We start from the raw sequence: 113,489 nt of genomic DNA, 5'->3' as shown, positions 1-113,489 counted from the left end.
ACAACTATATATATATGAATATCATCTTCATTTTTATTCTTTTTTGGAGAGGAAGTAGTAAAAATTCAAACACTAACCGAATGGAACCTCCCTAGCCTTTAACAACACTCGGTATAGTCTCTGTACATCACTTTTTTAATCATCATTATTGTATCTATATATATATATATATATACAACTGATAATTGTACATATAATTCTCTTTTGAATTGCTTTATGATTCGAATATTTAAAATGAAGGTATATGTACATAGTACATAAAGAGTTAGTTACTTTATATTTATAACTTAATTTTATAATTCCAAGACATGTTATTTAACTCTCTCTCTCTCTCTCTCTCTTTCTGTATGGTAGTTTTTATGTTATTTTATTACTAAAAGTGCTCGTAGAGGACCAGACATCCTTTATAAATAGTATACATTGTACACATGTACTCCTAGGTTAGGGTGGTATGTCTTTCCAGCTTTGTCGAAATTCGATTAAGGCTGGTACGAAAAAGATGGTTGGATTTTTAGGTATACAAAGATACAACTGTACCAGAAAATTCTGAGCGTTTTTTGCTAAATATCTTTATTGAAATATATCTCACAATTAATACATTTCAGCAAAAAAAAAAAAAAAAAAAAAGAAGCTAAAAGTAAGGTTAAAGAGTACACTTTAAAAAAAAGTTCATTGACAGTTTTGTGTTTGGTAAAGCCAGTTGTTTGTTATAACATTCAAGACATTCTTCAGTATCTCACGACCAAGGTGAAAAGGCGGAGCGGATAGCCAAAAAATGCGTTGTTTATGGATCCAGTACAGTATCGAATTCAACACCAAAGTGGTGGATCCAACCATTCCGTTTTGGTAACGTGGAATAAAATGAATAAAAGAATGGAAATCGTCGAGTTGGACCGGCAAATGAGCAAGTAATTCCATGGGATAGGAAATGAAAATTACTCAGAAAACCGTTTGGAACCATCTAAATCGGATAATCCTAACTACTATTATTTCTTATAGAGGAGAAAAATCTCCATCAAAATGATTTTATGGGAGATAAAGCATAATTTTTTAAAGTTTTTATTGACCAATAAATAATTCCCATTTTTGACTAATATGTGTAACCCAATTAAGATAACACCGCAGAGCAATGAAATTTCGCATAGGTTGTTATCACAGCCCATTATATATTTTCCAAACTAGTCGTAATCAAAGTTTAAAAAAAGTTGACATACTCACCTTCCTAATATTTCTACATACATTGAAACGTCAATGAATCTAATAATAAAATAAAGAAAGATGAAGAAAAATCACTGTAAGACAGTCATGACAAAAGAAATGAAATGAGAATCTTATCAAAGCTGAACAAAAGTGACCAATCATTATTATTCTTTGAATGACCTTTTTCATCTATTAGGTAGGGTAGACGGAGGAGAGTTAGAACACTACTTTTTCCTCGAACATTAAAAAAGCTATATCCACAAAAATGTATATATCAAGGATATAAGATAATGGAGATTATTGAGCAAACAATATCAATAATTCGGGTCAACTTTTGTTCGATAATCCATGGATAAAAACTGATTTGAAAGGTTGAAAGACGTTTGTAGGATCATTATATTTGACATAATACAGTCAGTTTATCTTCTTTTTTTTCCTTGTAACTCATAACATTTGAATTATTGGTTATTTTTTCATATGTTGAAGTAATATTATCAATAATTAATTTTTTTCAACATTTTTAGGGGTAAAAGTCGTTTTTTTTAAATAATTATTTTTGTAATAATGTGGTCAGTTTTTCAATGTTTTTGCAATAGATTATACCATTTGAATTATTAATTATTTTGCTATCAGTTGATATAGTGATATTTAAACCAAGATACACTCAGTGAGGATACATTTGAAATACGAGGGTCCTGTGCAAAGTCCGATAGATGGCACTACGGGCACGTATGGAGGTTTTGTTTAGGGAATAACATCTCTTGGAAGAACACATACCAACTTTTAGCCAAATCAGCCGATTGGATGATTGGTGACAGAAGAGTGAGGATACGTGATTGCTAGTGCTGCGGACATCTCAAGTTTGAACGCTATGTCCATTAATTTTGCAACAACAACTGCTGAGGTGTGGGCTGGTGAATTGTCGTGATGGAAAAGGCCTTTTTGTTGTCCAATCGTGTGCGTTGTTCTTGTAGCTAGTTTTTAAAAGCGGTCCAATAACGATGAATAATACGCATCGGTAATAGTTTAACCCTTTTCCAGATACTCAATGAGGATTGCGAATCCAAAAGTTAGTTACAATAATCTTTCTGGCACTACGGGTTCCGATGTCAATTTCCAAGTCCACTCTGAGTCCAACAAGGACTTACAATTAAAACTCCACAACATAACCTCAGGGTTACGCTCCGTCTTTTATGAGCATGCAGGAATGTTCAATCACTTTTTGAATCTAATTGAACTTAGTAGGAACAGACGTTCAATACTCTGGAATCAAATGATAATGACAACTGCTAAGGAAAAGAAAATTCATTCCTTGGATTACTAATTACAAAAAAGCGGACCAACTAAAAAAATCACAGGATTTACATCAGGGTTCATATGCATAAACACAGATAGCTACTCACTCAATACCTAGACTAGGGAGTACTTTAGCTCGTTGCTAAGCCTCATTTTTACGTTACATTCATTTCTTTTAATTTTATATAAAGTACTTCTTTTTGAATAAGTGTTAAAGTTAACATCTCCAATGTTTAATTCATATTATACTCCTTTTTTTATGATACTGTACTAGCATACGATATACACCAGGGAGCACTATATACAGTGCAGAGCCTTTAGTACGAACAGGTTTCTACTCACTATGTGTTCAAGCCATTGTTTCGAACTGAATAAATTCATAAAACATGACGGTTAGCATTTGAAATATGTCAAAATAAAGGCTGAAGCAAAATGCAGATTTAAAATTTCCCTCTGGTTGGAATGATGTGTTAAAATTTGTTATATCTAAGTTAAATCCACTTGGAATGCTTGAATAAAAAAAAATCCATTAAAATTGTTGAAATTCCCACCAGTCTCCCCTACTTTATAATGTATCCTAGTAACACAATCCTCACACGAACAACATCAAATGTCATTTGTTTTTTCGGTAAAAGATTATATATATTATAAACAAACATGGATCCCCCCTCCATTCGTTTTACTTACATTGCGGTCAAAATGGATTCACTTTTTATAAAATGTATTTATATGTATCTATATAATGTGTACTATCCATGGAATCCAATCAAAACATCTGAGAAACGAGGAGATGAAGAACACATTAGGTGCATGTACCTTGTAGGTACGTTAAATGAACCTACCCATCTACAATATGTATGTACTTAGTAACGACTTTTAAGAACCATGATAACTAACGATATACCATGTAACCTGTATTTAACCAAATGGCACAATCGATGTATCTACCCAAAACTTGCAGTAACATTTAATTACTATTGTATCTCCGTTATTCTTTATTACAAGGTTTTTATTCCGGACCAAACGATAGTTGAAACAAAAACAACAAGTTTTGTTCTTATTCCAGGTCTCTAAGTGTTAAATTTTTGACGTAAGGGTAACAGAAATACAAAATTATACCATAAAACTTTTCCAACTGATGTTTGACTTTCACAACGTTTTTTAACTGTGACGTCAAAGAGTATAACTGTTACCAAGAGTAGCTATATATTGCCTTCCTTGACTGTTAGAGTACTGCTGTTGTACTCTATGACCTCAAAATATGTCTGTCTTGTCCAAAAGTCAGTACGGTACATCGAATTGAAACTTCTAGCAAGCCTGATTATATTATCGTTTTACCTGGTATTGCTATTAAGCTTGTGGGCAACAACAAAATCTTATCTGTAGATGCAAGGCGCTAGTATCGAAGCAAACCTTCAATTTCACAGTTTTTAATATTTACTAACCGCATCCCTAAATTTTAAACAACATTTCCCACGATCTCGCCCTTGAAAAAATGCTTCTGGATGTGCCAATAAGAATTGTAATCAAAAATCAATGATTGCATACATAAAATGAAAGCAATAAACCACTAGTTTTGAAGAGAGGAAGCAGTTGATTTGTGAAATACTATAAATAGGTCAAACATTTCATTTTAAGTCAAAATGTCCAATACATTTGACATCTATTTTTGGACATTTAATAAAATTTTGAAATTATTTTTGGGTTATATATAATCAATATAGTTTGTATATTAGAGGGAATAAAGGTGTGAAAAGAAATCCATAGAACTTTTATATTGTGATTGAAGGGATTAAAAGATCTTTTTGCAATTTATATATATTTTTTTTTTTTTGCCAAGAAGAATCTTATTATTTGTAATAACTATAAAATTCGTCGAAAGTTTATTGTCATTATTGTAATAATATTGATATATTTGGATTTCCATTTCATTGAATTGGAACAGTTACGGTTATTTAGTAGCGATTTACTATGGATATATTGCTAATCATTTGCACGTTTGTGATTGCGACATGAAATAATCACATCAATAAATATATGCAATAGGGTATATCAACCTGCATTGGATTTTTAAATTTTGATTGATTTTAAATATCTTCTCTCAAATGTGACACTTGAACATATTTTTGATTTTTTGTCCATTAAATAAAGTTTGATGGCTGATAAATATTTTTATGGAATGGAGGTCCGGTGACTGGCTAGGACACTCCATGATTTTTATGTACTTTGCCTGGAGTCATTTTTTTTATCATATGTTTTGCAGGGGCGTTTGCAAGGTTATTTTTTGGGAAGGGCTACGTTGGTTGGAAAAAATCCTAAATTAGATTTTTTTTTTTTTTTAGAAAAAAATCCATAAATTAGATTTTTTTTTTTCAAAAATTCACAGCTATTCATAAGAAAAATTTATTTTCAAAAAAAAAAAAATTTCACAAATTAAACTTAAAATATTAAATTTTTAGGAAAAAATTTCTAAATTTCACAACTATTTACAAAAAAATATTATTTTTTGGAAAAACATTAAAAAAATTATAGCTTTTTGGCAGAGAATTCTGTACAAAAAAATTGGTGTAAAAAATTTGCAAATCATTTTTTCTTTTTCCAAAAAATTAAATTAAATTATTAACCCTTCTTTTCTTTTTGAGAAAAAAAATTTAAATATTAAATTAAATTTTAGATATTAAATTTTCTACTAAAAATAAAAAAAAACACATTTTTTTTTTGTGTGGGACTACAGTCCAGGGTCAAAAGGGAGCCCACATCGCCTGCGGGACGTTACACCCTGTTTTGGGTGACAATAATAAAACCAGTCAAATGGTAATAGAAGACACATTTGGACGAGGTTATCGACTACATTTTACTTTTCAAGATGTGTAAAAGACGAATGAGAGTAAGCAAACTATTTATGATTATAATATGTGACATAATTAAGTTGTCGTAAGCATTTCTTGCCGAGTTTTTCAAATAGTTATATGGCGTCACATACAACTATGAGCTACTTCGTTTTTGCACAGTCATGACTCTTGTACATAAATATTCATACACAATGGGGAAAATTCGAAATAGTGATAGATAGATGAGAAGTACTTCGGACAAAAATGGGTACACACCTGTAAATAAGGATCACAATATATTTTTTTCTAAATTGTATCAGTCACGATTAACGACTTAAGTACCAAAATGCACAGATAATATCATTTATTTAACCAGATTGGCGAATTTAAATAATTATGTATGGACAAGTCCCATGGTTTAAAAAAAGTTAAGAATATGAATTTTTTGAACGAGTTTGATCGTTGAAGTACATTTTTATTCGTAACAGAATAAAAACATTGCATGTCTAATGTAATTAACTCCTACATTTTCCAAACTCTCATTAAAAGTACCTGTTGAAGGGTAATTATCAAATTAATTAGTTATATGTAAACAAGTGTTGAAATCTGTGATTTTGATTTCTTATGAAGTACATGATAAATACTTATCAAGTCTCAAACATATGACATATCAGGGGCGTCACAAGGGTGTAGGCTGGAAGGACTGTAACCCTTCCCAAATTAAAAAATTTTTTTCCTTTAAAAAATTTTTTTCAAAAAATTTTTTTTGTGCCCAATTACATTATTAATGTTTTTTGTTTTTTTTTCAAAAATTGAACATTTAGAATTTAATTTTAATTTTTTTCCATAAAAAAATGAATTTGTGTAAATAGGTCTAGAATTTTTAATTTTTTTTTCCAAAAAATGTAATATTTGAAATTTTATTACAAAAAATTAATATTAAAAATTTATTTGGAAACTTGTTTCCAAACAAATTAATATTTGGAATTTAATTTTTAATTTAAAAAAAAAAAAATGAATTTGTGTGAATAGTTCTAGAATTTTGAATTTTTTTTTTACAAAAATTTATTATTTGAAATTTTAAAGCACCAAATTTAATTTTGGAAACTTGTTTCCAAAAAACATAATATTTGGAATTTAATTTTTAATTTTTTTTTCAAAAAAAAAAGAATTTTTTGTGAATAATGCTATATTTTTAAATTTTTTTTACGAAAAATTTATTATTTGGAATTTTATTACACAAAATCTAATTTTAGAAACTTGTTTCCAAAAAACATAATATTTGATATTTAGTTTTTAATTTTTTTTCCCAAAAAAATGAATTTGTGTGAAAGTACTATATTTTGAACTTTTTTTTCAAAAAACTAAAATAATGAAATTTTTGAATTTTTTTGTGAAAAATTTAATATTTAAAAATAAATTTATTAAACTTATTTACGAAAGTTTAATATTAGAAATTTAACCATTCAAATGTTTTGTGATTAATTATGGATTTTGGAATTTTGAAAAACCAAGCCCCCTGCAAATTGTTGAAAATATAAAATTCTAAAAGTTTTGTTTAAGAATTGTCAAATGTTGTACTAAAATAAAAAAAGTAAATGAAATTTTCTCCAGAGGAAAAAAAAAAATCATACGTTGATAAAAAAAAAAATATGAGCTAGTTTAAAATATCTTTTTCAAGATCCTAGATATGCTGAATGGTTATTGTGGGTAGTGAAAAGATTGAACATTGGTCGTTGCTCATAAAAGATGGGTTGTAATCTGGAGGATTTTGTACGGAGTTATATTGTAAGATTTTGTTGGACTCAGAGTAGAATATATCATCGATTTCGGAGTAATCCTTGCCAATGTCCGCTTTCATTTCCTTCTCCCCCTCTTCACAGCTGTTTGTAGCTAATCTAATGTAGCGTCTTGACAGCTAAGCTGATCTCTTTCAATGGATTTATCTAATTGTCAAGATTACCATGTTGATTATTGGTTTCGTTTGTTTTAACATGCCCAAAATACAGAAGATTTTCATCAATACTTATATTCTATATTATTAAAGCAAATTTGTCTGTTCATTAACGCCTAATAACTCGGGCCAATGACTAGCTCTACCAATTGTGTATTAATATATTATTTTTATGTAAATACGGTGGTGGGTTGAAAAGTTGGATTGGCTTAGACGCGTCAAATTGTAACACAACATGCCTTTATATATCTGGTATTGTTTGAATTTATTTAATGACAACCCAATATAGAATTGTGTCAATTTTTACAAAAATACTCACATCTACTTACTCAAAACACTGTTACATAATAACAACAAGTCCAAAGTTGCTGACGTTTTGTTGACATACAATCAACAGATGCTGGATAGATGTGACGAGCTTTTATTTAGGAGTGCTTCCATTTTTACGTTGAGGTCGGAAACATTTCAGACCACCCTTGTATATCATGTATTAATATGTAATAAGGCAAATTCGTTTTTTGGTTCATTAAGTAATTTTACAACTATGTAAAATTCCAATCCACGCTTACCTATATACATATATGTTATTAAATAAAAGAAAATGAAAAGAATAAATATGTTACCTACATACATACGTAGTGTATAGGTACATATCTATAATGAATAGGATTTCTGTGGTTAGAATGATAATTATTAATATTTATTTTATTTTATTTTGTGTTAAAATATATACGTTTATAATTTTTAATTTATGCTTGAGCTAATCTATACCTCTACTGCATAGACTAATAAATATTATTTTCTAAAAAAATATATTAACATTAATTAAGATAATTAATTTATGTCTTTTAGCTTTCACCTTTTCCGTTTCTTCCGACTCTTACTAAAATAACCTTTATTCATATAAATAAAATTATGTCTAAGTAATTTGAATGTCTGTTTCATATTAATTATTCGAGGAAAGAGTGAATTCGTTTTTAAGTTTAAGTTTGGTGTCAGTCCGTATTTATTAAGTCAAGTCAAGTCCTAGAAATGGCCCTTCAGACTTTCAGTATTAGAGCTGATTAAATCAAGTGTATGAAAGACATCATTTTATAAGTTTTAGGACTGATATGCAGGACTGAACTGGACTGCATCGAGACTGACCTGGATGGAACTGCAGTCTTCAATCCTAAATAAGAACTGACACAACATTAAATATATCCACAAACCATTTACCCGGGTCAGTGGAAGTTGCATTGACTGTTTTGAGTACCAATACTGATTTGAATTCTTTTATAGAAGTTGTGGTAATTTATTTCAAATTTTTTCCCATTGAAATTTTGTTTCTAGCTTTATCTAAACAAAAATTACCATCAGTTAGGTGAAACGATTGAAAATGGAGCACCTAAACACAAAAATCGTGTAGCAGATCCCGGCAGATGATAAAATCAAGAAGGTTCATCGTAAAGGTCAAGACCGTGTAAAAGGTTAGATACATTTTGAGGAAGGGGAACAAGAGTTTTCGAGATAAAAAGAGATCAAGAACACTCGCACGGTTCATTAAAAAATCGGTAGATCCCGAAGTTTCAAATTAGACTGATTAAGAATAGTTTATAAATACCCCATATCCCAAGTACTGGCTAATAGGGGGGCAGTGGATCACTTTTTGAAAATTTACAATTATCATATCCATAGAGTAATGTGTGTCCAGATTAGTGTCGGTTTGGTGGCGGGGGAGGGGGAACGAGTGTACATATTTTGAAAATAGTACAATTTATTGTTAAATTTTGATCCTTGTTCAAGAGTCTAAATTGTTTTTAATTGGGAAAAATTGATCTTGATCTTTCTTTAATATTTTTAAATTAATATTAATTTTATATTTTTATTATTACAAAAAATATCTAGGCTATATTATATAAGGGTGACCAACTGTTCCCTTTTGATCAAACATGTCCTATTTTTACAACTTGAAAGTCGAACAAACCAGATATTTCATGAGTTTATAAGAAATTCTACAGGAAGCTGTGGACAGAGTGTAAAAAGAGAACGCACCAGGGGAAATAAGGACATTGATTTACACTACCTATACAGAGCAGTAACATTTCATACCAATTTGATCACTACTGTTTTTAGTTACGAGGTTTCATTACGCAACCGAACGACAGCTGAAACAAAAATAAACAAGTTTTGTTTATATCCCATGTCTCTAAAAAGGCAGTGAGTGTGCGATATCCTTCTCGCCGGTGTCTTTGCCAAGCAGGCAGCAGAGACCATTGACATCTTCATCCGTACTGCTTACAGCTTCAAGAAGTTTATTAAGGATGGGAATGATGCTGAAAGTTCTCATAAAGACAAGAAGAAGTTTAACTTCTGCACCAATAATATAACTGACTTGAGGTCTGCCTCCAAGTGGTCCTAACATCAACCCCCTAGATATTAAAGTTTAGGTTGTCTCAAGGGAAAAAATCTTCCACGCCTTCCACCCAAATTTGGATTCGCTCTAAGTTGCCATTATGAAAGTGTGGTACGCCATGGACACGACATCCATCGTCAGAGGCTGTCAATCTGTGGATCGGCGAGTTGTGGTTGTTATTGCTTGTAAAGGAGAACCTGTTAATAAAAAATATAGCTAAAAATAGTATTTTAATATCTCACATATTGTTTTTGAGTTGTATTTTCTTAATTACATTTTTTTTTTTCGTAACTTAGTCAAGTAATAATAATCTTGAACCGTTCTAGAATTTACAGAGCGCATTGCTGCAACACTAGTCTAATATATCTATGAATAGAATATGAAAGAATAAACCCTGTGCATAACGGAAATTCCTTCATTTAATTAAAGAACTGAAAGAAAATGAAAAAAAAAAAAAAAATTAAATTCCATTCCTAGGGGTTGAACAACGTTTCATTATTTTGTCAAGTTCTTAACTAGGGCTTTTTAAATACTCTATATATTACATATGTCTATATCATGAATGAGTGAATTGAAAAACAGTGGTACCTCGACACATGTACAAGTGTTGAGGTTCGGTCTGAAGATCCTACACCAGTCTGAGACTGTTATGATCATTAATGTGGGGAACTAATTATGTCCTCCACATTCTGGACCCGTCTCAAATAAAAATTCGATCTAGTTTGGCCCAGAGAAAAATTTGATGCAGATTGGTCTCATTTAAAATTTGGTCTTGGCCGATTCTTAAGATTAACTGTTAGTGACGTCATGTTTGTTTCAAAATGTTAATCCTCGGGAATCAAGAGTGGGAGACAATTGGTCCATAGATAGAGATCTTAAAAATGGGTGAATACATTTAAATTTTGGTTTAGGGTTTGAGATTGCTGCCCAGACAAAAACATGGCTGCAGAAGCAAAAAAAAAAGCTTTTGAACTCCAAAAAAGATCGCACGTTCAATTTTACTAAAATCTTTGTCAAAACCTTCAATTCATGAAAATATAAATTGCACTTAAATCAGTAGTTTAAAAACCAAGAGGGCATAGCTTCTAATTTTTAAAGTGATGGGCCAGGGGCGGTTTTAGCTTGTGTGGGGCGGGGGGGCAAAGATAAATGTACGAGTCCATATCCTTCTGTATTAAAATATTTTAACTTCTTAGCAAAATAAATTAGGTGAATTTCCTTTTATACAATTGACCTCTTTTAGAAAAGGTTAATTCATTGTTATGGCCTTTTTTAAATAAGTTTGGTGCATATTTCAGCAAATAACGTTTTTTAGAAAAACAATAAAAAATGACCTTTCCTTTTTATCATTTAAAACATTCCTTTAAAAATATTTTGATATATACATATATATTTGAAATTATACACAAGGTGGGGCTTCAATCAATAGCGGACCCTCGGGTACTTGAACCCAAAGACCCCTTAAAACTACCCTTAATATGCAGTCTATTTTCTTTGCCCATCCTCAAAAAATATTATGGTCTAAATATGAGAATCCTTTGCTCTGAAAACCACTACAGTGTGCAAAAATCTATCATAACGGACAACATTAACAAAAAGACCAAGAGCTCAAACGTGATTAAAAAGAGCAATTTATTTATTTGTGAAAAAAGTCTTCCTCGTTCCTTCAAATTCAAGATGGCAACCCTTATTGCTAATTGCAGCCTCTACACATTCGAAGGGTATTGCACATTCTGACGACATACTGATCAGATCCAGCAATCTTCATGCGCTATATAGAGGCCTTCAGCGCAACAGTATTTCTATGCGTGACAGTACAGGCCTTGGCCACCTAAATGACGCCACAAATTCCATTGTCAAGTGGATTCAGATCTGGTGAGGAATGAGGCTACAATGTTCAGGGCCAGAACTTGGCTAAATTCTCCCTACACCATTTTTAGGTTTTTTTTAATGTTCCTTTAATTGGTTCGATGGAGTTGGACTGATTAAGTATAAGTTAATATTTATAGCATTACATTTACTCCATCTGACCTAAGAATCTTTTGGTGAAATCCATATACAGAAAGTATATTTCTTTCTCTAGGAATCGCCTGGGGGCGAACGCACATTGAATTCAAGAGAATAACTTCTCTCGAGCGCATTGTCCATGAACTACGGCGATTCCATTAGATTTCGTTTGAATTGGGTCTCGGGCAGAGCTTGCTGCCAGACATAATTGCCCTCGAATAGTTGGCCTCAAGCCAAGGCATTACAGTGTTCTTCATTACGTCCAAGAACATTTTGGTACCGATCTTGAGGCCTTTTTCTAAGAAGAACGGGACCATTCTCTTTTCATCTGCGTCCACAACGCCCAACATCATGAGAGAGGCAGGATGCTTGGTGAAATTAACAGTGGGGGCCACCATCAGCATCAAATGCCTTACTGATCCTCAATACAGTGGACCGGCTCACTTCCACAATCTTGACTTCCTCCCAAACAGGACCTCTCACGAAGAGCAAATCAAGAAATTTACGTTTTTTCGACGGCATCTCAAAACTGAATTTGTTTACAAAAAATTGTATGACGCGAAAATGTAGGTCTTAAGACTTCTCGTTCAAACAATGTATATTTTATTGGCTTACGTTAATTGGTTTGGAATTTTTTAATAATTTTAATGCATTTTTGCTTATGCACTCTAAATAACTTGTTTCCGAGAACAACAGGATACTAAAAATGACAAAAAGGAACACTCAAATACTTGTAAATATTTTTTGGAGTTTCGGCATAAATTCAGCCTTTTCAGCATAAATAATTATTTATAAAATCATATAAATATTTAAAATTTCTAATAGAAAAACGAGACTAAAAAAATTTGGCTTTCTAACAAATATAAGTGAAGGGGGAAAACAGAATATTCCCATTTCTTCAAAGTTTGTAGACAGACACTATTGTCTTTAAAAATTATTAAGCAATAAGAGTTCAAAAGATATCCTTGGTCGTGGCAGTACAGGAGGGAGTCATAAAGATTGAAAGAACTAAGTATTTGATCCCATATCGATTTTGTAAGTTTGCTACTGATAAAGATTCTTTATGTGATTGAGTTACAGAGACTGGTTTGGCCACTCTATGATTTTAATGTGCTTCTTCTTGAACCATTTCTTTGTTGCTTTAGCCGCATGTTTTGGATCATTATCGTACTAGAAGACGCATTATACGACCCATTTTCAGTGGCCTGGCCTGAGACAAGCCGGATGTCATGAATAATGCCTTAAAGAGAGCCGAAAGTTGCATAGTTAATTCCGGTCCCCATTTAGCCAATATAATTTTCCAATCATAATGTAGGAAAAATGTAAAGATCAAATCAACTTTTATGAAAGTTAAACTTACTTATCTTTTCTTTGAACAAAGTTATAGGGAATCAAAATGGTAGCTAGACTTTTGCCCCACCCGTTATTATGGTTGGGAAATATCTTTGTTTCAAAATGGATTTAAGGCAAATGTCCTAAGGCGAAGTAGTGTAAGACAAAATGTACTTGGGCCAAATAGCTTAAGGCGAGAGTACCTAGTGCCTTGTAGTAATCGACCTCCATGTATATAGCCATATATATTGTAAGCATGTTGTTGATGAAAAAACAGATTGTACGGTGTACAGTGAATATACAAGGTTCGGAAGCACAACGTGGACTGTTAAGAAATGCTAATTATGTAATTAAAATAATGAAGTTTTTTAACTTTTTCCTAAATAATCCGAATCTCCTGTCCTTTCTACTTTTGTAAACATGAATATATATTTCTCAAATCTTTCATGATGAGTGAGGAAGAAGCAAAAATGCAGAGGATCTCAGACCTTCTGGATGCCAAAATTGAGGTGTTAGAGATTATGGACACTTTGAAGTTCTCCAGGAGCTTAATTTTCAAGGTGGTCAAGATGAAAAAGGATGAAAAGACCTCTCAAGGAAAGAATGAAGTGGGGGACACAACTTGAAGAGGTAGTCTGAGTTTCTGGGAGACATGAAGACGAAGATAAAGGAGGACCCCACAAAATCCATGAATCACTTCTCTAACGAATTTGACGTGGACGAGGGGACAATCAGGGGGCTGTGAAGGAGCACTTGGGGTTATCCTCTTACACAAGCATCCCATGTCACCTGTTCACGACACTCTGAATGAAAGAAAACTGCAGAGAAAGTTCGTGCTGGGATCAAGGCAACTGGATCCATAGTAAAAAAATTCTATGACGAGAAGGTTTTTACCGTGGACCAGGTCTACAGCCACCAGAACAACCGTTGGCTTGGGGGATCACCAGAGGAGGTCAAGGCAGTGTTCTGAACAAAATTATCTGGTCCAGAAAATGGTCCTGGGGGGGTTGTGGCGTCCAACTGTAAGAAGATAATTCCCTTCTTTTTTAAGGCTGGGGAGAAAATCGGCCAGGAGGCCTACTACAAGGTACTGAGGCTCACCATACTGCCACGGCTCAATACCACCTACACAGAGGACAACTATGAGTGGCCCCAAGATGGTGCACACTCACAGACCTTGGCCAAATGCCAGCTGTTCTGGGCGAACAAAATAGCTAATTTTTGGTGCCAGGACATGTGGCCAACATCTTTGGCGGATGTGAACCTGTTGGACTTTGCTGTGTGAGGCACTTTGGAGAGTGAGGCTAACCGGACATCTCACCCAACATGGGCTCCCTGAATGCCGCCATTGTGAACAACTTGTCCCAAAAGTTCATCATTCCTACAAAAAAAAAAAATTCCAAAATTATTTATAAAAAAATTTAATTGTTGACATTTTTCTGAAATCAGTAATTCAGTCCACTTTTTGCTTCCGAACCCTGTAAGTACAAGTTACCATTTTTACGTCTCATTACACTTTATTTAATTACACTATCAGTCATTTTAATTACCAACTATTAAAAGATGTTAGCACGCAATTATAATTTTTAATGTATTTATGAGTAATTTGAACTTTGCATATCGTAATTTTTTATACTCGTAAATAAAAAATTCATAAAATAGATTATCAGTTTCGTAAGAACCACGGGCCCTACGCTCCTTCATATTAAAAGTACAGGTTTTGAATAGGCCCATAAATAATATGTAATGATTAAGGTCTGGAGACCAGAGGGGCCACTCCATGATCTTAGTGTGATTCTTCTTGAGTCACTCATTGGTTGTATGTTTTGGGCCATTGTCCTGCTGGAAGACTCATTACACGACCCATTTTTAGTGCCCTGGTCTTTAACAATGAAGTTGTTACTCAATATTTCACTACGATGCAGTAAAGTCTCACTAGCAGAGAAACACCTTCAAAATATATTGTCGTCCAGGGACGTCCACAGGATTATATATAAATATATGTATATATTTTTTTTTTTTGGAGGGGAGGGAGGAAGGGGGAAAGGGTGGCTTGGTTGTTGGAATTTTTTTTTTAAATAAAAATTCTTATTTTTTGGAAAAAAATATGAAAAACTAAATTTTTTGGACAAAACATTTCATATATTAAACTTTTTGTTAAAAAATTTCACAAAAATTGATTTTTTTTGGAAAAAAAAAATTTAAAATCCATAGCAACTCTCAAGAAATTAATTTTTTTCGGAAAAAAATTTTCAAAAATTAAATTTCAAATATAAAATTGTTTTAAAGAAAATTTCAAAAAGTAAATTATTTGTCAAAAAGTCATAGCGATTCACAAAAAGTTAAAGTTTCGGAAAAAAATTTGGTAAGTCCAAATCTATTCTCAAAAAATTATATTTTTTGCAAAAATTAAAAATTGCTTAAATGTCTATAGCTATTCACAAAAAATAAAAAAAATCGGAAAAGATTTCTATAATTAAATTTAAATAATATTGAATTTTTTAGAGAAAAATTTCAAAAATTAATATCTATTTACAAGCAATTAATTTTTTTGAAAAAAAATTTGAAAAATTGAATTAAATTTCAAATATTTGTTTTTTTTTTTGCAAAAATCAAATATTAAATTTTCTAATAAGAATCAAAAATTCCTTAATTTGGGGAGGGTGCTACAGCCCTCCATCCCTACTCATACAGATGCACCTATTGTCACCCAGATGCTTGACGGTGGGGATGTTGTTCTTGCGTTATACTCAGCACTTTTCCACCTTCAAACACTTTTTTTGTTGTTTATAAAATGTATGTTTTTCTTAAAATAAACTTAGTATTCAAATTATATTACTTTCGTTTTCTTTGTCTGGAGACAAACTGACAAAATTGGCAAGGTATCAAATACTTATTACCTCAATTTTACAAATATCCTCGGGTTTAATTTATATTGACCATCCATGGAGTATTCAATAGTTGCATTATTCTCATCAAAATGATTTTAAATTCTTCATTAAGGTTAATTAATCTCATTTTTAATTGGCACCTTTTACATTATGTACAGGGTGGTCCATTGAAATCTGAACTCTTACTAATTCGATAATTAATTAAGGTTAAGTGATTCAAACGAATTCATATTTCGATATATTTAAGAATAAACAATTAGTTGTAATACAAATCTGAGCCCTCTCAATTACGTACAAGTCAAGTAAATGACACTTGAACGTGATAAACGAACTTCCATTCCTAAAATTTAAGAAGTTGGGCGTATCAAAATCCACCTCCTACGTTGTTAATAAGTCCAAATACGTTGAAGAAGAAGTAGAGCTCTCTCAAAAAGGTCAAACTGGGCCCGTAGGAGTTAAAGAAAACATCCCAGGCCAACCTCCTCAAGTCTGTGAGGGCCCATGCCAGAAATCTCAGAGTTTCACACCTTACTATCCGGAGAGCTATCCAAAAAGTGGGTGGAAAGAACCTTGCTAGGGAGGAGAGGCCCCTTTTGACACTAGCAATGAAAGAAACCCATTTACTCCTTGTAAGAAGAGTAAGTTCTTTTGAACACTTTTTGACACTTTTGGCCGCTCTACAGCCCTGATACGAGCCCCCTCGTCTACATCTTTTGGGTGCATGTCAAGGGGAAGTCCATCAGTGTCCGTCATCAAAACGCCGTGGCCCTCAATGGAAATGTAAACCACCATTGGGATGTCATTACAGACGACTACATCCAGTAGTGGGTTCCAAGCATTCCGTTGTCGCTTGGAAACCATCATTGCCGCTAATGGCGGCTACATTAATGATTAAGAGAGCTCAGACCTACCGGGTCGTGCGAAATGGATGAACCACTACCATGTATAAATTTCTTCGAAGAATAGTGATTGTGATTCAAAAATTTCTTATGTTTCACGCAACAGTTGACTTTTTCAGCTTTCGAATGAGCTATTACAATCTCCTCTGTCATTTCTGTAGACAAAAATGGAAACAAAAAGAAATCAGGCTTCTGCTTTGATTTGCGCCGGCCACAGCACACCCGAAGTCGTCAAGATTCTCGTGATCGAGAAGCACCCCGTCTACATGGTCTTTAAGCTCATGAAAGAGGGGAAAAGCCTTAAAATCGAGCCCACTAGTGGAAGGCCGGCCAAACAAACAATAAAAGTGTCCGAGAAGGCGTTTGAGGTCAAGCCACCATGTCCATGGCCAAATGTGGCAAAAAAAGTCAGTGGCCCACTAAACCTTGTTCAGGTCAATCGAGGCCGCCGGGAGAATGTCCAAGAGGTACGTGGAAGGGCCATTAATGATTTGACAGCGACAAGACGTCCGTTTAAAGAGGATCAACGCCTCTGAAACGACCTGAAGCATCTTGGCAACCGTGTGATCATCTTCTCGGATGAAAAAACATTCACTGTCGATCCCGTCTTCAACAAGCCGAACAATGGGATTGTTTGGGTATAATACTCTTCTGAAAACCTCAGCCACGTGTCCCAAGGTGGGTGGGTGGGTGCCTCATCCTCAGCTCGGATCTGAATCCTTTGGATTACTCTATCTGTTGGACAAGTCGAGTCCAAGGCCTGCAGATCACGTCACAGGAATTTCACACACTTGAAGTCATCTGTGGAGAAGGACAAGAAGCTCATGAGAAGGTACAATATTGCTAGAGTATGCTCCATCCTCCGTGGCCGCTTGAAGGCCGTCATTCAGAGCAATGAATTTTAAATTCATCAATAAATCTGTCATTGTGTTCTTGATAAATGTCTTTAAGTAATCTATCACGTCTGACTTAATTGAGAATCAGGAGCAAAAGTTTGCTCACGTTGACTAGTGGTACATCCATTTTGTACCACCCGGTACATCAATTTATTGTATTAATTTTGTTGAAATTCTATTGTTAATTAATAAATTATATCTTGTTGAAATTTAAAATTCAAAATGTTCATCCTTTGGCTTTCTAATCTTTGATTGTTAATTTATATTGACAACGCATGGAATATTCAATAGTTACATTATTATCATCACAGTTATTCTAAATTCTTCATTTAGGGTTATTAATCTCATATTTTTAATTTGCTAATCTACACTATATAACATGGGTCACTATTATTATCAATTCATTATAAAGACGCCAATGGTTGTTATTTACAACGTGTCAAAATTTTTATTACTCAATTATGTAGTTTGGTTGTTTATCAGCACAAGTTTGTCACCTTGGATGAACACAATAACAAAGAGGAGTAAACATCACTAAGAACATCCAAAAGTGACGTGCTCTATTTGCATAAATAGGCTGCTGTCATAAATCACTATATTCATTTCCGTTTCAAAATATTAAAATCCAGATCATGATCCATAATATATACATTATGAACATAAATTATTGTACAGCCTCTCCTTTTTAAAACGATACGAATATTTAAATAAATATATATATGTCAGATTTTTTCAAAAAAACGATAATTGAACATGTTCATATCCATGTAACAACCAAGAATGTCCATTCGAACGCCCTCTGTCTAAAGATCTCAAATTGTAAACACTCAGTGAAAGTCGAAAAGGTATGTTGAAAAATTCAAATCACTCCGTGACATCACTTGTGGGTAATCTAAACTTTGCTTTGAGCTTGGATTTTACATATACCTATAATAAAGTTTTTAGTCATAATTATCGTCTAAATCCTACGAGGTTTTGGTGGAAAACTAACGCCTGGCAATAGATGACAAGACGTGCAGAACGTTAAACAGTTGCAAAAAGGGAAATAAATTTATAGAGAGGGGGGAAAATCCCCACGGATATTAGTTGGGCAAAATGTTATAATATGACTTTTTATTTGTGACCCTTCAGCACAAAAACAAGCTGGAATAATTTTCCCAAAAATTTAGTGCAGATTAAATTTGTATTCTTTGGCAAATAATCATTATTTTTTGAAAAAAATTACCCTCATTAACTCATTTGGTGTGTCGCAAATTACATTTAAAGTAACCAAAATGGATCTTCAAATTAGATTTAAGAATTTGAAACGCACATATCAGGGCCAATATACGTCTAAGTATCAATTAAAGGTTACACACTATAGCTAAAATTCTTGGCTGTATTAATTCATACATCACATTTGAATAATTACCCTAAAGTTGACACAAATATGTCGATGAAATATTGGCTTGTATTTATATATGTAGTAAAAAAAAAAAAGAATATCTTATTTGTTGATTGTGGTTCAAGATTGTTTTTATATTGACGCAATATCTTTTTTTTTTTTAAGTTAAAATATTATAAATTAACAACTTTTCAGAACTTGATATACGATTTTAGTAGAAAAGCTCTGTTCTTCCATACTTTTTGATACTTCTCGGACGAAAGTCAATCAAACACAAGGGTATTTCCATTATATTTCAAGAAATCCAAATTGGTTTAACTATGGGGGGGGTCATGTACATTCTCTCAAAAAAAGTACCGGTAATTGTTAAATAAAACACAAATTAAACATTTTAATCATTAAAATTTATTTTGTTGCCTTTAAAGTAATCTCCATTGGATGCAATACACATATGCCAACGTTTTTTTCCAGTCCTCAAGACGTTTTTATAGGCCTTTAGCTCTTTCACGAATTTTGTTTTAAGGATTCAAAAGACTCAAAACGGGTTCCATCGAGTGGCAATTTATGTTTGAGGAACAAAAAAATATGTCAAACGTAGCCATATTAGATGAATATGGTGATTGATCGATTGTATTTATTGCGTGTTTGCCTTTGACTTTGCTCACAATCGTAGTTCCGTGCGATGGTGAGTTATCGTCGTGAAAAATCCACGAGTTGTTGTTCCAATATTCTGGCCGTTTTTGACGGATTTTCTCACGCAAACGCCTTAGTACGCCGAAATAGTACTCCTTATTGACCAAATGCCCCTTTGGAGCGAATTTGTAATGCACCAGACTGCAGATATCAAATAAAAGAATGAGCATAATCTTCGACGATCTCATGACCCTCCATGAACGCTTTGTACCACACGTTCGCAAAACAAAAAAGGTAAACTCTTTGTTTAATAATTTCGTTCATTGTAAAAATAGTGGAGCACTAGTGAGGTAAGCTTATTTATCCATCTGTTGCTATCCAACTGGTCTGCAGATCACGCTCAAATTTGGCATCATAATGAAAAACAGTGCTGCCAACCTAGAAAAAAAAAAGGTTCTTAAATCCCTTAAAACGGAGCAATTTAAATTAACCATTCCTGGTACTTTTTTGACAGAATGGATGCGCTATCCAAACAAACTTACAACTTAAACTTACATTTACACGATTTCCCGGGAAATACTTATTTAATTATTCCATAATATAAGTATAATTTAATTAGCGGAATATATTTGTATTTCCTTAAATTAACCAAAACGTAACTTAATTATTACTTATTCGGACCGGCTTACGTAATTTCAAAAAGAGGGACCAGTGGGCATTAAAAAACAACTTGCACACTATAACTGTCAAAAAAAAGTATTATTCCTTCCTAAAATACAAAATCTAATAGCTCATTTTTCATTATTTATTACTTACATACTAATGGGATTTCTTGGTGTCCTGAAATTTCAAAAAGTGTGTTCTGTTGAAATAAAAAAACCCTAATATTTATTGCCATGTCTGTGCAAATTACAAATTGTTGATGTTACAATTTCTTTGTGTTAAAATGCATTTTTTAATTACAACATTGGTACTATCATTTTATTTTTATTGTATTACAATTACATGGTTATTATTAAATTTAGGATTTTTGAGCGTAAATAAAATGTGGAAAAAAATTGCACTAAAATTTTGAAAAAATAGCAACCAAAATATCAAAATTGATCCGTTTGTAATTAAAGAAAAACACAGTTTCATAAGGATAATTTAAAGAAATTAGCGTTATTTTATATTAATAAATTTTTCTATATTATATTGACAAATCAAGATTTTAAAAAGATTTTCTACCGTTAATTTTTGCGTTCCATGAGTATTGTTAATTTTAAAAATACTAAAAGAGCAGTTGAAGCAAATTTGAGGAAGGCAAGATCTTTATGAGTCTTGTTGGATGGAGGCATCTCAACATCAACACCCCTGATATTACGTCCAACCTTTTCCATAGATGGAACATCTTGATTTTGCAATTTGGCAAAATCTCTCTTTTGGGGAAATTATTAAACATGGTTTTACCTACATCAAAAACGACTAGTGAAAGAGGGCTTTTGGATGTGATTTCCCCTAAAACAGTTCATCAAAGACTCATCAAAAGCTGATGTGTAGTCTAACTATAATCCAAATTTTATATCAGTTAGAAAATTGAGCAATTTTCCACAAAAAGTTCAAAGTGAGCAATGTTTTGAGCAATTGAGGGATCGCTCACAAATCGTACGTCCATAAATTATGTTTATATGTGTAATATAACTGTCGGTATTTGAACATTATAAAGTAGGATAGAATACTTATATTTTGGCAATTTGTATGCAAATTGTCAAAAATGACACCAGTAATATATGGATTATCCATGGAATATTCAATTATTATTAGCTAACAATTCTTATTAGCCGCTCTTTGCAAATTGCACTCGAAGTAATATCAAAAAATCGATCATCACTTATAGAATAATGAGAAATTCACCATTTTATATGAGAGGAGCCATATAGGGGTCAATATAAGTTTCTTAAATCAAAGAAAGACTCTAAACTATAGCCAACACTATTGGTTATCTTAAGGACTCCCAAATAATTTGAATAATATGCAAGCCTATAACTGACATGTATTTGAAATATAGGCCCTGTATGATTATAACTCGTTTTTTTAATAATTGCAATTTACAATTATCTTGTACAAGTTGCCACTTGTATATATATATATGTGTAAAGGTACTTCAATTTATGAACTGCTGTTATTATGTAGACGAATTTTTATGATTTCCTTTTCCCCAAAAAATAATTTAATTAAGTCATTTTGAAGTGAAATATACATAGACATTCATACATGTATATAACTTTGTTAGTATACATGCTATACCTATTATTACTACTTACCTGAGTAGTTAGGTAGGAAGATATTATAAGGAGCCTTATGGAACTCTCTTACCGTCTTCTTCTTATACAGAAATAAAGAAAAATATGACTATTTTTTCTCATAACTTCATAAGTACCATCTTCCTTTTACCATTTAAAGACGAAAAATTTAATAATGATTCCTTCCTGTTTATCGTTCTAGAGAGCTTCTGTGATGTATATGTACATTGTCTTAATATATGGATATACATACATAATACTAATATCTACTCATCATTATCAAGAAAAACAACACATTATATCTTTACTTTAAGTGTGTTATTATTTTACTGACGGAATTGTTTTTCAATTATGCTATATGTATGTATGTATGTAAGTCCAACAAGTTGATTTCCTTGATAATTATAATTAAAAAGAAGACGTTACTTTTTTTTTTTGGAAGACGTTTTAAACAAACATTTTATATTCAATAAGATATTTACAGCTGTATAAATTATAATCTAAAGTGTGTCCTGCATTTCTTTATGAAGTTGCACCCTCTGAAAAGGTGTTATATATATATATATATACTCCCAAAGCTGATACCATTATTATTTATTGTGTAAAGAGAGAAAAATTAAGGATAAATAAATAACAAAGAGTAACGCTGCTGTAGATTTGTCGTGGAGTTATTTATCGAAGTCCTTGTTGGACTTAAAGTAGAATTGAGGATCCAGTAAAACTGTCAAAAAACTTGAGACTCAGAGTAAAAGTGTAATAAATATGTCCTAGAAAGAAGGAACGAATTTTTGTAGTTGCAATCTGAAAAGTTTTTATTTTATTTTGAAAAGATTTAATCATTATTATTGAATTTTTGAGAAAGAAACATTCAAGTACAAGCTGTAATACCTAGGGAAGTGTACATGAAGGACAGAGAGGATCTGGTTGACTGGGAGAATAATTTAGGATCAACATTGGAGAAATTCTATATTCTTGTTAAATACAAAGTGGGATTGATGTTTCCTTCCTTCATCTCATAGCTATCCCATCGAATCTAATGAATTGTTAGGACAGCTAACCTCCTCTCCTCACAAAGATTATTCAAATTCCCAGGGTCACCACGTTCATTTTCGGTTTTCTTTATTTTTCTATACTGTTAGGTCATATTTTATAGAACTCTAGTCATCTTATGTGTTTGTTTGTAGTGTTGTGTCAATACTAAGTCATTTGTTCCAGTCTTAAGACTTGTCCAATCAGTCCTTGGATAGATCCTTCAGACTATTGGTCCTCCGGAATAGAACTGATTAAAGAAGAAGAAATAAAAAAATTTGACGTTATCAAGGACCGAACTTTATACTAACAGCGGTTTTAGGACTAATTAGTGTTGAGACTCGGGCCATCACCATTTTTTTTTTCGGTTCAATCATAAGTGATTTTTTCTAGACCGATTTGGACCGATTTTTCGGTCTCACTTTGTAGACCGATTTTGATTGTGTCTCAATTTATGGACAAATTTTTTTCCGTCTCATATATTATGAGATACCTTTTTTTCTATATCAACTATCATTCATTTTTTTCTAAAAAATCTCAAAATTACACAAAAGTTCAAAAACAAATACTGTATAATATAAGAGACGGCAGGATCAAAATTAATACGAGCTACCTCTGTTTCAACTTCGTATAACATCATTATACTTCAAAAAACATAAGATGTCATGTTATAAACAATTTATCCATAAAATCGGTCCAGCCCAATTTTTTCTTTATGACCAATCTAGACCGAATTTATATATGAAACAAGTCCAGACCGAGTTTTTCTGTTGGACCGAATATAACAGTCTCAGACCAGTCTAGGATTTACAGACCAAAACTCAACACTGGGACTAATATGCAGGACTTAGCTGGGTCAGGCTGAGACTGAGGTAGATTGAGCAACAGTCTTTAATCATAAAAAAAAATAACGATTGACATTTTTGTACCTGTATAAAGAGCATTTTCTTGTGACGTTAGCATTGTTGATATCAAAAATGAAATAGGATTTCTTAATTTTGTTCAAGATTGTTTTTATGTTGGTGAACCACATATATACAATTATGGAAATATTAAAGGGAAAAAATATTTTTGTCTAGTGTATAAATTTGGGTCCACGATTTGAGAGTTGAGACCGTGATTTAGATCGATTTTTTTTTCTATTGAATTGAAACTTTGCAGAGGATTTTTGTATACCTTGGAAGAACTTTAGATTAGGAGCAGTTTTTCACAAATTAAATATATAATAAAATTTGCGAAACGTTGTAGCTTAAAGCAATTATTAATAAATGAGTATTTACTCTTTCTTGGTGAATGTTTATTATATATATATATATTCAGTATGCTGGAGCCCTAACAACCAATTCCATCTCATGGAATATTTTGAATCAGGTTGTTTACATCTCCACCCCTCATTAAATACTCCATGCATTAATGTTCTCATTTTCGACCCTTCTAATATTAATATAGTTTTCTTTGGTACATTATAGAGTTCAAATGTCATCAGGTATATTACTCATATTTACATAATAACCTTGTAGTTTTAATAGATCAAAATGAAAGGTATGGCATCCATTGATAATTGGTAACCAATGTCGTAATTAAACAATGCTTCTTACGACAGAACATTTTCAACTTGCACAATTTGCTTATACAAGCTGCAACTTGTACAAAACAGTTGGTTTGAGCACATATTTCGTCGGAACGTTTTTTTTTATTTTATTTTTTTGCTACTTCAATAACGAAGATCAGAAAATAAGTAAGTACGTAGAAGAAAACACAACCATTTCTTCTCAGAACAATTAACTACCTGAGCAAAGCCAATTTACTTTTGTTGATATGTAAAAACAATAACAACAGAAAGAGATACTTATTTTGCGTGTGAATTTTTCATTTTTTCTATCATGTTGATGATGATTCGTAATGAAGTGCCCTCAATGTCTACACGGTATTAGTCTAGTTTTTTGTCGATCCTAATTTAGAATTGATGACTGTAGTCCCGTCCTATTCGGTCTTGGTCCAATTCGGTCCTCAAATTTATAAATTATGGTCCTTCACTCAACTTTAATTCTTCTTTTTTAAATCAGTTATAGTGTATTGACTGTTCGAAGACCCAAAGACCATTTTCAATAAAACTTCCATCCAGGGCTTTTGGTTTCTCGTCAATCGATAAAAGTAGGCACTAATATTAGCTGTTGTTAAGTCCAACGACAAGTAAATCTCCCTTTCATGAACAGCTTCACTCTTCCATTTGGTGAATAAGGCCACTCCTGGAATAAATGAACACCATCCTGCTTTTTAAAATGACTTATATTTATTATTGATTTTTGTTCAAGATTCTGTTTTATGTTGACGGGCAACACATCTAATATAAAGCATAATATAGTAGTAAGTTAATTTTTTGATGTGACTCGTAATTTGGTCTACCTTGTATAGAAATAGCTCCCACCCTGTGGGCTTCGATCCCAAATGGGGTATTTAATTAATTTCATACGAGTGTGAATATTTTATAAGACAACGTATTTATTCATACTATGATACTAGAAGTCACTCAATACAATTGTGGTTTCCTATTTTATGGAAAGGAATATCATTGGTGTATTTCCAATCAATCGGTACAAATCCTTATTGTATTTGATATGTTGAAGATCCTGGTGAGGGGAAAAGGTACCAAATTAGAGAGCTGTTTGAAAAAAAGAAAATACATATTCTATCTATAACTGATGATTAAGAGTTAGGCTCTTTTGTTTTTTGAACATCTGATACAGGGATAAATATTCTGGATAAGGGTTGTCTATCCGCTAAAGTTAAACTAATGATCGGTTGAGTATACTAAGTAAAATGAAATAAAAAATCGTTACAAATGATTGGCAATATTGAGATCGTCGTCTATGATTGCCCCATCATTTAGTTCAAGTTGACTCACTCCTAAACTACCAGGCTTTGATTTGATTTCATGCAAGTGTATACAAGCTTATAGTTATGCCCATTGAAGTTAGCTAACAAGTTCTCTTCATAATTATGTCTACTCGAAGAAACTCCTCTTTTTTTGAAAGTAAGGATATGTGTCTCTATTCATCCATGGAGAATACTTAACCATTACAGGATCTTTTCAATAAAACCCATAAAATTAAAAGAAAAGAATGTGAACTTTAGATGAGATTTAGTAACGTAAAAGATTTGTTGGGGGTTTATCGTCTATATTAGGCGTAGACAGTGTTGTTGTATAGCTTATAACTTGACTATATTACATGCTTAAATGAACGTTATAATTAATGAAGTGAAAACGTATTAATTTATTTTTCCGCGAACAATATTTGTTTCATATATACATATGTAGATATGATTATAAAATTGATGCATTCATATACTTGCAAACTTATTTATTTATTTCAAGCATATGAACTAATTATTATATAGAATAATAAAACATGCTAAAAAAGAAAATTACCATGCATTTAATATACATAATATCTACAAACAGCGAAAATAACTTCCTTCTTAATTTATAAGTGATTTATAGCACATGTATGCAAATATTTTGCAAATAATATTCTTTAACTAACCGACTATATATGTATATGCATGTATCGACTATATAAATTGTAGAGTAGGGAAGAGGGGAAGAGTTTGAGGGAGGGAGCTTGGGTTTGAGATTTGTTTTTAGATGCAAAATTTTTCATAAATCCACAACTATTCACAAAAAGTAAAATTTGGTAGAAAAAAAAAATCAAAAATCTATAGCTATTCTCAAAAAAATTTCAAAGATCCGTTGCTATTTTTAAAAACATAAATTTTCGGAAAAAAAAATTCAAAAATTGATTGTTTTGGAAACAAATTTCAAATATTAAATGTTTTTGGAAAAAAAAATTCACAAATCCACAACCATTTAATAAAAATTTAATTTTGTGAAAAAAAATTACAAAAATTCAGAGCTATTCACATAAAATGATTTTTTTTTTGCAAAAAATTTCAAAAATCAGTCGCTATTTTTAAAAACTTAAATTTTTGGAAAAAAAATTTCAAAAATTGATTGTTTTGGAAACAAATTTTAAATATTAAATGTTTTTGGAAAAAAAATTTCACAAATCCACAACTATTCAATAAAAATGTAATTTTGTGAAAAAAAATTACAAAAATTCAGAGCTATTCACAAAAAATAATTTTTTTTTTATAAAAAATTTCAAAAATCTATAGCTATTTTTAAAATCTTAAATTTTTCAGGAAAACATTTCAAAAATCTTCCGCTGTTTACAAAAAATTATATTTCGAAATTAAATTTTTTAAAAATTCAGGATATTTTTACCGTGTGCAGCTAAAAAAATTTACACTCTACTTTTGTGAATGCGTTCAAATTGTTCCGGTCAAATACTAAAAATAGACGCAATATAACATAAACAAAAAAAAACAAGATCTTCTTAGTGTCATAGAAGCCAAGAAAATGCCTTCTAAACTTGACCACGAATTTTTTTCCTTGCACTTTTGGACGCTGGGAAGAAACCAACGGAGATTGCAAAGCAGTTGGGGATCTCTAGGCCAACCGTTTATGTCGTTATGAAGCTGGAGACGGTGGAAAGGAATCTTGGGTCGGGTAGGAAAATGAAATTGAATCTGAAAAAAAGTCAAGGAGGCTGCCCAGGCCAAGTTTTTGATGTCATGGACTATGGCGTTTCGGACCGAACCGTCCACAGGACCATCCAGGACTATCAAAAAGGCTGGGGCAAGAGTGGAGAGGCCTCTCATAACACCAGCCATGAAAAATACCCATCTCCAAGTTTGCACATATCTGTTGAATGACCTCGAGAAGGCCAAGGCCAGACGAATTGTGATCTTCAGGGATGAGAAGACATGGTCAGTTGACCACACGCAAAACTACCAAAATGACAAGTATTTATCCTTTAAGGAGGTTGATAAATATCTCCGGACCTTCACTACCATAAAATACCATGGATCTGTCATTTCTTTGGGCTTTGTGCCCTCAGATGGCATGGCTATTCACCTCCTCTGGTTCCCTCTCGGGTACAAAACTCACAGACGCCGACTACGTGAAGGTTTTGGATGAAATATTGTTACCAGGGGCCCAATCAACTACCCAGACATGAACGTGGTGTTCCAGCAGGATGGTGCGCCTGCACACACTCCCAAAAAGGCCGAGAAGTGGTTGGAGAACTACTTGCCTTTCTGACAAAAGAAAATGTGGCCCCATACTCACCTGATGCCAACCCATTTGACTTCACTTTTTGGGTGCATGTTGAGTCCACGGTAAGCACCGTCCCTCACTCAAATATCAACAACCTCAAGGACACTATCAACCAGTACTGGGATACCATGTCTGAGGACTACATCTGCAATGGGTACAAAGTCTTCCATAGCCGCCTAGAATCCATCATTACTGTCTAAGGGGACTTCATCGATGATTAGGATAGCTAAGACATCATATTTATAAGGGCTAAAAATACTAAAGGGATTAAGAGGAAGAGACCCGAATGAATCCCAAACCACAACGCTAATGATACACAAGTATTTTACAAAATATGTTGCCAATTACATTTATATACATAATGTAGATTATTATGAAAAATTATCGATAATTAATTATTGGAACCATTATGTTTGGTGAGTGCTCCTTGCCCGAGGGGCAAGGACGACTTCACCTCATGAAAGTGAAGATAGACAGGCCTTTATACAGGGAAAATCTTGAGCGACAACTTTCTTCCAGGGGTACACAGGATTTCATTTTTGGGGAGTGGGGGTTTTAATTGTTTTTCAAAATTTTACTGGGACATTTTTGAGCTAACCCTGATTTCTTGAACAAATGATTTTTTTTACAATATAAAACCTTATAATGTTTTTTTGTTTCCAGGTAATTTTCTTTGTCAGTCATTTTTGCCACTGGTATTTTTGCCGCCGCGAAGATATTTTGCTGCAAGACAATTTCGCCGTCTTTTATTCGTTTATATGATCTGCTTGAGTTACAAAACAAACAGTGTTGCAACTGTTCTGGTCCCCCCTACATGATAATTATTTTTATGATGGTATGGATCTGAATCACAACTCCATCAGTTGAAGCCATGAGAATATCTCCTTCACGTTAAATGATCCAAGAAGGTAACTTGAAATATGTTTATGTATGTTTGATATTTTATGAAAATATCTACATATATTCATAAAAAAATGTATAATTACGTTATTAAGTATTCAAAGTCATGACTCGTCGCACTTGACTTGTCTGGTAGTGGTAAGGGTGTGATGTGATGATATTTGGTAGCTGTGATGATGATGATCATGTTGATAGCGGTGATAAAGTGACTTAAAAGTGAGAGTTTTCTCTCAATTTACTTATACATTTTTTTCAATAATTATTTCTTTCAATAATGATAAAAGTATTTTTTTATTATCATTTTAAATGGATTGAAAATGACTTGAACACAAAAAAAAAAAATGGAGGAATGTACGTTAGAGTAGATTGAAAACTTGTAATACAGTCATATCCCGATTAAGAACTCTACTATTTTTCAGATTAAAAGCTGCTACCGAGTAGTAGATTACAAACTAAACACTTTGGATTTTAAACTATATATTTATTAATTAACAATTTCAATAAAATTAATACTATAAATAGATGTGTGTCTGAGCTCTCTTAATCATTAATGTAGCCGCACTTAGTGGTCATGAAAGCTTCCAGGTGTTGGTAGAAGACTTGCCACCCGCTGCGTATGTATTCCCTCTGCCATGGCACCCCAGTATTGGCTGGCAGTGGCTTCCTTTGACATATATCCAAAAGGTGTAGTCGAAAGGTATATAACTCAAGGGTGTCAGTAGGGGGTGGGCTGGAGGATCTGTATTCCTCCCAGCAAATTAAGGGTTTTTTGTCTTTTACTAGAAAATTTAATATTTGATTTTTTTTTTATAAATATTTTAATTATCTAGCTAAAAAGTAAAATTCCTTAATTAATATTTGACATTTAATTTAACTTTATGGAAATAGCTATGGATTTAAAAATTTTCTCCAAAAAATTTAATATTTAAACATTTTTTTCAAAAAATTTCAAAATCGAAAAATTTTGGAGAATAATTGAATTTTTGTAAACAACTGTGGATTTTGAATTTTTTTCAAAACCCTTCATTTTTTTAGAAAAGATATAAATTTTGGGAAAAAAATTCCACAAAATATTTTTTTTATAGTTGTGGATTTTTGAAATTTTTTTCCAAAAAAAAAATAATTTTTGGATCTCTTTTGAAAATTCGAAAAACCTAGCCAAAACGGACGCCAGTGTATATGAACCTAAAAATTCTTAGTTCTAGTAACGGACTACTTGGGTTAAAAGCTTATTTTTCAAGTGGTACTTCATTAACAAAGGTTGAGAATCCCTGTTCTAGACATTCTCGGGCTAGAAAAGTGTATACGCAACTAAATGACAGCTTAAAAAAAGGACCAATTTTGTTGTCATCGAATTTCTGTAAGTGTTGGAGTAACAACAAAAAAACTAATACGTGTACAACCTCCTCTGTGCCAATGTCAGTCCCAAGAAAGCTTCAAAGACCCTTGGCATGTCTATCCGGTCTGTCAACAAAACCAAATAGCCCATCATGAATGGGATTAGTGTGTAAAAGAGTTTACAGGCAAAAATAACCAAAAAAAAAAATGCAATAACAAAATGGCTGAATTCTGACCTCCCTCCAGCCCTGACATCCGTGCCCTGGACTTTGCAGTTGATGATGTCTTGGAAAAGAATGTCTGCTTGTGCAGGGGTAACTGAAAAAGTTCTGTAATGGTATAAAAATAATAATTGATCCAAAACATTAGCTTGAGGAAGTGGGGTTGAGAGATTCCCCAATTCAAAATAAATAGAGTGGGTGCCCAAGGCTTGCAGTAGCATATAACGACGATTTCAACCCTGTAATTTTTAATGTGAATGCTTCATTACATAGCCAAAAGAAACCTAAAACAAAAATGAACAAGTTTTGCTTTTATACATTGTCTCTAAATGTAAAAATATCAGAGTCAGAGTTGAGAAGGATGCAGAGACCATTGGGATCTCCATTTGAACTCCCTTCATCTTTATACAGCCAAGAATAACTAAAACATCTGCAGCAATAAATATGGCTGACCTGCCTTCATGCGGCCCTCCTCCAGCTCTAATATTCAACTCTCTGGACTTGGTAGTTAAAGTATTTTGGAGAAGAATGTCTGCATCACCTCTAATCTAATTTTGGACTCTCTCCGAGCTACCATCACGACGTGATACACTGAGGGACTGGGTAGTCACCGTCAAGATCTGTCATTTGTTAGTTCTTTTAAGGGAGAAATCTAAATATATTGTATTTAAACATATCTCAAATTGGTTTTGAATTGTTTTTTCCTGATTAAATAGAAGTCATGTTATTCGTAAATAAACTTATGCTTATATATAAAGTGTGCTGTTATTATCTCGACAAATCCTTGCTTTTTTTAACCATAATATATGTTAGTTAATAGTTTTTTTTGTCTTAGAGAATATTTATTCATTATTATGTATGACGAACATAGTTATGTACAAGGCATACATTAGGATTATTGACGAGAGAATCCTTGAGAGATTTGAAATATTTTCACCTTGAAATAATATATAATAGATATTGTAATAATAACTACATAATTGGATATTAACTTAATTATTATAATGACTAGCTTTGTCCCTCTCTGAGAACTATATTTGTAATATGTAGATTTATGGATTTCATCTTCTAGCCCTTCCTCTCTCTTTTTCTATCTCTTGGAAATAGTGTTTAACCATTCTCTTTATGAACAATCATCCAAAGAGTTTCCTTGATTGGATTTTCTACATATAAGAATAGAATTACATAAAATATGAATCATAATCACGGGCGTCAGTAGGATTATTTATATATATTTTTTTTTTTTTGGATTTCGGAATTTGTTTGGAAAAAAATTTGAAAAAATTAATTTTAAATATTAAATTTTTTGAAAAAAATTACAAAAATCGATATCTATGCACAAAAAAAATATAAAAATAAAAGCTATTCCCGAAAACTTAATTTTTTTTGTAAAAAAATTTGAAAAATTTAATTATATTCCAAATATTAAATTTTATGGAAAAAAAGAAATTCAAATATTTAAGTCTTTAGAACAAAATTTCAAAAATCTATAGCTATGCATAAAAAAATTATAAAGTCCACAGCTATTCCCAAAAACTTAATTTTTTGGTAAAAAAATTGGAAAAGTTGAATTATATTCCAAAAATTAAATTTTTTGAAAAAAAAAAATTCAAATATTCAATTCTTTGGAACAAAATTTCAAAAATTCACAGTTATTCACAAGAAATTAAATTTTTTGGGGGAAAAAACTTAAATTGAATTTCAAATATTAAATTTTTTGGGAAAAAAATTTTAAATATGAAATTTTTTGGATAAAAATCCCAAAAATACAGAATTATTTGCCAAAAAAATCAAATTTTGTAGATAAAAAATTCAAAAGACCATAGCTTTAAAATTTGAACAATTTAATTAAATTCCAAATAGGTGAAGATACGCATCGTTGGACACATCGAAGAGGTGTTTATGATCATATACTTTATATGGACATGGTGAGTTATATTTGAGATTTTTTTAAATAAACACATTGACAATTACTTTAGTAAGAAGTTTTGTATCAAAATATTTTTATTAAAATATCGAATAAAGAGTTTATTAAAGGTTTAAAAACACTATCAAAAAACACCCAAAATTCATAAAGTTGGACAAGTTTCAAATCAATTTTTTTAATTTCGGACGTTATTCGAATCATCTTTCTTAATTTCAGACACCATGAAATAGCAAAAATTTAGGAGATAAATATACATATGAGTGGTAATGCTGATTCAATATTTATCTCTTGTGTGGATAAAATACAAAATACAACGTACTTACTCTTGTACGCAGGGGAATCCTTGATTATTTGGCAATCCTGGAAATGAAGGATCTTATATTACTTTATGAGAACGAATAGAAGGAGGAACAGACACCCGGATCATAATTTAGAATAATAAATTATAAAAAGAAGAATTATCATTTCTCCTTTTGTCGTATTAATAATTAATATAATTTATAAAGGATAATGTCTGTCAACTCCGTCTCGGTAAAGAATATAATGGATCCAGTTCTACAATATGATGCCATTTATCCCATGGCTACTTCCAATATCCGGTTCACGGGTTAAATCTCTACTCGGATTCCAACTCTAGCCAAGTATCTATGGAGTCTTTCGGAGTCCGAGTCCTTCACTTCAACTCATGAGGAAGTAATCCACTTTGCAAAGATGTGCAATAACTATGTGCCTTGTTTGCTCCTATCGTTAACTCCAGAAAGTTTAATCCTCATTTCGAATACGATCCTTTATTTCATTCAGACTCTTCCATGTCAAAATTAATATAATCCTCATTATATGTTGGATCAGTTATGAAAAGGAATTGTCTCCAACTCTAAATCCTTCATTTACTTCAACAATCAAGAGTTATCATTTATATTCCGATATATGATGTTGATATTTGGTTTCATTTATCAATATTAATTAATAATTACAACATCACTATGTATTTATGAATTCATTTTCTTCAAAATGTTTAGAGCACAATCCAGAATTATATGATGGTTTCCAAAGATTTCATTTCATTTGTAGAAAAAAATGCCTTTCAAGGAATTCGTCCCTTGGAAATGAAAACAGTGTAATCCGCTCAGGTTCAAAACGATTTCTGCAATCCACAGCACGACAAAAGGTCACACTTGGGGTATTTTAACAAAATATATTGCCTTTATAGAGTTTTTCACCTAAAATATAAAATTAAATTTGAATGTTTTGGGTCGTGACTCAAACACACGAAGAAGAAGTCAGCTATCGTCAAAGGGGATATCCTTGTGACGTAACTCTACCTGATTTTCAGCTATTCGAATGATTTTCTCTTCGGTATCTAGCTATTTATTTGGCTATTTAGTAAGCTATTTGTTATTTTATTCAATTTAAAACACAGTCCGATAATATGAATTTGTCAATTATTTGATTCATATCATCAGACTTCGCAAATAATATGACAAAAGTCCATCAAATAAATTAAATATTAATGTCAAAACTCCTATTTAACTCGAAGATGGGAATTTTGTTCTAAGATATCCAAATGGAGAGGAAATATCTTAATATTATCACACACCATAAAATATAAAAGTTTTGAATTTTAACTACAAATAATTAGAGCCTCGAACTTTATACTTTTGTTTCTCAAAAACTATTCCTTCAATCTATTCGAAATTTTACAGAATTATTTAAAAATCTTTGATGATTACATAACAATAACTTTTGATATCCTTGGTTGAAGTACTATAGAATTGTTGCGACTTAACCGTTAAGTGTCCGACAATTTGAAACGTACGACGATGCGTATCTTACCCTAGTTAACAAAAATAATCGTTAAGCTTATTTGTAACTAATCATAATTAGCGATTGCTTTCGGGTATAGAGAGTGAGGACTCAAAAATTGCAATTCCATTTAATTAGGATTTTTATCAAAAACTGCAATATCCTTATAATTCTTTCTGAGTACCATATTTATGCTCTACAGTCGATATAAGTTATTAATTTATCAAATACTTTCTATATCTAATTTTACTAAATTTTGCAATTAATTATCAAAGTTTCATGGAACGCTTTTATGTCGTCTGCTTCTTGCCACGTTCCCACACAGTACCTCTGGATTAAATGATTAATTAAAAGGGAACAAATTAATGGTTTCCTCTTTTTGCCGATCCCTCAAAGCTTTGTTCTAGTCTTGTCCTCAGATAAGATTCTCTTGAACACAGCAACACCAATGGTTACCTCATATACATTACTATGTTTGGAAGAGCTCCTTCAAAATAAGAAAAATATTTGTTTATCATCCTGGATAAAGAACCATCTGTGGTCAGGGTATTACATAATAATGACTGTAAGAATACTGCAAAACATAATTATTGATGCAATAAATTTTCATTACGAAAAATAAACATTGAACAAGTGTTTTAAGCAAATTTAAATGAACGTCTACTGATAACTAATTGACAAATATTTAGGTACTTATTAGATCTTAGCTTAATTAATATTAAAATTTATTGCTGTTTTTTTATGTGTGTGTGTGAGTTTGCAAATAAACATGTGTGCTTTGCATATTATTATCTACATAATTAGGCAAAAAACAAAGCATATACACCCTTTTATCTATATTAGAATGATCACTACTTTTGAAATGAAGTTCAGTCAAACCTGCTCAAACATCCATGTGTTTTAACCCCCTATTAGTTACCATCCTTTGTATATGTGGTCTGTGAAATGAGTGAAAAAAGCAACCCCAAAAATAAAAAGTATTTAATTACATGATGAACAGCTGAATGGTTATAACAATGACGTCCTTTGAACTTGGTATCATTTTCTTAGCTATTTCATCCATTTGTCACTTATATTTTCATGCCCTCAGGAAAGAATAAGTAAAAATCCAATTTTTTGGTTTCAAATCCCAGGTCATTTTAAAAATATGAATTTCGCAACAATCACATTCCATTGAGATGCTGTATATTGCCAGCTCAGGCGAGTATAAAGATTCCCACTTAAAGTATTAGTTTGAGGGAAAAGTAATTTAGCTTTTCCCGCTCTTTTTTTAAACTAAGTATATTCATTATTGTTCAAATCTGATCATACGATAAGGCATTGTAAAGATGTACGTGTATGCTACAAGCGCTTTTTTGGACAGTATTGCGCTTGGTTAGTTCAGTCGTGAGTTATAGTGCGTGAAGTATGGAGGTCTTAAAGGCAGCAATTCGCCATATTTTACAATAGAACATGAACGGGAATAACGCCTCGAAGGCGACCAAGAAAATTTCCGAGTATACAGACCCGATACTCTTTCGGTTCGTGTTGCGCAATAGTGGTTCTAGCCAATTTTTTCCTCTCAATTATATTCTTTCTTGTGAGCAATATAGCCATTCGAAGCAGGCTATCAAATAGGAGCGACCAGCATTGGTGAATAGGAAATGAATTGTGTTTCATCAAGACAACTCCAGGCCACACGCATCTTTGATGACTTACCAGAAGCTCTGGAAGCTCGGATGGGAAGTTCTTATGCATCCAAACTACAGTCCAGACCTGGCACCAAGTGACTACCACCTGTTCCTATCTATGGCCAAAACATTTGGTGTACAAATTAATTCTCAATAGAGGCCTCTGATAATTAACTGTCCAGTTTTTTTGCCAATAGGGAAAAGGGCTTATACAATAATGGCATTATGAAGTTGGATTCTCGTTGGCAACAAGTGATCAAAGAGGATGGGCCATATTTAGCTTAAATTGGATGATTGTAACACTTTTTATAAATCATTAAAATAAAGGAAAAAATAGGAAATTTCTTTTTTCCAAAACTTATTTGCCTTAAAAACCCAAATACATATTTAAGAAAAGTTAACGGATTGATAGAATTGGCCCTAAGACTGGACTAAACCAAATAAATAAGGATCGACAGAACACAGTTGATCACTCAAATCAGACAATTACTCCCTCTGTAATATATTTTCTTTAGCAAATTGTGAACCATCTATTTGATCTGTTAATTGTTTGTTAGTGTTTTACTTAGGGAATTGGTTCCGGGCAAGTGTTGGATCGGTCCTAGGCCTGCATTCGTAACCAGTCTTTCTTCTTTTCCCTTCAGTCTTTTTCCTAATCGGTCCAGTATTTTTCATCGTTCAACAGTTCTAAGAACCAGTTGGTCTGTCCTTCAGTCCTCCCCATTTATTATATCCTTCTTAGCTAGGATTGAAGAAATTAATGAAAAGAATTAATTATATCTAGAACGTATTAAACTTCAGTATTATACTTTCTAGCCACACACGTCCTACTTTAAACTTAAAGTATCCCCTCTCTTGGAAAGTGGTTACGATAAAACTTCAACATTTGAAATGATGTAGTTACTAACTACGCCATTTTAGCTATTGAATTTTCTATAAAAACTGATAAGGACATGTCCTAGAACTGACAAAATAAATCAGGATCAGAGTGTTATGACTGGAGTCTTTTCGGGGTTTTTATCATTTGTCGACAATTGATTAATTGTCTTTTATTGTCAGCCATGTTCTTCTTTGATTTTGAATTGTATACCTTAAGTCGATCTATCCTTTTCTGGGATTTCAAAATATTATCACAAAATAGAAGGTTTGCTTAAAATACAACTTGATGTTGGTATAAAATTACAACTACGACAAATATTATAGCTTTATGATTGGACAAAGTTTAAATTATTGGACCAATAGGAATTTTCCTTAATAAATGACGTTTTTCACCACAACAAGGTGCGAGATTGGAACTTGTTCTCCTCTAGATAGTATCCTCTAGATACAACTCATATTATTCCTTTCAGATGATTAGTTATTAATTATTTCATAATTATTTTGTTTTTTTCTCCAACTTCTAGCTCTATAATTAATATGATCTAGATACAACAGTCATGTTTGAATAAATAAATTAAAAACATAAAAAGGGGGCGAAACTGTCAAACGGCAAAATCTCCTCGAGACAAAATTACAGGTGGTGAAAACGTTAATAGGAAAACTACCGGTCACGGGGTATGTTACTTACATAGAGGGCGCTACAAAAAAAATTATCATGATACACAATTTTTTTAAACAATTAGTTTAAGGTGCGTACCCAATGGTTGGGGCTGGATGTATGTAAGCCCCCCAAAAAAAAAAATTCCAAAAAAAAATATTCCATTTAAAAAAAAAAATATTCAATTTTCAAAAAATTTATATTTTCAAAAAAATTATTTTTTTCAAAAAAAAAAATATATATTTCAAAAAAAAATTATTTATCAAATTTTTTTCCAAAAATTTGACATTTGAAATTTTTGTAAGCAACTGTTGAATTTTGAAATTTTTTCCCAAAAAAATAATTTTTTGTGTATATTTAAGGATTTTTGATTTTTTTTTCCCTAAAAAAATAATATTTGAAACTATTTTTCGCAAAATTTAATATTTTAAATCTTATTTTTGAATTTTTTTCACAGAATTTAATATCTGAAATTTTTTCCTAAAAAATTATTTTTTAAAATTATTTGTTAATAGCTATGGATTTTTGAAAATTTTATCAATAAATTTTAATTTTTGGATTTTTTTTCGAAAAATATTTATATATATATAATTCTACGAATGCCCCTGAGTTTAAACAACCAGCTTTATATGAGCACCTTCATACTATGTTTTTCATTTCAAAACTAGTGATCACTCTAATCAAGTTACATACTGGAGTTAATGCGTAAATTCAACAAGTGAAGAATTGCAATTATTTTAATTATAATGGAATATGAAATAATTAAAAAATAAAAATATATAAATAAATGTATGTTGTGGTTCCATTAAAAGAGATGTGGAACAGCTAACAACATTCAAAAGAGAAGAAGAAGAAGAAGAATAACAATAATTAAAGATGATGAGAATATCTGAATAAAGATGGCGGAAGCAGGAATCAACATTCATGTTCTGAAGAAATTAGATGAGGATATATGTATTATGTTCAATATTCATATAATATTGTCCAACCAAAACCCTTTTCTCAAGCTAATGCACTTCCTACACAATGTGAGGAACAATCATACTTTAAAATTTTTACATCCTTAAAATTGCGTACCTTATGGACAGGGACATTGAAATCTGAAAACTTACTAATTCAATCATTTATGAAGGTTGAGGGATTGAAATCCATTCATATTTCGATATACTAAAGCATAAGCAATTAGTTACAAAACAAAACAAGCCTGAACTCTATAGCTTACGTACAAGTCAAGAAAATGACACTTGAAAATGATCGACGAATTTCTATTCGGGCACTCCAAACAGTGGGGCGTCTCCAGGACCCCTTCTATGTCCCAAAACATTGGAAATGAAGAAGGGCTTTGTCAAAAAGGCCAAACTGGAATCGGAGAAGTTAATTAAAGCAGCCCAGGCCAACCCCTCAAAACCATGAGGTCCCATGCAAGAGATCTCGGGGTTGCATATCAGACTGACCAGAAAGCTATAAAAAAAAATGAGTGGAAAGAGCCGTGTGAGGGTGGGGGGGTCACTTTTGACACCCTCCCTCCCTACAGCCCTGATGCCGAATCCCTCATTTTGGGTGCATGTCGAGGAGAAGAACTGTAGTGTCCGTATCCCAAACACCGAGCCCCTCAATGTCACTCAATTATATCTCGTTCTTTGTTATGATATTAGGTTTTTTGATAATTTAAAAAAAAAATTGGCTGTATAATAATGATTTTAGAAAAATATGGGGTTTTTTTTTTAAATTATTTGGAAAATACTTTTAAATAATTTGTCAAAGATGAAGTGTTTTAAAGAAAAACCTATTTTTGAGTACAGAAAATTATTAATTTCAAAATTGTGGCAACAACTTCAAATAATTGACAGAAACTCCTATTTTTTCCATAAATTTGACAACAAGCTTTTATTCAGGTGGGTGTAGCATAATCTCTCACAATCCCTCAGAGTCCCAGATATCTGCCTATGTATCTTAAATCGTCAACTATTTTGTTGTTGAATATATATGGGAACGGTGACAAATTTAGTAACATAGGGATAGGGACCATTGATGTTATTTTGGGGCTTTTGACAATATTGATAAAATGTTTTTATCAATATAAATGTCAAATTTGACAAAAAATAATTTATTATTTTGTAAGCTAAAAAATTTGAGTGAATTCTTAGGAAAGACAAATGATTATTGTTATATTTTTGTAAGTTTGACAGCTTAAATTTTTGAATTTCCTTCAAGAAAAGTTAATAAAAAATAATATATCCCTTAAAGAATTCATTCAATTAAAAATATTATTAAAAAATATCGTTTGGAAAATAAATAGAAAAGGTCATTTGATATAAAAGATAAAGGTCCATATTATATTTTACAAAAAAACGGCCCCGTAAATTTATTCTTAATGGGCTGCCAAATAAAAAAAAGGTCCTCAAAATTGGTGACACAACTAATTTATATTACATTGTCCCAATAAAAACCCAAATTGTACACTAGATAGTTTATAAAATTAGTAAGTGAGTGAAGGGAAGGAAAAATGATTTAATGCCTCCCTGTTCTACAGATCTGGCCCTTAGGAAATGTAACTACGGTTAATTTATTAATCCAACACATAAATCTGAATATATTGCTCATAATTAACCTAAATTTCTGAATGAAATATTAAATTGTTTATTTTGATGAAGTAAAAAAAAACCTAGAATTTTTTTCATTTATTGTTGATTTGTGCTTAACCCTCAATATACCGCCTAAGTCAATTCTACTTGCATTTTTGTATGCCTTAATTGCAAACATGGATTTTATTACGAAGATACTTCCTTAGCAATGCACAATAAAGTCGATGAGATAATATATGGATAAAAAAATTGATTCATATACGAAACGTCAATATTTTGATATAGGTTATACAATATTCCTTTGTTTACTGTTAGTAGCTAATTACTTACAGGAGACACAACACTGAAATTAGTTTTTGTAGCTTATTTGGAGGTAAGTTTGAGTTTGTTAAACTTTATCCTTTGAATCTTCTAGGAAAATTGTCATTGGGAAAATTTCCTGTCATTTACTAACAAAATCAGAATACCTTGGTCGAAATCATGTTTTGTGCAATGGTAGGGATGATATTAAGGAGGTCAAAAACCACCATTGTGAATTCAAAAAGCATTTAGGGCTCCTTAGAATACTTCAAAATAAACCCCAAGTCCATGAGTCGTTTAAGACTACCGTGGGACAACTTGTAAGTTAAATGTTATTACCACCACATTACAAATTAATTAGGCCCACTAACTGTATACTTCAAAATAAACACCAGGTGTATGGGTTGATTAAAATTACGGAAGGGACATCATGAAAGTTAAAACCACAGCCGCCACTTTTCAAAGCAAATAGGGCTCCTCTGAATACTTGCTGTATTTTCTGTAGTCATAAAAATGCAGATATTAAATTTTTCAGAGAAAAATTTCAAAAATACACATTTATTCACAAAATGGTAAATTTTTTGGAAAAAAAAGAAAGAAAATCCCCAGCGATTCTCAAACAAAATTCGAAAATAAAATCTCTAATATAAATTTTTGAAATAATAGCTAAAAATTTTATTTTATTCATGGTGTTCCCATAATTATATTTTTGTTTTTCGAAATTTCTTTGAAAAAAAATTCAAAAAATTTAAAAATAAAACTTTAAATCTAAAATTTTAAAAATTAAATTTGAAATCTAAAATTAAAAAAAAAAAATTCAAATATACAATTTGATATTTAAATTTTTTTCAAAAATCTACAATTATTCACATAAATTAAATTTTTTGAAAAAAAAATCGAAAACCTATGGTTATTATCAAAAAATTATTTCTTTTTTTTTAATTTCAAAAATCCACAGCTTACTTTATTTTTCTTTATTGAGGATCACGTTTTTTGGCAAAAAATTTACAAAATCCACAAGTGATCACAAAAAAAAACAATATTACCTTTTTTGGAAAAAAAATCACATAATATCAAATTTTTCCGAGAAAAATTTCAAAATTACTTAGTTATTCACAGAAAGGTATTATTTTTGGGGAAAAAATGAATTAAATATCAAATATTAAATTTTCAATTAAAAACAAAAATTTCTTAATTTTTTGGAGGCGACTATTTTTTTTTTTTTTTTTTTTTTTTTCATAACCCAGAAAAGTAATAATTAGCTAAAATACCACTAATAAATAAGAATCGAAATCGCATGTTAAACATTATTTTCCCGAAGGCAATTCCGATTCCAGAAAATAACATCCTATTCCGATGAATCATTCTATCACTAATTATAAATTAGACTGAGGAATTAAAAACTGAACGTGAAGAGGTACAAACAATAAACAATCAAATTCAAAAAATGGGTCTATTTGGTATTTTATGAGTTAATATTACATTTGTGTCTATGAACCATACTATTTTTTACAAATGAAAATAACCTTTTTAAAGTATACGAAATAAGGAGAGTAAGAGTCCAGATGAATGCGTTGTGAAGTTGATATTTAATTTCTTTTGTTTTATTATAACATAAAATATACACGTCTCAAAAGTCGCAATGGATTCAATTACAGCAGAGCCATCAGCCATTGTTTTTTCCCTTATACAAGGGTGTCCATTATATTTCAATTATGAGGATGTGAATCCGCTGTTTCAACTACTTACAAGTTCCTTCTTCGATAATAATAATAACATAGATTAATTTATTAATAACAACAGCCATGTTTGTTTGTTTGGTTGGTTGTGTTTGAAGAGGAGAAGGAGGAGGGGGGGGGCTGCAGAATAAATCAAAAAAAAGAAAAAAAGGAAAAAAATATGGGATGATGAACGAGAAAATAATGATAAATTATTTGCTTTTCAATTGCTCGATCCTCTCTTACTACTAAATAACTAAGAGAGATGATCAGACGAAGCCGTTTCCTTGACAAAGAACACAACTAATAACAATCATAATAAAAATATTAATTGATTAGTATTGATTTTCACATTTTTTAAAAGAAATAAAAATCATGTGAAAAAATATATCAATGAAGGACGTACTACGTCAACTTGTCAACGGAAAGTGAAGGGAAGTGGCTTCAAGCATAATCACTGTATGTACGTACATTAGGAGAATATTTATCTGTCTCCCAACCTTTTATCAAATGAAATAAAACATCAAACCTTAAAAATAGCTGTTAATTTGAATTTAACCAAGGATTAGCCTTTATCGCTCTAACCGAGACAGCAATAGATTATGGGGCTCGGTTCTTGTGTTTTTGTTCCTATATAAAGAGAATACAATATATATTACTTAAACAAAAATAAGTTCTAATCAATAAGTCAATTTCTGAGGGGGTTTTCTGCTATTGCAGCGTTTTACAATGATTTTTTACGTCGTCAGGGTGATACAGTTGTATATCTGTGTTCCAAATAGCTAAGGGCTTCTTTATGCTTCTGGAAAAGGGGTTTTAGGCTCCAGACGATATAAATAAAAGAGATAAGAGGTGCGGAAGATTAGGGATCCATGTTTGCTACTCTGCTTGTCAGGGCCCTATAATATGATAATAATTTTATTAAGTAAGGGTTTCTCAAACTTTACTATGAAAGGCCTTCGCCCTACACTAATATATGCTGAGGCCCCATTTATAGGAAACATGTACACTCTGCATTTGTAGACTGAAAGCAATTCTCAATTTTCCATCTTCCTGTGAAGCTCTCCCTCATGGCCTCCACATTAAAAACCATTGTCTTAAGCAACCTTATTTTTCGGGGTCCCTGCTGGAATTTGGGGGAGTATGCAGTCTGGGTATAAGGTGGCTGCAGCCCTGTTTGTATCTGTTACCATTTCCTGGGCCCGAATTTTCTATCGACGCCCCAAAGTTTTTAACAGCGGTACGGAAATGAATTTGCAAGTGGGAGGTGAACAAATTATATACTTGTGACGTCATAGTCACGCAAACTTATAATTACCAAAAGCCAATTGCTCCTACACTGCTGGTTTTGTTATTAGCCAATTATTTCCAATAACTATTGAGAATTGTTCACAACAACTTAGCTCATTCGAATTCAACGAATCAAAGTGAGTAATTCAACCCATTACGGAAATTTGAATAAAAAGTAATCAATTAACTCAAAAATCTCTGGAATATTTGGTCGTTTAAACATATTTATAGAGTATAAAAATAGAACTAGAATATTTTATTTTTCCTTCATTTTTGTTCAAGATTCTTTTTTGTAATGACGTACAGAATATACATAATAAATAGTTAATTACTTTTTTTAGAATAGTAGACGAGACGCAATGAATTCGTTATAAATAATTCATTGTCCACTTTGAAAGATGCGCCCCTTTCATAAACTACCGCAAGCACGGGATCCCCAAATGAATGACATACTATTATCATTATATTTGCGTAGAGTCCTCACTTACTGTTTGTTCAAAGACCTATTGATACAAGGGAGGAGGGGGGAGGGGGAAACCAAATGAATCCGTGGTTTTACTCATAGTCATTTATATGGTACATACAATAATGAACCTTTGTAATTCCTCATAAATCCATGATTTGATCCTTAAACCTTCTAGTAGATGTATAGTAAGTATTTTCACAAAAATCCTAAGACTTGTGCTTAAACTAAATTGTTAGTGTTAACAGTAAGAGGTCATTAAATTTTTGAGATTTAAAGATCAAGGTCACAGAAACAATAAAACATATAATTGACCATAACTTTGAAACAAATTGAGATACATCACTCGAATTAAATTTGCCCATGATAGTTACCGACTGATTTGGGGACTTCTTCCTCAGTTTCTTTTTGTTGGCAAGGTTGCTAGATTCAATAAAGGTAATGACGGCCCAACAGTAGAAAGAAGAAATTGTCTGACTAAGTAATTACCAACTGATTTTTGGCCTTTGCCACCTGTTTATTTTTGGAGGAATAGCTCTCTTAATCATTAGTATGGCCGCCCAATTATGGCTTCCAGGGGCTGGCGGTGGAAGGTTTGGCACCCCTTGTGGATGTATTACTCTGTCATGGCGTCCCAGTGCTGGCTGACAGTGGCTTTGAGTACCTCGGTGTTTGGATGACGGACACTGCATACCTTCCCGTCGACCGGGGGTAGCCAAAAGTGATAAAAATGAGTTAAAAAGAACACACAATACTCATTCAAAAGAGTCTTGCAACGGAAGAGATAGGCTTCTTTCATTGCTGGTGTCAAAAATTGGTCTCTCCACCCTCAGAAGGTTTTTCCCACCCACTTTTTTATAGCTCTCTGAACAGTCTGTTGTAAAACCCCCGATATATCTTGCATGGGACCTCATAAACTTGAGGGGATTGGTCCCGGCTGTATTCCTTAACTCCTATGGGTGAGTTATGGTACTTTTGACAGAGCCCTTCGTCCTCTCCAACATTTCGGACTTGCTAACGGCGTAGACAATGGTCCCGGAGAACTACTTGGAGTGCACGAATGGAAATTGGTCGAGCACGTTCATGTGTCATTTTCTCGACTTGTGCATAAACTAGAGATCGCACGTTTGTTTTGTTTTGTAACTAATTATTTATCCTTTAATATGTCGAAATATGAATTAATTTCAATCACTCAACCTTCATTAATCATTGAATTAGGAAGTGTTCAGATTTAAATAGACCATATGGAAAGTAACTACCAACTGATTTTGGTCTTTTTACCACTTTGTATATTTGTGAGGGGGAAGATGATCTATTGGAAAAAAGGATTGGTGAACTACTGACTGATTGACTGATTTTGAGCTCATTTTTCTTTTTTTGAGGTACTTGTGTTAATCCCTTTCTTTCAACATATCCACAAGATATCAATACTGACCTCAAAAAAAAAATCAATATCGGTCTTGTCCTACATCATCGTACAAACTGTATAATTTGCCTTTGTTGATTACAATGGGGTTCTTTAACAAATTCAAAATTGTGGTTTTTTCTTTCTCCCTTTAGTTTATATATTAAGGTTGAACTCCAGTACTACTCGAACTCGAAAAAACTCAAGGTATTAGAGTATAGACTCAGGGTCGTCTGCAGGGTAATGCTGGACGGGCTGTAACCCCTCTTCAAATTAAGGAATTTTTATTCTTTGTAGAAAATTTAAAATTTGAAAATTAATTAAATTTTTAAAAAATTCCAAAAAATTTAATTTTTGGGTATAACTATGGATTTATGAAAAAAAAATCCAAAAAATTTAAATTTTTGAGAATAACAATGAATTTTTGAATTTTTTTTTTCCAAAAAATTTTCTATTTGAAAATTAATTTTGTAAACTTTTTGAGAATAGTTATAAAAATTTGAAAAATTTTCTTAAAAAATTTAACTGTCTGTGAATAGCTATAGATTTTTGAAATTTTTCCAAAAAAATTAATATTTTTGAAAAATTAATTTTTGGATTTTGAATTTTTTCAAAAAAAAATAATTTTATGTGAATAGCTACGGACTTTTGATTTTTGTTTTCAAAAAATTTAATATATGATTTTTTTTTTCAGAAAAATTTAATTTTTCCTTTTTTTTCCCCAAAAATTGTAATTTCAGAATTTTATTTTTCAAAAAAAAATCCAAAACCAAGCCCCTCCCCCTAAAAAAAATATATATATATAATCCTGCGGAGGCCCCTGCGACTAATCTATCACTGGGATCGGTCTGATAATCCTAGACCATTATGATTTTTAGCAGATCAACTTATTTTGTCCTTTAAAGAGGTCTAGTCTGAACCAATTCTTTTGATGAATAGTTGATGACGTCATTTGTATTTTAAAATTATGAAAATGTACCTACTTTTACATCATATGAAGTAAAAATAAATCAGGAATGGCAAATCAATCCAATGAATATTCGAAGTCAACATGGCTTTAAATTTAATTACTCGACTCCATATTCCATTACATACTCGCCTCAATATTAAATTACTCGACTCAATTTTCAATTGCTCTACTCAATTTTCAATTATTCGAATAATATTCGATTACTCGACTCAATATTCCATTAATCAGCTAAATAGTCAATTACTCGAATCAAGATTAAATTAATCAGATCAATAAACAATTATTTGTCTCAAGTTTCAATTATTAGACTCAATATTCATTACTCGACTCAAATTTCAATTATTTGTCTCAATATTCCATTACTGTACTCGATATTCTATTACTGTACTCAATATTCAATTGCATGACTTAATTTTTTTTAAATCGATTCAATATTCAGTTTATTGACTCGATTTTCAAATTTTCAATTATTTGACTCAATATTTCATTACTCGACTCAATATCAATTTATTGACTCAATATTTATTTAATCGGATCAATATTCAATTTATGGACTAAATATTCATTATTCGACTCAATATTCAATTACTCGACACAATGCTCAAATACTCGACTTAATATTCAAAAGATCGATTACATATTAATTTACTCCATTCAATGCTCAAAAAATATACTCAATATTAAATTACTTCACTCAAAATTCAATTACTCGACTCGTTATTCAATTGCAAGAACTCGAGACATAACTTGAATCCACCACTAGTGTGTAGTAACTAACTACTAAAAAAAACTTTGCAATTAGTGAAAAATTGCAATCATATAATTCTCACGAAATGAGTTATATATAGTCAGTAGTTATAAATCTATTGTGTATATATTATATTTAGGAAGTAATTCTTTTATTTTTAGAAATCTTCATTTATATATTATTCTCTATTCAAAGTGAAAATTTTCTTATAATAATACGAATATACAAAATATACACTTTTAAAAAAAATATATAAATAGAGAAGAAATGCTGATCAATTACACTTGCTATGTGTTTAATTTGTATTTGCTTCCAACAAAACGAATAAATATATACATTATGTGTAAATATTCATAAGATATCTACAAAATATTTACTAGTGTTGGGCTGGAGTTATAGTTTGAGTTTTTGAACATTGAGTCAATTCGAGTTCAAGTAAAGGTAGAAATCCTTCAGGCAATTTCAAATATTTATTCATTGAAAAGATAAAAAACCTATTTGAACAATTACGATGGAAGTGTGCTTGAGGAGTAGTTGAATACCAACTCTGACGAAAAACTTGTTGTTAAGTTTGTCAAAAAAGTTTTTTTGTCAATTTTTGTTGATGTCAAATTTGTAGAAAAGAAAACGTTTTTTTGGTCAATTTCAGTTGTTGCTGAATTCGTAAAAACGTAAAATATATTCGTCAAATTTTTTATTAGAAATAGTTTGTGACAAATTTATGGAAAAAAAAAAGTTTTTCGTCAAATTTGTCAGAAAGAAAAAGTTTTTGTCAATTTTTTTGTCAAATACACACATCTATTTATAGTATTCTTTTTGTTGAAATTCTATTGTTAATTAATAAATTATAGCTTGTTGATGTTTTAAATTCAAAGTGTTCAAATACTATTGGACCACTCCGTATAATCGTATACATATTAAAAATCATTATTCGGCCCAAATCTCTTTTCTGCAAATTGTCCAATAGTTCGCTCTGGGTTCTTAATGTACCATTTAAAGCAGTCCCACTCTATAATACTTACTTATACATAATATATTTTGATAGTTCCACGTTTGTTGTTTATTTTTGAGACTAAAAACACATAACATATTGTCTCAGGAACAGCAGCAGCTCAGAGGCGAAGTTAATTACCATCCATCGTCTTCATCATCAACAAACACATACATACATACAATGATCGCAAGAAACAACAATAAAAAATAATTAACGGGGCCGTACTGTCGTCCTCTTATTTACCTTAAGGGATTTTTTTTCATTCGTTCTTTTGCGGGTATTTCTTTTTGTTATATACTCAGAGGACCTACGGTTATTATTCTTATGATGATATAGCTATGATGAGTGACTATAATGATCTGTTCAATTAGTGAGAATAAATAAATCAAACAAACTCGAGATTTGCTATATATGTAGAGTAGTATATCAATATCCATGATATAAAAACTACTCATAGAGCACCTTAAAAAAGATCCTTAATATTTACTTCAGTCGACAAAGTAGTGTTTATGAATTGGTTTGTTTGTAAGAAGGATTAGGAAGAATGTTACGAATTGATTTATTAAATTTAAAGAGGTTATGGTCACACAAAATGATATTTTTTTATAAAGAGGATGACGGGAAAAGTTACTAATCCATTTCAGTGAAATTTTGTAGGAAGGTTGTATATATTAACAGTAAAAAGACTACTAAATTTTGAGAGGTCATGGTGAATGGTAAAGGTGAAGCACAACGTTATTTATTATAAAATAGCAGAATTACGGTAAAAAGTTACAAATCGATTTTGGTGAAATTTTGTAGAAAAGTTGAGCATATTAACAGTAGGATACCAATAAATTTTGAGAGGTCATGTTGAAAGGTCAAGGTCGCACTAAATGTTTTTTTAAGCAGGCTGTCAAAAAAAGTTACGGTTCGATTTTGGGGAAATTATATATATGTTAAAAGTAAGAAGACATAAAATTTGTAAAGGTGAAGGTCACACAACACGTTATTTCCTTTTTTAAATAGCGGTATTACGTCGATACCGATACAAAGCCCTCAACGATTAGTATTGTGGGCAAGACCAATCTCGAGAACTATATACATCACTACAATGTGAACATTATCCATTCATAGGTCAATTTGCGTTCTTCTTCCTTCTCGAGATCGTTTAAAAGGAGTATTTGCTCTTCCTTCTCAATCAAAGTACATAATATATCCCTCTATTAAATGTGGTTAACCGTTAAGACACACATACATATATTTACACAACAGTACCAATCCATTAAACGATTTTGACAAAGGTTTTATTTTTATGATAAAATATCAACTATAAATAAGTAAAAAAAAATGAAATTAAAAATTTAGCTCTCTGTAAAGTGCACAATATACAAATTAGTGTTGGGATTCGGTACTGAATTTACTAGACTGGTCTTAGACCCTTATGATTTTTGTTGGACCGAACTAATTCGGTACTTTGAAAAAGTTCGGCCTATCCCGGATTTTACAGAAAAGTCGGGTCTAGATCCTTCCCGCAAGGAGTGGGCTGGATGGGTACATCCCTCCCAAATAAATGAAGAAATATTTTTTTAAACTATAAATTATTTTGGTGTAGATGAAAAAATTGGTGCACTGTCTTGACATTCTCTTGTTGAGCTGGTTACACTTCAGGATATCTGGACTACCTAGACACAAGAATATCTAAAATAATGGTTGAAGTAAAAAAGTCTTGACGTAATGTATTAATCGTGAGTTATAGCACACTAAAGATATCTAGCGACAAACACTCAGAACTTTTTACATGACCTAATTGAATATACGTCCGAAAACCGACCGAAAAATCACTTAAGAACAAACCAGAAAAAAAAATTATGTGCTGGACCGAGTCTCAACACCAATACAAATGGACAAAATATGAAACCACATACTAAATAATGATTAAGATCTCCCACAACGCAGGATGATCCATCCTTAATTAATTATGGAAAGGGTTTTTATTATTTTCAAATTTGTTTTTACAATATTTTTTATTCGTTTTTTATAGTAGTAATTAATGAATTAATTAGTTCATTCTTACATGAATATGCATATAACACCTTTTTCGATAAGAAACAAAAATGTACACCCTCATATCACAGCATGATTGCCAACTTGGAACTTAAATTTGTGGACTCCGTTTCACCAATGAGTTTAAACTCTGCAGAGGCTTGATTTCGTTCTTGAACCTGATTTAAGGCATGATGTAAACGTGCCTAAGAAAAGAAGGGGGGAAGAATAATTTTATTAGTTTATATCTATGTATAATAATCTGTGTATGTATTTCCTATCTGTTTATTCATTTATAACCCCTTCATAAGAATAATTATCTTTGTATGTAAAGAGAGGCATGTAAAAATAAAAAATGTTTTTGAATTTACTCACGTAAGATATTAGAGAGGGGGGGGGGATTTGTGGCCCGTCAACATAAAAGCAAGCTAGAATGATTGTTCTCAAAATTGAGTGTGAATTGCATTTGTGTTCTTTAGAGTAGTATCAGTCCTAGGACTGTGTTTCCAAAGGAACAGGAATATAATTTCTTTTTGATCCCTCGTCGTTAATATAATATATATATTAGGCATTTATTTATTTCTATGAAGAAATAGCCAAAATTTATTCATAGAAGTAATATAAGAACGACTCATAACTACTCTTTTAATCAAATATTACTAAGCAATATTATAATAGAGTATGGAATAAAATACTATGTAGATTTTAACAATATGTAATTAATTTTTAAAAATGTGAAGAAATAATATGCAGTGATAGTTTGTGAGTATATAAAATATAAATAACAGTTGGTACGATTGACTTATTTGGCTAACTACCAGATGATTTCGGCCTTTTTTTTTTTTTTTTTTTTTTTTTGAGGAAAAATTGTGTGATGCAATAAAAATAAAGACGTGAGCTAAGAAAATAATGAATGATAACTAGAATGATAATGACTAGAACGTATAATAGTACGTTTTAGTCACACACTTCCTACATTTAACTTCAGATATATTTTATCTTTGAAAGAGGTTATGATTTAATATGATGAAACTTCAACGACTCAAATGACGTTGTTAGTAATAACTATGTAAGTTCAGCAGTTTCCATAAAAGACCGATAAGGACCAGTCCTAGCACTGACAATTTTATTAGGAATGGACAAAAGGACTTCAATCTTTTTTAGCTTATATAGACCGATTCAACTCTATATTGTGTTCTTCAAAAAATTATATAAATATATACTAGTAGAGGGTGTCTGCGTAGCAGCGGGGAATAGAAACAAGGAATGAAGGTACAAAGAGAGAAGATAAGAGGGGAGAGACAGAGAGAGATATAGAAAGAGAGAAGGAGTTTTATTTCGCTTAAAGGCAGGCTTTTAATGATCTCGGAGGTCCAAAAATATATCTTAGGGACAATTTTTTGTTATTTGTTACGTTTCCCTGCTAGATTTTAGACTGATTTGTCGACCATTTTGGATTCCACGTCTGATAGCACCAAAAACAGACTTATAAATACCGGGTGTAGAAAAAGTACTGAGACCTGCCTCTAAGTAGTCATTAAAATACTCACAATTGATCAGGATCATGTTGTACATTGGAATTTTTTTTTTAATATTTTTTACTGTAACAATGCACATTAATTATGAATCTGACCACCATCAGCCTCAATGACAGCCTCCAACCGCCTTCAGCACCTCTCGCACACATAAACCTTTTTCATAATCAGAGGTCTTCAGGGCATCATTATTCGGTGGCAGACTTTGCAGGCCTTCTTCTCAACTTGCCACTAAGTGGAGTAATCTAGTGGATTCAGATCTGAGCTCTTCTGGAAGGAGGGGGCAAAGGTTCTTGGACCAGAAGTTTATGTTACTATCCATCCACTTTGTATAATATTAGCAGTATGTGTCGGGAAACCCGTCCTGCTGAAATACGTACTTAGCCTTGGTGGACTTCTTCATGGTCTTGGTGATTATAGGACCACATTTACCTATAACAGCATCAAGTAGTCGGCCGGGGATAACCAGTATCCAACAGGAAACAAAACTGGAGGTTTTGTTTCTTTCCAGTTGATGCCACAGCCCCCCAATATCATAACAGAGGCTGGATGTTTGGTCTTGGAGACAGTCCTGAGGCTATTGTCACCCTTGCCAAAGTATACCACCGAATCATTTTACTTGTTGTAGACGAGATCAACGGTAAAGGTATTTCATCAGAGAAAAAACTATCCAGTTGCTGTTGTGCTTTCTATCATTCAAGTGTTGTTGATATCGCAGATGACGAAGTTCTTTTTGATGCTGGGAACGGAGTGGCCTCTCAATTCTTCTAAGTGACCTTCCTTCAGCCTTTCAGATGACCTTGAACACAGTAGACAGATGCACCTTCTTCTTCTTGGTGTACTCTGACATCTTCATCATTGGGTTGACCTGAAAGGCCTCCATGATGTCTTCAGGCTTCACTTTTGTGGGTCTTCCCTCTGGGATTTGTCCTTAAGGTTGTTCCAATCAGCCAAACGATATCTGATCCGATAGACTTGACATTTAAGGCCTTCATAATGTCCCAGTTGTTCCTCCCGGCAAGGATTAAATTGCCTATGATGTCTCTTCTTGCCTCTATTGCGACATATACAGAACTTTTGTTTCCAACATGTACATCAATAAAAGGCTTAGAATCTAAGCTATACAAAATTAATCTGAACTTTAAGATTTAATGAATAAGACCTATTAAAAACTATATTTTTAGAAGGTATCATTACTTTTTCTACGCCCAGTATATATAAGATATGATTAAATAAAATAAAAAAATGGGTGGGGAGGGGGATTCAAGCACCCCAAAAAGGGTCTAACGATCCTACTACTCATAAACCCTTTGAGTGTGTCGCAAATTGTACGACTTAAAGTAACAAAAATTGATCCTCACAATACAAAAATGTGAAATTGACAGATATTTTTATTTGAAAGAGCAATGTTATAAACTATAGCTAAAATCCATGAATAAATTAACTCATCCCCAAATTGGAATACAAAGCCTAAATAATTGACTGAAATATGTCCATGAAATATTGGTATATATATGTATATAATATTGGGTTAGTCTTTATTTATTTGGTCCAGTCAATTCTTAGGATCGGTCATATTAGTGCTTGAGACCGGTCCTTAAGACTGTCAGTCAAACTTTATTAGTATTAGGAATGATATGCAGGACTGAACCGCAGTCTTCAGTCCAAACTAAGGACTGATTCAACACTATATGAATATATTAAGTAAAATAAATTTAAAAAACCTACCATCATGTAATAAACGTCCTTCATTCTTTGAAAACACTGCATTTTCTTAAAACCAATTAATGCATGCCTTAATGCATCGATCGCTTTTAATAAATCATCTTTTCTGCTCTCTGAATTGGGTGGAGAGCAAGCTACTCGGGCCTTGGCTATCAATAAATACGCGCGTGAAGAATCGTACAAGGTTCCGTGACTCAAAATAGTGGGTAGATTTTCTTCCGCAGCCTCTAGAGATTTTATAGGCATTCCTAGTTGCAACTAAAATGAGTACTATTATTAATTAAGTATTATAAAGGGTCAGTCACACGGGTGATTAGAGTTGGGAAAAAAATATGGGATGCCAGTCAAAGAGTTTAAAAATGTTAGAATCGACTCTTTGTAAGGGCTTCCTAAGAAATAGAAATGAGTTTTTCTATAATAAAAAAAAACCCTAATTAATTGAATTATGGACAAAGTTAATCAAAAGGGGCAATAAAGTGCTTTCTTTTTTAAAAGTCGTTCAAACAAAACATTCTTCTTTAAAAAAAACGTCATTCGATAAATATTAACAAAAAAAAATTGTTAAGAAAGGCCATTTATTGTCTGTAAGGGCAAAAATAAATAAATTTTAAAGATAATTTCATATTGAGTTGGGAAAAATGAAACACTGGCCCATGTAATATGCGTGAAGTTACATGCAAATACCTGAACATGCGCGAGGTGCAAGCAAACAATAGACTCCATCAATTCCATATGATATTTCTTGCAAAATGTCAATGCGTTTGTTAATGGTGAAATGGCACCTAAGAATCACATATATTAATTAAGTATGAACACACATACATAATCATAGGATAGTAATCAATTACTTGAAAAACTCTCCACCAAACAACATAGCTCAGCTTGATGAACTAAAAACCTGACCTCATCAGATGGAGTTAACTCAACAATTTTGATAAGCTCCATAATTTCATCCCTCTTATCTAAAGCCATTTCAGGGTCTCCTTTTTCTATATAGAGTTGTAATTGCAAAAAGAGAGGCTCTATGGCATCCACTGTGGATAGCTCATATATCAAATTATCCGCTGCTACCCAATTAGTCCGGTGTAAATAGCGTTGAAATTGAATATTGAGTTGAGTGGAGTGCCATATCAATCTAAGAGGGGATGTGAAGTTTTTAAAATAAGATCTGAAATAAATAAAGTGCATTTATTAATGAGTAGATAGAGGGATAAAGGAGATGGATCCTACTTGGCCAAATCAATCACTTTATCTGCAGCTTTCCCATGGCCATGATCGTGCAGATACCGAGCTACGTTACATAATGCTAAAACATATGATTCTGACATCACATAGAGTCCTTCTCTAGTAGGATCTGACGTATCCAAATTAAGAAGCAAAATTGAAACCGTGAACGACATCCTCGTCTTTCCATAGAGAGTCCAAAAAGCAGATTTTTGAGCATAGCTAGAGGTTATTAACTCAATAATGGAGTGTTGACAATTCAGTACGTCACTCTTGGTAAGGACTTCCATGACAGTGGATGGAGGAATTGACTTATGATGATAGAGCTGACTCAAAGATTGAATCCCAAGACTTACAAGATAACTAAGATTTAATTCCCCACTTTTGGTCACACAGCGACGAATCATTTTTTCTTTATCAACGTTCTTTCGAATCCGATACATCCATGAAAGGGCGTGTTGTAGACACACGTGATCATTTGCATCTTGTGCCAATGTAATTGCTTCCCTTAGGGCTTTTAAGGCTTCTTCCTTATGCTGAAAACGTGAGTGTAAGGCGGAGAGATTAAGTGCAGAGTAACGAAATTCTTTATTGATATCTTCTGACGAGGACGGACATTTCAAATCCGGAGCAAATGCCATATGAAGCGCTTGTATTGACCCAGCATACTCTTTGGATCGAAGACAATTTAAGTAGGTGAGAAAATATGCTGGAGGTAGAAGTGTTGGATCTTCTTTTAAAATCTGTGAAATCTTTTCTTGCATTACTCTAGGAGGATCCGCTTTATATTCTACGCTGGATAAGAGTTCTACTTGTCTTGCAATATATAGTTCGGACTGTAGACTTTCTTCACCTTCATTCTCTTCCGATAATTCTGTGGTTTTGTTATTCACTTCTTCTTCAATACTTTCTTCATCCGGATCCTCATTTTCTGGGAGGAGCTGTGATGGTTCCTGACCCCCGATTTCCATGCCTTTATTGTAGTAGAGTTTGAAGTTTTCAAAGAGATGCGAGACTTCAGAGAAGGTGAGGGACTCGAAATAAAGGATGAGTTTTTTAAAGAATATCCCCACAACGGAGGATCGATGTAGAGCGTTGGCATTTGAATCTGAGAGCGCGTTTTCTAATGATATCTTTAGATCAATGAGTCCACCAACCCCATCCGCAACGGTTAAAGCCAAACTTCGCCTCCACTCATTAGCCAGACCTTTGGGAAGGGATTGAAGAGTGTTCTTAAGAATTAGGGTTGAGCAGCTGAACTCGGAACTTTGAATGAGTTTTAGGATAGTAAGAGCCACAGAGCTGCGTTGAGTGGTGGTGAGCTCGGAGCGGAGTTCGTGTTCGTAGTTTCGGATGAGAAGAGCGATACAAAGCTTTGCGGGAGTCACTCGCTTCCAATCCTTTCCTTTACGGGTTTCCAATATCCCGTTTAATCCAGCAGGGTTTGTGGACGATGGATCTGTTAAAGATACATCTCCTCCTTCTCGATGATCGCTACGGCCGCCAGGCATCTCTTCCTGCTATGCGGAATAATAGAGAATGCTGATGATCCTTTCGATGAAAAATTAATTTAAATTCAAATGTCAACAATAATAAATAAACATGGAATTGGTAAACAAAATATAAATAAATATTCCCTCAGCTCACGCAACCTACTACTTCTACCTGGAGTTGAACTAGGCTCCGTCACTCAACCTCATGTTTTCAGGTTCAACACAATATATGTATAGTTAATTGGATCTTTTGCCGAGCAAAAGAGAAATAAGTTTGTAGAACATTTTGACTGATGTCATAAATTATATCATCATTAAAGAAGACGTCATTGTGGGGGCTCAAAGTTAATATTTATACTACATAAAGTAGACCAATTTCAAATATTGATGAAACTTCATCAAATGGCTTTAAGAATAAAAAAAGACTGAAGATATGCATTGAATACTACTTGATGTCAATGATAAATACTGATACTTGAATTCAATCCATGTAATATGAAATTAATATTCCTAAAAATGGCTAGATTTTAATATTTCTATTAGCAATTAAGGATGAGGAAAGTGAGATCATTATTAGAGAAAAATATATTGTTCAATCTATTGTCCCTATTTGTTTCAATATTCAATGTATAATTTAAAAAAAGATCTACTTAAAAATTTGCAACTCCAAGGATTGATGTTCCATTTTGTAGTACCCCCATTTTTTATGGGTGTGTACTACGAAATGGTCAACATTATCGTCATATTTTTTCCGGATTTCACTCCAAATGTCATGACGCCATACTACGTAAAAAGAAGACCGAGGCAATCAAAGGAAGATGATTCTAACTTGATCATCTATTCGGATTCCGAATTCCACGAGGGACGACAGGAGGAATGATTATAGCACCAAATTACTATAATCCCAGATATTTCAAAATTCAAATGACTGAGAAAAAAACTAAAATCAGTTTTGGATTCTGCACTCAAAGATAAATTCGATTATTGACTTCAATTCATTTGTACAAATTTGTACAATCCTATGATATGTAATTTTGTACAAATTGATCGGATCGCAATTATTTCGGTATTTCTGTTGTGATATAGGGATATAAAATATCAGGACCGATGCAAGACTGCGATCAGCGATATAATATCGCAATTGATCACCAATCAGAAAAACTCTGATCTACAAACCTGGTAATAAGTAACTTATTACTCTTCACAGAAGGTAATATTGTAAAGAAACGTATTACTTTCAAATGCAAGTAACTAGTAATATGAAATATATTACATTTGCCCAAGACTGTCTGTGACTCTCTACCGTCTCGGTTGACGAGTTTGCCACTCATGTAGCTGGCCACTCTCAGAAGACTCATATATTGGTTCCCTTGGAGACACGGCCAACTACTTCCTGTGTGGAGATACCGTTTGAAGATATATCTTTATTTTTTGTTAACGAATTTTCCAAACTGAAATACGATTTTCTTATATTTTTATATATTAAATAGATATAAGATCTTAAAATATCATGCAGTCATAAGTTCAAAAACTTAAGAAACCTTTGTTCAAGCTCAAGCTAATTATAAGGCTTAACTGTATGATAGTACACGAAACCTCGTACGTACAAATCCCCTAAGACAGTGGTTCCCAAACTTTTTGTAAAAAAATATTGACACACCTATTTTTATTAAACCAATCAGTTGGATTATAGCAAGCTATTGCAAATAATGTATGTTTGTCACAAATCGTACTTGAACTTGAATCCGAAAAACTAAATGCAGAATCGTTTCGAAAACGTTGCCGTTGGGACGGGACCTATGAGTACAATCAGCATACTTCTACAAAGTGCTACCTGTGGGAAAACATTTATTCTAAATTTTATAGAGAAAAGAAGTCAATCATGGAAAAATACCAAGTTTTGATGAGTTACGAGTAAATACTCACCTTTTAGGTACAGGAGCCGAGTTTTTGTTTACTTCATAAAACTCGAGTACCATTTAACGAGCTTTGCTCGTGACACATCACTAGATTTTATCAAGATTAGAGCGAAAAGGAAAATGTTGAAACAAATATGTAAGTTATATCTGCTGAATAATAGCAAAGCAATCGTTTGTTTGCGACTCTTACATATATATAAATAATATACCAGAAAAACTAGCTTTATGGAATGGACAATAAACGAGTTCACCAGAAAAGAATAAATCCAAATAATGGGATTATCTCTTCGTATTAAAAAATGATACTATATTAGAAAATACACACCTTAAAAAAGTTTGATAATAACAAAATTTATTATTAGTGTCCAATTTATTCACATTGAAATTATTATGTGATATAAACTCTAACCGTACCTGGCTAGGAACGTTTGACGCTTCACAATTGTAAAAAAAGTACTCATTTTATACGCTTTTTAATTGAACATGAGTCATGTCATAGGTAGTGTGTATAATTTTGGAAAAATTAGCGCTCAGGGAAAAACACAATGAACGAAAAAACGGTCAAAATATTGAAAAAAACCAAGTACCCCCCCCCAAAAAAAAAAAAACACCTGCGAACACCCCTAACTTCGTTAATTATCAAAAATAATAAATGATAAAGAAATATGTCAATTCATTGTTCAAATTTGTTACGGAGTTATAATTGTAAGTCATTGTTGGACTTAGAGTAGAATTGTGGATCGAACGCGGATTAATTCTAGCAAAAGTCCTTGTTGTATCTTTTCTCCTTCCTTTCTTGTATCAGCTGATTGTAGCTTATTTAATGAAGCGTAATGAGCAGTATTCTTCAATGTTACTGGAAACAAGTTAGGCAACAAGAAAATGGCTGGATAATGCACAGCAGATTTATTAAATAAATCTAGCTCTCTCTTTGCTATTTCTGGTGACGTCATTGAGACGAATAATGAAATATTATATAAAATGTATATCATTCTGATTTTCAAATTGGTATCAGAAAAATTGTTTTCAAATAAGAAATTGAGGTAAGTGTATAATCTTTCGAAAATATTGATAACTTTTCCGGAAAAAATGGGTTGATATAAGAGAAAATAACATTTATAGATGGGGTATACAATTTTAGTACTGCGGTCCGTGCACCTAGATGTTTCTCTTTACCTTCATTTCACTGGCTAATTTTGATACTTAGATAATAAATGGTTATATTTTAGATAAATGTATTTTTTGGCGTTCATTGGTGTGTTTTATCTATATTTGTTGTCCAAAAGTAAGTAAAATCATCAAAATGTCATTTAAGAAAAGCTTTAAGGACGATGAAGCAGGCTATAGGACAGGTCTAGATCACTAAAAAATGATTTCGAGCCTCTCACACCTGAAAGGATGGGAAAAAATGCGGAAATATCAAAATTCAAGAAAGTATATTTTTGAATAGGTCTAACCACACATGCGTCTTTTATTATTTTATATTTACTAGACTTAGGATATCTCTGACAAATATTTTGTTAATACGCTTATCCCCTGTTAATGACTTATTATTTATTAATATTACACAATTAGTTTGGCTTTTAGTATGTAGAAAAATTTTCAATTTTATGTAAAAATTTGATATACGGAGTAGTCCATTAAAATCTGAACACTTTGAATTTTAAACTTCAACAAGATATAACTTATTATTGAATAATAGAATTTTATGAAAATAAAGATTATAAATAAATGTGTGTCTGAGCTTAATCATTAATAAAGCCGCCCTTAGAGCCAATGATGGCTTCCATGTGGGGACAGAAAGCCTGGCACTACTTCGGATGAATTCCTCTATCATGGCGTCCCAGTGCTGGCTGACAGTTGCTTTAAGATCCTCGGTGTTTGGATGATGGACACTTTAGGTCTTCCCTTCGACATACACCTAAAATGTGTAGTCAAGGATGTTGGCATCAGGGCAATAGAGGGGCCAAAAGTGTCAAATAAGAGTCTTACAACGGCAGAGATGGGTTTCTTTCATTGTCGGTCTCACAAGGCTCTTTTCACCCACTTTTTTTTATAGCTCCTTGGACAGACTGGTGTGAACCCCCAAGATCTCTTGAATGGATCCTCAGGTCTGTTTTATTTTGTAACTAATTGTTTATGCTTTAATAAACCGAAATTTGAATTAATTTCAATCAATCAACCTTTATTACTTATTGAATTAGTAAGTGTTCAGATTTCAATGGACCACCTGGTAAATCCCAAACATCTCGAAGGATTTAAGCAATCAAGGAAGTGTTACATCTACCCCCGTTTTCCCTAAGTAATAATATAAATTATAAGTTAGATCAATATTATTATGACCTAATAATATATGAGCCCACATATTAATTAATTATAATTAACTGTAAATTATAATGAATATATAACACGAAATCATATCTTATGTACGTTGCATGTATTTTGCAAAAAAAAAAAAAAATCCTTAATTTTGGGAATTACGCATATTGTTGTATGTAAGGAAATCCCCTCTGTCGTTGAATTAGTTATAAAATATAATACAATATTATAGCATCACCTACATTACAGATACATATAACTTGTTTTCTCAGCACAAAATGTAATTATGATGCAGGTTTTACCTTATTTCTATGTGTGGAATTTTGATTTTCATCTGGGTAATTCCATTTATATATTCTTATTCTGGAAGAAATACAAGCATGATTAAAGTTAATTTATCCCCCTTGGACCAAATTTTATTAAATACATTATATTCATCTCCTTTTAAGAGCACACAAATTCAAGTTTTTGTTTTTAATACTTCGTCTTAGGCTTTGTTTCTTGATTGTCTGTAAACCATTCCTTGAGGAGACATGTCACGCTACATGTATAAGTTTTTATCTGTTATATCTTCAGTTTGCTTATGTCTTGGTGTTCTACAAGCAGATAATGAGCAAAAAGAAAGTGGCTCTAACGTTGGTTTTGGGCCAGGAGTAGCATTTTGTTCTCTTCCATCATCATTGGGACACTCTGGTATTATACAAATTGTTTTTATACTTAAATAAATGACAAAAACAATCAAACTATTTGTTTAGGTTCCGAAAACTGTTAGAGGACTGCGAATCACTGGATAGATTCAATGAATTTCCACCATTTATTCTCAATCATTATGGATCCTCAGTTGTTGTGAGTACTCTGCACAGGTTGATTTTACTAAGAATTTAAATTCATATTCCTTTCCTAAATTAAGATTTGTTGTCCAACTTCCCATCAAAAAATTTTATTCCCCATTGACGAAGAATCTGAACAACCTGATTATGATTATGACTACACCACTGTATTTGAGCCATATGAACTCGTCGTAGAATCTTTTGAATCGCACGGATGCCAAGGAACTGAAAAATGTGTTACTGCAACAGAATGCCATTTCTTAGAAAATAGAGATTCCCCACCTCCAATTTGTGGTTGGTATCCCGGTGAAACAAATTATGCAGTATGTTGTGAAGATGAAAATAAACCCAGATCCAACCTCAATGTGCGTACGAGTGCAATAAATAAATATGATTGTGACGATTATGTTCCTGAATGCTCCGACTGGGCTTCAAAATTTCCATCTTCATGTACGAATGTAACTCACCACTCATTTTCCTTCATGATTAAGAGCTGTATGAAATCATGTGGTATATGTGGAAACAAAGGTTGTGTCGATGAATTTGATAAATGCGATTATTGGTCCAGAAAGGGTCACTGTGTTGATTCACCTGAGTTTATGTCCATCAACTGTCGAGAATCCTGTGGAGTCTGCGGCTTTCGCTCAAGTAAATTTGCTATCTTTTAATTGAATATTATAAAAATTATCTTTCTAATTGATTGTAACATTAAGTTCGTAATAATGAGGAGCAATTAGTTAATGGAAGGGAGTATTCAAATTTGGAACACTCAAAGTTTTGTAAGTAGGTAGTTGAATATATTAATAAATTATATTAATTTACAAGTATCATAGTTTGTGGAAGATCCAAATTAAAGAGATCCTCAGACGTACCCACGAAAGATAACGACAAATTGCAAACTAACATAGACGATGACGACATTATAAGGGATATATTCGAATCAAGAAAGAAAAGGGATTTGCCAGAATTACAGGATTCTGGAGAGTAAATAAATATAATTATTAGTCAACTTTAAGTTTAAGTAATTGCACTCTTATCATAAAATGGCTTTTAGGTTTTTTTATTACAAAACCGAAGAAGAAAATTCGAATAGAAGAATAATATGTGCCGCAACAACGATTTCTGATAGATTCATCATCAGTGCAGCCCACTGCTACATTAACTTCAGGTAAGATACAAAGAGCTTTTTTCCGATATTAATCGCTTCATTATCAAATTTCATTAAAAAAAGAGGAAGCACTCTCTCACGCATTAACTCCATGATTATCCGCGATGATACAAATCATACCGAAGAAATTGAAATGAAGAGAATATTCATCTATCCATCATTCCAATTACCTTCCCTATATAATGATATAGCCGTGATCGAATTGGGTCGTAGAATAAAATTTGACTATGACACTTATGGAGATTCCCCTAGTTGTTTAGGACGCACAGAAGACACATTGGTGGGACAGGAAGCCATTTCCCAAGGCTATGGCTTTACAGAGGACAAAGTGACAAGTGATATCCTTCTGCAAAGTTTTAACAATATCATTAGCAATAGAGATTGTGCCGATTTTCTTAGTCATAACAGTAGTAGCCACATTAATTACCAAACTCGACTCAAACGAGCCTTAATCAATGGGATCAATGAGCAATTGGTTTGCACAATGGGCCAAAGAAATGAAACAAGTGGAGTTTATTCTGTAAGTTAAGCCATTCGTTTTATTAGCATTCTTTAATCCTCTGTATATATATATATATATTCAAATTAGGGGCCATGCGAAGGTGACAGTGGAGGACCATTATATGTGAAGAATGATGAGATACAATCATTGGCTGGTATAGTGAGTGGAGGACTAGGATGTGGTCTCAACATTCCTAAATGGTACACTCGAATTTCTTCATATATACCATGGATTAAATGCATAATTTCAAATGCGAAAAGGTACGCATCTCAATCACGTGTGGAATTTGCTTGTCGACCATTTTTAAAAAGATTCACTCCGAAAAACCTATTGTACACATGAAGGCAGGACGACATATTCGAATATAGAAATAAACTGCTTTATTAAATTATTTACTGAAATAGTATCATTTCTTTCTTCTGATCTTTTTTGTGTTTTCAAGAAACTTTTTATCTTCTAACTGATCTTCTACATAGTCCAAATCTTCAAAACCAACAGAATCAAAATGTGCAAAATGTTTGTCTTCTTCACCATTGAGAATTTGTTTAAAAGTGTCATATTCCTCCACGGATATGCCATTACCAACAACTTTTGCTACAAATTCTTCATCTGATCCATCGATAATTTTCTTTAGAGGGGGAAAGGCGTGGAGACCCTCATCTATTCCTTTAGGATCAGGTTGCCGGTAGAGCCCAGCTCTCTTTAAAAATTCATATCTCTGTGATAGCGCATGGGATTCAATCATAAAAACACCAGGGGCTTCCAAAATATCGTTCACATGAACATACATAACATCGAATAAGTAATTGATGCGAGATTCAATAACATGCCACTCATCAAACATAATTAAAGGAGAGTTTAAAAATAGTTCTGATATTTGAGGCTTCGTAAAATATTCGGATAAAAGTCCTACTCTATTGCCTATATCATCAGATTCAAGGAACAATATCATTGGATATGTTGTTATTAGGGTATCAAAGTCCATCTTAATAGATCTACTAAATCCTTCAACTTGATTCAATTTCTTTCTTAGAGTGGAATCTGGAATTTCTATTATTTCTGGCTGACTCCCTAGGATATTCCAAGTAGATTTTCGAGAAATATCAAATAATTCGAACGTAGATAGGACATCTTGAAGCTCCTGTGTCTTAAAATCGATGATGGAAGGAGAAAGCACAACAGAGTTGATCCACATATCACTATTAGGTTCCATTTCTTTCAAGCGTTTTATTCCATGAATAATAGTTTGAGAGGATTTAATTATAGGATTTTTCTTAAGAACTGCATTGGCTAAGGAATTGATGTCGGAGGACAAGCTGCGAGATATAAATCTCTGCAGACAGATCATGATTCAAATCTGCAATGTATAAGATATTTTTAATTGGCATGAAAGATAATGTGCTAATGAATAAGGTTTATATAAATATTCAAAGTTATTATGATTGTAACAAATGATAGAAGAGTATATATATATATATGTACATGCAAACAGAGAACAATTAGCATAAAAATAGAAGTATAACCAAGTAATGTTGAATAAGTATAATAACTTAGTATTTTTCATTCAGTCAGTCAGCACTCTTTAATTAGGTAATAAAACAATTCAATTCGTCATTCACGGCACTTATGTAGTTAAGATAATAGTCTATCGTTAACGAGTAGATATCCTTTTCTTCATATAATCTCTATTAAGACATATTCTAGTCTCTTTAGATAGGACAGACAGACTTTTGCTACCTGAAGGAAGACGACGTGGCGGAGCGTCTAATTTTGGTGGACTAGTTAATTTTGGATGACTAAAATTTTGAGCACATGTTTTGGCAATATCAATATCTGAATATTTATGATTTGATATGCTGTCAATTTGCCTTTCGATCACATCTTTGATGGCATGAATAGGAGAGGGTTCTAAAGCATGTGATTCTCTACTAAAATTCACAGGTTTCCTATTGATTGGCGAATTGTTCAATGGAGCTAAATTTTGAATTAATCTCATGTTTCCACCATAAGAAATGACTGGATCACAAAAAGTATAACCAATTCGAGAGTAAAAGGGTTGCTTGTCAATGGTACAGAGATAGGCGGCATTCGCACCCAATTTATTTACACAATACTCCTCCACTTTAAGCATTAAGTATTTGCCCCATCCCTTGCCCCGAAGATCTGGATGAATAACCACGGACTCAATCCAAACTCCACGTTCATTGGATGGAATATATGCGACTTTTGCATGTCCGAGCACGGATGGGCCAGACGAGAACCAATGTACAAGAGCTAAACACGTAGGTAGTTCTTCACATGAGCTAGTCAAGGAGCGAATACGAATTGTTTCACTACGAGGCCATTCAAAGTTTAAGATATCACAGCATTGATTAATTATATCTTGTCGACTGTCATGCACTTTATGAAGTGGGAATAATTCATTTTCATGATTCGTGCTGGTCATCTGAAAATCTGAAACAGAAACAAGACTCTCAACATAAGAATGTTTTAAACACTTTTAAAGAACTGAATTTAATGATGTATTTCAAACACAGCATTCAAAATATGACTGAAAATTACTAATGCCTAATTAGTCCTCGTCTTCCTCTTCGTCTTTCTTCTTCCTAATACGCTTTTTTTGAACAAGTTGCTCCATAAACACTTTCATATCATCATAGTGCACTTGATATTCCTTCGTAATATCCGTGTACTTTCCGTCTACTAAATGTTCTTTCCCTAAAGGCGGAGTTAAGGGAGGCCCAGTCCATTGAATATTCGTCAAACCTGAGTCTAAGGATAAGGTCGAAATATAAAGTGGTTCAGATATAGACTTGAGTTCTTCAAGAGCTTCTTCACGACTTTGAAGTATAGTATTTAAATTATCCATGTTTCTGAAATAGGATCGAGTACAATGACGATTCCATTCCTTCAACAAAAGAGCACGTCGTTCTGTCTCTTCCGCATCTGCAATCGCCCGGCTCGTTCTTTCTTTATCGCTATCATCTTCCAACTCATTGATGGGGCGAACAATACGAGATTGGTTTTCCATTCGACGAAGAGCTACAAAGGGATACAAAATTAAATACCAAGTTAGATTCATTCATTCATTTCAAGGGTGCATTGGATTATTACATTAGTTATTACCTTTGGCCAATCTCCTACGACGCTTTTCTTCCTTTGCACGAACAATTGCTGGATCTTGTTTCGCTTTCCTCTTCATTGGCGCTCCTGCAATAGGGGTCGTCATCCTAAAACCAACGGAAGGGGTCGTAGAAAGACCCCGAATAAAGACTCCCAACATTGTTAAATTATCTGAGACAGTTTTTCTATAATAAAACACGTCCTTACATTCATTGTATCTCACAACCTTTCCTTCGAAAAGAAACAGAAAAAATATCCCTAAATCACTTGGGAATGAGCCAATTCTTCCCAACTGTAGAACTATTATCCAATAGTTGTCGAGAATTATTCACAGCCTGAATGGAACTAATTATGTTTCAACCAATCAACGTTGTTCAGTACTCTGATGAGAAGAAAGAAGGAGAAGCATCAACAGCTGATAACGTCACACAGTGTATATTTCTGGAAGAGGCGAAAATATCGTCGTGTTATATTTACAATAATAAGAGAAATCGGAGCATGTAGTACTTTTTATCTTTACGCGAGAAACGTGCTCAACTCGTTGCAGATTTGATAATATAACTTATGACATCGCAAAAATTCCATTCATCATCTGTTACCTTAGTACTATTAGTAAGAGTAGCAGTATAAAATAATCTTAATACTTAAAATCCAAGTTCCTAATTCAATTTTAAGATACATTTGATAATCTAAAGTCGACAAAATTTGTCGATGAATAATAATGACATATCTTTATAAATACAATGTGGGAAGTTTTATAATTAATTATGTAGTTAGTAGGCCACTAGATGGCACATTTTATTTGTTTTCCTTCTCTTTTCTAGCTAGCTAGCTAAACATGAAGTAAATAGCCCAAAATAGTCTATAAATAAACCGGAGAACACTGCATGACGAATTTAATTATGGTACTTTTTGGCTTGCGGTCGTTTTGACTAATATGAAAAATAATTTTCTTATTTAATAAAGTAAATACTAAAGATTGACTCTTGAACTGAAAATAATTTAATTTTTATAAATGGAAAGTTTAAACATTTATCATTTCAATGACACAAAAAAGTATTAATTTAACCCCATTTTTAAACGTATTGCTTCAAAAACAACATTTTTAGCAAATATATTGACAAAATTTTTGATAAAAAAAGTTATTATTACACAATGACAATTTGTAAAATAATGTTTGTTGGTTAGGAAATTGATTTGTTATCTCTCATTTGCTAAAATTGGCTTAGATTGACATAATATACGTGATTCATTATGTAAATTGGTGAAATTAAATATATATAATGCATATTCCATGTTATTGAAATAATAATTGCTTAATGTGTAAACTTTCTATAAATACAAAAATAATAGTTATTTATGATATGAGCTGTTAAAGTTTTAATTTTCTGTAAATATTTATTTATATGAGAAAATTCTTTTGCACTCCTGTCAAGCACAAAAAAGAAATCAGGCGTTCCACATTCATTACAACGTTTCTTGAATAAACAGACAAATTTTTCTTTTCAAAATTGATTCATTTATTAATACAGCATTTATATCCTTGAGGAAAAATTGGAATAATTAATCAGTGACAGATAAGGCTTATTAAATTGGCTTATAGGATTATATCCAACAATTAATACCTAATTAATGCACATAATTGTTATTAATTAACAACAATAAATGGGGAACCGAGACATTAAAGTCAAGGTTGCATGATTTGTTTAGAGCAACTTCTTCCGTATTTATATTTTATTGATAGCAATTCTAGACATAATACGTACAAAGTTAATAACGTTTCAGTTCCATTGGTTTAGTTAATGGATCTGATTGATAATAGATTTTTGATTGATGGAAATATCAAATATTTTAAATTAAGTAATTTCAATATGAATATATGGTTCTTTATTATTAAAAATTTATAAGAAGTATACGTCGTATTAGAGATATTCAAAAATATACTATTTTGAAATTTTATGTTTCCGCGTTTTTACTAAGTGAGAATATGTGAGAATCTCGACAATCATTTTTAAGGATTTAAATAAGTCCTATATCATGACTAAATGGCCTGAAAATATTTTCAAAGTGTAAATTTTCATAGTTTTTGGACCAAAAGGATCGATGAAACAGGCGATTGAATGTCATAAAAGATATTAAACTAAATTATCATTATTTTTGAATAATAATTTTTATATATTTTATTGTCTAATATCGGAATTGACGAGAACCATGGAGGTAATGAAAAAGCTAGGTCCACAAAAGGCGATACTAAAAATGTATATGGAAATACCAAGATATAATTTGAAAATTGAGGTAGTTTATTTTGAAGTGGTCAAGTATTTTAGTCGAATATAATTTCAGGGCTATATTTCTCTTTTGAGCATCATCTAAAATATTGGCGAATAATACGAACGGAGCAAGTACCACATGCAATTATTAAGTTTCTTTTCTTAATGACAACTTTTGCTAATTTATTAAACTTTTTTCTTAAAACAACATATTATCTCGGTAAAATTTCAAGTCACTGACAGGGCATTGACAGAAACCGCTGAAGTCGTCCACATTTCCTTATAAAATAAAGTAAGGAATGTGTTAATTCTATCCAGGATTTTCATTGTATCCTAATCATATTTCATCTCCTGACTGAATAAAAACATCTTTGGTAGTATAAATTTTTTACCATCTCTTTTCTTCTATTAAATAACTCGAGTAAGATTGTCGCCGAATTGAATCTTGGGAGCTCTACCATTTTTTAGTGATCAGCTCTGGTTTCAAAATTTTATCCATCATCTTTTTCCTTCCACCAATAAAAGTGAGATTTTTTGGATATTCTTTATTAAAGTTACCCTATACTTCCTTGAAGTGTTGGAACCAGGGATTTTTTGAACACTGAAACTTACTACATGCTTGGAATAATAAATTTTTGTTTAATTAGTACTCTATAAGCTTAGCAGCTACTTTGTTAATTCTCCTGCTACTGAAAGTGGTTTTACACACCAGGGTAGTAATCTTTCCGTGAATTCCAAGGTATCTAATAGATCTATTGGTGCATTGTCTTGACACTCCCAAAAGTTTTCCTTCATGTGACATAGACAGAAGAACTGCTAAAATAATGGGTGAATTAAAAAAAAGTTCCGAGCTTTTCTTCGCTTTGTTTTGACAATAAAATTAATACAGTTAGGATCATCTGATTTAGATGGTTCCAAACGGTTTTCTGGCTAATCTTCAGTTCTTGGGAAATCGCATAAGTACTCACATGCCTGTCCAGCTCGACAACTTGACAATTTCCATTATTTTATCGACATTTTCAATGATTGGCCTAGCAGAGCGTGCCTCATCTTCGACGTCCATATCACCAGAACAGAATCGTTAGAACCCTCGCATTGTACACTGTATCGATTTTTCTCTTTTTTTACTTCCATTTTGGAATGTTGTAACACACAATTGGCTTCACCAAACACAAAACTGTATATGAACATTTTTTAAGGGTACGCTTAACCTTTAATAATATTTTTAGCATTTTTTTGATGCAATCCATTAATCGTGGGATATAACTCACTTCTATCGAAAAGCGTTCAGAACTTTTTACATAACTTTAGATCAGTGTTGAAACCATGAAAATCTTTTAGCATCTTTTTATCGCAGTGTAGTGCTACAATCGATGAAGGATCGCCAATGAATAATGAAATGTAGGGGTTTCATTAATTGTATATCTGGAGATACTCATGTTTTGACGAGTAGTTGAATAAGATAAAAGGAAATTATCTACGAGACAGACAGGCCAGCCGCATTTTAAATCGGGACAAACAACGGGTGTTAATGTGCTATCAGTAGAGTTGACATTTTTGTAAGGAAAAACTAAGTTTAGGAAATTAGAAAAAGAAAACGGTTATTACGTGTGCTCTTTTTTTTTTTTTTTTTTTTTTTTTTTTTTTTTTTTTGCTCATTATTAAATAGGACGTAGTGGTGTTGACTTCTCTCTTTCTGAAATAAGTATTCTGACCCATCTTTGGTGTGAATGATGTAAAATACAAAATAAAATAAATAAATATGAATTTAAATATAATTATAATATTTTCCCTTAATTTAATAGTACCATATGTCTCAGTCCCGCCTTCTCCTTACACTCTTTTCTTCCTTACAAATGTAAGGCAAAAAATATAAGGTATAAAGTATATAATTTACATGTTTATATTATTAGAAGTCTATGATTTATATTAAATAGTAATATAAAAGGTATTTTTCAAATTGGTATTTGAAATTTGAGTAGAATTGAGGATTGACGTCAAAGTAGATCCGGCTTATATCATTTTTAGATACGGAGTAGGGTGGGTGTTAATTTCCATAATATCATAGCTTAATCTTTAAGCATACTTTAAGCTTTTTTTATGCAATGTATTAATCATAAGATATAGCTCTCTAAAGACACTAGCGAAAAACTCTCATTTTTTTTGCAGCCCTATTTATAGATGACATCAAAGTGGTACTTTGAAATACTTAGAGCTTTAATTAGTTTTGGATGTATATACTTATAGTACATATATAATTTACTATGAAAAAAAGTTTGATATTTTAATTACAAAATTAGATTAGTTCAAATAAATATTATAAATATTTTTTAGATTAGTTACATACTTATTATATACATTATACATACATTATTTACACACATGTAATTAATACACGCTATGGAATGCCTTTTTATAACATCCCACTTCTGAGTTATTTTTGAGTACATAGTATATATGGTTTGAATAATATGGAGTTTTTAAAGTATTTGAAGCAGAAAACGTCACGCATAAAATGACTTTAAATTTATTTACATGATAAAAAAGAAACTCTTAGTTCCGAATGAATTCTCTAATATATTTTTTATTCTGTTGGACACATGTCAACAAGGTTTGCATTATTAGTTTATCCTTGACTTAAGAAAAGGTTATTTGTGTACTCCGCAATTTTCTACAATAAAACATTTGTACTGACGTCATAAATTGTATCATAATTGAAGGATACACCATCTTGGGGCTCAAAGATGATAATTTAAGTCATAAAATGGACACATTTCCAATAAATCTTGATGAAATTTCCTCAAATGACTTTATAAAAAAATGAACATCTGGATTGAATACTACTTAAAGCTAATTGATATTTGAATTATATCAAAGTAATATGTGATTTGTACTTTTTTTGGTTTTTTTGTTGATAGATTAGAGACAAGAAAAGTAATATAATTTTGAGAAATAGGCGTGTGTTAAAGCTCGTTTAATAATCAATGAGTAATCAGATGAGATTTGAGGATCAAACACGGAGTAATCCCCTGCTTTTATCCTTGCTTGTTACCGAGTGAAGCTTGTATTTACTTCCTTCTTCTCATAGGTGTTGCCAATCTAATAAAAAGTCATTATAGCTAAGCTGCTATGCTATTTTTAACTGTCAGTTGGACTCAGAGTATGATTGAGGATCGAAAATGAAGTAATCCCCTGGCCAAATCCTTGGTTTACCTCTTAAAGCGGCTAGTTGCTAATCGAATTAAACGTCTTGACAGCTAAGTTGCTCTCTTCCAAAAGATTCTTCAAAATGTCAGGGGTACCATATTAATTTTCTATACATATCGGAAATGCTTACGTTTAAAAAACTTACTTAAAACCGCCACTCCATGTTGGACTCCGGATATAATTGAAGATCAAAAATGGAATAATCTTCTACCTATATTCTAACTTGATATGGAAGGAAGTTTGTGTATATTTCTTTCCTGTCATAGTTGTTAGTTGGTAATCTATTGAAACATTAGACAGTGTAGTTACTCTCTTCCAAAACATTCTGCAAATCTTTTTTTCAGGGACTCCTACAGAGGGTGGGATGGAGGTGTTGTAGCCCCCCATATTAAGGAGTTTTTGCTTTTTAATGGAAAATTTAATATTTCAAACTTTTTTCCAAAAAATTTAATATTTCAAATTTTATTCCAAAAAATATAATTTTCTGTTTATAGCTACTTTTGATTTTTTTTCCCAAAAAATTTAATATACTAACTATATTTGAATTTTTTGGGAAATAACTGTGGATTCTTGAATTTTTTTTCTAAAAAATTAAATATTTGATATTAAAAAAAAAAATTATATATTTGAAATTTAAAAAAAAAATTATAATTTTCAAATTTTTTTCGAAAAAATTAAATTTTCTGTTAATAACTATTGATTTTTGATTTTTTTCAAAAAATTACATATTTGAATTTTTTTAAGAAACAGCTGTAGATGTTCGAATTTTTTTTTCCAAAAAAGTAATATTTGAATTTTTTTCCCAAAAATGAAATGTTTGAAATTTTTTTCCGAAAAATTTAATTTTTCTGTAAATAGCAGTGGATTTTAGAATTTTTTGCAAGAATAAATCATTTTTGGATAAAAACTATAGATTTTTGGTGTTTTTTTTCCAAAATACTTCATTTTTCAGTTTTTTTTCAAAAAATTATAAATTTTTGGGTGTTTTTTTCAAAAAAACACACAAAAACCTACTCCCTTCCCCCAATGAAATATATTGTTGCAGACGGCCTTTTTTTCATATATCCAAAATATTTTCGATTTAAAACGCTAATTATATCTACAAATATTGTTATTGAGTCAATCCCGAATCTAATTTTTCTACATGAAATCAAATCCCCATTTTCAAGTTTTATTTCCTTTTAACTTCCTAAATCAAAGTGTTCATATGATTAAAGATCCTTGATAAAGTTCTCTTTAATCCCAATTTCTAATTAGTTTCTTTTATCATTATCAAAGAATTGATGACTTTGTTCATCAGATTTCCCTTCCTCCTGTATCCTTTTTCTTCTTCCCTTAAAGGAGAACTATATTTCATTTGTACCCTTATATCAAAGGATATGAAAATATCTTTTCTTTAAACTTTTAGAGTAATTATAAAGAAACCCTTCTCATTATTATTTAATGCTTTGTGCACAAAACTGTATCCGGAACATTTTTTGTGCAATGAACTTTGAGGGGTTAAGAATTCCATTAGGATTCATATGAATTAAAGATGAATAGACGTACAATTTGTTTGGCTTTCTACGTGCAATCAAACTCAAATAAAAGTAACAACTCAGTTTCCATTTTTTTTTAAATTTCCACATACAAACAATCTTGAAATATAATCAAGCAAAAGAGAAAACTCCAAATGATTTTTTAAGCATATAGCAAGACAGTCCAATATTTCAGAGATGGTCAGATGTTAATTAAGAAGTCAAAAAAGATAAAATCAACTTATAAGCCAAAAATCAAACTTGCCTTCCAGAGCCCAGGAATCTGGTCTGATCAGAATTAAATATAAATCTTACGTACGAAACTCAAAATTCTGAACAACTTTTATTTGATGTTTAATGTATATATCTCTCTCCGTTTTTTAAATCAATGCGTTTTAATCATTGTTTTTCTAATCGAGACGTACATCATCAGAATATAAGAAAAGTTAACCTTTCATATCCGGACATAATCAACAACGTTCTATACGATATCATTTTTTTAATACATACATTGTATAATAGAAATATGATTTAAAAAATAGCATAAAGTAAGCTTTTTAGTTTCTTTTTCATGAAAATGAACGATTTCCCTTTTGTAACTTGGCAACAACATTTTTTACTATATATTTCTTTTTCAATTCATTTTATAGGGCTTTTCAGCCAATATGGATACTATCTCGAGTTCGCTACATCAACCTCTGGTTCTTCAGAAAAAGCCCATAAAGCTTTTGGTATTTTTCACTATTTTAAGATACAAAGCTTTTATGAGACGTTGGTGTTGAAGATAGCGTCTGTTACACAGAGTTAATCTTGGCTTGTGGTACACATTTTATTATTTACAATTTTTCAAGATTAAAATTTAAATTAGATGTAATGTATGTACATTTATTTAACAAAATCATCTGGAAATAGGGCTCGGCACAACTTTTATTGATTATATGAGCCCTCAACTCTAATAATTGTCTGAATACGACCCCTAAATCCCTTGGAGGACTTGACTATGCAGTCAAACTCGAGCTTGGTCCACTCATTCTTTATGGAAGCCTCTAAAGACTGAACACTCCTGTAAGGTGTAGCACACATCCTCTCTTCCTGACTCGTCTAGATAGAGTTGTCTAAGGGGTTCGTGTTTACAGAGAAGGACAACCACATTTTGAGGTCCGGAAAGTTGTCTCTCAGGAAGGCCTGGGTCTTAGCAGCGTGTACACACGGAGCTCCGTCGTGAGTGAAAACAAAGCTGTCCCCGTACTTTTGTTTGGACCAAATTAGCACTTTCTTATCCAGAAGTTTGATGGTAGAATCTGCATTGAGCCTTCCCCTCCACAAAAATAGAAGAACATACTTCGCCTGTTCTCGGCCACAATGACTAATACCAAGGTGGCGGTGAATAAGTATTTGGCACGATAATAAATGTTACCCCTGCACCTGAGCTCCTTGGATATGACCATGGAGAACATGCCACGTGATAGAAGCTTCCTACCTTCACTACTTTGTTGCTCCATTTTACTCTTTCTTCTTTGTTTCGATTTTAATTGAGTCGAAACTTTACATAAGGAATCTTGAGCCACACAACCTATCTCTCATCGAGTTTGAAGACAATCAATGAATAAATTTCCGATGTCTTAAAATGTAAATTAAGTCTACCACTAGATAAGATAAACCCTGTATTTCAAAACCTAATTTAAAAGTATCTTTGTCATGTTTTTAAATCGAGTTATCTTTCTTTAAAGTTGAAAGATGGTGTTTTTTCTTCAAAGGCTTATAGTTTCAAAAATAATTAATCAAGAAAGTTTAGAAATATCTCATTTGTAAAGTCTAAACTTTCACCTAAAATAAAAACTTATTTCAAAAAGGGTTTATAGGGTTGTCAATTTAAGATAAGGCCACCAAAATATTTCAAGGATATAGCTCCTTTTTGTACAGATCTTATGAAAAAAGTCTATAAGCTGACCATAAGAAGAAAAAAAAAAGAAGAGGAACGAGAGAAAAAAAATGCGAATTAAAAAAATTATTGAAATTCCCATTTTATTTATTATGATTCATTTCATTGATATTAATATATAAAAAAACCAAAAAATCCCGGGCCAATGACGTATTGATAACAACAAGGCAGTCCCTTCCACAATAAGTGCTTTTGTGTTTTACAGAACAAAGTGGATTACTGTGCCTTCTGAGGTAGCTCCTTTGTTTCTTCGTGAAAGTCCAAAAAGCAGTATCGCTGAATTAATTTTTTCAACAAAACCTAACAAATTTTTTACGTTTAATTTCACAAATTGTTTTGGAATTGTTAAAAAAGGGAAATCTACAAAGACGAGGTTGGATTGTGTCGTCGAATATCTTCCCACAGTCCTCAGAGTGTCTCGAGAAAAAAAATGCAATTAGCGGAAATCTTTAATAGGATTGTAAATTTTTCTGTCATTAATCCTCCGAACTATGATTTGATTCTGTTTTTCCAGTTTTCAGGGAGACTCAGTTGTATTCTACCAGATACGAAATTGAAAACTAGATACTTTGAATCTGGAATTTTAACAAGGTTTATTTCGGAAAATAGGGAAGCTACATTAAGTTTACTTTGTACAGTTGTTGGCAAATGTATTTCCAGTTCTAATCTTCAAAGTAGCTTCCATTGATAATGTCCTCGATGAACCACCGGAAGCTCTTTCAGGTAGTAATAATATAATTGGGGGTCCTACATTTTCAATGCTTTTCAACGGAAGACGTGAGAGCTTTGAGATTCAGTACCCTTTTCCAACAGTCCCTGAAATTGATATGCATCCAGAAGGAAAAGTCGAGCGGTTTAGCATCTGGGAAGGTGGGCCCAGATTGTTATAGGTCTTTTTGACGTTGTGAATAGTCTACCTGCATTCTATTGTAAAGTATCCCTGTTGGTGTGTGTTCCGCACGAAGTAGAGCAGTCTCTACTTCTGAATCTTTTTATCATTGTGAGGCCATTTTTTGATTGATTGTGTTAATTATTTGGAGGGTGTGTCAATACTAACAGCTTGTCAGCTGATGGGAAGAGTAATCAATTCCTCTCATGTGTTATTTATATTCCTTTATTTTATAAGTATGCATAGTTTATCCGCCTCACTTTCACAATTGACTAATCGCATTTCCCATTACTAAAATTCTCTGTTTGGCCTTCGTTAAACTCCAACAATCATTCATGTAATTGGATATAATCGTACCTATTACGGAAAGTTTTTAAGCAAATCCCTTTATCAGGGATAAAATTATAATTTATGCTTCTCATCCAGTTGTAATGTTAAAAATATTACGCAATTCTCCTTTACTGTATATATTCCGTGCTTTTGAACAATTTTATCAAAGTGGATCCCCCCTTCTCCTCCCATTTCAAAAACCCTTAAGGAAGAAGTTTTTTATAAGTTTTATATAACATAAAATAATTTTAAACTATCCAATTGGAGTTGATGTGACTGAAAGGTCTCAAAACTTTTTTAAAGAAATTCAAGTGTATTACTAAATTTAAGCTTTAAAGCCACATATGTATATGAAAAAGGAACATCAATTGATATGGACCTCAAATCATGTTCTTCCAGCGGGTGTTACATTGAAATCGGAGCACTTACTAATTAAATAACTTATGAAGTGTGAGTTCTTGAAGTTAATTCATATTCCGATATATTAAAGTATGAACAGTTAGTTACTAAACAAAACAAACCTGAGTTCTTTAGCTTACGTACAAGTCAAGAATAGGACACTTGAACGCGATGAACAATTTCCATTCGCGTACTCCAACCAGTTGGGGGTCTCTAGGACCACTGTCTACGTCGTCAGAAAGTCCGAAACGCGGGAGAGGAAGAAGGGTTTGTCAAAATTGTCAAACTGGATCCGGAAGAGTTAAAGAAAACAGTCAGGCTCATGCAAGACCCCCCTCTCAAAGACAAATCCTAGTACTGGGCCTGGACCATTGTATTTATCAGTGATAATCGATATTATGACGGAGATTGATTTTAAAAAATAAAAAAGAAGAAGGCTATGATTGCATTACTTTTTTTTACTTGAGACTGCAGACAACAATGTTAATCGAAGCAGCTTCAACAAATCAAGTCTTGCTAAAGAAAAAAATGAATTAAAATAAGAATAATATCTTATATATTTACTATTTACTTTGAAGATGATGTTTATTTTTTTATTTGAAAATCATAGAGTAGTGAAATGGGTGGGTATAACAATTTGCTCCTTCTCATATTGAATGACAGTTGAAAAGTTTTTATTTAATTTTTCACTCTCCATATAAATATATAATCCATGTAACTATATACATACAATATATAAGGCCCATCAACCAGAATGGAGAAACACAATCAACTCTCTTTTTTCTTCTTCATATCTCTCATGCTGAAAGAGAAGACGTTTCCATATTACATATTCTATTCTTTATATCTCTTTTTGTCTTATGCCCCCAGAGTGGGGAGTCAACACATGCAGTAGCCAGGGGTGGGCTGGAGGGGCTATAGTCCCCTCCCCTATATATATATAATCCTGCGAACGCCCTGTTTAATGCCATTTTAATTATCCCCGTCCTTTTCAACAAAGACTACGCTACTAAACGACAGCTGAAACTAGCATAAACAAGTTTTGTTTTATTCACATGCCTCCATTTGTAAAAATGTCGGAGAAACAACAAAACGCCGGTGTTGGTGCCCGTAGAGCAACAGAGACCGTTAGAATTCTAGACTACCTACAACAATGAACAAGGCCATTAAATCCCCATACAAGAATATGGCTTCTGCCCAGCTCGGACAAAAACCGGGACTTTGCAGTCTTGGAAAAAAATGACTGCCGCACCTCTCATCCAAATTAAGATTCGCTCCCAGCTGCCATCTTGACAGTGTGGTACACTATTGATACGGTCTTCATCGCCGAGAGCTGCCCATCTGTCCGTAGGGGTGTCAAGGATGTTATAGCTTGTGAAGTAGGGGCGTTTTTTCGCTTTATTTTGACAATAAAATTAACTTAATTAGGATTATCCGATTTAGATGGTTCCAAACGGGTTTCCAGATAATTTTCAGTTCTTGAGCAATTGCATAAGTCTTCACATGCTGGTCCAATTCCACGATTTCCTTTATTTTATTGACATTTTTCACGTTCCTATTACCAGAACGGAATGTTTGGAACCATTGCTTTGCTGTTGTATTTGATACTGCAATGGATCCATAGACAGCACAAATTTTTTTTGCCCGCCGCTCCGGCGTTTCTCCTTGATCGTAGTGATACTGAAGAATATATCGAATTTTCTCCTTTTTTTTACTTCCATTTTGGAACGCTCAACAGACTTCACCAAACACAAAACTGTAATTGAACTTTTTTTTTTAAGTGTACGCTTAACCTTTAAACATACTCTAAGATTTTTTTTTGATGCAATATATTAATCATGAGAATTAGTTCAATAAAGACATCTAGCGAAAACGTCTCAAAACTTTTTACTTTATCTAATATTTAAAAATATCAAAAATTAATTTTTAGTTGTACTTTCAGTATTCTATAAAAATAACGTTTATCGTGATTAAATCATGCTACTGTAAGTTTTGAGCTTCCCCAGTTTGTATATACGAGGGATGTCAGGAATTGTGGGTCCGAATCTTTTTTTTTTTTTTTTTTTTTTAATAATTGGTTCTTGCATAATAAATCGCGGTCATGCATGATACATGTAGTAAACCGCATATAGTCCCTGTGGGACTCAGATTAAAATGAATGATCGATAATCTGGTGAGTGTGGGATTTGTTTATATTTCTTTCATATTACAGCTGCTTGCAACTAATTTAATGAAATCTCATTAAAGCTAAGCTGTTCTCTTTTCAAGCATATGTACAGGGAGCGGGGATCAAATTGTCTCTTACTTTAAACCTTGATAACTTGAAGACGACATTATCAAATAAAAAACCGGTTACCAAATAGGAAAGCTATTCTCGTCAGCTGACGATACGTAGTTCAGTTAGCATCATGTCGTCATCATATGAGGAGATAAAGAGCTATAAGTGGAACGAGGAGCTTTCGAGGTCCGCCGTATTCATTTCATTGGTTAATAATGCAGGTGAAATCTCCAATTCTACGATTGCTTCAACCTTAGGAGTGAATTTACGGACTGTTCAGCGTATCCGGAAGAAGCTAGAGGACACCTGGGATGTTGATGCCACCATAAAGAGGGCACCCAAGGAGGAGGGTGGCGACAGGAAGGTCAGGGATGCCGACTTTGTCGACAAGGTGAAGGAGATGGTTGAGGATGACCCTACTAGGTCCTTGGAGGCTGGAGACAGGCCCTGGGTGTGGCAACAGGACTCAGCACCCTGCCATGTGACCAAAATCTCCATGCAGTGGTTAACCGAGAACTTTTATGACGTCGTAACCAAGGATTTGTTGCCTCCTAACTCTCCCGACCTTAATCCTTTGGACTATTTTGTCTGGAGCTATGTCGAGAGACATACCAACAGACCTCCCCATAGCACCAAGGCCAGCCTGATGGACTCCATCAAGGAGGTATTCGGCAACATGGACAATGAGATGGTCAGAAGAGCCTGCGGCCGGTTCAGAGGCCGTATTGAGGCAGTTATTGATGCCAACGGTGATTATATCGAATGAATGGCTACTCTATACCTATATGCTCGTCATAGTTTTGATTTTCAATAAAAAAGTTAAAAAATATATATTTTGTGTTGTTTTTTGTAGAAAAATATTTTGCCGACAATTTGATCCCCGCTCCCTGTAGACATCTAGTACTTGTTTTTTTCTTCTAGAATGAAAGGAGTATTTTTTCTCAGTCCCTGTTGGACTTGGATTACAATTAAGGATCCAAAATGAGTACTTTCTAGCCTATGTTCTTGCTTAATACAGAGTAAGATTTAAAATTAATGTGGTCATCCTGATATTTGGCAGAAGATCAGCATACTGTTTTGACGTTTTATTAGATCAGCTGCGAGCACCGATGTTTATCCTCAGTTCTACACCGTGTCCAACAAGGAGTTATACTATTAAATCTAAACAAATCCTCATAGTTACTCTTCGTGTTTCACTCACAAGTGATTATTTTATACTTATTGTTCCTCTTCAAGAATAATATAAAAATGATATCAGATATGGTAAATAAAAAATTATGTACGGGCAGAAATGACAAAATTAGCGCAATTTTTAATTTTTTTAAACCTGAGCTGGCTTAAAAAAGAGGTAGATTCATTCTAGGCCCGAGTCCGAAAGTTCGAACCTTATTTTGTCAAGTCTTAAAAGCCCATGGATCAAACCTTTGAGTCAGACATTTATATCTAACTTAAAATAATTCACTTACAACTAATCGATAGCCTCATTTTCGATTTGACACCCCCATGAAAAATAAGCTGAAGTTGACGTTATTGATTATTTGTGGTTGTCACACTTACAAATATCTTTTTTAGATCGTGTGTTTTTATGATTGATTTCGTACCAACATATGTTCAACGCCTAAAATGTCTAATCAACCAAACTCTAATATTGGAACTTGAAAAAATAGGCTCGAAAAGTCATTAACACATTGAAGTAAGTTTATCAATATATATGTAAAGCTCAAAATGATTGCCTTATTATTAAATTGATCGGGATTTGATTGTGCAGATTGTGCAATAAATTCAGCCCTCATGAGTAAATATTGGAATACATTTATTTTATAGATTCTCATATATTGTCCCGCAAGCTGGCTCGACACCTCGTAGCCCAAAGCTCAATATTTTTTTAGCCCAATCCACCTTGACTGATTTTGGAGCTTTTTTTTCTTTAAAGTTTGTATGATTATTGGGTATGAAGGAATTCTAGAAGTGATAATAAAATATTACAAACTTGCTAACCATTTACTTGCGGCATCTTTAGCAATAAAATACTCATAATGTGAGGCAAATAAGTTTAATATTGTCCGAATATTGTTAAATATATACTTCTAATCTACAATCCTTAATTTAATATATATTCTGTATCTCGATTCAACTCGATAATTTTAAAGGTACAACATAAAAAAATCCTTTTTTTCCCCTCATATTTTACAGATTTTTTTGGACGATTAAAGGTTTTACTTTTTGTTTAGATGACTAAAATGTTATCCTTCTATACACAATCCCAAGCTTTTGTCCTTACGGTACAGTCTACTATACATACATTTAGGGAAGTTTGTAAATAATATGCAAATATAGAGTGACATCTTGTACCAAAACTATCAAACGAAGGTATATTCATGCAATATGCCACTTTTTACATGAAAGCAATACAAGATAACTTCCATCCTTAAAATTAAAACGCTACTGAATGGAATAATTCAGACCAAAAACAAAACACATACATAGATTCAAATATAACCAAATGACATTACCTTTTTTTATTGTATGTATGAACCATAGAGAAATAAATACATAGATAGAGATGACAAAGCATGCAAAAGGCTGTTTTATTGCCTTCAGCTGTTCACATTTATCGTATAATATGGGTGTATATTTGATATTTTATTCGAACTCGGGGATTTAAAAGAAATAGAGATACTGCACTTTTAAAAGAACTCAATTAAGGGTTTTTTTAGAGTCATAGAAGTCAAATAATTTTGTCAAACCTGGGAAAACAATTATTTATTTAAAGAAATACTTATTTTAGTCCTCATTGGACAAAAAATTCATATAAAATTTCAAAAAAAAAATACCTTGAGAGCTTGCACAATAGTTACTTATCCATACTGATTGGTTCGGTACTTTTGTTCAGTATGGAGTTAATTAATTATTCGAAATCTAAATCCATTTGTCCCCATAACGGATCCTTAGAATAAAAACATCGTTTTTCTGATTCAAACTCCTATGGGGTGGGATACAATTCAAATTTAGATAGTTTATCATACGTTTGATGGACCTGGGCCTCTAGAAAATTTATGGAAGCTAAGGCCAGGTTTAGTGCTCTTATTTGAGCAGCCCTAGGTATAACAGTGTAGAACCATGATGATTATATTAAATGATAATTCAAACCAATGAATATTAAGACAACTAGCTGTTTAGATATTATTGTAGAATCTAATAGCAAAAAACTAAAGCAAATATATTAATTATAATTTACAAGTGCTGAAGGAATTGCTGTAATAATGGTTTGAATCTTCCTTCGTTCTTAATCTGCCGATTATTTGTAAGTAAATTAATATCGCCGAAACATCCATAAATTGAAAAACCTAAATAAAGCTTCCTGTAAATAGCAGTACGATGATGATTTAAATAATTAAAGATGTGCTCAAGTCAAATCAAGTTCGATTTTTTCATTCGGATTAGAACATATCTACAATTACACACATTACAACGGCTGTACACTATTTTTTTAAGGTCAGAATGTTTGTTCTCTGTCTAAGCCAAGAAAAAATCCTTGTCATCTCTATATATTTCTTTCTTTATGGTCTAAGCTTAGTCGGTTCCCCATAATCTTGATCTATAGTAATGTAATTATGATCTGTTGTGATCATAATTACATTTAATCTCACTCTGATAGATAAAACAATTCCTGTAGGAATGTCATTATAAAATAAAACGCAAATTGTCTTAATATTTTTTAATATAATTTATGAAAAATGAAGGTTCATGTCAAAAAAGAAAAAAAATGAGGGAAAATTGTCTAGAGTCTATTTTTAGATAATTACTTTAAAAATTTTTAGCTCCTCGTCTCTCTCATCTAAGCCCGTGTAGCTCAGTTGGTAGAGCGTTAGGCTTTTAACCTAACGGTCCAGGGTTCGAGCCCCTGCACGGGCTGTATTATTTTTGCATTAAATTTTTTTTTTTTCTTCATAAATTATGACTTACTTAAAAAAATATATATTCATTTCATAAAGAAAGCACAAAAATATTAAATTTAACATAATATTTCTGTTACTTCCCTTCCAATCTTAGTGTGTGAGTACAATATTTGCATTTTTGAAAATCGAACTTGGACAGCCTAAATTTTTAGACTCATCTCCCCTTGTTAATGTTTGATATTACCTTTACTCAGGCTTATAAGCTTTCCTCTATTATGATGTTCCGTTCAATTTTATTTTTTTTCGTTCAGCGTTCAGTCATTATTTACGTTCCGTTCTGCGTTCTGTTCCGCGTTCCAATCATAAAGTAGTACCATATCACCTGTATGACAGGAAATCGTGACTTCATCTTTGATAGTGTCAGGGAGGCCGCATTTGAGAACTAAGTTTCAAGACTTTTAGCACAATATTTCGGTGAATATTAGCGTTCAAATACGAAACAACTGACAAAAATCGTTTTATCCATTGTCGAGATGGAGGCAAAACGACAAAGTATTGCCGATTTATTTTGTGCCCAGCATAGCTACAACTGAATGCCCCCGTATTGGTTCCAAAAGGCTTGAAAATTGGGGTAAATGAGAACCTGGACGTCATCAAGGAGGTGGTCTTGCCTTGGGTGAAGTCCAACTAGCCAGAGGAAAACTATGTGTTCCAGCAGGATTATACTGCGGCCCTCGTAAGTACAAACTAACAGAATGTATAATTGTTTTTAGTGGACCATTTGCTTCCATTCACAGCCAAATTATGAGCCTCAGGTTGTAGTATTTTTTATAATTAATAACCCGCCAATTTAATTGAAGGGATTTTCTTCTTACAGTCTTGCCTCTAATGATAGACTAATGGTCCTTTCACTCGTTTCCACTCCTTCTATATATCACTCAACCTTATACAGGATGCGGCAACAAAACTTCCTTTTTTTGAGCACAAAGCTCAAATTGGTGTTTAATTTCTTACCTTTGGGGTTGTTCATGATTCAGCACCATTTTTCGCCTTTTTGTAAAAAGAAGTCTTCCAGTCCCAACAATTGCCTGGAATCCGGAATGGAAATAGCTTATAATATCTTCATTTTTAGTTTGGATTTTTCCATCAGAAACTAATTTCTTAAGATTAGGTGCTGAGCTTTTTTTCATTTTAGAAAGATAATTTAATTTTCTTGACGAGTTGTTTTCGTCAATGACTTTGGCCTCCATTTCAGCTTCCACAACCTCTGCTACTCTAAAAGAATTAATTGAGTCTGCCATTATCGAACAGGAAAAAATTGAATTCCTTTCAAGATTGTTTTCTATTTGAGCCTGGGTAATCTTGAAGCAAAGACTCTCAGGATTATTTACGCTTGCAGATCAAAAGGACTCCTATTAGTGCAGGTATAAACAAATAAAATTCAGAGAGATAAATATAGTCAATGGGCTTTTAAACTGTACAAATTTCATATTTTTATTTGTAAAGGGAACTTTTACCTCAACTTTTAATAACTTAGATAATTTGATATTGGCGCTAAAAATATAGAAAGTTACTCTATAAAATTGCTACTCTCGAGAATATTACCTCATATTTTTTTTTTTTTTAAACAGCATTCATTTTTGATAGATTATATAAGGCAGACAACATTATTGTAGCTTCCTTACAAACTTAATTCCTTGTCGAATTGACGACTAGATGTAGCTTGTTAAACATTTTAAACATTCTGATAAAAATAAAAAACCGTCATACTCCTCGAATTTGAATTTTCAAGGACTTTGTTTAAATCAGTATTATTAATGCATCTTTTTTCGTTTTCTTCTTAAAAAATTGAATATTGATGTTTGACAAGAAAATTTGAAAAATTATTCAGAAAATGAAAGATATTTCAGTTAAACATCAATTATTATTAGTCAAATTTATATGCAAACAAATCTCCAGACAAATGTCTGTCAACTTTATTTATCTACAAATCCAATATTCCTTTGAAAATACGTTTTTTTTGCACCGAAAAATAACAAAAAAAAAACCACCCAAATTAAATTTTCACTAATTCCTTTTTTTTGTCCATAATTTTTTTGATTCTAATAAATTTAGAATACGTGCATATTCGTAAAATTGTTTTTTTGAGACGCCAGCAACTTTTTGATTTATAACTTAACTCCGATCTAGTCTCCTTGAGTTTCAAAAAATAATTTTTTCGTTTCGAGTATAGAATAAGAAAATATTTGACCTCCCCAAAAAGCGGCACTGCGTTTTAGCTTGACCAAGTTCAAAAGAGGCACCCATCCAAAGTTTCAGCCTCCTAGGCCCAACAGTGTGGTAACCCATAATAAATTCAATTTGCTCCTTTATGGTGTATATATCATAAATTTCATATTTTCAGTGGGCAATGTTTATGATTGATTTGTATTTATGCCCCTGTCAAAATAAAAAATCAGTAAGAAATTAATGGTTCATTTAGTATTGAGTATATTAAAGTACAAAGGGTTTTTGTGATGCTTAATTTGAAAATAAATAACAGATTTTTAGTAAAGGGAAGTTATGGAGGGTTTAAATACTCTATTTAAAATAAAATATTTTTGTGTTCTTCTAATGAAATAAATATATATTATTTAAGTTAGTCGTCATTTATGAAGAAAAAAAATCATTTACAATTTAAAGCAAAAATAGGGAAGCACGTGCAGGGGCTCGAACCCTGGATTAGGGCGGATTCGCAAATTTTGAATGTTGGCCATCTGTCGTACTCAATGCATGGTTGACATCCCCATACCGTGGAGGGGGGGGGACAAAAACATTTTATATATCATTTTTTATCTTCCATAAGGAATGATTGTACAAGCTGCTTTATAAAAAATTTTGCAGAAGCTTCCACCCCAATATATGATTGCCTTCCTGCATGTATTTCAACTAAATATACTTTACACGATATAAAATACTACATAAAAAAATATAGCAAAAAAAAAAAGATATAAACTGTAAAACTTACAGATGTTTAATTATAAATTTTAGTAAATAAAAATCATTATTTACTCTTATGACGTTTTGAAAACTGAAAACCATGTATATATATACAAAGGTATATATGTGCTAAGATTTATGATATAAATCGTTCTTGAGTTCTAAGAACGATTCAATTCATTCTGATATCCCAACAACTGAATCAATATAAATAAAAATACAGCATATCATTGTAATTATAACTGATGGCTCGAAAGCGCCGAACCAGTTCGGCGCCCGTTGCATAACGAGACGTTCTATTTACATGTCTCTGTGTAGGCGCGTAGTTGAAATAAAGACCTCAGGAGAGGAAGATATATATTCGATTTATTTAGAGCGTTACAAAACCCATACAAAAATTACATCAATGCACCTACTTTTTTAATTTTTTCTCCATGATTCATTATTTTTTGGCTGTCTTCGTGTTTTTCTAATGAAATTCATATCTTTAATATAATTTTTTGCTGTGGGGAAAAAACATATCATTTGGTTCTTCGATAAATCCTTTTATGAATATCCCTCCAAAGAGAATTATATATCCCAATATAGTCCTGCCATTATAATTTATTTTATCAAGGAAGACTAAAAACTAGCGTTTCAAGTCATCTTTGATTTTATCCAAAGAGTGTATTTCTTTCTCTATGATGATTGATGAGTTTTAAGAGCTCGATTCTATCTGGAGGAGCACAAGCTCAAATCACACAACCTATTATGGGGGAAAATATCCTTTTTGATGATAAATTTGACTTGGTGAAATCATATGAACTTTTTATAACTATAGTATTTGTCGTAATTGTAATTTTAAATCAAGATCGCGTGGTATTTTAAGCAAATCTTTTATTTTGGGATATTTGAAATCCCAAAAATTTGTTCTTGAGTAAAAAAATGATAGCTTGACTGAATTTATACAATTCAAAATCAAAGTAGATTTACATTCAAGGGTTTTCTAATGTAAATGTTAAAAATATTATTTAACTAATTATTTAAAATGTTGAATTTTACCTAAAAAATAAAGTATCAACTTCAGTTCGAGTTTGTACAAGAACATTATCTAGTGAATTTTATTCAAATAATTTATTAATATCAAATATTACTCTCCAATTGATCTTTGAATACTAATGTGATTAATTCATGAACTCGTAAAATCAAGTGTATTTGCACAATTCGTCAAATGGATTTGAAGACGCATAATTCAAATGGTTGGATTTAGAGCCAAGATCACAAAAAATATTATTCCAAAATTTAAATTAAGAATAATTTATTTTTAGATGTGTGAAGTTTTAATGAAATTGTTCATGTTTATTTATCCTTTTAGGGACTAAAAATTTAATTTGTAGAGTATGATTCGGATAGTTTCTGGAGGTTTGAATTTTAATATTTAGAGATCTTGGCTACAAATTTGAAACTTTAAATCATAGATAAATATACATTTTTGATATTCTTTGTGTTCCAAACTGACTCCGTGGGTAAATAAATGTGATTGTTGACTCCCGGCTCACTCATTATCCATTATTATGACTTTATGGGAATTCGATAAACCTCAGTAGACATGAATTCAGAATAATTAAAATAATGTAATTGATTTTATGTAATGTTAATTGAGCCGGCAGTTAGTAAAGTTGGAGATATTTACACAATAAGTTTATTGGATTTGGATCAAAATAATATAACTTTGACTAATTAGGTACATTTGATACTCTTGAAGCAATAACCATTACCAATGAGTGAATGAAGAGTAAAATACATTTACAAATGAATTCAAATGGATTTGAAATATAGAGCATATGTTTATTTATTTATAATTTTGAGACACAAAATTTTAAATAACTGAATTCGGAGACAGGATCTGTGAATATTATATATCAAACTCGAAAAGTTATAAGAATAAGTCTTTATTAACGTACTATATTCAAATTTAATACTGTTATTAATATTTTCAGACAATTGAAAATTGTGTACAATGGGAACATCCACTTTGAACAAACCCCATACACATTGAAGCGAAAAGGGAAATATCAATGCATTTTAAATAATACATATGTATATATTAGATATAAATATATTTTACTATCTTAGAAAATTTGGCCTTGTGTATGTTTTAACTATGATGAGTCTTATAATGGCTCAACAAGCTTTCTAGTTCTGTAAAAGAAATAAAGCAGGAACCACAGTGGAATTTTTTAATCTTCTCATGAACAGTTTCAATATGGCTCTTCAAGGTTCCAGAGAGTGTAAAAGAACTAGAACAGTCACTACAAGAGATTATTTTTATCTTCTCATGAACACCTTCAATATGTGCCTTCAAGTGTCTGGATTGTGTAAAAGAACTAGAGCAGTCACTACATTGGAATTTTTTTATCTTCTCATGAACAGCTTCAATATGCCTCTTATAGTTTCCAGAGTGTGAAAAAGAACTAGTGCAGAAACTACATTGGTATTTTTTTATCTTCTCATGAACAGCTTCAGTATGCTTCTTCAAGTCCCCAGAGTATGAAAAAGACTTAGAGCAGTAACTACATTGGTATTTCTTTATCTTCTCATGAACAGCTTCAATATGCGCCTTCAAGTCTCCGGAGCGTGCAAAAGAACTAGAGCAGTAACTACATTGGTATTTCTTTATTTTATCATGAACACCTTCAATATGCGTCTTCAAGTGTCCGGATTGTGTAAAAGAACTAGAGCAGTAACCGCATTGGTATTTTTTTATCTTCTCATGAACATCTTTAATATGCCTCTTCAAGTTTCCAGATAATGTAAAAGAACTGGAACAGTAATTGCATTTGAATTTTTTAATTTTCTTCTGAACACCTTCAATATGACTCTTAAAGTCTTCGGAGCTTGCATAAGAACTAGAACCCATTTGAATTTATAATATATAATAAGACTGTTCTAATAACGTGAAACGAAGAATAAAGAACCAACTTACTTAATTACGAAGTAGGTAGGTTACATATGTCAAAAACAACTTGATCAATGAATATAAATAGGTTCTTGCAATCTATGTTGTGTGTAGAATTTTGTTCACCCCAAAACAACATTTATTTGTTGGATAAGCACTTTAATTATGGCACTTTTTCCAAAGGGAAAATTGATGTTTTCTCTCATTCCTACTGAATAAGTGACGTCATTTTGTAGTTTATGTTTATTTATATGTGTTATAATTCTCTGTGGAGGATCACATACTCAAATAACGCAACCTGTGTTTGTGAATAAACATCTTTTTGCAAGATAAATAGTAGACATAAAAGAGACCAACAGGGAATAAGGAGACAAATGTTTGAAATTGAAGGACTCTAGGAAAAGAGCAGTTAAGGGAAAAATAAACAAGTCAATCAAAACACAAGGAAGACTAGCTTCCGAAAAGATGTCCTTGCCTAAAACCGAGTTATATCATGTTATTGTTGTGACGTAATCGCTATTAATATTCTCTTTTCACAAGGGGGAGATTGCCAGTTCAAACTGGCTTCGTGTCTGGAGGAACATTTAGCAGCTTCTAATTTTAAGAAGAATTGAGAGCAACTACATCCTTTCCTAGAGTCCTTTAGATGAAATAAAAAGTAAACAAAAAACTATGTATATGAATTATGTTCAGGATTCACGTAATTTCGATCATAAAATATAGAATATAAATACCCTTCTTTGATGATTTTTGTTTTAAAATAACTTTTATAATTATTTAAAGCATGATTATGATATTATGAATGATTGTTTTAATGAATAGTTTGGATTTGTAGTTAAATATAAAGAAAAATACATAACCTTACCCCAAATGTTGACTTTTATTAAATTACATTAGATGAATCTTAGTCAAAAGTCGTGATAACAATGAACTGTGCAAAAGAAGTTCAAACCGCATATACTAAATTTTAAACGAATCAGAATTAGAGATAGTCTCTTTAGAAGACATTAACTTAGTCAGGGAGTACTAAAGCTTTAAACATGCTTTTTTTTATACACAATTAGACATTCACTTAATATGTTATATACCGTTTCAAGGGTTTATAGAAATACCTTCAAAAATAAAGGATCAACTTCAGTTCGAGTTTGTACAAGATCATTATGGAATAAATTTTATTCAAATAATTAATTAATGAGAAATATTATTCTTCGATTGATCTTTGAATACTAATATGATTAATTCATAAACTCGTAAAATTGAGTGTATTTGCACAATTCGTCAAATGGATTTGAAGACGCATAATTCAAATGGTCCTCTTCAAATCTCTTATTTAAAAGTTATTCTTCGGTAGGAAGACTATAATATGGAAACCTAAAGAAAGGATTACGAAAATTGAGAAATATATTTCTCCTTGTGTCTCGTATACCAATAGGTTAAAATTTGCAAATTTTGCTTTCTTCCTCATCAATAAGGATAGAGAAAAACTAATATATACAATGGACCTTGTTTATAAGTAGTATGCCTAGTAAAATTATATAATTATTTTTAAATTGATTGAATAATGTAATCTTGGAAGCTTTTAATTTCATAGTTAAAAGTTATGGTCCCTCTGTTAATGTGCTAGAAAAAAGGAAACGCTGGGGACATCGTGATCCTGGACCAAATAGAAGAGTGAATAATTGTGAAATGTATTATAAATTCATTGTATGTGTTAAAATCCAAAAATTATTGTGTTAAGTATTGTAATTGTATCTATAATATTTTAGCAAGTAGATGTGTATTTTATTTATGTATATAAATATCCTTTTTGATGATAAATTTGACTTGGTGAACTCATATGAACTTTTTATAATTATAAAACTATAGTATTTGTCATAATTGTAATTTTAAATCAAAATCGCGTGGTATTTTAATAAATCTTTTATTTTGGGATATTTGAAATCCCAAAAATTTGTTCTTGAGCAAAAAAATGATAATATGACTGAATTTATACAATTCAAAATCAAAGTAGATTTACATTCAAGGGTTTTCTAATGTAAATGTTAAAAATATTACCTAACTAATTATTTAAAATGATGAATTTTACCTAAAAAATAAAGCATTAACTTCAGTTCGAGTTAGTACAAGATCATTATGTAGTAAATTTTATTCAAATAATTAACTAATATCAAATATTACTCTCCAATTGATCTTTGAATACTAATGTGATTAATTCATGAACTCGGTAGAGTAAAAATTTACACATGAATTCAAATGGATTTGGAACATAGAGAATAAGTTTCTTAATTTATAATTTTGAGTTGCAAAATTTCAAATAGCTAGATTCGGAGACAGGATCTGTAAATATTAAAAATCAACCTCGAAAAACTATAAGAATAAGTCTTTATTAACGTACTATATTCAAAGTTAATACTGTTATTAACATTTTCAGACAATTGAAAATTGTGTACAATGGGAACATCCACTTTGAACAAACCCCATACACATTGAAGCGAAAAGGGAAATATCAATACATTTTAAGTAATACATATGTATATATTAGATATAAATATATTTTTCTATCTTAGAAAATTTGGTCTTGTGTATGTCTAACTATGATGAGTCTTATAATGGCTCAACAAGCTTTCTAGTTCTGTAAAAGAAATAAAGCAGGAACCACAATGGAATTTTTTAATCTTCTCATGAACAGTTTCAATATGCGCTTTCAAGTCTCCGGAGCGTGTAAAAGAACTAGAGCAGTCACTACATTGGAATTTTTTTATCTTCTCATGAACAGCTTCAATATGTGTCTTCAAGTGTCCGGATTGTGTAAATGAACCAGAGGAGTCACTACATTGGTATTTTTTTCTTCACATGTACAACTTCAATATGCCTCTTCAAGACTCCAGAGCGTGTAAAACAACTAGAGCAGTAACTACATTGGTATTTCTTTATTTTATCATGAACACCTTCAATATGCGCCTTTAAGTGTCCGGAGCGTGCAAAAGAACTAAAGCAGTAACTACACTTATATTTCTTTATTTTATCATGAACACTTTCAATATGCGACTTCAAGTGTCCGGATCGTGTAAAAGAACTAGAGCAGTAAGCACATTGATATTTTTTTATCTTCTCATGAACACCTTCAATATGTCTTTTCAAGTTTCCAGATAATGTAAAAGAACTGGAACAGTAAGTACATTTGAATTTTTTAATTTTCTTCTGAACACTTTCAATATGAATCTTCAAGTTTTCGGAGCTTGCATAAGAACTAGAACCCATTTGAATTTATAATATATAATAAGACTGTTCTAATAACGTGAAACGAAGAATAAAGAACCAACTTACTTAATTACGAAGTAGGTAGGTTACAAATGTCAAAAACAACTTGATCAATGAATATAAATAGGTTCTTGCAATGTATGTTGGGTGTAGAATTTTGTTCACCCCAAAACAACATTTATTTGTTGGATAAACACTTTAATTATGACACTTTTTCCAAAAGGAAAATTGAAGTTTTTTCTCATTCCTACTGAATAAGTGACGTCAATTTGTATTTTGAATTTTATGTTTATTTTAGATGAGATGTGTTATAATACTCTTTGGAGGATCACATACTCAAATCACGGAACCTGTTGTTGTGGAAAAACATCATTTTTGAAGATAAATCAAGGAAGTCTATAGCTATAGATTTCATTGTTAAACTTATACAGTAACATTTAAAAAGAGGGACTTACTGAAAGGAATAAAAATTATGTATTTAATTATTAGTGGATCAAAATTCGCTAGCGCTCAATACCTCTAAACCATTGTGAAAGTAAATGTATTCGTAGTTAATGGAAAACAATGGATGTTACTTGTTGTTCGCCAAGGTGCAGATCAGGGTACTCCGACTATCCAAAGGAGGACATTTTGGCTACCTATGAAAAATGAAACTCTTTTTCATAGTTGGATCAGTGTTATACCAAGATAACTTTAATTATACGATTTCTTAGAATTACTATTTACTTATTTCTCTTTCAAATTTATTTTAGGTAAGCATTGTACAAATGTATCAATGCTAAAAGTTTCTATTAATGTAGAGTGTAAACCAGCAAAACGTGGACTGTTAAATAATGTTTATTTTCTCATTATTATGAAAAGATTTAGAAATTATTGTTTGATATTCTGTTTCTGTCGTCCTTTTCACATAAACAAACTATAGTAATACTTTAGTCATTTTATCATCATGAGCGAGTTACAAGGAAAAAGGTAGCGCATCTCAGATCTTCTAGATGCTGGAGTTCATGTGATGAAGATTACGGACATTGTTAAGTGTTTTATAATCCTGGTTTTTAAGTTGGCCTATATAAAAAATAAAATAAAATGGAAAATACCACGATGATATGAAGTGGATATAAAGTTCTTGTTCAGTTTGAAGATGGAAATAAAAAGAGGTTCCCACTAAGAATCGCCACGCAAACTCAGGACAGTACCCTATCACATACGTCTGCCAAGTGCCAAAAGTTCTGTGCAGATAACATGGCTCGATTCTGGTCTAAAGAGATATGACCCCCTCCTTTGCCATATTTGAACCTACTTGAACTTTCAATAACTTTGGAGAGGGAAACCAATAGGATCTCACACCCGAATGTAGAGTCACGGAAGTCCTCCATAGGGGCTGCATGGGACAACTTGTCAGTGGGGTTTGTCATCAACTCCTCTTTGGCCTTCGGATGACGTGTAAAGACTGTGCTATGGATTTTTGATTTTTTCCCCTCAAAATATTTAATTATTTGAATTTTTTTTTCATAAAATTTAATATTTCAATTCACATTTTTAAATTTTTTTCCAAAAAATTATCTTTTTCAAAATTTTAGGGAACAGCAGTGGATTATTGAAAAGATTGTCATCAACTCCTGCATTGTGTTCAGGGGAGGTGTAAAGGATGTGATTGATAATGAAGAGGCCATATTGAGTGAAAAAAGTTTTACAAAAACTTTGTCTACATGTTTTGTATACATTATTTTTTTTATCTATTATTAAAAATATAAAAATATTGATGTATTTCTAAATGCATCTCACGAGTCCACGCTTTACTGCCCTATCCTATATTTCAAATTCAAGATTTTGCATATTAATCGAACCGTTTCCAAATTTAGGAATCTCTTCAAGTATTTGATAATTGATTGGTATAGAAAGAGAGAGAGAGAAAAAAAAGAAGAATAATTAGAAAGAGAAAGTGGTGATGGTAGATTTTAGTAAATGTGCTCCTAAGAATATAACTACAAATATAGTTTAAAAAAATATACATAGCTTCCTTAAAAACTTAGCTCCGACTAGATTGAGATTTGGAAACAATTTAAAATATTCCTATAAAATTTAAAAATGTCATAATCCTAGAAAGTTAATTTTCAAGAACTTTGTTAAAATCAATAATATAAATGCATTCGCTTGTCGTGTGCGTCAACTCGTATTTCATTACCAAAAAAGCTTACAATTTACTACCCTAAGTATGTTTGTGACACATTTCCTGATTAATTAAGGGCAAAAAGAAGGAGAGTAAAGGAGTTTCAATGTTCCCCAATAACTTCCACCACAAGTGTTTTGACAACAAACAATAGCCATCATGGAACAAGCAAGGAGAGACGCCATCCTCGAATTGGCTCGTGCGGGACACAAGCCCACTGCTATCTACAAGCTTCTTAACTACCCCAAGAACACCGGGTCTTCAATGCCTGGGAAGTTGAGGGGAAGGTCTGCCGCAAGACCCACAACATGAGAAGTGACCGAATCCGCATTCCCCGCTTCCTTGAAGGGCTCCGGAAATCCATAAAGGCTTCGCCTGGGACTTCCTTGTCCAGGTTGGCCAAAAACCGTGGAGTGAGCAAGCAGCTGGTCTCCAAGGCTGTTAATGAGGACCTCGGGTACAGGTCATACCGAATGGCCAAACAACACATCCTCACGGCATCCATGAAGGCCACCAGGCTCACCAACGTTAAGCGTCTTCTCAATGACCTGAAGAGCCATGGAGGAAGAATCATCTTCTCCGACGAGAAGAACTGGACTGTCGACAGAAGCTACAACGTCCAGAATGGCAGGTGGCTTGCCAAGGAGAGAGAAGAAGTTCCTGCGGTCTTCACCACAAAGTTCCCGGCCTCTGTGATGACCCTGGGTGCCATCTGCAGCACCAGTGAGGTGATGCCTCCTTTCTTCTTCAATCCCAAGGAAAGGGTTAACGCGATAAGGTACTGCGAAGTCATGGAGAAGTTTATCATACCCTGGATGAAGGATACGACCGCTGGGAGGGAGTTCATATTCCAACAAGACTCAGTGCCCGCACACATCGCCATGAGGACCACGAACCTCTTCAATTCCCACGACATCACTTTCTGGGATTGCAACACCTGACCATCCAACTCACCCGACCTCAATCTGTGTGATTACTACTGGTAGGGAAGTTGGAGAGGGAGGTGTGCAAGGTCAGCCACAAGAGCATCGCGGCCCTGAAGGGCTCTATTACGAGGGAGTGGAATGCTGTTGATTCCGCGGAAGTCATCAGGGCATACAAATCCTTTAGGGGCAGGATAGAGAAGATGGTGGCTGCTGAGGGAGGACATGTTGAATAAATTTATTGTTTAATATCATGTCTAACTTTTTCATATTAACAAATACACTCCAAATTCCATTTTTATCAAGCAGGTTGAATTTTAAGATAGTTCCAATTTATCGTGGACACCCTGTATGTATGTTGCTAACATATGATTTATATTTTAAAAAAAATTTAACTTCATATGATATGAAGTTAAATTTTTTTGTTTTTTATACTTTTTGGCATGCCCTAAGTTTACCATTGTGTACTATTAATGAATTTTAATTTTATTCATATAATTTGTTTTGCCTTAAATGAATTAAGTATGCATTGTAAAATTATTACTTTACAATTATATAGGACAGAGTGCTATGTGTATCAACAGTGACGACATTAAATTTTCCTTCTTCTCTTGATAATGAAAAAAACACAAGCGTAGAATTTCTGCCTCACCTTTACTTATAATAGTCACATAGGATCTAATTACTTAGTAGAGAGAACATAGATTTATAGAGGGAGGAAGCACGCCTACCGACTTATATAGGTGGGTGGGCACTAAAGTGTCGCAAAAAACAAACTTGTTTGGTATCATAAAACCTATGCTGTTTTATTACAAGGTTTTTCAATATATAAATAACATTACAAAAATCATACAAATATTTTTACAATCCAGCAAGCCCTAAAAGTTTAAAGATTTACTTGATTTTGAAGGGAAAAATTGCTACAAACTTTATGGTTTCAGCTCATGAACACTTTATATTTCAGTGAATATGACTAATGCTATGGATTATATATATATTTTTTTAAAGCCTATATTTTCATTCTGATACAACTAGGAAACCTATCAGAGTTAAGACATGTCAGAAAACCAGCAGCTAATCATAGAGCTCGTTTTATGGCCTGTTAACTCTATGCAAGTAAAGTAGTTTCTACTGTGAACAACTAAAAAACAATAATGATGCTATCAATACTTTAGAAAGATTTATGGTTTATGGGTCTCATTGGGTTAAATCACCTTTATCAATTGAAGCTCCACTTACTGATTATAACTTTTACAAGGAGTTATTAATTGTATGAGGAAATCGCAAAGTGTAACTTACAGAAGAGCTAGTTGTGTTAGCTTTATTCGCCTACAGTTTCTAGTAGCAGGTTTAACTTTACCCATATTGTACTTTGAAGTTGATATAAATAACTCAAACTAGTATATTTATGCAGAAAAAGGCCTAAATTATACAAAATTAACCTAAAATATGAAAGAAAAAATAGTTTAGAAGACTATAAAATAAAATATTTATTTTTAGTAGTATCAGAATGGAAATATAGCTCAAACAAATTAATATAATCCATAAAATTAGTCATATTTACTGAAATGTAAAGTTCTCATGTGCTAAAACCATAAAGTTTGGAGCAATTTTTTACTTCAAAATCGAGCAAATCTTTAAGCCTCAAGGCTGGCTGAATTTTTAAGATATCAGTATGACTTGTGTAATGTTAGTTATATATTGAAAACCCTCATAATAAAATAGCACAAGTTTCATGATAGCAAAATTTTTTTTTTTTTTGACACCTTAGTGAGTACGCCTCACACTTTAAAATTGCTGTGGGGAAAAAAATCCCTGAATATCTCTCCAAGGATAATAGGAGTTTACAATTAATTATACACAATAAATTATTAATTATAAATCTAATAATATCCACTATAAGTATCTGTACGAGTAAAGTGATTGAAGAAAAACACAGATTAGTAACTAATTTCATAGTTAAAAGTTATGGTCCCTCTGTTAATGTGCTAGAAAATAGGAAATGCAGGAGACATAGTGATCCTGGAGCAAATAGAAGAGCAAATCATTGTCAAATGTATTTTAAATTCATAGTAAGCGTCTAAATCCAAAAATTATTGTGTTAAGTATTGTAATTGTATCTCCAATATTGTAGCAAGTAAATGTGAATTTTATTTATGTATTCAGCCTGAAATATTATTATACTACGCGAATTTTTTTCTGTAAGGTCATACTCCAAATAATCATCTTGTGAAAATTATTTGTTATTAAGTACTAAATTATATAACTCCTTGGCTTGATCACTCATGATGATCAAAACTGAATCTTCTTCAATATCCAAAGTTTTTACAGATTCTTTATTTATTTCACCCCATTTTTTTAAAGCTCCACAAACGCCACATATTGTTGACTTGTACTCTAACCAAAAATAGACTGAAATTTAAATTTAATTATTAATTCTCCAATATAATGCCTATAGACCAAATGAAGAAGATGATTTTCTAGAGCTTTTTCAAGAAGAAGACATGCTCCTCTATTAACTCCAGTATTTTATCCTGTTGTATCAAAACACATAGCGGATAATTATATATACAGGGAGCGGGGATCAAATTGTTGCCTACTTTAAACCTTGATAACTAGAAGACGTCATTATCAAATAAAAAACCGGTCACCAAATAGGAAAGCTATTCTTGTCAGCTGACGATAAGTAGTTCAGTTAGCATCATACCGTCATTATATGAGGAGATGAAGAGCTATAAGTGGAACGAGGAGCTTTCGAGGTCCGCCGTAGTCATGGCATTGGTTAATAATGGAGGTGAAATCTCCAATTCAACGATTGCTTCAACCTTAGGAGTGAATTTACGGACTGTTCAGCGTATCTGTAAGAAGCTAGAGGACACGCCAAGGCCATGGCGAGGGATCTGGGCTGCCATGGGTGTGGCAACAGGACTCAGCACCCTCCCATGTGTCCAAAATCTCCATGCAGTGGTTAACTGAGAACTTTTCTGACGTCGTAACCAAGGATTTGTTGCCTCCTAACTCTCCCGACATTAATACTTTGACTATTTTGTCTGGGGCTATGTCGAGAGACATACCAACATACATCCCTATAGCACCAAGGCCAGCCTGATGACTCCATCAAGGAGGTATTCAGCAACATGGACAATGAGATGGTCAGAAGAGCCTGTGGCCGGTTCAGAGGCCGTTATTGATGCCAACGGTGGTTATATCGAATGAATGGCTACTCTATACCTATATGCTCGTCATAGTTTTGATTTTCAATAAAAAAGTTAAAAAATGTATATTTTGTGTTGTTTTTTGTAGAAAAATAGTTTGGCGACAATTTGATCCCCGCTCCCTGTATATATATTCAACTCGTTCTGTAGCATTAGCATATAGTTCACCAGTTGCTCTTTCAATTACAGGGATACCCAATATTTTTTCATTAATAGAGGCTCCAGTTGCAACTACTGCCAATCTTTCTACAATTAATATCATTTTTGAAGGCCATGGAACTGTTATTCCCCATGGATACTAGGATGTTACTTCACTGAAAGAGTCTTTCACTTCTTTAGATATATTAGTGCGTGTTTCCTTGCGTGCTCGGGCTGTTGATGACTTTAAAGGAACGAAATCCTCAACTTCTTCTCCACCAGCTTCAATTGTTGCTGCAATCAGCAGAGAAGTCATTATATTCAGAGAGATCAGAGAGCTTTCTCTTTTTTTTTTTTTTTTTGAACAAATCTACATCGTTTTGAACTAAACTTCCTGGTTTAATCATATAATTTGTTCATTTGAAAATTCATTATTGTTTGCATGATCAAGAATCTGTTTTTCTTTTTCAAGATGTTGCTTGTCTTCTTTTATTCTGTTTATCTTCCTTTTAATTTTCTTTATCGGAGGTCAAATCTTTTGATCCCAGATATACATTTTCCCCTGTTCTGAGCATTTTTAAACACTCTATATCTTGTTGAAATTCATCAATTCCTAGCATTAAATGCAGTATTGTTTCTGTTTTGGGATTAGAGATATCAAAAAACATATCTATATTTTTCAAAAATTTCTCAACACTTTGTAAATTAACTTCTGATGTTCTTGCTTTTTGTTTATTTAAAGCTTGTCATTCCTTGTAGTACTTGATAAGTTCTTTCGGAGCACAATATTTTGTAACTATCGGTAAGTTGCAGCTTTTCCAAAACAATTGGGCTTCATCGATAACGACTCCAGTTGGTTTCATATCTAAACTTCCCTAGCCTGGTGTTTGATTATAGTGTAGTGAAACATGTTTTATATAATGAAAATATTTCAAAACTTGACCAACTGTTGGTGAGGTTGATGATTTTATATTTCCGTACAGCTTTTAGTAGCAGGCTTAACATAAGACGCCCATAATGTACTTTAATGTTGATATAAATAATTTCTTTCTCTAGCTATGATTAAAGGACTCTAGGGAAAGAGAGGTTAAGGGAAAAATAAATAATTCAATCAAAAGGAAGAGGATGTTCCTAACCCTCAAGACCTTAGAGACAATGTAGGTCAGAGACGGTATTTTCATGAAAATTTTATTCATACACACGCCCAATTCTGTGACGTTATCTTTTCAAAATGGATAAAGTTCTCAGACTCGAAAGACTAGATGCTGATCCCAGCCAAAATAACTCTCCCAAACTCTGGTTCAGTACTTTTGAAAATTTTCTGATTAATCTTTCAATTGATGTATCGAATCTGAATTCTGTAAAACTCAATGTTCTGATAAATTACATCAGTCCTACTCTCTTCGCTTATATTTGTGAAGTTGACGAATATCAGGGAGCTGTGGAAATGCTTAAAAACCTATTTTTTTCAGAAGAAGAATGAAATTTTCGCTCGACATCTATTTGCTAATAGACGTCAAGAAGTGGGCGAGACCCTTGATACTAATTTTCAAGCTCGACAGCTTTTAAGTAGAGATTGCAGTTTTTCTAGTGTGAATGCTGAGAGGAATCGATGTGACTACGTGCGAGACTCATTTATTAATGGTCTAGCGTCCAATGAAGCACGACGTTGGTTACTAGAAAATTCGGATTTTCAAATGATGGAAGCGTTTGATCAAGCGAAAACGTTGGAATCGGCTCAGAAACAAGCGGATCTTTATATGAACAGCAGAGTGATTCCCTTAAATGCTACGACCCAACTACTGTTTTTGTGGCTGAAGATCAAAATGAAGTTTTAGCTGCTTCATCTTCAAATAGCAAATGTTATTTTTGTGGTTTTGTGTACCACACTAGATAAAATTGCTCTGCCATAAATGCGGGGTGCAGAAAATGTAATAAGAAAGGTCATTTCATGAAAGTTTGTCGTTCTAGTTGTTCTTATAAAAGTGTTGCTGCTTCTATATTATGTTCTATTAACGCTTGTACTCTAAGAAAACTAAACAAAACTACGATAAAGGTGGACATTGAAGGGCTAATGTTCAATGCCCTCATAGATACTGGGTTCGGAGAACTTTATAAATCAGGAAATAGTAAATTGTTATGAATGGCCTATCAAAAGGTCGGAAGGAGATGTGATGATGGCGAACACTTCTCATATTTCAAAGGTATGGGGAAGGTGTGTGGTTACTAGTCTACAAATTCCTTTTGGAGGATCGAAACCACCATTACAAATATGTGCATTGACCACTATGGAGCATATTCCTTTACCAAAACTTTTCTTGAACCTCCTACCTAGTTGCTCACCTGTCTCAATTAAGTCTAGAAACTACTCGTACGCTGATCAAACATTTATCAAAAATGATATTGAAAGACTTTTATCAGAAGGAGTCATCGAACCCAGTCAATCTCCCTGGAGAGCACAAGTACTTGTCACCGTTAATGAAAGACGAAAGGAAATATTGGTCATTGATTATTCGTTAACCATCAACAAGTTTACATTACTGGATACGTATCCTTTGCCAAAAATTGAGAATTTATTGAATGATGTAGCTCAAAATCAATACTTCAGTACGGTTGATCTTATGCATGCATACCATCAAGTTGCAATACTAGAAAAAGAACGAATTTATACTAGATTTGAAGCATGTGGGAAATTCTTTGAATTCAAAAGAATAGCTTTTGGGGTAACAAATGGCGTTGCCTCATTCCAGAGAGTAATTGACTTCATTGTATCGCAAAAAAAGTTACAAAATACTTATGCATACATCGACGATGTAACTATATGTCCGGGAAAAGAAAATGTTGTAGTAGACAATGTTTCTCGAATCTGTGGAGCAATTCAGTCAAAGCGGTCATTAGAAGAAATACATAATGACTTATGTCATCCTGGAATCACTCGATTGGCTCATTTTGTCAAATGTAATGTCAAAGAATAAATATCTCCTACCGCTGTTGATGGAGTTTCTCCATTCCCTTTTGCTTTTCCATGTTCTGATCTTTCATCTCAGTTAGTGATTACTAATTTAATTCAAATGTTTTCTGTTTTTGAAATGCCGTCCTCTATACATGCAGATAGACGTACTACTTTTATGTCGAAAGAGCTTAAAGATTTTTTACTTTTGAAAGGGATTGCTATCACTCATTCATCGCCGTATAATCCTGAGGGGAATGGGCAAATCGAAAAATTCAATGGCATTATCTGGAAGACGGTACAGCTTGGATTGAAAACAAAAAGCTAAGTTTGTTAGATTGGGAAATAGTCTTGCCTGATGCTCTTAACTGTATTAGGTCACTCTTGTGTACTACTACTAACTGTACTCCTCATGAAAGGCTGTTCACTTTTCAACGGAAATCCACTTCGGATCAGAGTAGTCCTTCCCGGCTAACGAGTTCTAACTAAGCATGAATGAGAGCACATGCTCGTAGAAGCAAGTATGACCCCCTAGTAGAGAAAGTTGAAATAGTCGAAACTAATCCTCACTATGTACGTGTAAAACTCAATGATGCTCGACAGACGAATGTAAGTTAAAACATCTAGCACCAATAGGGAATGGTTATGAACAAGATAATCCCAACACTGATCTTGATGAAAATAAACCTAAACCAGACACTGATACATCCCTAAATATAAAAGTTGTAATGTTTTTGTATTCTAATCTAAGAGAAGAAACGTGCTACCTTTAGGAATCAGACTTTGTTATAATAAGTTTAATAAAGCCCATCTTGAGGTTAAATTTAAGACTATTTATATTTGATATTATCTGTGTTCCAAACCGACTCTGTGAGTGAATACATGTGACTCTGTTGTCTCCCGGCTCACTCATCATCCATAATTATGACTTTATGGGAATTCAATATACCTAAGTAATCCTGAATTTAGAATGATTAAAATAATTTAATTTAAAGTTATTACATTTAATTGAGCCTGGAGTTAGTAAATTCATATGAATTTACGAACGCAGCTGATTTGATTTCGAATCAGTTTTATTCAAAAATAATATGATATATTCCCCATTACTGTTGCATTGATAATGTAATTAGTTCTTATGCTCGGCGTCGAAATTGAAGAAAACGGAAACATTCATGAGCTTAAAAAGTATCAAAATAATGTAATTTTTAGTAATTAGGCACATTTGATTCTCATGAAGTAATAACCATGACCCATGAGTGAACCAAGAGTAAAATGAATTTACGCACCAATTTAAATGGATTTGGAACATAGAAAATATGTATATTTATTTATAATTTGGATTCGGAGACGGGATCTATAAAATTTATAAATCAAACTCGAGAAACTATACGAAACCATTCTTTATGAACGTACTATATTCAAAGTTAATTGAAGCGAAAAGGGAAATATGAACAATAAATATATACATATTAGATATTTTCCTACTAAGTCGTATGTATAAATATAATAAGAAAATTTGGCTTTGTGTATGTTTTAACTATGATGAGTCTTATAATGGCTCAACAAGCTTTCTAGTTCTATAAAAGAAATGAAGCAGGAACCACAATGAAATTTTTTAATCTTCTCATGAACAGTTTCAATATGGCTCTTCAAAGTTCCAGAGAGTGTAAAAGAAATAGAGCAGTCACTACATTGGAATTTTTTTATCTTCTCATGAGCACCTTCATTATGTGTCTTCAAGTGTCCGGATTGTGTAAAAGAACTAGAGGAGTAACTACATTGGTATTCTTTTATCTTATCATGAACAGCTTCAATATGTCTTCAAGTGTCCGGATTGTGTAAAAGAACTAGAGGAGTAACTACATTGGTATTCTTTTATCTTATCATGAACAGCTTCAATATGCGCCTTCAAGTCTCCGGAGCGTGCAAAAGAACTAGAGCAGTAACTACATTGGTATTTTTTTATCTTCTCATGAACAGCTTCAATATGCTTCTTCAAGTATCCGGAGTATGAAAAAAACTTAGAGCAGTAACTACATTGGTATTTTTTTATCTTATCATGAACAGCTTCAATATGCACCTTCAAGTCTCCGGAGCGTGCAAAAGAACTAGAGCAGTAACTACATTGGTATTTTTTTATCTTCTCATGAACAGCTTCAATATGCTTCTTCAAATCTCTGGAGCATGAAGAAGATTTAGAACAGTAACTACATTGGTATTTTTTTATCTTCTCATGAACAGCTTCAATATGCTTCTTCAAGTCCCCAGAGTATGAAAAAAACTTAGAGCAGTAACTACATTGGTATTTTTTTATCTTATCATGAACAGCTTCAATATGCACCTTCAAGTCTCCGGAGCGTGCAAAAGAACTAGAGCAGTAACTACATTGGTATTTTTTTATCTTCTCATGAACAGCTTCAATATGCTTCTTCAAGTATCCGGAGTGTGAAAAAAACTTAGAGCAGTAACTGCATTGGAATTTTTTTATCTTCTCATGAACAGCTTCAATATGCCTCTTATAGTTTCCAGAGTGTGAAAAAGAACTAGTGCAGAAACTACATTGGTATTTTTTTATCTTCTCATGAACAGCTTCAATATGCTTCTTCAAGTCTCCTGAGTATGAAAAAGACTTAGAGCAGTAACTACATTGGTATTTTTTTATCTTCTCATGAACAGCTTCAATATGCGCCTCCAAGTGTCCAGATCTTGTAAAAGAACTAGCGCAGAAAATACATCTGTATATTTTTATCTTCTCATGAACCCTTTTAATATGCCTCTTCAAGTTTCCAGATTGTGAAAAAAAACAAGAGCAGTCACTACATTGGAATTTTGTAATCTTCTCATGAACAGCTTCAACATGCCTCTTCAAATTTCCAGAGATTGTAAAAGAACTAGAGCAGTAACTACATTGGTATTTCTTTATCTTCTCATGTACACCTTCAATATGTGTCTTCAAGTGTCCGGATTGTTTAAAAGAACTAGAGCAGTAACCGCATTGGTATTTTTTTATCTTCTTATGAACACCTTCAATATGCTTCTTCAATCTTCCAGACTGTAAAAAATTACTAGAACTATCATTATATTGGATTTTTTTTATATTCTCATGCACAGCTTCAATATGTGTCTTCAAGTGTCCGGATTGTGTAAAAGAACTAGAGCAATCACTACACTGGAATTTTGTAATCTTCTCATAAACAGCTTCAACATGCATCTTTAAATCTTCGGAGTATGAAAAAGATTTAGAGCAGTTACTACATTGGTATTGTTTTATCTTCTCATGAACAGCATCAAAATGCTTCTTCAACGTTCCAGAGTTTGAAAAAGAACTAGAGCAGTAATTACATTTGAATTTTCTCTTCTTCTTATGAATTTTTTCACTATGTATCTTCAAGGCTTTCGACTTTGTATAAGAACTAGGACCTATTTGAATTTATAATATTTAATAAGACTGTTCTAATAACGTGAAACGAGGTAAGTTGGTTACAAAAAAAAAAAAAAAAAAAAAAAAAAACTAGATCAAGGACTTGAAATAATAATATATATAATTTTTTTCTCACCAAAACAACATTTATTTGTTGGATAAGCACTTTAGTTATGGCACTTTTTCTAAAACGAAAATTGAAATTCCTTCTTATTCCTACTAAATAAGTGACGTCATTTTTTATTTGATGTTTATTTTAGATGACATATTTATAATACTCTCTGGAGGATCACATACTAAAATCACGCAACCTTTTGTTGTGATAAGTATCCTTTTTGAAAATAAATACGATAAATCAAACTAATACTCGCACATTTTGTTATGTATTTCATATTTCCTTTCATGTTCTTATCTTCTGGCATATTCGTTTATATATTAAAGTACTGTGTTTTACGTATTATAAATAGTCTTGTATTTTGTAAATAAATTACGAGTATGGTTTTGTATTATAAAGAATACATATGATCTTATAAACAATTTAGTCTTATTCCTTCACGCCATTTCTTCTTCTATTTGTCTCTCTGTCATCCTGGATCTCTCCTACTATAAATAAGTTTGTGTCTCTCCCTCGTCAAGACGCAACACATTTAAATAGAGGGACTTACTTCACGGTGTCTATTTCTTTGGCAGCTGTCGATTCCCTCTTCTTCCTTGATACGTCATGGCTAGAGTTGTTGGAATTGTTAAAAAAGAACGAATTTGATTGGTTGAAAGAGGTTATATAAAAAAAGGAATAGAATACGTTGGTACCCTTGCATCTTCTAAACAACTTTTCCTCAGTATTGTACTAATCATCAACATAGCGACTTCCCCTCACTGCTCTCTCACGTACATCACCATCATGCCGAAGAAAACGTACATTTTCTCATGGGTTTCTAACAACGGAGGTACTAATGTGTGGAATTATGATTTGGAAAGTAAAAGTATATCTTGCCATTTTCTAGCAATGTTATTTGTGTCGTGTAATATCCCTTTAAATGTTCTGGATCATCCCAATGTCTCCAAGTTTATTGAAAATATACTGGAGAAACTTCTCCAGGTCGATGGGTCGTTAACAACTTGGTTGGGGAAGTATGTCAAGGAGTTTTGAATAGGATAAAAGAAGAGGTGGAAGAAAAAGATATTTACGTTGCACTAGATGAGACAAGAGATCATCAAGGGTGGTCAATGACTGCAATTTTGATTGGCCCTTTGGACGGACATTTATGTGGGAGATCTTACCTTATTGACTTGATTGATATTGAGATTGCAAATGCAAACAATGTAAAGAACATCGTCATAATCTCAGTTAATAAGTTATTGGGAAAAGATTTTGTCCCGTATATACTTAAAGTTTTCATCACTGATGCCGCCTCGTATTGTCTCAAAGCAGGAGAAATCTTGGAGAGAAAAATCCAGGAATTGATTCACATTACATGTATTGCTCATGGATTATATAGAGTTGCAGATATGGTTCAACAAAAGTTTCCTCTAACGAACGAACTTATTTCCAATGTGAAGAAGATGTTTTTGAATTCTGGAACAAGAAAGAGAGTATTGACTGCTTCGTACGAAATTTCCCTCCCTCCATCACCAATTATAACAAGATAGGGAACTTGGTGAAAAGCAGTTGAGTACTACTACCATCACTTCGACGTATTCAGAGAATATTTAAACAGTCTTGATGAAGATTTGGCAGCAACCAGAAGAGCACAAGAAGTAATTAATAATTATTCCTTAAGAGAAGAAGTCGTATTTATGTAGAAAATTTTCGTCAAATACCTTTGGCAATAACTGCGCTTGAGGAAAGATTGCCTCTTCTTACCAGCCTAACCATAGTAGAAAATCTGACTCAAGATTTGAAGGAAGAGCCATTCAAAATGCTTCTAAAGAATCCTGGCTACACAAAACTAAATCAACTCTCGACATGTGAAAACCTTGTATACTAAAATACTCCAATTCTCAATTGTGACGCTGAGAGAGTCTTTAGTATGATGAATATCATCAATACGAAAAGGAGGTCCAAACTAAGTACTAAGAAATTGTGAGAATTATTGATCACCAAATGGAATGAATGTTTTGTTATCATTTAATTGTCAACGCGTAAATATTAACAATATTTTTTAAATAATTTGTTACTTTATTGCCTCATTTCTATTCTTTAGATTTCGTGCCAAAGTTATCTATTCATCCGATATGGTTAGTGGTCACTAATAAGTTATAAGTACACTTCCTGTAATGATAGGTTTGATGTTCTCTAACTAACAATATATTTTGTCTTGCATAAATTTACAGAATATAGTATACATTTATAAAATTATCTATAGAGAAGTTATATATTAATAATATACAACAATCTCTCTTCCTTCATGTGTAAATAATTGAATAATTCAAGTTAAAGATATATTCTAAACGATACGCTTTTAATTGGGTTGGAATCGATATTTACTTTGAACTCTTGATCCAGTAACAGATATAATTGCACCACTCCTATATGTAGCTATTACATTTTTGAAGTAATTTCCATGGACATTCAATGCATCGATGGGTAATTTATTCAGTTCAAATTTTTGAATAGAGTTTGTGATCGAAATAGAGTTTTCTTTTAGACACCTGCATACTCTTGCAAGGTTGCCTCTCTTACCACATCTTGTGCATTCGAAGCTTTTTGCAAGCGAGCTTTCCCATTTTTATGAGGAAATTAGGAACCACACTGTCTACACAATCTTTCTTAGCTCTTGTTCCATGATCTCCTACAGCTTTGACTTCTTCGATATATATTGAATCCACATCACTGTATTTGCGTTAACACCCTTTGATACTAGACTATTTTGATTATTCTTTGCCGTTTCTACTATTCTCCATTAATATATACTTCGCATATTTTATTTGCATCATCAAATAATCTTAATTGTGCTTCTCTATACTTCCGGACTCCGGTCAATTTGTTAGACATCATCCTTGAATGTTCTTTCAAATAGAAGTTATATACTTGTATCTCAGGTCTAACGATGATTAGATCCACCTTGTATATTGATATTCGTAACCAAAGTTTTATATTATGACAATTAATATTTAATACTATTTGTATCATACAATAAATTATAACTAACATTAAGACATTTTCTTGATAATATTATTTTGATTAAAATGTACCAAGTAAAGCTATATTTTGGTGAAGGAAAGGTTCTATATGTAGTAAATTTTCAGATAAGTTGTTGTGTTATAAAAATCATAATTGATATATCTTTATAAGAATGTTCGAAATTACCCATCGGCAATCAAGTATGACTTCTGAATAAAGGTTACTTTATGTCCGAAAGAAAACAGAGGAACCAGATAGTTGAAGTTGTATTTGTGGGCGGAAGAGTTATTAATACAAATAACTACGATATGATATTTAATATTATCTAAAAACAATATAAGAAAATATAATTACAAAAAGAGTTAATATTATGGAGGCCATTAAAATATTTCGTTCATTTTGATGAAGAAGATAATTTTATAGTTTTTCTTGTAGATGGTTTTTCGTGAATAATGCCTTTTTTATTATTTCTTAAGTCACTATTATGATGGGAAGACATTTTTTTTATGAAACAATTAAAAAAATTTGTATGACATTTTCGTACAAATTTCTTCAATCGAATAATTACATTTTATATACAACAGATTTTCTAAGTCATTGGTCTCCTTAATCTTTTCAAGAATGAACTTAGAAAAAACAGCTCGTGGATTTCTCGAATTGATTAAGAATTTCTTAGAAATATTATTATCCACAATTAAATTGAACGCACTATATATAAAAAATCCTAGTGTATAAATGAGGTTGCTAGGCTAGTGAGCCCTTCTCTTGAAACCATATTCAGATAGTCTTCTTTATTCTCAAATATTTGTAGAATTGGTGATTCCATGTAATCTATTCGTATTTTGTCTTTTGAAATGAACATTTCTAGCCAACTAGATCATTTTTTTCTTTGAAACAGAGTATGAAATATATCCACAGACAAACAATACCAAATTTTTGCTGTTAAAATCTAAAGTATCTAAAAAAACATTGGAATCGCATAATATTTCTGTCAAAAGTTCACATTCCACTTTTATTTTTTTACAAATTATGATATCGGTTTCTTCATTTAACTTATGAATTTATTTTATGGACAAGTTATTGTATTTTATTAATTTATTAATACGAATGATTTTTTCAGATTCTATAATTTGACGAGCACCAATATAAAAATTACATCCTGGTTTTCTTCTATATAGCCCAAAACGTGCTTCTAATGGACCCGACTGAACTTTTTCAGTCATAAAATATTCAATTTTTTTTTCTTCCAGCAAGTATATTGTTAATTCAGCGAGTGGCAAAGCACTATGTTTAGGGGCAAAACATGTTTCTTTTGAAAAACATGAAGATAAATCCTCTGTCGACCAATCTTTTATCCATATAGAAAATTTTCTCAAAAAATCAATTTGTTCATCATTAATATTATAAATAGGAAATTTTGTTGGATCACAATTTTCGTTCCAGCGTATTTTGTTTTCACATTTGTAATATTTATTAATTTGCAAATTATGGAACAAAATTTAATGGTATCATCCACATAACAGTTTTTGAGAACCATCTTTAAGCCATTAATAGTGCTTTCATGAAAAATTGCATCATATAATTTAATATTCATTTTTTCCATATTATTTGGATGTACAGATTTTTAGTTAATTTGTGAGCGAACTTTAGTCTTTTCCCCTGTTCTAAATCAAGAAGTTTTTTTAATATGATTGCAGGATGGCTGGAAAGTTGATTCTCCATCTTCAAACGGTGGCTAATATATTTACAAAAGACGAGACTATTTATAATACGTAAAACTCAGTACTTATAATACATAGACGAATATACAAGAAGATAAAAACCAGAAAGGACATATTAAATACATAACATCACCCCCGAAGCACCAACTCCATGGCGGTGCTTAAACAGGTTCCTCTCCATGAACAGCAGCCTATAGATCCGCTCCATCCATGTCCAGGCGAGGACAAAACATTCTTCCTTGTACTGCAAAAGTTTATCTCCATAGACGTGCCGTGCTCTCAGCACGCGCACCGGAGAAAGGAGGACAATACTCCTCATAAAGGTTTTAAGGACCCGAGCACCATGCTCGTCCCTGGGAGAAATAACATTCACCCTTGTTGACCCTGCTCGTCCCTTTTCACCCTTGTTGACCCGAGCACCCTGCTCGTCCCTGGGAGACATCTTGCTCGATGTACCCTCATCCAACTCGGGATGATCCAGAAGAGAGACCGTTCCACATCCATCAACCAATGATGTGAACGGGAGAGTAGGAACAGTAGAGAACCAAAATTGCGTAGGAATAAATCCATTTTTAATTATGTGGTCCCTGACCCGGACACACACTTCACTTCTTGAAAGTGACCAAGGTTCTCTTCCTTCCTCCACGAGGCCCAAACTGAGGCACAGTCCATATTGCTCCGCCTTCTGCAGACGAACGAGCGTTCTCCCCATCGACGAAAAAGGGCTACCCAACTCCAACAGGGCTAGCTTCACCGATGATCCCACAGCAGGGAGGTCACGTGATCCTGATCCCATCCTCGTCGCCAATGTTGCGTCTTGACGAGGGAGAGACACAAGCTTATTTATAATAGGAGAGATCCAGGATGACCAAGAGACATGAGGAGAAGAATTCACGTGGAGGAATAATGTAACACTAGATCATGTGTATTCTAACTATACTCTAATATATTTACAAAAGACGAGACTATTTATAATACGTAAAACTCAGTACTTATAATACATAGACGAATATACAAGAAGATAAAAACCAGAAAGGACATATTAAATACATAACACCTCCTCTATATTCCCCTCTTTGACTTGTATAGACTAAAAAGTTCATAATGTTAAACATTTAATATATATGTATACATTAATATTCAAAGAATGAATATACCTTCATCAATCATAATATGACGCATTAGTGAAGTTAACGATTGAATGTGCTTTTTTAAATAATAAAAGGCACTTTGACGAAGTCCAAGATCTACGGTCATTTCCCCCGCGATTCTACGTAGATATGATATTGAGGGAAGACAAAACAATGTTGACGTAATCAATTCCCGATATAAAGAATTTGCCAAATTGTTGAAGTTCCAAGAAGAAATGTCGAATAGCGACGGTTACTTGGGGGTTTAATTTCCCAGAGGATTTGCTCTATAAAAAAGGATATCTGAAATTGAAAGAGTATTTAAAGTGGAAGAGGCTTTACAAAGTTTTCCTTCTTGACATAGGTGTTTGACTTCTTTGTTTTTAATTTTGTTTCCTCTATATACTAAAGAAAACATAAGGTGGGATTTAATTACTAGGCTGGACAATACTTTGGGAATGTGTAGATCCTCATTTAAATAAATGAAGGTGAGAGTGTTCTTTTGATTTATAATTATAAATCCTTCGGGAATGACTTCATTTTGAATCTTTTTAAAACCTTCAACCAGAGTATTGAAATTATCCTACATCAAAAAATCTTGGTTCCGTTTATTTTGAAGTATTTGACTCCTTTGATGTCTTGATGAAGAGTTAGGACTAGATATTGAGCGACGATTTATTTTATGTGATGAAGGAAGGTTTGAAAATATATGGGGACAAGCATCTTTTTTTAAAATGTTTCGAGACAAAGTTGTAGTATTTCTTTTCACCTTCCTTCGAGTATGAGAGTCTTGACTCTCTTTAATAAAATCTTCTTTATTAAAATGCTTAGAGCTTACGACGGAATATTTAATGGCTTCTAAATTGATTCCGGGTGTACTCTTCGAATCAGGGTTTTTGTTTGGAAATTTATGAAACGATATTTTTTCCGAAGAATCTTTTTTACTTAAACTATCCAATTTTGGCACACAACACATTTATACCATTTTAGTTATTTAAATCATTTATTTAAATAGAAATATATGTGCCAATACACAGTAACCAACTTTAAAGAACCTAATATATTAACATGCATCATACAATACATAAATACATCACGATGATAATTATTAGCATGATAATCTGTATCGTTCAAAGTACACCAACTGTCGTTACTATACTCATAATTCTCCATAGTCTCATTCTATTCGTGAATTTAGTAGAGAAAACATCCGTGTAGATATCTTCAATGCTCTTGCATCTGAAGAAGCTGCGATTGGGTGGCTGCAAGCCCGAGGACTCCTTCCATAATTCGTGATTTGTTAGCGCGGTAGGAATTATAAGGAAGTATTGCGTGCAGGCATCCTCTGGTATAAGTGTTCTCGGGCATCTTGTAGGAAAATATATTCAATTTAAAAAAAAAAACCCAACTTTTTTTGAAAAAAAGTCACACTTCTTTTAAACATTCTATTATGATCATTTATGGTCGAAATTATCAACAGTTCCTACTACTGCAGACCAAACCGGCCTTTCTAAACGTACAATTGTAGATTGTTATAATTTCTTGCGTGAAATTTGTAAAAAATATTTTGAAAACCATCCTGTAAGGTTAGGTGGGCCTTAGCGCGTTGTTGAGATCGACGAGTCCAAGTTCGGAAGGACGAAGTAGGGCACTGTTTTTTTTTTTTTTTTTTTTGGGGGAGGGGTGATAGAAACAGTGGGGATTGTATCATGGTCGAGGTTGAAGACCGAACAGCGGCTATCCTGTTGCCACTCATCGCAAAGTACGTCGAACCTGGAACTATTGTCATGTCCAACGATTGGACGTCCTATAGGCGAGTACATTCCTAGGGTATGCAACACTTTACTATGATGCATAAGAGAAATTATGTGGACCCCTTGACTGGAGCTCATATTCAGAATATTGAGTCTTTGTGGAGTCAAGTCAAGGGCATGATGCGTAAGCTAGGTGTTTTCAACAAAAGAGATCTCCTTCCCACCCATATCCCAGATTATATGTAGCGAAAGAAATTATCAAGGATAAAGTTTTTGAACACATTTTGGATCATATTATTGAGCCATATTCACTATAAGTGTCTGTACGAGTAAAGTGATTGAAAAGAAAACACAGATTAGTAACTATTCCTTTTCTGAACCCCTGATAATCAGACAAAAAAATAATTAAGGAGTTGAATACTGGATAATTTAAAGGTAAGAATAAATCATGTTATTGTTTTACAAGTATTATATATATTTTTTCTCTCAATAGGTGAACTATATTGGATGTTTCTCGGAAGTGGGCTTAAGGATATTATAGAAAAACTCTGTTTGTTATTATGGATATATATTTTAAAAGTCTTTGCGTTACTTATTTAATTTAAATATTATGATACAAATAAATTTTAATATATATATCAAAAATTGTTGTTTTAGTTATATCAAGGTGGTGGAAGTGGTCTTTAAAAATATCTTGGGTTTATATTGGAAACATATAAATTAGTATCATACATTCTTAGCTACTTCATTGATTCATACTCATTCAGAATGAAATAAAAAAAAATAAAAAATTGTAGTTTCTAATGCATTAATTTCCTAAGTCTATACTTTTCTATGTTGCATCATATTTAGTATCTAGTTGTTGAGTAGGGAAAAAAAGTTCTTGGTATAGAAAGAGAGAGAGAAAAAAAAGAAAGAATAATTAGAAAGAGAAAGTGGTGATGGTAGATTTTAGTAAACGTGCCCTCCTGCAGTATCTACTCTTATATATAAAATGCTACTGTAAAGAGCGTCCGCATCCTTGCTTTTGGTGCAAGTAAGTCCTCCAATCTTGACCGGTTTTATCCAAACAAGACTAGGGTTGTTTGCAATTAAAC

General features: G+C 32.4%; 6 protein-coding genes, 2 long non-coding RNA genes and 2 other non-coding genes across 11 annotated transcripts; 3 read left to right on the top strand and 7 right to left on the bottom strand.

Annotated features, from left to right (window-relative positions):
* Positions 1-50,031: 50,031 nt before the first annotated feature.
* ida (anaphase promoting complex subunit 5 ida) lies at positions 50,032-56,242 on the bottom strand. Its single transcript, XM_040724909.2, has 5 exons — positions 54,593-56,242; positions 54,211-54,530; positions 54,047-54,144; positions 53,366-53,620; positions 50,032-50,308 (listed from the first exon to the last, which is right to left on the bottom strand). Exons 1-5 carry the CDS (start codon positions 56,095-56,097, stop codon positions 50,189-50,191), a joined length of 2,298 nt encoding a protein of 765 aa, XP_040580843.1. The 5' UTR covers positions 56,098-56,242; the 3' UTR covers positions 50,032-50,188.
* A 4,279-nt stretch (positions 56,243-60,521) lies between these two features.
* On the top strand, positions 60,522-63,208 carry LOC121129931 (CLIP domain-containing serine protease C9). Its single transcript, XM_040725638.2, has 9 exons — positions 60,522-60,655; positions 60,809-61,010; positions 61,073-61,163; positions 61,228-61,795; positions 61,861-61,926; positions 61,981-62,131; positions 62,202-62,315; positions 62,379-62,835; positions 62,905-63,208. Exons 4-9 carry the CDS (start codon positions 61,630-61,632, stop codon positions 63,157-63,159), a joined length of 1,209 nt encoding a protein of 402 aa, XP_040581572.1. The 5' UTR covers positions 60,522-60,655; positions 60,809-61,010; positions 61,073-61,163; positions 61,228-61,629; the 3' UTR covers positions 63,160-63,208.
* Positions 62,828-65,263, bottom strand: Naa80 (N-alpha-acetyltransferase 80). The gene has a single exon (XM_040725639.2). It carries the CDS (start codon positions 65,261-65,263, stop codon positions 64,469-64,471), a length of 795 nt encoding a protein of 264 aa, XP_040581573.1. The 3' UTR covers positions 62,828-64,468.
* Positions 63,224-64,165, bottom strand: LOC139907229 (transcription termination factor 4, mitochondrial). Its single transcript, XM_071893494.1, has one exon. The coding sequence runs from the start codon at positions 64,163-64,165 to the stop codon at positions 63,224-63,226; it is 942 nt and encodes a 313-aa protein (XP_071749595.1).
* Positions 65,264-65,270: 7 nt separating the features above from the next.
* On the bottom strand, positions 65,271-66,324 carry mRpL40 (mitochondrial ribosomal protein L40). Its single transcript, XM_040725640.2, has 2 exons — positions 65,944-66,324; positions 65,271-65,859 (listed from the first exon to the last, which is right to left on the bottom strand). Exons 1-2 carry the CDS (start codon positions 66,098-66,100, stop codon positions 65,390-65,392), a joined length of 627 nt encoding a protein of 208 aa, XP_040581574.1. The 5' UTR covers positions 66,101-66,324; the 3' UTR covers positions 65,271-65,389.
* A 16,290-nt stretch (positions 66,325-82,614) lies between these two features.
* Positions 82,615-82,687, top strand: TRNAK-UUU (transfer RNA lysine (anticodon UUU)). Its single transcript has one exon. It is a non-coding gene; the product is annotated as a tRNA-Lys (tRNA).
* Positions 82,688-87,456: 4,769 nt separating this feature from the next.
* Positions 87,457-89,152, bottom strand: LOC121129611 (uncharacterized). Its single transcript, XR_011783653.1, has 2 exons — positions 88,616-89,152; positions 87,457-88,538 (listed from the first exon to the last, which is right to left on the bottom strand). It is a non-coding gene; the product is annotated as an uncharacterized protein (transcript).
* Positions 89,153-90,953: 1,801 nt separating this feature from the next.
* On the bottom strand, positions 90,954-92,074 carry LOC121129612 (uncharacterized). The gene is made up of 2 exons (XR_005868458.2): positions 91,916-92,074; positions 90,954-91,838 (listed from the first exon to the last, which is right to left on the bottom strand). It is a non-coding gene; the product is annotated as an uncharacterized lncRNA (long non-coding RNA).
* Positions 92,075-102,075: 10,001 nt separating this feature from the next.
* LOC121129757 (uncharacterized) lies at positions 102,076-104,750 on the bottom strand. Of its 2 annotated transcripts, XM_071893434.1 has the most exons (2): positions 103,134-104,750; positions 102,076-102,963 (listed from the first exon to the last, which is right to left on the bottom strand). In XM_071893434.1, exons 1-2 carry the CDS (start codon positions 104,451-104,453, stop codon positions 102,946-102,948), a joined length of 1,338 nt encoding a protein of 445 aa, XP_071749535.1. In that variant the 5' UTR covers positions 104,454-104,750; the 3' UTR covers positions 102,076-102,945. The 2 variants fall into 2 exon arrangements, with proteins under 2 accessions (XP_071749535.1, XP_040581412.1); XM_040725478.2 differs by lacking the exon at positions 102,076-102,963 and having other exon boundaries at positions 103,047-104,720.
* Positions 104,751-105,501: 751 nt separating this feature from the next.
* Positions 105,502-107,250, top strand: LOC139907270 (uncharacterized). The gene is made up of 3 exons (XR_011783742.1): positions 105,502-105,610; positions 105,668-106,805; positions 106,868-107,250. It is a non-coding gene; the product is annotated as an uncharacterized lncRNA (long non-coding RNA).
* The last annotated feature ends 6,239 nt before the right edge of the window (positions 107,251-113,489 follow it).

Source organism: Lepeophtheirus salmonis, chromosome 14, assembly GCF_016086655.4.
Source record: "Lepeophtheirus salmonis chromosome 14, UVic_Lsal_1.4, whole genome shotgun sequence".
NCBI lineage: Eukaryota > Metazoa > Arthropoda > Copepoda > Siphonostomatoida > Caligidae > Lepeophtheirus > Lepeophtheirus salmonis.
The sequence above is the reverse complement of the archived record's forward strand: the minus strand, read 5'-3'. Positions and strand labels throughout refer to the sequence as shown.

Excerpts from the sequence above, each read along its gene's own strand:
- ida (XM_040724909.2), bottom strand. The coding sequence starts at position 56,097 with ATGCCTGGCGGCCGTAGCGATCATCGAGAAGGAGGAGATGTATCTTTA. Across the intron at positions 54,531-54,592 it reads AAAGTGATTGATTTGGCCAA|ATCTTATTTTAAAAACTTCA; the intron begins GTAGGATCCATC and ends TATTTATTTCAG. Across the intron at positions 50,309-53,365 it reads AGGACGTTTATTACATGATG|GCACGTTTACATCATGCCTT; the intron begins GTAGGTTTTTTA and ends TTCTTTTCTTAG.
- LOC121129931 (XM_040725638.2), top strand. The coding sequence starts at position 61,630 with ATGATTAAGAGCTGTATGAAATCATGTGGTATATGTGGAAACAAAGGT. Across the intron at positions 62,316-62,378 it reads CACTGCTACATTAACTTCAG|AGGAAGCACTCTCTCACGCA; the intron begins GTAAGATACAAA and ends CATTAAAAAAAG. Across the intron at positions 62,836-62,904 it reads AAACAAGTGGAGTTTATTCT|GGGCCATGCGAAGGTGACAG; the intron begins GTAAGTTAAGCC and ends TATTCAAATTAG.
- LOC139907229 (XM_071893494.1), bottom strand. The coding sequence starts at position 64,165 with ATGATCTGTCTGCAGAGATTTATATCTCGCAGCTTGTCCTCCGACATC.
- Naa80 (XM_040725639.2), bottom strand. The coding sequence starts at position 65,263 with ATGACCAGCACGAATCATGAAAATGAATTATTCCCACTTCATAAAGTG.
- mRpL40 (XM_040725640.2), bottom strand. The coding sequence starts at position 66,100 with ATGTTGGGAGTCTTTATTCGGGGTCTTTCTACGACCCCTTCCGTTGGT. Across the intron at positions 65,860-65,943 it reads TCGTAGGAGATTGGCCAAAG|CTCTTCGTCGAATGGAAAAC; the intron begins GTAATAACTAAT and ends ATCCCTTTGTAG.
- LOC121129757 (XM_040725478.2), bottom strand. The coding sequence starts at position 104,453 with ATGCATGTTGAAGCTGTTTATGAGAAGATTACAAAATTCCAGTGTAGT.